The sequence below is a fragment of the Medicago truncatula genome, chromosome 5 (genome assembly GCF_003473485.1).
Source record: "Medicago truncatula cultivar Jemalong A17 chromosome 5, MtrunA17r5.0-ANR, whole genome shotgun sequence".
NCBI lineage: Eukaryota > Viridiplantae > Streptophyta > Magnoliopsida > Fabales > Fabaceae > Medicago > Medicago truncatula.
Genome location: NC_053046.1, coordinates 17836819 through 17980543, shown reverse-complemented (window position 1 = coordinate 17980543; position 143725 = coordinate 17836819). Strand labels below are relative to the sequence as shown.

The 143725-nt window shown below is 33.7% G+C and overlaps 13 protein-coding genes, 3 long non-coding RNA genes and 1 pseudogene across 23 annotated transcripts; 7 read left to right on the top strand and 10 right to left on the bottom strand.

Annotated features, from left to right (window-relative positions):
- Nucleotides 1–2531: 2531 nt before the first annotated feature.
- Nucleotides 2532–3832, bottom strand: LOC25494640 (ribonuclease 3). Its single transcript, XM_013598335.3, has 4 exons — nucleotides 3646–3832; nucleotides 3386–3544; nucleotides 3093–3291; nucleotides 2532–2958 (listed from the first exon to the last, which is right to left on the bottom strand). The coding sequence occupies exons 1-4, from the start codon at nucleotides 3751–3753 to the stop codon at nucleotides 2738–2740; spliced, it is 687 nt and encodes a 228-aa protein (XP_013453789.1). The 5' UTR covers nucleotides 3754–3832; the 3' UTR covers nucleotides 2532–2737.
- Nucleotides 3833–7501: 3669 nt separating this feature from the next.
- LOC11412791 (ribonuclease 3) lies at nucleotides 7502–27586 on the bottom strand. Of its 3 annotated transcripts, none has more exons than XM_003613752.4 (4): nucleotides 8800–8953; nucleotides 8543–8698; nucleotides 8076–8274; nucleotides 7502–7869 (listed from the first exon to the last, which is right to left on the bottom strand). In XM_003613752.4, the coding sequence occupies exons 1-4, from the start codon at nucleotides 8908–8910 to the stop codon at nucleotides 7628–7630; spliced, it is 708 nt and encodes a 235-aa protein (XP_003613800.1). In that variant the 5' UTR covers nucleotides 8911–8953; the 3' UTR covers nucleotides 7502–7627. The 3 variants fall into 3 exon arrangements, with proteins under 3 accessions (XP_003613800.1, XP_039690544.1, XP_003613795.1); XM_039834610.1 differs by lacking the exon at nucleotides 8800–8953 and adding an exon at nucleotides 27272–27586 and having other exon boundaries at nucleotides 7524–7869; XM_003613747.4 differs by lacking the exons at nucleotides 7502–7869; nucleotides 8076–8274; nucleotides 8543–8698; nucleotides 8800–8953 and adding exons at nucleotides 25788–26211; nucleotides 26566–26764; nucleotides 26906–27061; nucleotides 27272–27539.
- Nucleotides 19798–21597, bottom strand: LOC11411448 (ribonuclease 3). Its single transcript, XM_003613749.3, has 4 exons — nucleotides 21409–21597; nucleotides 21100–21255; nucleotides 20769–20967; nucleotides 19798–20188 (listed from the first exon to the last, which is right to left on the bottom strand). The coding sequence occupies exons 1-4, from the start codon at nucleotides 21514–21516 to the stop codon at nucleotides 19965–19967; spliced, it is 687 nt and encodes a 228-aa protein (XP_003613797.1). The 5' UTR covers nucleotides 21517–21597; the 3' UTR covers nucleotides 19798–19964.
- A 16368-nt stretch (nucleotides 27587–43954) lies between the features above and the next one.
- Nucleotides 43955–45871, top strand: LOC11416071 (uncharacterized). Its single transcript, XR_003011973.2, has 2 exons — nucleotides 43955–44152; nucleotides 44464–45871. It is a non-coding gene; the product is annotated as an uncharacterized lncRNA (long non-coding RNA).
- Nucleotides 45872–48480: 2609 nt separating this feature from the next.
- Nucleotides 48481–50156, bottom strand: LOC11422141 (ribonuclease 1). Its single transcript, XM_003613743.4, has 4 exons — nucleotides 49981–50156; nucleotides 49600–49758; nucleotides 48925–49123; nucleotides 48481–48809 (listed from the first exon to the last, which is right to left on the bottom strand). The coding sequence occupies exons 1-4, from the start codon at nucleotides 50086–50088 to the stop codon at nucleotides 48583–48585; spliced, it is 693 nt and encodes a 230-aa protein (XP_003613791.1). The 5' UTR covers nucleotides 50089–50156; the 3' UTR covers nucleotides 48481–48582.
- A 5273-nt stretch (nucleotides 50157–55429) lies between these two features.
- Nucleotides 55430–57524, bottom strand: LOC11417570 (ribonuclease 1). Its single transcript, XM_003613741.4, has 4 exons — nucleotides 57329–57524; nucleotides 57032–57187; nucleotides 56053–56251; nucleotides 55430–55837 (listed from the first exon to the last, which is right to left on the bottom strand). Exons 1-4 carry the CDS (start codon nucleotides 57434–57436, stop codon nucleotides 55614–55616), a joined length of 687 nt encoding a protein of 228 aa, XP_003613789.1. The 5' UTR covers nucleotides 57437–57524; the 3' UTR covers nucleotides 55430–55613.
- A 4765-nt stretch (nucleotides 57525–62289) lies between these two features.
- On the bottom strand, nucleotides 62290–64752 carry LOC11417569 (pentatricopeptide repeat-containing protein At2g02980, chloroplastic). Its single transcript, XM_024783492.2, has one exon. It carries the CDS (start codon nucleotides 64604–64606, stop codon nucleotides 62801–62803), a length of 1806 nt encoding a protein of 601 aa, XP_024639260.1. The 5' UTR covers nucleotides 64607–64752; the 3' UTR covers nucleotides 62290–62800.
- A 6577-nt stretch (nucleotides 64753–71329) lies between these two features.
- LOC11413247 (putative disease resistance protein RGA4) lies at nucleotides 71330–74803 on the top strand (annotated as a pseudogene).
- Nucleotides 74804–78712: 3909 nt separating this feature from the next.
- LOC11413246 (auxin response factor 17) lies at nucleotides 78713–80838 on the top strand. The gene is made up of 2 exons (XM_003613735.1): nucleotides 78713–79642; nucleotides 80194–80838. The coding sequence occupies exons 1-2, from the start codon at nucleotides 78713–78715 to the stop codon at nucleotides 80836–80838; spliced, it is 1575 nt and encodes a 524-aa protein (XP_003613783.1).
- Nucleotides 80839–84181: 3343 nt separating this feature from the next.
- Nucleotides 84182–87140, bottom strand: LOC11420112 (F-box/FBD/LRR-repeat protein At1g13570). 4 transcript variants are annotated; one of them, XM_039834051.1, is made up of 5 exons: nucleotides 86939–87140; nucleotides 86340–86448; nucleotides 85416–86240; nucleotides 85153–85308; nucleotides 84182–84793 (listed from the first exon to the last, which is right to left on the bottom strand). In XM_039834051.1, the coding sequence occupies exons 3-5, from the start codon at nucleotides 86232–86234 to the stop codon at nucleotides 84500–84502; spliced, it is 1269 nt and encodes a 422-aa protein (XP_039689985.1). In that variant the 5' UTR covers nucleotides 86235–86240; nucleotides 86340–86448; nucleotides 86939–87140; the 3' UTR covers nucleotides 84182–84499. The 4 variants fall into 4 exon arrangements, with proteins under 4 accessions (XP_039689985.1, XP_003613781.1, XP_039689986.1 ...); XM_003613733.3 differs by having other exon boundaries at nucleotides 86340–87140; XM_039834052.1 differs by lacking the exon at nucleotides 86340–86448.
- An 11077-nt stretch (nucleotides 87141–98217) lies between these two features.
- On the bottom strand, nucleotides 98218–103225 carry LOC120580631 (uncharacterized). Its single transcript, XM_039834656.1, has 2 exons — nucleotides 99798–103225; nucleotides 98218–99532 (listed from the first exon to the last, which is right to left on the bottom strand). The coding sequence occupies exons 1-2, from the start codon at nucleotides 103223–103225 to the stop codon at nucleotides 98218–98220; spliced, it is 4743 nt and encodes a 1580-aa protein (XP_039690590.1).
- A 4826-nt stretch (nucleotides 103226–108051) lies between these two features.
- LOC120580630 (uncharacterized) lies at nucleotides 108052–109649 on the top strand. Its single transcript, XM_039834655.1, has 2 exons — nucleotides 108052–108670; nucleotides 108982–109649. Exons 1-2 carry the CDS (start codon nucleotides 108052–108054, stop codon nucleotides 109647–109649), a joined length of 1287 nt encoding a protein of 428 aa, XP_039690589.1.
- Nucleotides 109650–115302: 5653 nt separating this feature from the next.
- Nucleotides 115303–116013, top strand: LOC120580598 (uncharacterized). The gene is made up of 4 exons (XR_005646390.1): nucleotides 115303–115382; nucleotides 115542–115622; nucleotides 115720–115819; nucleotides 115918–116013. It is a non-coding gene; the product is annotated as an uncharacterized lncRNA (long non-coding RNA).
- Nucleotides 116014–120800: 4787 nt separating this feature from the next.
- Nucleotides 120801–125967, top strand: LOC11411445 (uncharacterized). 3 transcript variants are annotated; one of them, XM_024783793.2, is made up of 6 exons: nucleotides 120801–120969; nucleotides 122117–122468; nucleotides 122884–123288; nucleotides 123471–123995; nucleotides 124068–124191; nucleotides 125658–125966. In XM_024783793.2, exons 1-5 carry the CDS (start codon nucleotides 120967–120969, stop codon nucleotides 124187–124189), a joined length of 1407 nt encoding a protein of 468 aa, XP_024639561.1. In that variant the 5' UTR covers nucleotides 120801–120966; the 3' UTR covers nucleotides 124190–124191; nucleotides 125658–125966. The 3 variants fall into 3 exon arrangements, with proteins under 3 accessions (XP_024639561.1, XP_024639562.1, XP_024639563.1); XM_024783794.2 differs by having other exon boundaries at nucleotides 120802–120969; nucleotides 124071–124191; XM_024783795.2 differs by lacking the exon at nucleotides 120801–120969 and adding an exon at nucleotides 121065–121751 and having other exon boundaries at nucleotides 125658–125967.
- Nucleotides 125968–127384: 1417 nt separating this feature from the next.
- Nucleotides 127385–129361, top strand: LOC11413994 (putative disease resistance protein RGA3). The gene has a single exon (XM_024784781.1). It carries the CDS (start codon nucleotides 127385–127387, stop codon nucleotides 129359–129361), a length of 1977 nt encoding a protein of 658 aa, XP_024640549.1.
- Nucleotides 129362–133823: 4462 nt separating this feature from the next.
- LOC120580606 (uncharacterized) lies at nucleotides 133824–134474 on the bottom strand. Its single transcript, XR_005646399.1, has 2 exons — nucleotides 134317–134474; nucleotides 133824–134061 (listed from the first exon to the last, which is right to left on the bottom strand). It is a non-coding gene; the product is annotated as an uncharacterized lncRNA (long non-coding RNA).
- A 6111-nt stretch (nucleotides 134475–140585) lies between these two features.
- Nucleotides 140586–141966, bottom strand: LOC11412789 (auxin response factor 17). The gene is made up of 2 exons (XM_003613727.1): nucleotides 141028–141966; nucleotides 140586–140879 (listed from the first exon to the last, which is right to left on the bottom strand). Exons 1-2 carry the CDS (start codon nucleotides 141964–141966, stop codon nucleotides 140586–140588), a joined length of 1233 nt encoding a protein of 410 aa, XP_003613775.1.
- Nucleotides 141967–143725: the final 1759 nt, after the last annotated feature.

The window sequence follows — 143725 nt, the reverse complement described above, 5'->3', positions numbered from 1 at the left end:
AGGCCGTGATAAATAGCAAAGAGTTCCACGTAAAAAATGTCGGAAGAATTATGAATGTAACCTGAAAAACCTGAGAGGTAGTAACCAGCATGATTTCGAAGAAGACCATCGTAGCCAGCTCTAGAGGGTGATCCAAGACAACTACCATCAACATTAAGAATCACACAAGAGTGGTTATTATTGTTCCACTTGATGAATCTCTCTTCAATAACACCATTTCGGTTGACAGAGAAGCAATTTTTGAAAGTTTCTATCATACCTTGGATGTTGAAGACGAGGCGGTTTAGAGACCAATTTCCATGGCTAAGACACATGATGTTTCGGTGACGCCAAGCCCACCAAACTATGGCAACAAAGGTAAAGGAATGAGCTCCCAACAGCCCATCTTTTAGCCAATCATGAGGAACCAAACATTCAAAGAAAGTTGAATGGTTATAGTTGAAATGGTACCAAATATTCCTTGAAAATTCACAGTCACAAACACATTGAAGAAAAGTCTCCTCATAAAAACCGCACCTAGAACAAGTAGCAGATGTGGAGATATTTCTACGGTCAATGAGTATCTCCAATCTAAGCAAACAAAACAAAAATCATACAGTACAAAAACAACACAAAGCAATAAAGCACCAATCCTATTTTCGTTAAAAAAAAACACACCCTCGTGCTTTTTTAGTCTTCCTGCTTCTCCTACTATGTAGTGTACCCAACCGAATAGTGCAGCACCCCTATAACCATTATTGCTAGAAATGAGATAAAGGTTGGAAAAATAAAATTAGAGTGAGAATGTAGAAGAAAGAGAAAAGTAAATATGAGAGACGAAAACCAAACGACAACTTGCATCTAGGGGTGAATATAGTTGAGCTTTTTTTATTTATAGTTGTAGTAGTCCTTTATTTTTCATTTATAGTTGTAGTCCTTTATTTTTCTGGCCGATACTAATTTGGAGCAAGGGTTTGGTATGAAATAAAAATTATAATGCAATCCAGAGCATTTATTTTCCTTTCCCTTTTTGATGCAACGATTTAGAGTTTTTATTTTTACCAACTTACTCAAATAAGGATCTTTAAGGTCCAGAAGACACCGCAAAGTATTTTCATGATATATGTAATTTGGATCTACGATGGAACTAATTTTCGAATTGATAGTTGAACATCTGATTTTTTTTTTTTTTTTTTTTTTTTTTTAAATATCTTATAGTATAAGTATAACTACTTAACAAAATATTTTAACTTTATCTTAAATTTTATGTCATTGCACGTCTTATAAAGTTAAAAGTTAGAATGAAATGATTTACGATAACAAATGCTTAAATATTGCCACAATGATGTAGAATGGTTTGTTAAAAATCTTTTATTTTTTTTATTTTTTACTGAAAATAAGAAAAATTCAAGTATCACATGTTTGTTAATAAAATCGTTAAAATTATTAAAAAAAAGATCGTTAAAATGATTCATATTAAGAATCTCATGTCTTCTTATTAAGAAGTTAAAATGCATAATTATCCATTTGGATGGGAAAAAAATTCTTCGTATTTATCCACCATGCGAGGAAAACATTGTGTTTTTTCCCATCCCGATTGATAAATTCAGAGGGGTGTGGTTTTTGAAAAATAACGACGGTAGTTAACTGTCGTTCGCTACATATCTGCTCTAAGCGGTAAAAAACAAGATGCAGAAGGGTTCGAAAATTGCTCTTTAAGCTTTGAAAATTGCTCTCCTGCACCTGAAAATTACCTTAATATCTATGACGGCAGTTAACTGTCGTTCGCTCCACAGCTGCAGTTAACTATCATATGCTTGTATCCTAGCTGCACTTAACGTAATTTTTAGGTGAGAGTGAAAAACTTTTGAAGCTTAAAAGAGCAATTTCGCAAGGATTTTATAATATGTGATGGAGGATAAAAGTATTCTAGATCTATGTAATCGTGTGTCTTTTTTTTTTTTTTTTTGGTGTTGCATGTTTCATTCTTTGCTTGCCAAGTTAACGATTCTAATAGGTGTATAATTAAAGAACAAGTCCGTTGTTTTAAGTTGTATCTATTTAATTAGGAATTAATTCGGTACTTTACCATTATTAATTAAAGAACAAGTCCGTTGTTTTAAGTTGTATCGACCAACTTTATGAGCCCCGCATCGCGAGATATGAAAATCATACAAGGTGTTCGCCATTGTCTACCTTGGTTCGCAAGCTATGAGCCCAACATTGTGACTATACTGAGTGTCAGGACAAGGGATTCAGTTTTGTTGACCTCATATCACGAGCAACAGGCTCGCGTCACTGACCAAACTTTCCCTAAAATTTAGGTTAACACACGTCTATTACATTGGACCCCTAGGTAAGTGGAAAAACACATTTTGTTGAACAGACGAATGCGAAAACGTGATTTTGGAAGGATTTCAGCGACTCGAGCCATTGAAGATGCATTTTTGATGCAAGAGCGAAAAATCAGTTTGATCCTCATAAATTTTTACGGTCCAATTTAGTTTAAGACAAAAGATAATGCTTAAAAATTAGACAGTGACATTTTTATATTGAAAACAAATCAATTTCTAACTTTTATTATAATAGAGATACAAACTTGTATTCAATAGAACATGTCAAGGATTAACTTGAGTATTATTTATCAAGAGAAACTAAATTGAGTCGGGATAAAATTATGAGAGACGAAATTGAGTATTTACTCTTAGAAATATAACAGTAACTATAAAATCAAAATACAAAGTAAACCATGTTCTGCTTAAAACTTGGGGAATTGTACTTTGGCACCACAGTTGTCCACCAGACTAGGGCACTGAATGAAATTTGACCCAGAAATATCCACGCACATGTAAACTTTTAAAACCTGATCGTTACCTGCTGAATCTCTATTACATTCCATTCCTGGGAGAAACCCTGTAGCGTCTTCTATAATGCTTAAAGGGTTTCCTATGTCGTAAAATTGATCATTTGGTTCAAATCCTGAAATTCATTACATTCAAATGATTAAAAATAATTAATTTGCAAAAATATATATATGAGTCAGGATCCGTTGAGAGCAGGTGTGTGTGAGTGTTTTTTAAGTCACCAGATGGATCAAAATCATGTCTTGTTACCTGCGTCCTTAAGCATTTGAAGAAGGTTCAGTTTTTTCTTGAGTTTGAGAGCTGTTTGAAAGTAGTCATGTTGAGAAAGCTTAGATTCTGAACATGTGCCATGTTTCATCCATTCATGTGACCATATTTTAATATTGTTCAGACGTGGACACCTCAAAGATGGCCAATTTATTTCCAAGTCCTCAATGAGGTCTGAGATCTACACCAAATTAATTAGTTTGACTCATTGATGAATTTTTCAGTAGAGAAATACACTAATAAAATCATAAAGACAATTTAAATACAATGAATACCTTAGATTTATTAAAGACACTTTGAATATCACAGTTTGTGGGAGATGTTCCATTAATATTGAAACTAGGCCTGAGTCCATAAATAGTAAAATCTGCCGCCGGTTTACCGGTTTTCGGATAACAGCAGCCTAGTTTTGAGTCACAGTATGATCCTGGCCACTGCATAATTAACAAACAATAATGCAATATTGGACAGTCAGATTAATAAAGTGTAAAAATATAAAAATAAACTTAAATGAATCAACAATATTTGTAATTACCTGCAGAATAAAAGTGAAGAAATGAAAATCCTGAGTAGAAAGGCATTGAAAAGATAGATATTGAAGTATTAAAAGCTTGGACAAAAATGAAATGCTGCTTAATTTCATTTTCTTATGTTTTCTCTTTCTCTTTAAAGGAGTTTTTTGAACTTTTTCACAAGTAAAGGAACTAATCAATGATGTTGATAGGAGTATTAGGGTCAATAGTTGTGCTACATATATATAATGCAATGATGTTGAACTTATGACGCATATACTAATAGTAAATATATATTTAAATGTTTTTAGTATATGCAAATATACTATTTTTCATTCCAATTTTTATTATTTTTTTTGTTCATAATGTTGCAATTTTCTCTTTTAAGTTAAAATTAAAATGTACATGTCTCTCCCTAAATAAATTTAGCATATGTCATTAAAATATACTTCTTTTTTACCAAAATATCCCTTTACTTCTTCTTCCATCCTTCCCTTCGGATCAATATATAGCTCTGAGTCCAGCCAATCATTGTTGTCAAAATCCCGACTTAAATCCTAAAATATAGGATTTTGCGACTTTCTTCAACTTCAACGACTCAAATCTATAGTAGAATTCTAAAATAGGCAAAATCCATCGATTTTGATTGCGATTGTACGATTTCTTATAAACTAAGTCATTTATGACATATAATTTATAACATATATTTAGTATTATTATTTTTTGGTTAAATCCATCGATTTTGCTTGCGATTTTACAATTTCCTATATCGATTCTACAAAAGTCCTTCAATAAAATTCTTTGATTTTGATTGCGATTCTACAAGTCCCGATTTTTCTATTCCCTTTCGACCTAAAGTAAAATCCCGATTTTGACTACCTTGCGGCAAATAACTTTACGTCATGAGATTTGTATAAACAATTAACCATATAAAACACACAAATTAAGAGAACTTAATAGTACTAGGCTAATAGTCATAGCCATTGTATACACAGCTGAATCCCCATATAAATTTAGTTGGAAGAGAATTCAAGAGCATAAACATATTTCATTACAGCTTTAATCATATATATTTCATAATCATAATTGGAAGAGAGTTTCTCGCCAAGGTCGTGACTCGTGAGTTTTAACAATATTGAGTTTCAATGGACAAAAAAATAGATGGTTAGGGTTTCAATAACATTATTATCTAACACATTCTCTCAAACTCATGATGCAATATCAGTTAACATCGAGAGTTTGTCAAACGAAAAACGAAAAATATACTATATAATATAAAGTTCTAACACCATCCTCAAACTGAAGCTTACTATCTAATCATGAGAGAGTTCATGATCCATTGGATTGTGGTGGTACCCTGGGAATGAGATGAGAAGCACCGATAGCTAATATGGTAAGTTAAAAATAATTTAGAATTCTAATTAGATTAGTTTTAACAAAATTTTGTTTAAGTAAAATGGACTAATTAGTATATTTTAACTTACGAACGGAAAGAAATGTATTGTTAATATATTTGATAATAGGGGAGGGAAATATAATTTACTCTATATTTTTCTATTTTTATTTTTGGTCCTTTTTATTTTGTTTGAATTTCTACAAACTTATGAGTTTTTTTAGCAACACAAAATTATGAGTTCATTTCTACAGATATACCATTTTATTTAATAATAACGGTACCCGATTCTAATTACTTAACTGGTTTTCATCTACTTTTTTTTTTTATTTTTATTTTTTTAAATTGAGCAATAGAAATTCAAAATATTGTAAAAGAGAAAATACTAATATTCTATATTATATATAAAGAAAATAGATGAATTGTGCTGACTTTTTCCCTTTTCAATTATACCATTTGACTATTAAAATGTTATTTTATTGGTGTTTTTTTTTCTCAAGTAATCTAGTTGCTAGAGCTCACACAATTAAATTGTGGAGAAGTGGAGTGTCCGGGGTTCGAACCCCGACCCCTGCATTTAATATGCAATATCGCTACCAACTATTTTATATTATATTTGTTATATCGTTTGCATCATTGAATAAAATAAATATAGTTTGTTGTAATATGAAAGTGAAAAATATTTATTACTTGTACTTATAATTTTAATCAAAGTGAAAATAATTTTAATCAGAATTTTATAAAAGTTATTGTTCATAATTTATATGAGTTTATGCAATAAAAGGGTCGGACAGACGGATACGGAGTATAAGGAGAGTATAAGTTTAGGCACTTAATTAATTTGTTGCAATGTTGACAATGTTGAAGACGTAAAGTGATCTAGCTAATCTTGAGCATTAAGGCAAGGACGTTTGGTGTTATTGCGTGGAAGGAAAAGGAAGTCAACTTAAGGGGTGCTTTGACCGGTTCTTAGTTTTGAGCAGGCTAGACTATAATAATACTAAGACTTCAAAATTTCTAGGCTAGACTATGATAAATTACAAAAGGGTAATGATTCTAAATTAAAGGCAATTATTTGGGCGAGTAGAGTGAGCTAAGTCAGTTACCCGTGAGCTTAGCTCAATTGGTAGGGATATTGCATAATTTATACAGGGGTTGAGGTTCGAACACCGAACACTAAAATTCTCCACATTTAATTGCGTGAGCTCCAGCCACTATACTAAAAAAAAATGAGCAAAGTCAAATGTTTCAAGGGTCTACTGGATAGATTATTCGATGGGCAAAGCAGAAACGAGATGGGAGCAAATTTAAGCAAAATGTCATTATTTCAAAGATTGGAAGATTCCTTGGGTGAGCCAGATGCGAAATCAAAGCGAGGAGTTCCATAGAGTTTCAAGGAAGAAGCAAGAGCATATTTGCTAGACGAGCCACATTTTATCCATGGAAGTAAGGCGGTGTTAGTGACCTTTGCTAGACGAATTTGCATTTTTCTGACATGTATATAAATAGTTGTAAACAATATTCAGAATACATCTTTACAATCATAGACTCGTATTTAGAGAGAGAGAACAAAGAGGAGAATAAAGATTCACCATTTGGAGAGCATTGGAGGTTTGGATTCAAGCTTTGCATGATTTTCCCTTTATATTCTTCATCATTGTGTTGGTTATGTTCACCATGGATAACCAACTCTATTTGTGTCAGGATTAAAATTAGTTAGCTAGGATTTCAATGTAAAACTATTGGTATATCTGATTATATATAATCGATCTTTTGTTATTTTGATGATTAATTCATGTTTTTAATGTTTTTTCCGACATGCATTATGGAAATCAAAATCAACTTTTTATCTGAGATTTACGGTAAACACTTTTGAGGATGCTAGTTGCTAGACATAGGACTAACTTTACAATTACATACATTTTTGTTTTATCATAATACTCCCTCCGTCCAAAATTGTATGACGTTTTGGCCATTTTACACGTATTAAGAAATGTAATTAATATTGTGTGGGGAAGAGAAATTATGAGTTGTTTTACAAAATTATCCTTAAGAAATGGTATGGAAAAGATAAATGAAATAATTGAAAGAAGAGAGAGTAATTAATAGTTAAGGATATAATAGGAAAAGTAACATTAATATTTCATTGGTATTGTAAAGCGACATATAATTTGGGACAATTTTTTTTTTCTTTTCAAAGCGACATACAATTTGGAACGGAGGAAGTATCATTGAATCAATTGCTGAGAGAGACATCAAAAGTTAATTGATAGAATGGATCTCGTGGCGTTTGACAGACATGGTAACGACAACAAGGAACAAGTGGAAACATAACTAAAATTAAAAAAATTTATAATCAATCAGGAGAAGCATTGAATGAATAGCTAATGATGCCTAATCCCAACACAACTTTTTATTCATATATTTCAACTCTTTTTATAATATGTGTCTAAAACAATCTTTTCTTAAACTTTCATTTAGAATATTTCAAAAATATGAATGGACAAAACTATTTCGCATTTCTTGTGAATTCAATATTTATTTTTCATAAATATCAACATACTTATTTCTGTACGAAGATAACTAAACAAATTAAACCAATTAAGTTCTGCTTAACAAAACAAATTAACCCAAAACTTGGAGAATTGTACTGTATCACCACATGAACCCATTGGAACACCAGGGCACTCAATGAAATTTGACCCAGAAGTATCCACACACATGTAAACTTTTAAAAGCTGACTTTTAAGTCCTGGATCTCTATTACATACTATTCCTGGGAGAAACCCTGTAGCTTGTTGTATAGCATCTAAAATGCTGCTTGTGTCGTAAAATTTATCATCTGGTTCAATCCCTGGTAATCATAGCAAATGAATGATCAGAAATTTTGCAAATATATCTTACTTTTGCGTGTCCAGTGTCTGATGTAATTACACTTAATTACTTCCATTTTTAAGAAATTATTGTCATCAACATATGTCAGTGTCAGTGTTGTGTTTCATGTTCGTGTATAAGTAAGTGTTTCATGACTCATTAGATGGTTCAAAAATATGTTGTTACCTGCGTTCTCAAGGATTTGAATGATGTTCAATTTTTTCTTGAGTTTGAGAGCCGTTTGAAAGTAGTCATGTTGAGTAAGCTTAGATTCTGAACAGGTACCATGTTTCATCCATTCATGTGACCATAGTTTAATACTTTTGAGTTGTGGACACCTCAAAGATGGCCAATTTAATTCCAAGTTCTCAATGAGGTCTGAGATCTACACAATTAAATACGACTCATTGATGAGTTTTTGATTAATAGAGAAATTAGGGTTTGTCTAACATGCGCACAAGTAAATTACTCTTGCACCATCAACATGTCTCTTTTCTACCATTGGATCAGTAAACCTATCATACTTAATTTAATTTAACAATGAGATTTATTGATCTAAAGGTAAAAAGAATCATGTGCAAAACTTATCATTCTTGTGCACCATAAACTTGGCCGAGAAATTAATGCACATTTTTCAAAAAATAAATTAATACCTTAGATTTATCAAAGACACTATGAATATCACAGTTTAAAGGAGTTGATCCATCATTTTTCGTCGGCCGGAGTCCATAAATGTTAAACTCTGCTGGCAGAATCGGGGTAATCGGATAACAGCAGCTCTGGTTTGAGTCACAGTATGCTCCTGGCCACTGCATCATTAGTTAAACAATGTAATGCTTAATAATCAGGTTAATGAAGTGAATCAACAATATTCATGATTAACAGATCTAATTATAAATGATTTAATTACCTGCTGAATAAAATAGAAGAAATCAAAATCCTGAGCTGAAAGGCATTGCGCAGACAGATATTGAAGAATCAAAAGCTTACATAAAAGTGAATAAGTGATGCTCAGTTTCATATTTTAATGTTTTCTATTTCTCTCTAAAAGGAGTTTTTGGAACTTCACAAGCAAAGAGAACTAGTCAATGATGTTGGTAGGTGTATTTCTTATATATAGTGCAAATATACTATTTTGTTTTATTCCAAAACAAAGTACTATCTTTTGTTTTTAGTGTTATAATTTAGGGTTAATTACGCTTTTAATCCCTATAAATATTCATAGATTCGTTTTTAGTCTCTACAAAATAAAATCATACTTTTTAGTCCCTGTGATATTTTTCTTAAGCATTTTAGGGACCAAAAATGTTGATGGAAAAATTTTATAGGGACTAAAAATATTGATGAAAATTTTTATAGAAACTAAAAAGTGTGATTTTATTTTGTAGGGACTAAAAACAAAATTCTGAATATTTATAGAACCATTTACTTAATTAACCCTATTATTTATTCTACATTTTAAATTCTTGTAGATATATAATTTTTTATTATATTTTTGGTCATTGTTATTTTGTTTCAATCTCTACTAAATTATATGTAATTCCTACAAATATGCAGTTTGTTTTTTTTAATTAGGCTAAAATATGGTTTTAGTCCCTGCAAATATGCCTCGTTTTGGTTTTAGTCCTTGTAAAAAAAAAAAAAAATTTGGTCCCTGCAAAATTTTGTTTTTGAAAATAGTCTCTGACCCCACTTTTGTGATAATTTGCATACGTGTCACATTATAACTGAACCAATTTTATAGTTCTTGGTCCCTGCAAAATATTTTGTTAGGGACTATATTCAAAAACAAAAATTTTTGTAGGAACCAAAAACAAAACTTTTTTTTACAGGGACTAAAATCAAAACGAGACATATTTGCAGGGACTAAAACCATATTTTAGCCTTTTAATTAAAATGGCACCCAATTCTAATTACTTGGTTTTCATCTACTGCAAAGAAGTTGAGGAAATTAAACAACAGAAATTCAAATCTAGTAAAAGAGAAAATACTAACATAGATATAAAAAATTAACCCAAGAGTTATAAACTCTTTTTTCTCTATACATGCATATATAGGTATAAATCAGGTCATCCAATATTTTATTACATTCAATGCATTTCCAAATCAAAGTTATGTATTACAAAGACGATTGATTAGGCGTTAGTTTCGTTCTTTTTTATTTTTTTTATTTTTTCTTTCGCATCGGTTTCCGATCCACTAAAGGTGGACGATTAATCGGCTCATGTGTAGAGGCATGCGTACCAACCAAGGGTTGTTCCCCCTGGGAATCGAACCCAGTATTCCCCGGATACGCCCTTGAAAAGAGTTCATTGCTACTGGAGCCAAACAACTTAGTTAGTTTCGTTCTTTTTTATTGGCTATATGTTGAGGTCAACATATACAGTGTAACACTCCTAACACGTATTAATTAATAATCACATAATGGTAATAGTATTCTCTCGTCTCATCTCAAGATTTCTAGTATATTTTCTACAATAAACGTGACAAGGGTGGCAGCTTTCATTTATATATTGAGAGAAGAACGTTTTGGGATTACCAATCACATGTAGTAAGCAACGGAAGGAGTTATGATATGTTAGTTTAGGGTCACGATCCTCTTCATTTAATAGATTCTTTCATGCGAAAAGAGATACACTTATAAAATAGCTTTCATGTGAAGAGGATTTAAACCATTTAGTTTTGGGGCTTAATTTGTTGCAATGTTGACCATGCTGAAGACGTAAAGTGATCTAGTTCAACTTGATCTTTAAGACATGGAAGTTTGGTGCTGTTGCGTGTGGAGGGAAGTCAACTTGAGGGACGCTTTCGCATGTGATGTATTTGCATGCCTAAATTGATTTTTGAGTACTTCTTTGAAGTTGTAAAATTTTGTAAATATCCCTCCGAAATTTGAAAAAAAAGGTAAAACTATCCTTAAAATTGTTAAACGTCGGACAATTTACACTTTTCATTAGTTTTTTCTAGTCAATATGATACAATTGTTGACACACTACCACGTGGTATGATGATAGGTCATGCCACGTTATATGGGTATTTATTTTTTAATTTTTTTAACGGTTATGAGGAAATATCCCCTCCTCCCTCGAAATTATATATATATGTGCGCGCGCGCAAAATACATGCCCCTGAAATTGATAATAACCAAACGAATCGTACTATTTGAAAACAATTCATACAAGAAAAATTGCTCTAAAAAGGACCAAATTTCCAAATATTTTTGTCATTTTATATATGATTTGACCAAAATTAGAAGAGTTTTAAAATAATTGTCAATGGTTTAAAGGAGACTTTGTAATGTTTTCACTGAAAAATCAAGCAATTCTCAAGTGTTTTTGATGTACTTCACTGGAAAATCTTGTACAAAGGAAAACACCTCATGAAGAATTGGGAAGACAATGGATAAAGATTTAAAAAGGCCTTTGAAGACATTACAAGTTGAGGAAATTCTGTCTCCAGTTCCAAGACAAGTTTGGAGGAAGAGAACACTCAAAAAGACAAATAAAACGTAAGAAACACATTAGAAATACGTGTTGTGCGCCTCAGGTGTCATGCCATGCGCCCCGAGGTGTGCAGAATAGTGTTGAAAAACATTGTTTCAACATACACACGTGACAAGCTTAAGGCCACACGTGAGGCGCTTACGCCTCCTTGAAATAAACTGATTTTGCTGTTTTTGGCTGCATGTTGGAGAAAAAAGACCAGTTTTTCAGCCCAAACCCACTTGGAAATTAGCCTATAAATACAAATCCTCCCATTCACAAGTTGTTATTCAGAACGAAGCGATTCAAGAGGAAGGCAAGCGTTATGAGCATCAAGGGAGGAGTCTATCCCTAACCTTTGTCTCTAGAGTATGTTTTATTTCTTTTTTAATTTGTATTTGGTTGCCATGAGTAATTATACCCTAATTGGGTAGGGTTCTTAGATGATCCTCTATTTGTTTTTTGGATCAATTTAATTCAAGTCTTTTATTTAGTTATTCCGAGATCTATTTAATTTACATAAGCAAAAGTCTTAATGCTTTTAGGAGTCATATGGAGTGTGACATACTTAGTGAATTTTAATTGAACATAGAAACAGGGGACGCATACGGTGATCCTGAGGACACCCCTAGTCTCTCTTTCTCAAACGTTGCATTATAAAATTTATTCCTTTCCCTTGTAAGGTAGAAGACATAACGCTACCCGTTTGTAAAACTATTGAAGTAAGAAATGGTATGTGATGTACTTCTAAGATTCATAGATGAAATTTGAGCCTTTTGATGATAATTTAGGAATACTAGTTCCTTTATGTTTCAATTAGCTATGAGATAGTAACACCCAACTCTAACCACCTTACGTAGACATATGGGACTTGTAGGATTAATGACCATATACTCGTAGAGCGCTTGTGATCAGTAGATAATTCAGTTTCCATTTGTTAAATCTAAAGATCAATTATCAGATATACTCACAAAAGTTGTATGTACCAGAGACTTTTACAACTCACTTGATAAGTTGGGCATTCAAGATCTCTGTGCACCAACTTGAGGGGAAGTGTTGGTGTGAGCTGTCCGTTACAAGATTGTAGGAGATATTTTAGGAGATATAGTTGGTTATTATTAATCACTCTGTTTTTTGGTTATATTAGAAATATGGTTTGGCATGTATATATAACCTATTCCTCTATTGGAATAGGTTATTATTAATCACTCTGTTTATTAAATTTGATGCCTTATGATTTTCCATTTTTGCCCCTATGAGGGGCAATTTGGTAATTTTCTAATTCATGGTTTTGTGTGAGTGTCACCTCACCATGCCGTGTGAATTTCCATTTTTGCCCCTCACCAATTTTTTTAAATTATTTTCTAATTTTTATATTTTTAATAACTTTTAACTATTTTTCAACTTCTCTACATTTTTAAGGAGAAGTTATGCCAAACACAATATCAATTAAGTACTTATTAAAAAAAGTACTTTTTTCTAATGCATAAAATTGAATGAAATGAGCTTTGGCCAAAAGTTGTTGAATGTTACTTTAAAAAATTACTTTTCGACAATTTATTTCACTAACACCTCCTTTCAACTCACGTTGTAAACCTTTTCTTTTATTTTTTTAATATTATATTTCAATATGTTTTTTTCTTCCATTTAACTTTATTTTATTTTTTTGAACCATTCCATTTAATTTTTTAAGGAGATTCCATTTAATTTCAATATCGTTTAATTATCACAACCTCACAAATATTTTTATTCACGCTGTCATTTAATGATACCAAATATTTTTATTTTCTTTCTTCAACCTCGCGAATATATACACACACACATTAACGTTAGAGTAAATATTTTATGTTCGTCCGTCTGTTTTTTGTTACGCTAATGCATATAATTTTTTTTAGCGTTGCTTGGTTGAGTGCTACATCACCAATTTTTTTTAACTATTTTTCAATTTTTATATTTTTGAAAACTTTTAACTAATTTCCAATTTTTTTATTTTTAACTATTTTCCAATTTTTCTCCCAAGTTCAATTGCTTATAGACTGCCGTTGTGGGAGATAAAGATACCGTTTGACCTGTTTTTTTTTTTTTTTCAACTTCTCTACATTTTTAAGGAGAAGTTAGACCTAATACAATATCAATTAAGTACTTACTAAAAAAAATATTTTTTTTAATGCATAAAATAGAATGGAATGAGCTTTGGCCAAAAGTTTGTTGAATGGTACTTCAAAAAACTACTTCTCGACAATTTATTTCACAAGTATCTATGTTCAATTCATGTTGAAAACCTTTTCTTTTATTTTTTAATATTATATTTCAATATTTTTTTACGGAGGTTCCATTTAATTTTATTACCTTTTTTCCAAAGGAATTTTATTATCTTTTTATCACGCTGTCATTTAATGATACCAAATATTTTTATTTTATTTCTTCAACGTCGCAAATATACACACACATTAGTGTTTAGAGTAATACATTATGTGTGTCTGTTTTTTTTGTTACGCTAAAGCGTATACTTTTTTTTGGCGTTGCATAATGCGTATGATTATTTTTATAAAATTATGACTAGATGCCTAAAAAATTATACTTTTATATATATATATATATATATATATATATATATATATATATATATATATATATATATATATATATTGCACCTTTATATTGTAATAAACTATGCATATCTTTCTCTTATTAAAAAAAAACTAAACATATCTGTTTCCATGACACCAACAATGTAACAAATATAATATCATATAATATAAATTCTTATCTTTTTGAAAGATATAAAAAATATGGTATTCTTATAACGAAAATTGTTATAGAGTATAATTGAAATAGAAAAATCCAACTATTTTGATATTATTTATGTTATTATTTCAGGCTCCATAAATTGCTTCTACTTTTTAAATATTTAACAAGTCATTTATATATATGATGATACAAATTTGTATTCATTTTGCACAAAATAAACGTTATTGCGTAAATATAGTATTGTAAAAAAAAAAATTATCGTTTATTTTTTAACATTTTTAGCCTTCAAAAAATATTTTAAATATTTTCTTATTTATTATGTTAATTCATAATAAATTCAAAGTTTTGTCCTCGTGAGCTTAGCTCAATTGATAGGAACAATGCATAAATATATGCCAAGTCTGGAGCTCGAACGCCGGACACCATAAAAAAAAATAATAAATTTAAAGTTTGTAAAATATTTTGCGAAACAACATTTAACTTAAAAATAGCTTTAAAACTAAAAAACAAAGAAACAAACAACTTTAACTTCTTTCTTAAAGGCCTGTATTTTAACTTTGTTTTGAAGTAACTTTTAGACCATAAAAAAACGTTGGCCAAACGGTATTTAAGTTCAGCTGAGAACACTGTTTCACTTTCTTCTTCATATGAGGTCATTTTCTTCCTTTTTTCATGGTTCTGAGACTATGCATGACTAGAGTTGACTGATTTTTATGGCTTGAGGGGTTCATTTTTCGACACTGTTTTAGTTTTTGCTTCATCATAGGTAACTTTCTTCCTTTTTTCACGATTCTACATTTTAAGGTTTTTTTTTTCTTCTTTCAATTGTTAGTGGATTATGTTCCATAAATTGTTATGCTGCATGACTGTAGAAAAATCTTCATTTGTTATGTGGAGTATAGTAGAGGTCATGATGATTGAATTTTAGCTCATGGTAATGTTTTGACACAATTGTTATTTTAGCTTCTGGTACTGTAGTTGAAAAAAATTTGATGCATGTGAGTTATTTTAATTTTTGTGAGTAATCCTAAAGTTGTAACAATTTTCATATTTGGTTTATTCTTTTCTATTATATCATTGAGCCATACGAAAGTTGATTGTGTAAATTTGTTTTGGTCATATTATTGAGGTCCAGAAAGTTGATGATACAGAAATTTGTGCATTTAAGATCAGATTGATTTGATGATACAAAAATTGATCACATAGAAATATGTTAGCTTGTTTCGATATTAGAATGAACAAAGGAAATAAAATTAAATGATGTATTATTGTATTTCTATATAGGACTTTCAATGTCAAGGGATTATGACTACATTAAGGATCTCAAAAATGATTTGGACATTTGGAAAATAGGATTTGAAGTGCTGGATTCTTGGATTGTGACTGGCAGTAATGAGAATAGACATATGAAGCTCATTATTTGTGATGCAAAGGTTAGATGAGTTAGTTAAAATTTGTTGTAGTTTCCTTTATGATTTATCAATGTTACTTATTAGTGTACATTTTGATTTATTTATATTTTTTGGTTTCTTTCTCAGATTTAGGTTGATCAAGTTCATGTAATAACTCGATATAGAGAATTGGAGCATTGGAAGGCTTTGATCGAGGAAAACAAGACTTATGCTTTGTATAATTGTCATGTGTTTGATAATGACATTGCATTTAATCCCTTTAAGGTTGTTTTTGGTTGTGGTACAAAGGTGCAGAAGGATGACAAGTTAACTTACGTTCTTACTCGTGAATTTCGCTTTAAGTCATTTAAGGAAATTCAAGATGGAAAATTCAAAACCGACGTTTTATATGGTATAGTCATGTACTTTAATTTATTTCTGCTTTTTTTCCGATTATAATGTTCTTATAGATGTAATTTTTTTTTAAGAAATCATCAGGCTTCTTTAGGAGATTGTCAAGACAACATCAATTGGGACTGGAAAGAAACCGTGTATGAACATTGTGTTGAAAGATAAAAAGTATTATTTTTTAATTTGTCAACATCAGATGGTAAGATTTTGTATAAGTTTGATTTGAAAGATGTCTTTCCTTATGCAGTGGGAATATGGTTGATGTAACATGTAACACACCGTTTTCCTAATATTTAAAAAATTCTTAAAACATAACATTTATCAGAGTAAACATCAAACAACGGGATATCACATATATCGTAATCCAACAGTTAAATAACAATTTAACCAATATCTTAACCATTGCAGCGGAAAATCATAATCATAATTCATAAAACGTTTTGGCACGTAGGCCCCATCAAATAGTTCATAATCGTAATCCATAACATTATAAAAATAACATAATAGTCACGTAAGAGAATGAAGCATGCATAAATATAAACCCCATCCCGTTACGTATCAGAGCGACCTAGACGACACAGTGAAGGCAAGGCCAACTCACGAAAGCAAACTGCACACTAAGCACGATCACCTGCAAGTTACCCATACGAAGGGCAACATTTTCAAGCAGAAGGGGTGAGATTTCATAATCAAATAACATTAATCAATGTAATTGCGAATTATAAATTAACATCATAATCATTCCTTAAATAACATTGCATAATTGCTAAACAGTTATAACATAGTCATATATCCAATTATCATGAACAAAGTCACATAATTGATAAACACTTATCACGTAATCACGTATTCAATCATTATCAACAAGGCATCTTAATCATGACAATGTGACAATGCTCTTAGACTCCCTATATGCATGTGGTACCAATCGTCATCATAAGTATTAATATACTTTAATCGTGCGGAGGACAAAGCTCATATAAAACGTGCGGAGGACAAAGCTCCTATTATTCGTGGTGAGGACTAAGCTCAATGAGATGCTATGCATGGACACTTATGAACAAAAACATCGTAATCAACATATCAACATGCATCCAATAATTTGGAGCTAACTTCATCATAAACTTATGCACTTAGTTAAATAACGGAAGCAGCATAAACAGGTCACATAAACAAAATGATATCATTATATCAATAGCTTATAAATATCAGGAATATCAACCTTCATATCTTGCATGAATATACAATACATTAGTTCATGTCCATTTAATATCAACATAACTTAAACAACTCTACAGACTGCATTAAACGTCATCATTAGGTCTTAATACCAACTAGGGGTTCGCTCTTGATCAACACGTGCGACACAGATCGCACAAACACTCAAGCAAGTACATTCTGGTTGTACTCGCGAGGCGAGAGTTCTTACTCGCCATGGCGAGTACCACTCATCTCCCAAACTAAAGTTGTTTTGGGTTCCCTCTGATCCTACATTCATTCCTAATCAATACTAGGTATGTTCAGGCACTCTAGAGCATCCAAAGTCCAACTAAAAATGTCGAAACACAAAATATGACATGCACTCTGCCTAAGCTCGCGAGGCGAGAAAGGGTTGCTCGCCATGGCGAGTTGCACCAAACAACTCGCGAGGCGAAGGGAAAGGGCTCGCGTGGCGAGCGATGAAGTTCATCACTCGCGAGGCGAGGATCATCACTCGCCGTGGCGAGCGATGAACAGAAGCACGGGCAGACTAGGGTTTTTCTCAAAAATCCAACACACAGCATGGTTCAAAGCCTAATTTTGATTCCATAATCCATCCTAAACATGTTCTAAGGTTAAAGGACGGTTTCTACATCAATCTAAACCAGTTTTACCGTTTGATCATCAATTTTTAGGGTTTTGACCTAATTCCAAAACTTTTCTAAATCAATCCTAACTTTGTCAATTAATCATCAGAATTACAACAATCAATGCTATTGAATCATTAGTCTCACCCTTACCTTGTTTGAAGAAAATCGCAGCACTCTTGGTCTCTTGCTCCTCTCTAAGCTTTTCTCCCTTTTTCCAAAAGTTTTCACGTACAATAGTTTTCTAAAGATATTAGGTCTTCCCTATTTATACCTCTTTCTAATAACTTATCTTATCTCACTTTCTCCCCCAAAATTATCTAAAATATCAAAACAGCCCTCAACTAAATATTTTATATTATTTTCAAATCTTTATTTTATTTAACAATAAAATAATTCTCCTATTCTTATCAAATCTTCCAAAGCTCATAACTTAACACGTCATCAATCAAATCATCATAAATCTTCAAGACATACCAAAATCATGCATATATTATATAAATATAATATAATCACCTAAACTCGATTAAATAAACGATTAAACGAAAGTGGGCCTTACATAACACTATGGGAAAAATACTTCGTAGTTTTATCATTTATCATCTATTTACCTGTGCTTCTATTTTATAGTCAATGACAACCCAAATATATGTAACAATTGGTCAAGTTCGAGGCTGCTCATCAATATTTTGATAAAGATTTATAATGTTTGTGCAATATTCATTAATTTGCTCATTTTTCCTCAAGAACAATTTTTTTACATGATACGTTATCTCAACCCGTGCGAAGCACGAGTTTGTAACTAGTTATTTGAAAGAATAAGAAATAATTGTATATCAGTTTGACAATAGCCTCGAGAATCCTGGTTTTTTTACATGCAAATAATGGTTTTACTAGATTGTTGGTTTTTTTTTTCTTTGTTCCTTTTCCCATTTGTATCGATGATAATAAGAAAACACATAAACAAATATGAAGGATCACTATTTTAACTGAAAAGTGAATTTTACACATTCAAATTTTAAAAAGTGTAAAAATCCATGTGTAAAAGTCTTGAAAAGTGCAGTACACATATGAATTTGAACTTCGAAAATGTACAAAAATCTAGAAATTACATTTTGTCAAAAAAGAGGTTCGAACCATGTATAAAATGCAATTAGATTCAAAAATCCAAATGTGCAAAATTGTTTTTTTTGCCGTCCCGGTTTTAAAATCTAAAAGGGGTAAATTTGGCAAAGAATATTAATTTTGGCAAGAATTGCGAGGGTAGAAAAATAATTTCACCAATTATTTAAGCCTATAGTTGAAGCTAAGGCCTCTCTTAAAATTAAAGTACAAAAATGGCTTTATCACCCACAGTCAAATAAGTCACTTATAGTGAGATGGAGGGAAGAAATAGTTTTTGGTTTAAATGTGTCATTGGTCTCTGTAATTTCATAAGATTTTGGCATTGATCCCTGCACTTTTTTTTGTTTGGCATTGGTCCCTACACTTTGTAAAAATATTGGTATTGGTCTCTCTGTTAACTTTCTATTAAAAAAAAAACACAAAACCAACGGAGTGCCACGTGGCCCAATCATTTCACGCCACATGGCACCAATATCAATATTTTTACAAAGTGCAGGGACCAATACCAATATTTTTACAAAGTGCAGGGACCAATAGCAATAGTTTTGTGTTTTTTTTTTTTAACAGAAAGTTAATAGAGGGACCAATACCAATATTTTTACAAAGTGCAGGGACCAATTTCAAACAAAAAAAAGTGTAGGGACCAATGCCAAAATCTGATGAAAGTGCAAGGACTAAAGACATTTTTAAACCATAGTTTTTTAAGAGTGGATGAATTAGATTGATAAGTAAATGGTTTATGAATATAATTGCAGTCCTATGAAATATAAAATTCTTGTTAACGAATATCTCTGAAATACTCTTTAAGCAACATTTCAATTTTCAATAAATTAAATGCCCAAACTTTAATAAAAAGATAGGAGTATTTTAAGATGCTAAAAAAGTGTCTGGAATGCACACATTTCTCAAAATATAAAACCAACTTTCATAGGTGAGAAATAAGATGGAGTTATCAAATCTCTCATTTTGAAGTGACCTTATTGAAGATATCATATAGTTTAGAAGTAATGATGACTAGACGAACAAAATACAAATCAAACCATGTTCTACTTAACAAAACAAATTCTCTTAAAACTTGGGGAATTGTACATTAGCGTCACAGCTACCCATTGGAAGACCAGGGCACTCAATGAATTTTGACCCAGAAATGTCCGCACACATGTAAACTTGATAAAGCTGGCTGTTTCGTGCTGAATCTCTATTACACTCTATTCCTGGTGAATACCCTGTAGCCTGTTGTATAGCATCTAAAATATTACCTGTGTTGTAAAATTTGTTATCTGGTTCAATACCTGAAATTCAATGCAATTAAATGATTAGAAACTTTTGCAAATATATACGTCTCAACACTTTGGATTAAAAGCGTATCAGTCAGATACCATCAGAGGAGACAAGTATGGTGTCTGACTGACACATACATGACTTTGACACATGAGCCAGTGTCGTGTACACTGTACCGTCTCAGTGTATGTTGTTTATGTGTTCACGTTAGTGTCGTGGTGTCTGACACATACATGACTTTGACACATCAGACTGACACATCATGGTGTCTGACACATACATGACTTTGACACATGCGTTAGTGTCGTGTACACTCTACCGTATCAGTGTATGTTGTTTATGCGTCAGTGTCGTGTACACTCTACCGTGACACATCATGGTGTCTGACACATACATGACTTTGAACCACCAGACTGACACATCATGGTGTCTGACACATACATGACTTTGACACATGCGTCAGTGTCATGTACACTGTACCGTGTCAGTGTATGTTGTTTATGTGTTCATATTAGTGTCGTTTCTAATATCTGTGTATATGTCATTGTTACATAAGTAATCATCAAAGGCTTCCAAACTGTGTCTTGTTACCTGCATTCTTAAGGATCTGGAGAAGATTCGATTTTTTCTTGAGTTTGAGAGCTGTTTGAAAGTAGTCATGTTGAGTAAGCTTAGATTCTGAACAGGTACCATGTTTCATCCATTCATGTGACCAAAGTCTAATACCATTTCCACTAGGGCAGCTCAAAGATGGCCAATTATTTTCCAAACCCTTAATGAGGTCTGAGATCTATATATTCAAAATTAAATATGACTCACAGATGAGTTTTTCAGCAGAGAAATACTCCCTTAATGAGGTCTGAGTACACTACTAAAATCATAAAGAGCAATTTAATTCATTTTAATAAATAAATAATAATACCTTAGATTTATCAAAGACACTTTTAATATTACAGTTTGAGGGAGATGATCCATCATTGAAGTTAGGCCTAAGTCCAGCAATGGTAAAATCTGCTGTCGGTTTTCCGGTTTTCGGAAAACAGCAGCTCTGCTTTGAGTCACAGATTGCTCCTGGCCACTGCATCATTAACAAATTAACAGTGCAATACTGAAGAATCAGAATAAAATGTAATTATTAATATTAAGCTTAAATAAATCGACTATTTTTTTTTTTAAAATTAAATGAATACACTATATTCATGATTAATAAATCTACTCATGATTTAATTACCTGCTGAATAAAATAGAAGAAATCAAAATCCTGAGCAGAAAGGCATTGAACAGAAAGATATTGAAGTATTAAAAGCTTGGACAAAAATGAAATGCTGCTGAGTTTCATTTTCTTATGCTTTTGATATTAAGCAAAGAAGTGGTGTTACATGTAAATACTAGCTTAGCGTAAATATTTGTAGCTGATATGAAATTATTGATCTTCAATAATTTGACTTTAAATTATGAGTGATGATACATGTACCACCCCATATGGCAATACACCCTTTACACCCATATAAAATTCTGACACGTGGCAACCTGGACCCCACACAAATAGAAGATAAAGTGTGGTTGTGAGATGAACTTACAAAAATATCCCTAATACATAGGGTGTACAATGGAGTGTAGGAATAAAGGGTGTTCATGTAACATTTTCCTTAAATTATATCCATCTACCCATAGGGTAAAAGGCAGCATGCATTAAGTGTGTTGAGTGGTTGTAACGTTGCATTCAGTAGCTTGTCTCATGATAATAAATGTTCATTGAGAAAAAGTTTTGACCTCATCAATAAAAAAAAGTTAATTAAGTGATTGATCTCAGGTGATTTAATGATTTTTATCAAATGTGAATCGTTTGGAAGAACTTAAGATTAATTTTTAGGTGGAATGATTCTTGGTCAGAAACGGAAAGAGAATTGATATAGGTGTTTATCTTGATTAACCCCGCAACTCGATATTACGTCTAATCCTCTCACACTTCAAGAATTTTATCCACTGTAATCAAACTGATAACATCAAATACCGAGACACTTAGTCCTAGATTTTACCTTGCCTCAAACTTGAGGATTTCCTAATCTCAAACTAGAGGATTACAAGATTTAGAAAAGAATGACCGAATATTTACACAAACTTATATAATACATCCTCCGGTCACTATTATAAGCAAAAATCTACATTTTAGATTTATTCATTTAATGATGTACATGGTCTTTATTATAGACCACATACATCATTAAATGAATGAACCTAAAATATAGTTTTTTGCTTATATCAGTGACCGGAGGGTGTAGTAAACTAATTGAGCGCATAATTGAATAGTATCTCTTTGATAATTTGTTTGATGTTTCTCGACAAGGTTTGTTGGTAAGTGTGTAACCTTCCACAACAATTTGTCATTCCTACTTGTAGGAGAATTTGAAATACGTTTGTTGTGGAGAATCGTCTTCAAACATTAGAGTATATGTTTGTTGCCTGAAATCTTTGCCTTGATTATATTTGATGAATCCTGCACTCAACTTCAACATTGATGCACTTGAATGTTCTTTCGTCATGTATACATGTCAATGATTGCTTTCCTTATTTGTAGAGAGATTTGTTGCATCACTTGAAGTACATAATATCGCTCTTGTATAGAAGATTACTTGGTCCAAAAGGTTGACCACAAAGCGTTGATTTTATGTTGACCATAGTGCTTTGTTTTGATCTCATATGTTTGTCTTTCACGCACCATAAGGTTGACTCCAGTTAAGAGTGTTAACCACAGAGGATAAACATGTAGCACAACATACTTATCACATACTCCCTCCGTTCCTATATGTAACCACCCTTTTGATTTTATTTTTGTCCTTAAATGTAAAGCCCTTTTCAAATTACAACATACAATATTTTTTTTTCCATATATACCCTTATTCAATACTACTACTAATTCTAAAATTACAATAAATTAACTTTTCACATTATCTCATTAAACAACACCGGAAAGAGAAAAGAGTTTAATTCTCGTTGGTTGTATGCATCCGTAATAATTACTCCCTAGTGACTCTTGATAACCTTACTCTAGTTTGGTAGGAGTAGTATAAAGTGAGAAACCATTGAATATAAATTATCCTCACCATTGAAAGTTAAGTTGAGGTCTGGAATCTCACTTGAACAAGAGAATGAAATGTTTAAATCTATATCAATGGGAGGACTCATGATTTTAAGTTATGTTTTGTACCTCCAATAGTGACGTGAATATATAGGTGATGTTAAACCATTAGCTTGTTGGCTTTTGAAATAAAAAGTGGCGCTAGTTGGTGGGAATTTTTTAGAATTTTTAAATAGAGTGCTATTGTAAGTGCAAAATGGAAGAAAACAAAGTACTGGTGCCATTTAGTGTGAAATTTTCAGAATTTTAATAGTTAACTTTAATAAATAGAGTTTCACAGCAACATGGATCAATTAGGGTTACAGAGAATCATTTCAGACCTAATCTCTAAGAGATTTAGCTATTCATAATCGAGTTTACAAATAGCATAATCAATAGTGGAATCAAAACATACATCAACTGATAGAAGGTTGAAGAAATCTCTCTCCTACCCGTCTTTAGGTCTCAAAATCGCACTTTGCTCTTCTCAATTCGTAACCCTTGTTTTAAAATCGTGGCACGATTTAAGTAAATCGTAATACGTTTCTGCTTGTGTAACAAACCACTGAAATTAGGGTTTCCACAATCGTGTCACGTTTTTGCCATCGTGACACATTTTCACCAATATCGAATGCATGTTTCTTTAAAGCTCCAAATTGTGACACGTTTTTCAGTAATCGTGACACGATTCCATTTTTTCAGTTTCTTCAGTTTTTCTTGCTTTTCTTGCTGCTTAAACTTGCTTTTGAACTCGAAAATATCATAAAAAGACTCTAAAAATATGGAATGACGGACTATCATCACTAACCAAAGGATTGTTTATCCCACAGGGTCTAACTGCCGAGATGGTTTTTGTACTAGAGAATCAATTATCATGAGTACTAACACTACACCCAAAGCATGACATTTTCCAATTAAACATTATTCATTTATAAAATTCATATTTCAAATTTTCTTGATAAAAGTAAATCTATTTCACCTAAGAGTTTTGTAATTAAGGATATTAGTTCAATGATATTTTGTATCAATAAGTTTTATATCAAAAATCCTTTTCTGAACAGTCTCTAAAGAAATGATGTTTAATTTCAACATGCTTAATTGTGGAATTCAAGATAGGATTTTTAGATAGGAAAATTAGAGCATTATTATCACATAAGATAGGAATACTATTTCACTTAGTTGATAGTCTTCAAATTGATGCTTCATCCGGAAAAATTGTGTGTTACAACTTACAACTGAGATGTATTTTGATTGTGCTATTGACAATGCAATGGTTGATTGTCTTTTGCTAGCACAAGAGATGAGATTGTCACCATTGAATGGACAACTTTCACCAGTGCTCTTTCTTTCAATTCTATATCAACCATACGCAGCATCACAAAATCCAACTAGCTTACAATTAATCATTGGATTTCTTATACAACAAGCCAGGTTAGTAGTATCTTTTTTTATATCTAAAGTTTTTCTTAAGAGCAGTTAAATGAGATTCTGGAGGATCTGATTAGAATCTAACACATAAACATATACTAAATAAAATATCAGGTCTTGAAGCAGTTATATATTTGAGAGATCCTATCATACCTCTATATACCTTTTGATCGACCTTACTGTTACTATCATTTATGCCTAGACTGCAAGTAGGATGTAGAGGAGTTGTCATAGGTTTGCATTCCGCCTTATTAAACTTCTTTAACAACTATTTTGTATATTTCGGTTGGTGAATGTAAATTCTAACTGTTCATATAGGTTGATTTGAATGCCTAGAAAGAACTTTAGTTATCCAATCATGCTCATTTCAAATTCTTTTCTACATCATCTTAGAAAATTCTTGGTAAAGAGTAAAATTAGTAGAACTAAAAATGATATCATCAATTTATATCTGAACTATTAAAATTTCATTTTTGCAATGATTTTTTGAATAATGTAATGTCAACTTGACGTCTTATAAAATCATTTTTCAAAAGTAAGTGATTGAGTCTGCCATACCAAGCTCTAGGGGACTTATTAAAGACGGTACAATGACTTTTGTAGTTTATAAAGATATTATGGGTGTTTTAAATCTTTAGACACAGGAGGTTGTTTTACATACATTTCTTCACAAATGAAACTGTTTAAAGATGCATTTTAACATTCATTTGATATAGAATGATACCATTGTTTACAACGTATGATAATGATAGCCTAATTGCTTCTTGTCTAGCTATCAGAGCAAAAGTTTCAGTGCAATCAATATCTTCTTTCTGAATATAGCCTTGAGCTACTAGTCTAAATTTGTCTGTTATTACTTCTCCTTGCTCATTTAGCTTAGTTTCAAAAAATCCATTTTGTTTCAATGATGTTTTTACCATTTGGTTGTGGAACCAAATCTCATACTTCATTTATATGAAATTGTTTAAGTTCTTCTTGCATTGCAAAAATCCAACCATCATCTTTGGCATCATCAACAAAAGTTGGTTTGATAATTAAAGGACTAAATTGATGAGAGAATGATATTTGGGACTAAATTGAAAGTTTATTCAAATCTAAAACAAGCATTAAAGTTTGGAAATAAAACGGGGACGAAATTTTCTCATTTTCACGTAGGAATCTATGATCAAACCTTATTGAATAGTTTAGAATTAAAAGTACAATATTGTGACTAGAAAATCAAAATACAAATTAAACCATGTTCTCTTTAACAAAATAAATTCTCTTAAAATTTGGGGAATTGAATTTGTTCACCACATCTACTCCTTGGAAGCAAAGGACACTCAATGAAATTTGACCCAGAAGTGTCCACACACATGTAAACTTGATAAAGTTGGCTGTTACGTGCTGAATCTCTATTACATTCTATTCCTGGGGTAAATCCTGTACCCTCTTTTATAGCCTCTGAGATGTTTTCTATGCTGTAAAATTCATCATTTGGTTCAATCCCTGAAATTCATTCCCATCAAATGATTAGAAACTTTGCGAATATATATGTTTTTTTGTGTCCTGCATGTATGATGTCCGACAGGACAATGACACGCTATGTAGCATTGACACATACACATAGATATGACATTGACTTGTCAGCATTGATAATAATATGAGATAATGATATAGTTGAATTTAATCACATGTGTCATTGTCGTGTCAGAAACAAAACTTGCCTTCTGATACAAGTGACTACATTCAATTACTTCAATTTTCTAATATTATTATTGGTGTCTACGTGTCGTGTGTTATGTCAATGTTTGTGTTAGCGCTTCATAGCATATGAGATGCTTCAAAATCATGTCTTGTTACCTGCATTCGTGAGGCTCTGAAGGAGGTTTGCTTTCTCCTTAAGTTTAAGAGCAGTTTCAAAGTACTCATGTTGATCAAGCTCAGATTCTGCACATGTACCATGTTTCTCCCATTCATGTGACCAGAATCTAAAACCATTGCTACTTGGACAGCTCAGAGATGGCCAATTCTTCTCCATGTTCTTCATTAGGTCTGAGATCTATATAAAATTAAATATAACTCATTGATTAGTTTTTCAGTTGATAAATGCACTAATAATAATATCATTAATACCAAATAAATAATATTAGAAAAAAGAAATAATAATATCATTAAGACTAATAAAAAGAAAAAAGAATACCTGAGATTTATCAAAGGTACTATCTGGATCACAGTTTGAGGGCCATGATCCATCGTTGTAGTTAGGCCACAGTCCATGAATGCCAAAATCTGCCGTCGGTTTTCCGGTTTTCGGATAACAGCAGCTCTGCTTTGTGTCACAGTATGCTCCTGGCCACTACATTTACAAACAACACAACAAGTAAATTAGTCTCGCGTGTGTAGCTCAGTTGGTGAAAGCTATGAACACTAATAGTAAACGTGCATGTTTGAATCTGGAATTTGTTAAATTCTTGATCCCCATTTTTCTTTATGTAGCCATTGAGCCATAAAATCAATATTAAAATGAAACATTCATAAATCATAGAGAAATAAATGATTTAATTACCTGCTGAACAAAATAGAAGAAATCAAAATCATCAGAAAGACATTGAATTGATAGATATTGAAGTATCAAAAGCTTGAACAAAAATGAAATGCTGTTGAGTTTCATTTTATTATGTTTTTTGAATTTCACAAGCAAAAGAAACTAATGAATGATGTTGATATTAAACTCAGAAGTGGTGTTACGTATATATAGTGGAAAGATGTTGAGCTTATAAGGCATGTCAAAGAAATACGTAAACCAATCGTAAACTAGTTTACAATCTTTTTTTTCAAATATAATAATATGAAGTACTTTGCATTATTAAAAAAGTTTAGGTTTATCCATAAATTTAATAAATACCACAACTTGCTTTGAAGTTTCTATTGGATTATTTATTAACTAACAGAGATGTTTATCTATTTTTTACAATGATGTACAAATCATAAGTCTGAATTTAAGATTTCATCTAAACACTATCTTTACGGTACCGATTATAATTAATGATTTGGTTTTCATCTAATAAAATTATCTATAACCCATTTTTTTCTGTAGGTATCAATATATCAGGTCATCTAGTATTTTGTTTCAATGCATTTCCAAATCAAAATTAAATATTTGATACATGCTGGGAATAATATGCTGGATTCTTTTTGTTTTGGTGAAGCACAAACAAAAAATTTAAACTTTAAGCTTTTATATTGTGTCTAACTAGATATTCCCTGAAAAATAAAAAAAATATTGTGTCTAACTAGATGTTGTGCATGGATATAAATGAATATAAATGGATACTGTGTCTAACTAGTATTTTATATTTAATACATAATATATGCAAGGTCTGGGTTCGAATTTCAGACACCACGAAAAGAAAAAAAAATTAATACGATCTTATACCATATTATGTTTTTTTAATAGACCTAAATTTTTCTTACAAAACTGACTAACAAGTTTTAATCTTCGTATACTTCCCACAAAATATATAAAGAGCACATATCTACAAACAATTTTTTCGTTAAAAAAAACAAAAATTTTGAATGTGATTTTCAGGATGGGTTCGAACACATGACTTCTGATTATACTGAAAGACATCTTTTATCATCTCATTTAAATGCTAATGGGTAAAAATACAAACAATTTTAACTACTTACTTTATTTAAAGATGTTATTCATAAAATATTTGTAAATTAATATCAGTTTCTTTTTTTTTTTTTTTTAATAATAACTCTATTTTTATCGAACAAGTTTACTTCAAAACACTTTTGAAATACACAATTATTTTAAAATTTAAAAAATTAATAATATTTAAATAATTATTTTTGTCAAATAGTTTAATGATTAAAGTCGTTCTATTGAGAAAAATAATTATTTAACTCCTAGTAAATGTGAATTTAATCAGTTTTGCTATCGAGTTAGCATAGTTCAACTAAATTAAAAAGACATAAAAAAAAGTTAAATAATTTTTCAAGGTCAACTTTGTAACTCACCTAATTAACGTACCAATTAATCGCATATTCGTAATGTGATACCCATATTCTTTTTTGAAGGAAGATACCCTTATTCTTGTTTTATTGTTGGCATCAACGTGGCAAGGCTAGCAGTTTTAATTTCTTATTTGGAAGAAGAACGTGTTTGAAATCTTACCAAATCTTAACATTTAGAATCCCTCTGAACTTAACTCAGTTGGTAGAGATATTGTATATTATATATAGGGGCCGAGGTTCGAACCCCGGACTCCCCACTTCTCCACAATTAAATTGTGTGAGCTCTAGCCACTATACTATTTGACCCAAAAAAAAAAAAAAAAAAAAAGGATAAAGAAAGCAACGTAAGGAGTTATATTAGGTTGGTTTAGATGCTTTGTTGTAATGTTTTTTTTTTAAAAGGAATGCTTTGTTGTAATGTTGAAGACGTAAAGTCTAGTTTCTATTTTTGTAGGAAGTTTTATGGCAAGGAAGTTTGATGTTATTGCGTACAAGGAATAATAAGTCAATTTCAGGGTCCCTTTGGCGTGTGATGCATGTGTTTACCACCTTGATTTGTCTTTCTTTGGTCTCTATATTTTGGCTACATATATCTTAACATTTTATAGTATTTTTTTTTTTTTTTGGTAGTGACACATTATATAGTATCATTACATATTAATTTTTGAATAAAAAAAAAATTAAAGTATTATAATTATATTATTTATTCTCATTATATCCTTCTTTAGTTTTTTAATCTATTGGTCAAGTGACCAACATATACACACAAGAATGGGGAATGTAAGGATTCGAGTTTGAACCTCACATTAAAATGTCATCACCGTCAATCCACTGGGTTTTCAAGGAGAACAAACTTTCATCATTATTAATCAATGTGATTTTTTCTTACAAAAACTTACTCCCTCCGTCCCAAATTGTATGTCGCTTTGGAAAAAATATTTGTCCCAAATTATATGTCGCTTTACAATATCAATGAAATATTTATGTTACTTTTCCTATTCTATCCTTAACTATTAATTACTCTCTCTTCTTTCAATTATTTCATTTATCTTTTACATACCATTTATTAGGGATAATTTTGTAAAACAACTCATAATTTCTCTTCCCCACGCAATATTAATTACATTTCTTAATACGTGTGAAATGGCCAAAACGTCTTACAATTTGGGACGGATGGAGTATTAAAATGCATGATGGAAAATGATACACTATCAAAAAACAGATTCAATATGTTTTTAGTCCCTCTAAAATACACTAAATTTTTTTGTTTTAATTGTTCTAAAATTTTTCTTTGATTATTTTTCTCCATAGCTTCAAATTAAATATTGAATTGTTAAATGTAAGTATTAATAACATTAATTCATTTGGATTGATCGAATGATGTCGGATTGAGATATTGAAGTGTGTTTCTATCAAGTGTTCAGATTCAATCTTCTAGCGTGTCTATTTTGATGGATTAGTTGATACAAAGTTTTCCTCTGATTTTAAATGGAACCCTCAAGTGGACGCAGAGAGAATTAGTCTCTCATTGGATCAGATATCCAATTTAAAAAAATTAATATAATAACATTAATTTTATAATTATTAAATAGGTCACACCATCATTAGTTATTTTCAAGTAATTTGATCATGTTTTTATCTTTGAAAGTTATAAAAAAAAAATTATAAATAAAGAGATCCTAACTCATGACATGTTACTTCATTTCCGTCATGATCACACATTTCGTCCTCACCTTTTATTCCTTGTTGAAGCTCATTGCATGTTTCGATCATGTTCTCTCTGTTCACATTACTAAGGTCCCAAGTAAAATACTCTTCTTACATTTAAAACACTTTTTTGAGGTCTTATCTAAAACAAACGGACAAAGAAAATTATGACATCTGTGGAAAAAAATATAATTGATTATCTTTTTTGTAATTAAATAATGCACCAGGACCACAAAAATCATATACAAAACGAACAAGTGTAGTTCTAATTGGTTGCTTCCATAGACGTTCCTAAGTACATGGGTAACAAAGTAACAACAATAATCACGAAATGTTCACATGTTAAATACCCAATACATTAAATGTATGCCTCCAACGTGTTGGATAATATATGGATCCAGATCTTCAGAAACTGACCAATGATACTATTTTTCGATTATATTACCGAAAGACCAAGACAAAATTAAGAAAAGAATTTTATAACCTCTATCAATCGAAAGTAATTCTATATGATGTGTGTTAGACACTAAATACGAGTATTTAGTCAGTTAGAAATCGAACTTTGATTTGTCATATTGTGAGAGTATATCATCGCTATAGTCAACTCCGTTAGTGCGTAACATTTTTAATATATAAGAATGTGTGTAAATGTGCACAGAAGCGCGCGTGTGCGTACGTGTGTTTACACCGAAATTTGTTAAACAATTGCTGGTTTAAAAATGTTTACTTGCAAAATCAACCAGTAAATCTTAAGGACATATTGTGTCTATTATCTTCTAGAAATTTTGATATTTGTTCTTAAAGAACTTGATAAAACAAAATAAAGAAAAAGTAATTGAATTCAACCCAGTTGAATCCAATCAAAGACTAGTATAAATAAGAGTAAATGAATGGTTCAAAAGAAACAAGAAAGCAGTAATGTGGTGGAGGAGGCTTGGGTGGATGGGGCGGTGGGGGGTTGGATGGCCTTTGTGTTGAGCTCTAAATTAAAAGGGGTGAAGGAGGTGCTTAAAGCTTGGAACAAAGTGGAGTATGGGGAGGCGGAGAAAAAGGTGATTATGTTAAAAAGAGGAGATTGTTTCTTTAGATGATTGGAGTGAGTCTCGGGCGTTGTCTTCTCTTGAAGTGGATCTTAGGAAAACGAAATTTGAAGAGCTATGGCGGTTACTTAAAAGTAAAGAGGCGATGATTTTCCAAAGGTCTAATTCTAAATGGCTAAAAGAAGGGGATGCGAATTCAAAATATTTTCATAGGTGTGTGAAAGCAAAAGCACACCGAAATGGCATCAAGGCTTTAAAGGTGGGTGGAGAGTGGTTCCGTTCGCCTAGTGAGGTTAGAAGGGTGGTGGTGGATTATTTCACGACACATTTTACTTCCGAACAATGGGAGAGACCTAAGTTGGACGAGGTGGAGTTTAAGAAGATCTCGGATGAGGATAATAGAGGTTTGCTAGAGCCTTTTTCTATGGAGGAAATTGAATTGGTTTTGAAGGAGAGTGATGGAGATAAGAGCCCGGGGCCGGATGGTTTCAATGTTGCTTTCTTTAAACATTTTTGGTATCTTGTGAAACATGAGGTAAAAATTTTATTTGATCAATTTTATGGTAACGAGATTCTTCCGAGGAATCTTTTATCGTTTTTTGTTACCTTGATTCCAAAAATTGAATAATCCGGTGTGTTTGAAGGAGTTTAGGCTGATTTCTCTTTTGGGGAGTTTGTATAAGTGGATTTCGAAGGTGTTGGCTAAGAGGATAGCGAAAGTCTTGAGCCCGGTTATCTCTTTAGCTCAATCGGTCTACTTAAAGGGTAGAAACTTGGTGAATGGGGTGGTAACTTTGAATGAGGTTGTGGATTTGGCAAAGAGGAGGAAACGAGAACTATTAATTTTGAAGGTGGATTTCGAAAAAGCCTACGACTCGGTGGATTGGAGCTTTTTAGAATATATGCTCATAAGGGTGGGTTTTTGTAATAAATGGGTGGTTTGGATGAAGGCTTGTGTTTTTGGTGGTAGGATGTCTATCCTTGTAAATGGGAGTCCAACGGAGGAAATTGATATTCAAAGGGGTTTAAAGCAATGAGATCCATTAGCCCCTTTCCTTTTCCTTTTAGTGGCGGAAGGTTTTAGTGGACTTATGCAAAATACGGTGGATAGAGGCTTGTGTAGAGGCTTCGAAGTGAAGACGGGGGGTACGGTTATTTCGTATCTACAATATGCGGATGATACTATTTGTCTTGGAGAAGCGTCGGTGAACAACCTTTGGACCTTGAAGGCGCTTCTTCGGGGTTTTGAGATGGTTTCCGAGTTAAAGGTAAATTTTCATAAAATTTGTCTAATGGGTGTGAATGTGGAGATGGAGTTTTTGAATATGGCTTCCAATTTTTTAAATTGTGACAAAGGGGAGATTCCATTTGTGTATTTGAGTCTACCGGTGGGTGCAAATCTGAGGAAGCTCTCTACTTGGGAACCTTTACTTTGCCAATTAAGAAAGAGGCTTTGCTCTTGGGGAAATAAATATGTGAGCTTGAGAGGTTGAATTGTTCTTCTAAATTCGGTGTTGAATGCGATTCCAATTTTCTATTTATTCTTCCTTAAAATGCCGGCGAAGGTTGTTAGAAAGATAATCGAGATTCAAAGAAATTTCCTTTGGGGAGGAACGGTGGGAGGTAGGAAGATTTGTTGGGTGAAGTGGAGTAGGGTGTGTACTCCTAGGAAAGAAGGTGGTTTAGGGGTTAGAGATATTAAGTTATTTAACTTAAGTCTTTTAGCCAAATGGAGATGGAGGCTCCTTGGTGAAGATGATCAAGTTTGGAAGTGGGTCCTTAGGGAGAAATATGGTGATAGGGTATGTGGGGTGATGGATGGGAGTAGTGAGTCTTGGCCCTCGTATGCTTCTTTGTGGTGGAAAGATTTGATGGCTTTGGAGGTTTTTGGGGGTATTAATTGGTTTAATCAAGAAGTAGTTTGAAAGGTGAGAAATGGCATATCTACGAAGTTTTGGAATGATTTGTGGGTAGGGAGTTTTCCTCTCCGAGTTGCATTTCCACGTCTTTATTCTTTGTCAACTCAAAAAGAGGCGTTTGTTAGTGAATGGTGGGGGGTGTTGGAGAGTGGTGGTGAGTGGAGATTCTTGTGGATGCGTCATTTGTTTGTATGGGAAGTAGGCTTTGTCAATGACTTGTTAACTTTTATAGGTGTTTTTGAGGGGATTGGAGATTGTGATTTTTGGGCGTGGAAGCTTGATGACGGGGTTGTTTTTCGGTAAAGTCATGTTATTCTTTACTTGAAAGGTTGGAAATGACCGGCATGTTGATCGGAGAAGGGGAAAAAGGGTGTTAAATTATATTTGGAAGAGCCCGGCTCCGTTGAAGGTTTTGGCTTTCTCTTGGACTCTCCTTCAAGACCGTATCCCGACTTGGGTTAACCTTGCCTTGAGAAGGGTGTTGGGTGGAGGGGGGAGGCGTGCCTTTGTGTTCTTTTTGGTAGGATGGAGGAGTCGGCAACTCATCTTTTTCTTCATTGTGAGGTAGCAGCAAAGGTGTGGCATATGGTTTTGAATTGGGTGAACTTGAATTTTATTACTCCTCCAAATTTGGCTACTCACCTTGATTGTTGGTTTAATGAGGTTTGTGCTAAAAAAAGTGAGGAATGGATTGTTGATGATTTGACATGCTACCGTTTGGAACATTTGGCTAGAGAGGAATGATCGGATATTCAAAGGAGTCAATAAGGAGGTGGGTGAGATTTTTGACGCGATAAAGACTTTATCTTGGTGTTGGTGTCTCAATAGATTGAAAATAGGTGCATTTGTGTTCTTTGAATGGTGTTGGAATCCTAGGGATTGTTTAGATAGGTAGGAGTTGTTTGTAGGTGCAGCTGCCCGGTATCGGAATGTGGCGTACAAATAGTTCTTAACATTAATGTCCTCCAAATTTCCAGGGAGATAAACAGTGAGTGTAATATTTTTACGAGAGTGTAATACATATGATAAATGTTTTATGGAGCAATAGCAATTTTTTGATGTAAATAAAAAATCTTTCGTAAGCCAATCAAAAATATGGATAAGTATATTATTTCGAAGAAGAAAAAGATAAGTATTAAAAATACATTCATAAAGGTAGCTTTGATAGGGCCGATGCCTACATATACGAAAACAATTTAATTACCGTAATTGTCAGATTTCAGAAGACATAGTGTCGGCTATGCCGACTCTAATATTTTCCACCAATAAAATAAATAATTAGAACTTAAAAAAAAAAAAAATTTAGAAAACATAACGTGGTATTAAATATTAAATAGTAGCGTCGGTGTCAGGTCCTAGGCTAGATTTTGAAGCTAAAAAGCTGTTTTCTTGCATTGAGTATTGCTAAAAAGCACTTTTGAAGAAAATTTTTGTTTCTATTTAACTGTCACTTTCAAAATTCAATGCAACATTAAATGTTGTTTTACCAATATTATCCTTAGTTATTTATTGCGGAGAGAGAAATATATGAAATGAGATATCAAATGAATAAGGTCATTATAGTAAAAGTATAGCTTATTGCATTAAAAGTAGTATCAATTGTTGATTGTCTTGGTCTGTGTAAAATGTCAAAATGTGACAATTAAAAAGGAACGGATGAAGTACTTATTATAAGTAAATAAGTATGTTATGATAATCAATATGGTTGGAGTTCTCGTGAGTTTAACTCAGTTGGTAGGAACAATACATATTTGAGCATAGTAAAAGGGTTGGACTCTTAATTATTGTAAACTAAAGTTCGAATTTTGACCAAGATATGTAATTACATTTAACTAATATGCCTAGAATCGGATTAACTTTAATGGAAGAACCTATAAAAGAAGAAAAAAGTGTGTTATCTTTACATAAGAGTCATGAATGATATGAGTATGACATGAGTAACTTTCAATTTTAATAGATATCTATAGTTAGAAGAGTGAGAATGCATAATCATTAAAACTCATGAGGGATATTTTTGTTGCTTATAGCCTGTTTTATATTTATTTGTTTTCATTGAACTCTTTATCTTATGTTTTTTAGAAATAGTCCTAAAACTATTTTCTCAAGGTAAACAATTTCATGCCACATCATGTGGTTTTTATTTTTTTTATAAACGTGTCCACATGTAAAAGTAGTTATGTTCAGACTATGAGAAAGGAATATTAGCAATATACCCTTTCATATTATTTTTATGCTAAATCTTATATTGTTACATAAAATATGATGATGTTAAAATATAAAATAATTCAGATCCTTTCTTTATTAATATTGGTCAACATAAATTTAGCACTGAATGGAAATTCTCAAATGCTTCTTGTTGGATTCCCCATCTATACATTATTCCTGAACGAATTTAGGGAGAATTCTGATTAAACCCTTAAAGAAACCAAGAAACTCAATGATTGAATGAGCTCCAATAATAAAAAGTAAATTTAAAAGTATTAGGAAGAGTTTTCACAGAGAGAATCCAGAAGTCCTAATTCAACTGTCAAATGTCATGATCGGGGTTCGAACCTCAATATCTCCACTTGTGTGTTTAAGTTTATAATAACTTTATCATTTTATCTATCTAAAAAAAATAAAAGAGTTTTCATAAAGAGAATATATAAGTTTTGTGAAATATGAGTTGATTCATTCATCCGAGACGATTTGCCTAGCTATAATGCTGAGGCAGTTACAAAATGATCCATAACATATAAGGACATTCCTTCCGTCATGGTATATCCTTCAACCCCCTAAGTCTAGTTTTCTAGCTCGAAAAGTTCCGTCAACACAAAAAGGTTCTTTTTGTTGGATTTTTCTTTTGCCAACCAAGCTCTAAATAACTCTATTATTTTTTATACAATTTTAACAAGTGTATTAAATTATAAGATTTGTATAAAATTTATAACATTCGTATCTATAAGGATTGTTTCAACTTCTACTCGGTGGTGTCGTTACTATTAAGTATGTTTGTAAAATTGGGGGTTGCACTGAAGCAATTGCTTTGGTTTGCAAGTTAAAATAAATAACAGATTAATTACAAAATTGGTAATGAATTTATTCATCACGTCTTCCGAATCATCTGTTCATCACGAATTGGTAATCTGAATCTACACCGTTAAATTATTCCTCTAGTATACGATAATTAACAAAATTGTATAGGTCGATCCCTTGACTCATAGCCCTTTTTGCTAATTACAATCCCTTAGGTGAACCCTTAATTATTAAAGGTTTGATTGCCCATTAATTAAAAATCACAACTTAACAACGTTCTATCTCTAGATTGTCCGTTAAGTTGATCAGTATAATTAGGTAAAATTCATAAGTTGTGGTGAGCAGTCAAATGGTCCTTAAGATCAATTTACATTTGGTCAGAAAATAAAAACATTAAACACAAATTATACTAAATAACCTAGATTTGCAATTATAACTGATGTAAAGTTTACATATTATATAGACAAAAAGCTAGAATATAATCATCTTAGACCTAATCAATTGAAACTTAGCTACTCATGGCTAATGCACAAATAAATAGATTAAAAGAAAACAACATTACTTGAATTTGGACTGACTATGAGTTGGATGGCAAGTCACCACGAAATCTGCAATCCTCGGCTCCAAATGTGTCTTCAATCTCCCAAAACCTAGAACCCTTGCTTCAGAAACGTGTATGGCTTTTATAGACTCTTGAAATTGACTTTAGATTGTGCTCTGATTTGCATAAATCGTGGCACGATTTTGTACTTCATTGGGAACTCAATTTATATCCTTTTTGTAGCTTCTGATACATGAAAAATCACATGAACTCCACTAAATTGAACAAAAACCACTAATAAAATGATATATGTTTAGTGACATCACAACCTCAAACTTCCATTGTTACTTGTCCTCAAGGAACAACCATAAAAATGAAATTTAACTGTAAAATAACACTTACTTAAACAATGGTAGTATCAAAAGTTCATCTTCCTAGTTAGCAATTGATGCGCTAACTTGTTTGGCAACACATCCATTCCAACAACTTCTCACAACATATTTAATAATGAAAGGTTCACATAGTCGACTTGTCAACTGTTATATTAACAAAACTTGAAAAGTATCTAACAGCAATCAAAGCTATATCACAATACAAGTGACACCCGACAACCCATAAAGAAATATTTTTTTTATCAAAACAAGAGGACAAAAAAACTAACAATATTGCAGATCAATATATTTGCAAACATTAGTCAGACCATTTTTTTTAAGTTGATTTTTTGGTTTAACTTGTAATTATATATATATATATATATAGAGAGAGAGATGAGAGACAAGAGTGATATTTTTCAATTCTTGTTCTCTATTACCCCTATGTGAAAGTCAAGTTGTTGCTAGTCCTATGAGCAACCTGAAACTTGAACTTTTAACAAGATCAAACACACATATACAATGTCTAACTCTAAAATAAATTGGGTTACATACCCTAAGGTCTCTAGGACTGTAACATGGTTTGTCACCGAAACAAGAAGTCTAACCTATAAGCTCAACATGGCTTGAAAAAGGATAATTCAATATAACAAGCTGAAATTTATGGAAGTTGTGGCTAGCTAAACATTCCAGCTGCCGTACACTTCCCTGTTAAACATCCATGCAAGCCCCCACCTCCTTACCTCCTTTGAACTTTTAACAAACCATTGGTGAAATCTGTTACTAGACTTGTAAAATTCAATAAAAAGTAAGTTCATTAATAATAAACAAGAAACAGATGTAGTACAAAAGATATGAGAATTACAACTAGATTCAAATGGACACACTAACAAAGATAATTATTGAGAACAACTAATGTGGGCTTATTTTTTTTTCTTTTTGTCCATCTTTTGTTCTTTTGTTTACTGAAAGTAAACATCTGGAAAATTGCAAACATTAGAAAGAAAAAAAGGTTGGGTTGTCTCTCATAAAGAGCATTATTTTATGTCATTAAGATAGATGCTTCAACCATTATTAAGGCGGCAAATATGACAGAAAAATATATCATCTTTCTTCTTTATCTTGTTAGGTAGGAATTCCATGAACTTCATACAAAGTAGCAGATTTCCCTATGCTCTAACCGCTAGACTTTTGACATTTGATCTCTCCCACCATAAAGAAGAATAGATATACCTTTGCAAATGAATGGTTTCTTGCAACCCCATTGGTTGAGACTTCAGGTCGAGACCAACACTCATCACTTGTGGTTTTTCTTCGACTTCCATCACAACAACATGACACTCAGTTTCCATCTCAACCAACTGCTTCTCACATTCATTTGCTTTCCCAATAAGATCACCACACTAAACCTCAAATTTATCAAATGAAACTTTATTTGATCTCAAGAATTCATCTAAAATCTTTTAAAGTTCAGAGATTTAATTGATCATGATCATCACTTTCTGCCCTTCCCAATATCTACTCTGATGATTCGCCACATAAAAATAACTTCTCACATTTAATCTTGAGATTTTGTCATCCCAACGTTTTATCTTACAAGAAAGCAAGTACTTTTCAAACGACAGGCCAATAACCACTTCTGTATAACCTAGGAAGATCCTGTTTATCCTTGCTACAAAACTCTAATCAACACTTTAGCACCAAATTAAAGAACAATGAAATCGACACGAAGAGCATAATTCATAACAAAAAAAAAATCTCGAAATTTTTTCATATCTAGACAAAAATTTAAATGACAGAAATCCTAAACAATAACGAAAATTTCAAGTTGAAATGATTCAACAGTCCCCGACAACGGCGCCAAAATATTGATACAATTTTAGCAAGTGTACTAAACTATATTGAAGTAATTAAATTTATAAAATTTGTATCCACATGAATTGTTTCAACTTCTACTCGGTAGTGTCGTTAATGTTAAGGTTGTTTGTCAAAGTGGGGTTTACACCGAGACAATTGGTTTGGTTTGGTTTGTTTCTGTAAATAAATTATCTAAAACAATCTATAAATAAGACTGTTTATATAACTTATAAGTAATAAGTATGATATGTCAGCCAACATGATTAGGTATAGTAGGAGTTAAGATGGCCTCTCCACTAAATGGCATTGTCCATTTAATTTTAGCAAATGGAGAGGATCTTAACTCGTTTATTGTTCATATTTATATGCACACGAGAGATTTGTTTGGTGCTCTAAACCTTTCCAAGCCACCTTGATTATGTTTTATCTTTTTCTATGCCATCATGTGCCCAAAAATTAATCCCTGTGTTTCGGTGTCAAACCATGTTACAAGCCTAAAAAGTTTTATATATGTTTACCCTTTTTAAATATAGGTAGACATTATAAGTTTTCTTGTCATAACTTGATATTAAGTTTGAGGTTGCTCTTTGAAACTAACAACATCTTAAGTTTGAGATGTGATACTAGAATTTAGGTATTATAAAAAATTAGAAAAATGTGGATTGAACCATCTAAGATCAGTTTACATAAAAACAAGCAAGAGTTAAAAGTAAAAAATTGGTATCCTTGAATATATATATATATATATATATATATATATATATATATATATATATATATATATATATATATATGTGGTCTTGCTAGAAGCCACCCATGAAGATGTCTTTTAGCAACCCACACCTCAAGGTGTGATTTCCACTTTTTAGTTATAACTTTGCTAAAAAACACCTTCATAAAAATTAGTTGGTGTCTTTTAACAAATGTTCATGCAATAACTTGCTAAAAGACACCTTCATATAAGGTGTCTCTAGCAAAACCCATATATATATATATATATATATAAAGTTGTTCTCTAGTACCCATGTTTTTTTTGACAATGAGTAGGTGGTTTGGTTGTTTAATTAAATAAACAAGGACTAGTAGCAGATATATAACTCTATTTTTAGCCTACTTTCCCAAAATATATCTCACCCACATTGTTACCTTAAAAAATCTCTAAAGTGTGAGTATTTTTACTTAATTTGAATGATTATCTAGAATATCTTCAATACTATGATAAAATGACATTAACATGTATATTGAGTGGTTTCACTAGCACACTTTCTAGAGAGAAATTGTGAGAGAGTGAATAGAAAATTTGGTGTGGATCAAAAGCTTTGGATTATCTTTTCTACGCCATCCTTGATTGAAGACCTTGAGAATAGAAGTGATAAGTTATCTGGAAGCTGGAAATGGAACAAAACAATGACCTGACATCGAAGTTTCCCATAGTTTGAGAGGTATGCTACTTTATTTGATTGCAAATTGAATGTATTGAATTTTTTGCTATTTGAGGATAACCAACTGTATAATTTTGGGGTTGTGGTGACTCCTCATCATACTATGTATTTCATCGAGTTTTTTTATGTTTTATTATATGATATTCTAGAGTATTTAGAGTGAACTTCTGGTATTTTAAGAAAGAGTTTGTGATGTTTTGTATTGGCTCATTGTGTGTCTTGTAATTCTCCAACCAAACGACTCTATAGGGTGTGATAGGCTTTTTGGTACAGGCCATTGGGTCGATCCAATTGACTAAAGAAGGATACATATTTTTCGTTGGTAAATTAATAAAAAAGGGCTTAAATATGTCTTTCGTCAGGGGCGGAGCCATGTTGGCTCTTGTGCAAGCAAGTGCCTCCACTAATTTTGAAATTTTCATATCCATCCTATATAATACTACATCATAGATTTCCAGCACCAGCACATACATATACACATAGTATTATAAATATGATGATAGTGTATGATAACTAGATTGCATATTATAAATAATACATGCACCTCTTCTCTATGTGTTGTTTCTTTTTTTTAGCTTCATTTTTCGGTAACATTACTTCTAGGTGCTACTAATTTACACCCACCTAAATCACTAAGGTGTAAATTAGCAAGCTACACCCACCTAAAAATACTAAGGTGTAAGTTAGCAACCTACACCCACTTGATTATATACATTTATTTTTATAAATTTTATCAAATTGTTTACAACCATCTTACTAATTTACACTGATCACTTTCATCTCATTCTAAATATTATTTCCTTAAAAGTTTATCTCTATTACATGTTTTATATCTTAAGCATGTCATTGTTTTTTTGTTTCTTTTTTTAAGGATCTTACTTAAGATAGTTAAGAAATTACCCTTCTATTTAAATTTAATTAGAATAGAAACAAAAAGGTGTTTTAGTAAAATATAAGTGTGTGTAATTTACATGTTAGTGTATTTAGGTGGGTGTAAATTAGCAGTTCCCAATATTATATACCTATATATGATTTATTTATATATAGGTATATAATAACAATTATAATACTTCTTTCTTTCTAAAAGAAAATGTTCTTGTCAATATATTTTTGTAACACTTATTTTATTCCATTTTTATTTTAGAAATTTATATGTAAATATTGCCCCCACTACTTTAAATCTCTGGCTTCGCCACTGTCTTTCGTCCCTGCAAATATAGGCCATTTAAATTTTCGTCCTGAAGTTACCAATCCTTTCAATCTGCCTCTGCAAATATTAATTATTTGACTTTTGGTTTTAATTAGGTTTTTTTGCTGAGGTGGACTGTCATTAGCGACGTGGTGCGCATGTGACAAGTGATGATTGAGCGAGGTGGTTTGCTTAAATAAGTCTTTCATCCCTGCAAATATAGGTCATTTGAATTTTCGTCCCTGAAGTTACTAATCAGATGTAATTAAAACCAAAAGTCAAATGATTAATATTTGCAGGGGCATATTGGAAGGATTAGTAACTTCACTGACGAAAATTCAAATGACCTATATTCCATAAAAAAACAGAAGAAATATTTCTCATAGATAAAATTAAAAACAAACATGAGAAGAATGTGACTATCTATAAAATAATGGTAAGAACTGACCCACAAAATTTTAAAAAATAATGAAAGGTTTTTGTTTCGAATAATGGTTTTCTAATAGGTCATAAACCAAAGTTTGACTTTTCTGAAGTTGGGTTTCTATTCAATGTTTTAATATCGTAATTTCTGATGAATTTTATTTTTAATGTTTGTCATTTGGTAGGTAATATTATCAAAAAATTGTTGCAATGTTCTAATTTTTATGTCTTCATTTTTGTTAGTTTATTTTTAATCTAAATGTGAGATATTGCATTTTGACGTGTAACTCTTGCTTTTGATGCATGATTCATGCTTATATATTTTTTCCTTTTTTTTAGACAAAAGGAAAGATGTATTAAATAAAAAAAATATATAGCTTCAAAACTGGAAGACATTTGACCTGACCCAGTACAATCCAATCAAGAATATATCGTGATATAATTTTTTTTTGAACAATATATCGTGATATAATTAAGTGGAATAAACCTAATCAATCCTAACAAAAAAAAAAAACCACTCACGAACGCAACCCAATGAACCCCCGCGTATAGGAACGAAACCAGGTTACGAAAAAGATGAAGAGTGATCGTCTGTAGGATAAAAGAGGGTTTTAAGTTGGCGAATTGATTGACCGCCAATACGGTATCAAGATCCACGTACCAACAACCCCTTGAACAAAGCAGCATGCACAAAGCTCTTTTGAGTATAATAGTCCAAAACAGTCACACAAACTAAGACCAATAAAAAAACGGTACCTAAAACATTAGAGAATGAAGCGCATGAGCACCAATAATACTAGTTTCACAAGGAGCAATTTGAACCCAGATCGAGGGATGAGTTCAAAGCGATAGTAACCAAACAACCCTTTCGGCTTAAAGAACTGGACCCTTACGGGTTTACAAACCAATCCACTTCAAAAAGGCCACATATGCAACCACCCAAGCTCAGAACAAAATAAAACACAACAGAAACAAAACACGATAATGAACAAAAACACAAAACAAACAAACAGATCGGAGAGATCTGCCACCAAAATCAAACAAACAACCACGAACCAGCCAACACGACGGTGGCAAGAGACACTTCACGACGGTGAAACCAAACCCCAAACCAACCAAAACTGTGGAGGACAACCCATAAACCTCCAGCTTTATTCACCATCACACCCTCGTTAGCCTACTATGTTGAGTCCAGATCGGAGTAACCCCAATGACGGATGAGACAAACAAAGGCGGCGAGGAGCAACCCCGAGTTGGAGAGTGATGGTTTCGCTGCCGTGAACGCCGAGCACACCATCATCGGTGTCAGATCTACATCCTGAATGAGAAAGTTTGGATTAGAGAGGGAGAAAAGTGAGGCGGTAGTTGGAAGAAAGGTTGGGTTAGAGAGATGTCGGAGCAAAGTTTAGAGAGAGAAAAATCTATAGTTCTTATTTTTTTCCTTTTATTTTACCAGAAAATAAATTTATTTTTGTGCCAAATATTTTCTCTCCTTGTGAAATTGAAAGATGAAAATATTTTCGCACGATTTCTTCTCTTTTCTTGTTTTCACGCTACATGTCTTATTGTTATTGGTCATGACAACTCACCTTTCGCTCTTATTGGTCATGACAATTCACCTCTATTCTCATTGGTTATGACAACTCATTCTTATTTCTCATTGGTCACACCAATCTCTTTCTTCACTCATGGTCATCTATTTAAGTGCACTTGGGAACATGCTCACTTCACTCAAAAATTCCACATGTTCCTATCTCTTTATCATCTACTCTCTCTCTCTCTCTCTCTCTCTCTCTCTCTCCCTCCCTCCCTCCCTCCCTCCCTCCCTCCCTCCCTCCCTCTCTCTCTCTCAAGTTTGTCATGTCCACATATCTTATACAACGCCTAGATACTACAATATTTCACACGCCTCCACTAGAGGTAAGAATCGTTTATTTTCCGTTCATTTCATTCTTTCATCTATTAATAATGTAGATTATTTTGTTTAAAGTTTTCTCTTGTGTTAAATTGATACTAAAATCCCCTCCATATCATGCCAAAATTGTGAAAAGTTTTAGTGTGCCTAGTTCGAAAAACGACTAAAAATTGTTTTTATTTTTCTGATGGACAAAATTGACTCATTTGATTTTTCTCAAGAACAAAAACTAATCTTCACTGTTAAACTAAATATCTCAAAATATCTTGGTATTAAGTTTAAATAATACTTACATGATTTCTTTTAACTTGTGCAGTGAGGTGTTCTTTACTAAGCATTTACTCTTGGATATTCAAGATAGAAATTGTGAGGAGTAGGTGAAAAGAGAAAGTGCTCCAAAGGAGTGTGCGAAGAGATACTTTGACTTGGTGGTGTTAAATGAGTTTGGTGTAAACCAGTGAACATGTCTTAGTAAAGAACAAGAGAAAACTTTATCTTTGTTCACTATTCACTATTCACTTCACTATTCACTTCACCTTTGTTCACTTTATCTTTTAAATATATATGCATGACTATTGTTGTAAATTTGTGAAATATTATGTGAATATATATATATATAGAGAGAGAGAGAATACATACATGTGCATATACTTATCTTTTTCAATCTTCTTCTTGCATCAATGACAAGCTTAAAGGAATCCCCAAGAACATTGGTGCTGTCTTTTTGGTTGCAGTTCAAGGTGGAAAAACCCAACAAGGATAATTGTGTACCTTATGGCGTCATAATGATGTCTTAGGTAAGATTTTCAATGATTCTTTGATCATAAGCAATATGATTACAAAGCATCTGCACCAGCAGAGAAGCCATCTAGAAAAATTTATGATTGTGACTTACAAAAGCGACGTCGTTTGGGATTGGTATATATCTATTGAAGTTGAAGATTGAAGAATCATTCAATCCTCAACCCCAATTGACACCAATTTCAAATGACGCCTCTTTTATTAATCACAATCACAAACTTTTCTGAAGTTTATCTTTAGATGCAAATGTTTGTAATCCTATTACTTATGATCAAAGAATCATTTAAAATCCAACCTCAGACATTGTTGTTAAGATTCCACAAGGTAAGAAACTATTCTTGTTGGAATTGTATGCCGCAGATGCTGCTACCAAAACGACATCATCAATGTTTCTTGGAGGATTTCTACAAGCTTGGCGGTTGTGCAAGAAGAATATTGAAGAAGAAAGGTATATGTATGGGTATGTATTGTTTCTCTTATTTCGTTATTTCATAGATTTACAACATTAATCATGCATATATCTAAAAGGTGAAGTGAACAAATGTGAAGTGATAAGTGAACGACAATAACAAAGACACACATGAAATATTAGTTCACCCCACTTTTATAGTTCACTCCAATAACAACGACAATAACAACATTAATCATGCATTATCTTTTTGTGCAGATGATATATGGTGGTTTCTAGCATTTTAGAGGGCTAGAATTCATACAAGAACAAGTCCTGCAAATCTGCTATGGAAAATTTCTCCTACCATATATATTTTAAGATAATGTTTTGTATAGACATAATTCTTATTGGTTTTATTTGGTAGTTATTCCTCTTTTGATATATATCCACACCAATATATAAAAAGGATATATCACTTTGGGTTTGATATATATCCACACCAATATATAAAAATGATATATCATTTTGGGTATGATTTTTCTCCCATTTTTACCATTTATTTAAACTATTATACATCATACAATATAATAAAGCAACTTAGTATTATGACAAGTCTGCATCAGCAAATAAGAGTGTGTTCTTCTTTTAAAGTCTCTAATAATGGTAATATATTTTATTGATTATCTTTTAATTATTTTATTATTATTCTTATTATTATTAATCAGTGTTTAAAATATTTTAATTAGAATTTTAAATTTTAATGGTGCCTTGGGTGGTGGTATGTTAACACACGTGTTTTCAAGGTACACGTTCAACTTCACCTCTTCAACTAAAAACATGTTCCTCACTGAGATAAAGAAAACAACGCCTTCAAATTTTTTATGAGAGTAGTTGTTCAAATTCCCAATGAAACAATCAATTTCTTCATATTAACCTTCATTTACCTTTTACATTCAGAATTATTCTTCTAATGAATGTTTCATTTTTCATGTCATTTTGTTTCTCTTTGTAAAATGAAGAATGCATGGAAGGAGAAAAAAAAGAATCCTTACCCATTGAGGAAGATGGAAGAGAAGAAAGAAGCTAAAGGAGTTCTTTAAAAAGAAGAAGAATCCAAAATTGGAGAAAAAACCACGAGCGTTGTCTCTAAACCGACAACCAGATAATTATTACTATGTGAAACACTTTCACAAAGAAAATATTTAAACTAAGTCAAATATAAGTTTAAAGTGCTACTGACTGGTGCATTTAAAAACAACGAATCTAGGTCCAATATATAACCTTGATCTTTCCGTTGTTTCACCACACTAAGCGACTTGGGACTTCTCCAATAGCTAATATTTTTTAACCTCCTTCTTTATTTAAGAAACTTGACAATCAAACCCAACAATTTTCACCTTGATTGTAAGAGTTTCATCATATGAACATAACATCATATGAACTATATAAAGGAAGAAGACCAAGCATAACTTACTTTTACCATTCTCGATGTACATGTTGCATCTTGAACAATAAACTCTATCTAAAGAAATTTGATGTCAAAGCTTAGAATGGAATCTTTTTAGGATATTTCGAGCGCTCAAAAGCATGTATAGTGTATAATTCTAAAACTAATACAATTGAAGAATCAATACACATCAATTTTGATGACCAAAAGTCTGATAATAAAATGTCAGAGCTAGTTGAAAGCATTGCAGAAATACAGACCACTAAAGGATCTGGTTCATGAATTGGGGACCGTTTCAAGAGACTGCCTTGAGCTTCTAAGCCAACATGCTCATATCATAAAATGACTCTACAAATATTCACCAATTCAATTGTTACCTTCAAACATGTTTTCGTATGAAGACTAGGGAATATTGAAATATGTTCTAGGTGTTGGAAGTTAAGATATCACAATAATAGTTTTATGTCAAAGAAAATAGGCCAAATACCTCCCCGAGTCCTTTAAGTTTCATGTTTGTTTCAGATAGATCCTTTAAGTTTTTAAGGTTTCAGATCGGTCCTTTAAGTTTCGAATTTGTTTCAGATAGGTCATTTCTATCAACCTCCGTTAAGCCAAAGTTGATATGTCCGTTAAGCCAAAGTTGGTCTGGTTGGGAGAAAAATTGATGCCAAGTGTCAGAGAGAACCACCTCACCCACTTAACGGACATATCAACTTTGGCTTAACGGACATAACAACTTTGACTTAACGGAGGTTGACAGAAAGGACCTATCCGAAACAAACTCAAAACTTAAAGGACCAGTCTGAAACTTTAGAAATTTAAAGGACCTATCTGAAACAAACGTGAAACTTAAAGGATCCAGGAAGGTATTTGGCCAAGAAAATATGTCTTAGACATCATCAATGAAACTGGTTTCTCGTAGCCAACCTGCTTCTCTTCTTATTGAGAAAAACCATCATTTAGTGTTGGTTGAATGAAGGCCCTTTATTTGTGGATCCTGCTTAGTATCAACGACTTGTTGGGCGTCTCATTTATTTGTGCTTTACTTGTCCAGGAGTCCAGGACTTTCTTACTGTATTCATACCTTTTCTCGATAAATTGAGTATCACTTAATCGTTAAGTATTTCTTGATCATTGTCACTTGTTTGTAATTCGCTTTAATATGTGGTATGAATTCAGGTATGCAGTGCGTTACCCTTGAAGTATTAGTTATAAATTTAGAGGTATACATAGTGCTATTTTGGTTCGTGGTACATAATATTTTAATCGGTAAGCTATTAATTAAAGTGATACTAACGATTATTTTACAACCATCTAAACTTTTACCGCAATGTCCTCATCCATTGCATGCAATAAAACTATTTTTTTTTGCTCGTTAGTATTGTTCTTATTTCTAGCCAATTTTATCGTAAGGTATGAATGTCATGCTCTGGTTCACGTGTTTATATGAATTCCATGCGAGTTAGTCTGTACGAAAATGCAAAAGTACCGCAAATTGGTTTGCTATTCACACCTTTAGTAACGAATTATGTGACTATGTTCTTGACATTCTCTTATCTGGTCAGTTTCAAAATGAGAAGCCTCTTACTTACATTGTGAATGTGCATATATATATATGACAGCATAAAAAGTATACTCCCATGGATTTCTCAACTGCATTTTTTTACTCATCTAGAAGAAAAACTATTACACACTAATAAAAACAAGTAGAAATTCAAATTTCAATTATCACTATAATTATTGAATACATGAAAAGAACAACATGTATACTAGATTTTTGTCTTACAAAATGCAACTTAAAAAGATGGGAACTCAATCTTAGATCCACATGCTTTGCCTTTTGGGAACACAGGGCAGTCAATGAAGTCTGATCCAGAAGTGTCCACACACAAGTAAACTTGATAAAGTTGGCTGTTTTTGGATGAATCAACATTGCATTCAATGTATGGAGTATACCCAATTGCATTTTGTATAGCTCCTTTGATGCTGCTCAAAGTGTAGGATCCTCCATCAGGTTGTATTCCTGACACAATAAATATGATTTTTTAATATCCGTTTTTTCTACTGCGTTAATGTATTTGTATAATATTATTGGCACCTATATTTTGTCCTAAGTTAACAAAACTTTAGATATTTACCTGCACTTGTAAGAGCTTGGAGGAGGTTGGCTTTTTGTCTCAAATTGAGAGTTGTTTCAAAATAGTCATGTTGACTTAGCACTGATTCAGAGCAAGTACCATGTTTCTCCCATTCATGGGTCCAAAATGTTATTCCATTGCCACTTGGGCATGCTAGTGTGGGCCAATTTTTTTGTAAATTACTTGTGAGATCAGATATCTGTAATCACATACAAACAAATTAGTGGTATTATGGTAAATTAATTATCATGGAAAATGAATACTTAGGATAAAAACAAATTATATTTTTCCTTTTTAGAATTTATTTTAGTCTATTGTCTACGTAGAAATTATGTCATGTATATTTAATTAAAGTTTAGAATTAAGTTGAAAAGTTTCCAAAAAGACAAACAGAAAAGGTATATGCTAACGTCCCGTAAAGTAAAGTTGAAAATTGAGTAGAAAACGTTTGACTTGTAAATTAGATACAATGATTACAAAAGCGTGTTTCACTAGTTCACTTGTTTTAAACCATTAAAAAATTAAGTTCACTTTGGTTTGTTTGATTGTATGTTAGCGAAAATCACATAATTCAATGTAAAGGTGTCATGTTGGTGTCAGACACAAAATTTATCTGACATCCAAACACGTCTAATCTAAGGAGTATCCGTGCTTCATAGGTGTAAAATGAAGTACCTGAGATGGCTTAAAAGCGTTACTGGGATCACAGTTAGAAGGGTAAGTGCCATCCTTATAATTAGGCCAGAGACCATGAATTCCAAAATCTGCAGCAGGCTTTCCAGTTGTTGGGTAGCAACAACTACTCTTCTGTGAGTCACAATATGATCCTGGCCACTGCAAATGGAAAAACCCCAAACAATAATTTAACACAAATTCTTTATAACTAAATAAATTAAAAAAATATTCCACTCAACGTGTATACATGTTCGAAAGAAACATATTTTTCTTGTTCAAAAGTACACTTCTGAACAAAATACGTCGGTCCAAAGTATATTTCAGAAAACATGTGAGATTTTTCGGAGCATATAATGACAATAGTATCAAATTTTATAGTACCTGTTGAACAAAGTAGAAGAAATCAAAATCATGTGACTGTGAAGCACAGAGAATTGATACATGCAGAAGCAAGAGAAGCTTAATTAAAAATGACCCTTTGAACTCCATTTTTTTAGACTAATGTAATTTCTCAAAAGAGTAAGTGGGGGATTTTATGGTGTTGAGTGTATGTGATGATTATGAAATGATCTTAATGCATTGATGTATTTATAGGAAGAGATTGAAATTAAGAAGCCAAAAGGACAGAGTATCATAACAGGATATGCTTCTCAGTTCACACTCTTATTTGCCAAGCAGTATGTGGTTTCCGTGTGTAACCGCTGCTTAACGATTATGACAGGTCGGTGCTTCCTTTTTAACTACGTGTTTATTACAAAGAGAACAACAAGTACACCCAAACTTTTTTGAGTAATAATCATTTTCGTCTTTAGGTGTGTGTGAGTCTAAAATAATTTATTAATATATCAAAATTTTGAAATAGTTAGAATATCCTTCAATTTGAATAAATTCATTTAGTCTTTAACTCTGCGCCTCGCTGCCACATAGGTCTTTGACTCGGAATTAATGATTTATTGAATTTTATGCCTAAATATGGTGCAATCTTTTGATTACTCTATGGTTGACCTTTATGTAATGACTTAATAGTTATGTTATCGAAACATTTTGGTTGAATCATTTTGGCAAGTGTTATAATAGTTTACAAGCTTTTAACAGTAATGTCTCCTTTCTGCTTCTTGCACTAATGCTTATTGTTATCAGTAGGTAGTATTCTGTTAAACTAACAACTTGAACAAAGACCTTAGTGAGAGTACATGTTTACTGTCAAGAACCTAACTGATCGTAAGTATATGCACAGAGTCAGAGACTTAACAGTAAATTGGTATTTAATGGAAGATTAATATTGAACAAGAGAGAGAATTAGATAACATTTAAGGATTTGAGATGGATTTAGGGATTTGATATTCAATTTGGGGATATTGAATTTTGATTCAGGGACCAAAGTGACTATTTTCTACTTTCATTTTAGTCTCTGTGACACCTCACATGCCTTGTCATCGTACAACTTATATCGCATTATCACTTAACATAACTATTTAACATCAGAGACTAAAGTGATAACGGAAGTGCAGAGTCATAGACCTCTTTGTATTTAATCCTAAGCTATAGACTTTTGTGACAGTGAGGTGCAGAGTCAGGGACTAAAGTAATTATTTACTCTATAGATTGATATGACAATAATAAATACTTATAAACGCTAATATGACAATAATAAATGTATTGAAGAACTGATATGATAGTATTAATGAATCATTTTAATGTAAAAAACTATTTTGATTAACGAAGTACACAATAAAATACTAGTTATCAAAATAAAATACTAGTTAGCAATTTTGATACATCAAATGATTATTGTGTTTATTCGTTACACATTAAGGTACAACAATTACTATTTTCCCTAAAACTTTTCCTACGTCACCGTTTACACCCCTTTTTTTTTTTCCTTTATCTTTTTATCACATAATTTAGAGAAATGATATTTATACAATAATTTTGAGATAATTTTTGGACAACTCCCTGGTGTACTTCCTCTCTATTCATTTTTTGTCCTCTATTATTTTTGACAAATTAAAAAGATAAAATAAGAATAGTCTTAAATATTGTTTCAAAAACAATATCTTAAATATTGTCACAGAATGGTTGCACAATATTATATTCACAATTTATCACATCTATCACATTATTATCTCATAATATCTCTATCTCCCAGCATTTACATTACCTTATAAAAATATATACTTCTTTGAGATTGAAATTAATGAAAGCGTCTTTCAAAATTTCAATAATTAGTAATTACACCCTCCATTTTAAAATATAAGTAAAATTCACTTTTTAGGTTCATTCATTTAATGATGTATGTGGTCTATATTATGAACCACATACATCATTAAATGAATGAACCTAAAAAGTGAATTTTGCTTATATTTTGAAACGGATGGAGTATATATGTACAGTTAAAACTCTATAAATTAATAATGTCAGGACCGGAGAAATTTATTAATTTTGAGTTATTAATTTATCGATAAATTAATAATTATTAATTTAAAGAGATTTTAAGTAATTATACTGTACATATCAAACAAAAAGGCAAATTAGTATATGCCTCTTAGAATTACGTTGCAACGAACCTTGGGACTCAACGTAAATTAGTAATTACTGTGTTCATATGCATTGGAAATCAATAATGACTTTTGAAGTACAGTAAATGTAAACAAGAGGAACAAATGTGTTCAATGTTTCTATGAATTATTAATTTATGATTTTCTTGGGACCGAAAATTATAAAGGGATCTCCCGAAAAATTATTATCTTATTATTTTATCGAGTTTTTCAATTTTTTACATTGGCTCAAATCGGAACCGGACAAATTTATTATTTTAGAGAGTTTATAAAAATCTTTCTAGACATGATAATTCTATATGTAAAAAAAATAAAAATTGAAGAAGTATTATTATTTGTAAAGTCAATAATTAGTAGTTATTTGTATTATTATTGTGAGAAAAATATTATTTATTATATTATCCAATTTTTATGCGTCTAATTAGTTAGTGCTTTCATATTGAAACGTAGAAATAACCAAAAAAAAAAAACTTGAAACGAAGGTGGTCGGAAGAATGGCGTGCAAATCGAAATTTGTTTGTAGCTCTTGGTTCTATGGATTTACGGCGAAAACCAAAAGAGGACGCAACTATTGTTTTGTTTACAAAGGTGATTTGGCTAGTGAGTATTTATTTTGGATATCGTAAATTGGCAAATTTTATGATACATATAATATCGGTACACTAAATTATTAAATTAATAATTGAATTAGTTGTTTTTTGAAGAAGAAAAAAACTGTTTTCTATTATTGACAATTATAATAATTAAATCATATTTATCAAAAGCGTCGACGAAATAATTTTTTTTTTTTTTTAATTTTTGTTACATATAACAAAGAATATTAATTATTTTTTATGAGAAAATGTTAAAAATTTAATATAATTCTTATAAACAATGAAATGATGTTTTTTCTTATAAACTGATGTTTTCTAAAATATAAATATTGATAAATAACTCTTTATTTTATAAAATAATCATTAAATTATAAATTTTTGAAGCAGGAGTACCGGTACATCCCTCAAGTAGAAGTCCCCTTATAAATTATCTAAAACAATCTATAAAGAAGACTGTTCATATAACTTGTAACTAATAAGTTAGGTTAACCACCATGGTTGGATTGTACCCAAAAAAAAAAACTTGATTACTCACATTCATATCTAACCGATATGCCTCATATTTACTCCAACGAAAACAACCTATAGAAAACAAAATAAAGTATGTTATGTTTACACAAGAGGCTTGAATGAGATGACAAATACACTTTCAATTTTAATAGAGGTTTCGTGGATATATAGTTTTGTTTCTTACGTGATGTACCAGGCTTGTAAGTTGTTGTCATCTTATCCATATGTATCAATGAAAAGAAATACATTAACATAAATAAAGGTCAAGTTAACCTAATCATTTACATGGGTATAGCAATCTTTTGTGTTTACATGTTATGTTCAGACTATAGAGTAGAAAAGTGAATCAATGATAGGTTTACCTTAGACCACGCATGTATGGAGGTGAGATAGGCAGTTTTCCTATATCAAGGCCACCATTGTGGTCCTTGATCTCAGAAGTCCCTAACTGTTATCCACTTTGTCCTCTCAATGCTCATGGTAAGGTCTAGTAGGTGAGCACATCTGAAGCCCCATACTTCAAAATGGATGACGTATCGTATCCTGCATCGATACCTGCATACTTCCCGATACATATCAGGAGAGTATTTGAAGATTAAATTTTATTTTTTTTAAAAATAATTATCTGATACTTTCCGATACGTATCAAGAGAGTATCCGATAATTATCATGCACCGATACCTGCTCCAATATTCTCAATTAATGTTAACTAAAATAACTTAATTATTGAGTACTGATGTGTTCTTTTTTGAATATAGTGCTTCTTTTTTGGATCGATAAAGTATAGCACTAATGGATATAGTATAGCACTGATGGTGCTCTTTTTGGGATATATTGGATATGTAATTGATTAATCATCACTCTCTTACTTGTCAATATTATTTATATTTATGTTGATGGGCTACAAGCCTATGACTGGTTTCTTTTGTTTGTTAATATATTTACATATTAAAATAATGGTTATAATAATATTGTACATTTAATTATATAATTTTTTTATTAACGTATCCTAGCCGTATCGTATCTTGATTTTTAAAAAATTTCCGTATCGGTGCAGTATCGTATCCGTATCGTATCTCGTATCCGGGCTTCACAGGTGAGCACATTGACGGTTGGTTTAGTAATTGTACTAAATTGTCGTCAAGTGGTAAAATTTATAAAAATTTGTAGTCGCAAATATTGTGAAATTTCGACTTAATTATTATGATTTTGATTAGGATATGTAACTTGGGGTTTGCAGTTGACAATGGTTGATTTTCTAAATGAAATAAAAACAGATAACAAGTCATGTTGGATTTCGTTATCTTTTACTACTTGGTAACTAGATCCAATGTCTACAATTGCTTACTTAGTTTTACGACGTTTAAATAAAATAGATAAGTCAATATCATGGTGCTTAACACTCTTCTTCGATTACAAAATTCTTTATTTATTTATTTTTTGGTACAAGAGAGGGCAAAGCCCAAACAAAATTCTTTATTTTATTCTGGCAATGGAAACACCAGTTATAAAATAGTATATCTTTTTGACGTATATGTTGAATATAACTTTGATCGAATGGTTCCTTGATATATATCATTTTGACGTGTATGATGAACTGTTTCAACTTAGCTTCAATATGTGTCTATTTTCAAGCATTTTGCTGCAACATTATATGTTTGTTCTGCCCATTACTTTATAATATGAGTTCATGCCATTATGTTGATTGATTTATGATCTTATTTTGTTTCAAGTACTATTTACCATCAATTTAACAATATGATTGATTTATATTACTATTTGGATGTTATTTAAGTTTAGGCTCTTAAACACTTCTAACACATTCTAACATATGAGTGCATATGTCCTAGTATCATCAGTTTGCTCCATTCATTGAATACAATGTATATTTTAGTGTCTAGAATTTTATCCTTAAAATAAATAAGCGAAATGGGGTTCAAACCCCAACCCAACGGATTCTCAAATGCCATTAACTATGTTCCAACTTGGACGAAAAAAGAATTACTACCTCCGTTCCTTTTTAATTGTTACCTTTTGACATTTTACACAAACCAAAACAATTAATAATGTTACTACTTTTGATAGAATTATTTTTACTTTTATGACCTTGTTAATTTAATATTTCAATACATATGTTTCTCTCTCCACAATAAATATCTAAGGTTAATATTGATAAAACATCATTTAATGTTGCATTACAGTTAAAAAGGAACGGAGGGAGTACATGTTTTTGGCCAGAATATTACATATGCAAGCATTCAATTAAAAAACAAGTTCAAATTCAATTATCACTGCAATTCCATACATATCATAAATGAACTTCAAGATACATTATTGTTGTTGAATCTTCTACTTAAAAAGTTGGGAACTCAATCTCAGATCCACATTTGCCATGGGGGAACACAGGACAGTCAATGAAGTTTGATCCAGAAGTGTCCACACACAAATAAACTTGATATAGTTGACTGTTGCCAGATGAGTCCACATTACATTCAATGAATGGAGCAAACCCAACTGCATTTTGTATAGCTCCTTTGATGCTGCTCAAGCTGTACGAATTTCCATCAGGTTGTACTCCTGTCACAAAATCAATCTTTTCTTAGTAATTTGGTTAAAATATATCGCTATCTTAGTATCAAAAAAGAATATATTAAATTATTTACAAAACTTAAATCCAATTCAATACATTTTTACTACTCGTTATTGTTCGCGGATGGACCAGCGCGTCACTTTAATGTGTGGGCATATGTAGATAAATTTTCGAGGTAACATGTATGGATCTTAGATATTACCTGCACTTGTAAGAGCTTGAAGGAGGTTTGCTTTTTGTCTCAAGTTGAGAGTTGTTTCAAAATAATCATGTTGCTTAAGAACTGATTCTGAACAAGTACCATGTTTCTCCCATTCATGTGTCCAGAATTGAATTCCATCACCACTTGGGCATGCTAGTGTGGGCCAGTTCTGTTGTAAATTGCTTTTGAGATCAGATATCTGTAATCATGTACACAAACAAATTAGTGATACTGTGGTAAATTAATATGGAAACTAAATATTTTATAGGATACAAACAAATTACTGGTTTTTAGGTTTAGTCAATTCTCTACGTACAAGTTATGTCAAGAATATATATATTTAAGGCAAAGTTTAGAATAAAGTTGAAAAGTTTTAATAAAGACAGAGAAAGGGTATAAGCTAAAATGGATAAGGAAACATTTGTTTTGTGACTATAGACAAACACGTTAATTGTATAATGACTTGTAAATCAATACAATGATTAAAAAGGTCTATTTATGGTTAGAAAAAGAATAAGTTTAGTTTGGTTTTTTGTCAAAAAAAAATTCAGTTTGGTTTGTTTGATTGTTGTTAGTGAAAACAAATTTTTGAATTTTAATTTGTATAATTGATGTTTGGGTATATTTGTATAAAATTTAGTTGAACAAATATTATTATTTGGGGTTAAAAAATAATTTTGAAGACAAAAGTTTTGTGTTGATATAATAATCAATTTACTTTTTTTAAAAATTATTGTCTTTAGATCTCAAAATTTGATTAGGAAGTGAAACAAAATTCTTTTTTGAAAGTACACTTCAGAAAACATGGAGGTTTTTGACTAAATTTTTTAATTAAACTCTTTTTTAAAAGTACACTTTAGAAAACATGTGAGATTTTGTGAATCCAAAAAACCTATTCTTTTCAATCAATTGATCGAAAAATCCGTCAAAGAAAAAAGATTGTTTGAAAAATAATATTAATTGATGTATAATGAAATACCTGGGATGGGTCAAAAGCGTTATTAGGATCACAGTTAGAAGGGTATGTGCCATCCTTATAATTAGGCCACAGACCATGAATTCCAAAATCTGCAGCAGGTTTTCCAGTTGTTGGGTAGCAACAACTCTTTTTTGAGTCACAATATGATCCTGGCCACTGCAAATGCAAAAATTTCGCACCGTTTAAAAGTACACTTCTGAACAAAATATGTCGTTTGAAAGTACACTTTAGAAAACATACGAGATTTATCTCTTACCAACTAAAATCATGATAAACATTAAATTTTATTTATATTACCTGTTGAACAAAGTAAAAGAAATCAAAATCCTGTGATTGTGAAGCACATAGAACTGTTACATTCAGCAGCAATAGAAGCTTAATTAAAACTGATCCTTTGGACTCCATTTTTGTTTTGTGACTAATGTGATTATGAAAAGAGTAAGTGAGGGGTTTTATGGTGTTGAATGTATGTGACAATTATGAAATGGTTTTAATGCATTGATGTATTTATAGGAAAATTTGAATGTAGAAGACTAAAAGGCAAAAGTATCGTAATGGGATATGCTTAGCAATATTATTTGGTTTTCGTGTGTAACCGTTGCATACATATTTGATTATGACATGTCGGTGCTTCTTTTTTAACTAAGCATGTTATCATAATAAGAAAGAATTGTCAAAAAAAAAAATCATAATAAGAAAGAATGTTGTTTAAGAAAAGAAAAATAGAAAATGTGTTTTAAAAAAGTAGTGTATTTATAATAAAATGGTCAAAAAAATTATTTTAACTTTTGTCTAGACTAGAATAATTTCTATCAGCTAAAACAATTGATTATGTTTTTTAGATATGATCTGGGTTTATCGCAGAATATCCAATTTGTACAAATTAAAGAAAAAAGTATATTCACAATACTTTTCAAATTTTAACTAGCATTTAAGAACATGAATTAATGTTTACTTAACTTATCAAAAATATTCTGAGATTGAAAACGGTGAAATCTTCTAATATATGGTATGTTTCCTTACAAACAAAAAAAAAAGTACTATGGTATGCATTGAACTCAATAAAAAAAAAAAAACTTTCTAGACAAGATATTGCTATATTTAAAAAAATTATAAACGTTGTTATTATTATCTGATTTTGTATGATGAGCCTAATTAGTCAGTGCTTTCATATTGGAATAAATGTGGTGGGTTGAATATCATGTAAATCGAAATTTGTTTATACGTTGCTCTTGGTTGTTGTATAGGACGCAACTGTGTTTACACCATAAGGTGATTAGGCTAATGAGTTTTATAATACAACTAGTTACAAACCCGTGCTTCGCACGGGTTCAATAACGTATTCGATAAAAAAAATTCTTTGAAAGAAGAGATGTTAAAACGACGGAACATTGTGATTCATCATAAAATATGTATGTGCTGATTAAGAGAGCATATAATTAGTTTATGAGATTCGAAATTGACATAATATTTAGGATGAAAACAATTGGAACCAATAAAGGAACCAATGATGTGTGAATTTACATATTACCCAAAATTATAAAAAAGAGTGTTGTTGTTATAGAGTTACCAAAAAATGATTGATACCCATATTCACATCAAATGAAATCAAACAAAGAAGTATCATTGGTGAGTGAAGATAATCTAGTCTAGGATTAGAGTTAAGGTGATCTGTTGAAAGTGCGAATCATGAACACCAAATCTTTATTTGGAAACGACTTGAACGTGCATATTTTTAGGTGGCTTCTCTAAATCAAAAATTAACTTATTAACCTCCTCTAACATATGTTCTTGACAAAATTTGAACCATTGGCAGCCTAAGTATTTTTTGTAATAACTTGCTCTCTTTGCCGTTATCAAGTGAAACTTATACCTTTTTTGAGCTTGTTTGTCGATGAGTGTGATTATTTCCCGTGTTCCTTTTAGAAATATCATTGATATCTCATTTGAGAAGTGCTAGGTACAAAACAAATTGCAGTGTTAATTAGAAGTTATATATATGTACATTTCTAAAACAATTACCAAAGCATTAAATAGATTTACTGTAGGAAAAGAGCATGCTTTATTTTGTTCAAGAGATTAGGAAAACAACATTACAATTAACATGATACTGATTGGAACCAATGTGCAGATTAACGTTACATAATAGTTAGGTTTATAAAAGAGATTGCAAGTTTCATTGACTAACCAAAAAGGAATTTTTGCCAATATTTACATTAGACAAAATGAAAAGAACAAATGACATCCCAAAGTCAAGATAGTTTGCGACTACAGTCCAAAGCGGTACGTCAAAATAGTAGAAGTTCAAATAGTTCAACAACAAAGATCTACTTTGGAACAACTCGAATTTGCAAGTTCTTCTGTGACTTTTCGAGATCAAATATGAGTTTACCACCTTCTTCCATCACTCGTTATTTGAAGAGAGATGCTTGTGAAATAAATTGTCAAGAAGTAGTTTTTTGAAGTAGAATTTAACAACTTTTGGCCAAAGCTCATTTCATTCAATTTTATGCATTAAAAAAATACCTTTTTTAGTAAGTACTTAATTGATATTGTACTTGGCCTAACTTCTCCTTAAAAATGTAGAGAAATTGAAAAAAAAACTGGGTCAAACGGTATCTTAATCTCCTACAACGACAGTGTAGAAGCAACTGAATTTGGGAGAAAAAAATTAGAAAATAGTTAAAAATAAAAAAATTGGAAAATAGTCAAAAGTTTTAAAAAATATGAAAATTAGAAAATAGTTAAAAAAGAAAAAAAATCAGAGAGGTAGCACTCAACCAAGCAATACTAAAAAAAAAATGCATTAGCATAACAAAAAATAGACAAACAGACATAAAATATTACTTTAAACATTAATGTGTGTGTCTATATTCACGAGTTTGAAGAAAGGAAATAAAAATATTTGGTATCATTAAATGACAGCGTGAATAAAAATATTTGTGAGGTTGTGATGATTAAGCAATATTGAAATTCTTTTAAAAAAAAATATAAGTGATAAAAAGATAATAAAATTAAATGGAACGGTTAAAAAAATAAAATAAAGTTATATGAAAAGAAAACATATTGAAATATAATATTAAAAAAATAAAAGAAAAGGTTCCCAGCGTGAGTTGAAAAGAGGTGCTTGTGAAATATATTGTCGAGAAGAAGTTTTTTAAAGTGGCATTCAACAACTTTTGGCCAAAGCTCATTCCATTCAATTTTATGCATTAAAAAAAGTTCTCTTTCTAGTAAGTACTTAATTGATATGATGTTTGACCTAACTTCTCCTTAAAAATGTAGAGAAGTAAAAAAAAAGTCGGGTCAAACGGTATCTTAATCTTCCACAACGGCAGTGTAGAAGCAACTGAATTGGGAGAAAAATTGAAAAATAGTTAAAAATAAAAAAATTGGAAAATAGTTAAAAGTTTTTAAAAATATAAAAATTAGAAAATAGTTAAAAAAATCGATGAGGTAGCACTTGACCAAGCAACACTAAAAAAAAAAATATATGCATCAGCGTAACAAAAATACAAACAGGCGGACATAAAATATTACTCTAAACGTCAATGTGTGTGTGTGTATATTCGCGAGGTTTAAGAAAGGAAATAGAAGTATTTGATATCATTAAATGACAGCGTGAATAAAAATATTTGTGAGGTTGTGATGATTAAACAATATTGAAATTAAAATAATTGATAGTGTGTTTGACCTAACTTCTCCTTAAAAATGTAGAAAAGTTGGAAAAAAAAAAGCCGGGTCAAACGATACATTAATATCCCACAACGACAATGTAGAAGCAAGTGAATTTGGGTGAAAAAATTGAAAAATAGTTAAAAGTTATTAAAAATATAAAAATTATAAAATAATTAAAAAAAAATGGTGAGGGGCAAAATGAGAAATGCACCCTAAAAATGATGAGGTGGCACTAACCACACCCATCAATAGGAAGTTACAAAAATGCCCCTCTTAGGGGCAAAATGGTAAAATCATAGGCATTTAACTTTATAATATAGTAAGTAGATTGATAAAATAATTAAATGGTCAATAGATTATTTTGGGTATTGTTATTGTTAATTATCTAAAACAATACTTTATGTTAACCAACAAGTAGGTTGGGCATAGCAGAAGGGGTTGCATTCATTGGCGAAGACACAATCTGGCGACTCCGAACATTTGTTTGAACTCAATCGATATTTTCTTTATACTAGACTCAACCTAATACCCCACCAAACTCACTTAAAAAAACAAAAAATTAACAAATTCTAACATTTTTCCATTACGCACGCACAACACAACAAAAGCCAGAAAAATGTGATCTTACCCATATAACTCATGAGGCATAGTTTTGTTGCTTATGTGATCTTACCCATATGCATGCATGATGCATCAATGTCAAGAAATAAATTATGAAAATTGAAGTTAAGTGAAGCATTTCCATGGGTATTGATCATGATATATATTATTTTTTAAGAAAAAAATGTGTATGAGAAAATATTCTACATATTTGTTTTCCCTAATTCTAAAATAGCATGTTTTATGTTTATTTGTTTTCATTGAACTCTTTATGTTATGTTTTTTAGAAATAGTCCTAAAACTATTCTCTCAAGGTACAAAATTTCATGCCACATCATGCGGTTTTTGTTGATAAATGTGTTCACATGTAAAAATATTTATGTTCAGACTACTATTAGAGAAAGGAATATTAGCACCCTTTCATATTATTTTTATACTAATCTTCTATTGTTACATAAAATATGATGATGTTAAAATATAAAATAATTCAGATCCTTTCTTTATTAATATTGGTCAACATAAATATATGATACTAAAAGTTAAATATTACCACCATAGCAGTAAATTACTGCAACATAATATGAAAAAAACATGTTGCTATCAGATCACATAAAGAATGTAAGAATTAACACAGGTTTGGATATTTAACTGCAATTGAAAGAGGTTGATAGGTTGGATTTTTATGTTTAAAGTTAAAAGCTTCTTCAAAGTAGTCATGTTGATGAATGACTGAAACTATGGTTTTTCTTGTTTTAAAGAATCACTAATATCTATAGAATCTTTTTTTTTTTTTAAACTCTAGCTCCAGTTTAAGTTTAAGAAAATTTACTGAGTTTAAGAAAATCACTGATATCTATTTAAAATTTTCTTTAAACATTTTATTTTTGGGTAGATTGGAATAACTGATTAAGCAATTACCTATCCATGGATCTTCTAAAATAATAAAGTGAACAATCTTAAGGTCAAAGATACAACTTGCATTTACATAGATAAACTTCAGTATTAAAAAATACCAGCCATACAAGTATAAGTTATATTACATGAGATTGAGAATGAAACTTAATCTTCCAAGTTAACAATCTACACCAAGATGTACAATGTAAATATGTTCAATAATCATACAAATACATGCCAATCATATGATCATGATCCCTTCCCAGGATTGCAGGAAAAATCCAGATTTGGATTGCCTGCAGTCAGCAATCTCAAACATTCACGCAGCCAGCATATCGATATTTGTTGGATTGAGATCGGACAGTCCAAATTTCAAGCTTGGTATTTTAAATTTAAAAGAAATATAATCAAAATCTGCATTAAAATTTAGACCGTCCAATATCAATGTATCGGCCACTGATAAGGTGATGGCAATTCAAATCCGAACAAATTTTTCCTTTTATGGGCTGCATACAGTGGTTGACTGAATGTTCCTTCCAAATAATTAGAGTAATTTTTCAGATTATGTAAGATTGAATCTTGACTCAATAATCTCTACTACCAGTAATCACCACAAGAGCATTTCCCATCTTTGAAATGGTGAAATCGCTGAACATCTCTAAGAATAATTTGCCTACCAAAAATCAATGATATAAATTTAGCGGCATTATGGCAATCTCCACATACTCTAAGGTTCTTGACCACACGAATTGTTGTTCCAGGTGGTGTATTCAGTAGTCCAAACGTAATGGCCAATTTTTCACTGTGATATCGAAGAATAATTTCTTTCTCTTCATCTTCCATGTCTGCATAAAAGACTAGTGATGTATCAGGTACATACCCAGCAGACTTCAATTCCTTTACCAACTCGTCAAGTGCACGGTGCAACGTGGTAGAAGTCGAGTGAACTCCCTCCCCAGCAAAGAACTCATGCACAACATTGTTGACCTCTATAGAGCTGCAACCAGGAATTTTCACCGCTCCTTTATCTATCATTGTTTTCCGTAGGTGGTTCACGTCATCCCATTTTCCATATCTTGCACACAAGTTCGAGAAAATAACATAATCCCCACCATGGGAATCATCCAATTCAAAAATCCTCTCAATCACACGCTTTCCCATTTCAACATTGCCATGAGTACTACAAGCAGATAGCAACGTTCGCCAAAGAATCGGTGTCGGCTTGATCGGTAATTCATCTATGAATTTATAGGCTTCATCCAATCGTCCAGCTCGACCAAGCAAATCCACCATACACCCATAATGTTTGATACTAGGAACAATCCCATACTCATTCGTCATACCATGAAAATACTCAAAACCTTCTTCTACCAATCCATTGTGACTACATGCATACAATATACCTAAAAAAGTTATCTCATCAGGCTGCACTTTTTCCTTCTTCATTTCATTCAACATGGATATGGCTTGGAAACCATCCCCGTGTGTTGCATAGGCAACGATTATCGCCGACCAAGCCTGCGTATCTCTCTTAGGCATGTCCCTAAACACATTAACAGCATCATCCAAACTCCCACATTTAGCATACATATCAATAAGAGTGGTATTTACCTTCACATATCGATCAAACCCGTACTTCTTAACATACTCATGCATCCACCTCCCCAAGTCCAACGATCCAAGCAAAGCACACGACGAAAGAACAACAAGCATGGTAACATCAGTTGGCTTAAGACCAATCTCCTGCAATTCTCTAAACAAAGCTAATGCCTCATTAGCTCGATTATTCCTAGCCAAACTCATAATAATTGCATTATACGCAACCACACAAGGTTCATCAATCTTATCAAAAACCCTTCTAGAAGCATCAATATCACCACACGCCGTATACATATTAATAAGCGTCGGAACAACATACATATTATCACTAACCCCAAGTTTCACAGCAAAACAATGAAGCTGTTTCCCCTCCGCCAAAGCCTTAACCTTTGAACAAGCCTTAAGCAGCGACGAAAATGTGTAATCATCTGGAACAAGACCATAACACAGCACATGAGAAAACAGAATCATTGCTCGAAGCGGGTCATTTAACCGAGCATACCCACGTGCCATGGTGTTGAAAAGAACAATATTTGGCTGAGTAATTTGATCAAACAGTTGGTGTGCATGTTCCATGGAAGCTTTTGTGGGGTTTGAGGTGCAGAAATTTATGAACTTTGTGATGACATTGGTGTTGTTTTGGTAATTGGTTTTGATGGTGTAAGCTTGAATTTGTTTGAGCTCTTTGAGAGTGGTGCATTTTGGTATGAGAGAAATGAGATGAGGTAAAGGTAAAAGTGATGTTGTTTCTGTGTTGGGTTTTGTGAGAGAGAATGAAGTTAATTGGAGAATTGGTGCATCCATTGTTGTTGTTATATGAATTCGTTCATTATCTTAAATTGTGTCTGAAAATTTAGATTCGACTTGAAACAAGAGATGTGATGAATAAAATGAAAACAAATGGATAGAGTTCGAGCAAGAAAGTATAGGGACACAAAATGATTAAACCACTAAATTGGTCTCTCTCTTTGTATTAAATTCTCAATTTGGTCTTGACTCTATTAATAGCTCAAAGCGGTCATTGTCTTTGTCATACATTTCTCAGTTAGGTCCCTCCTTAAGTTTCCTTCAACATTCAATTAGCCGGTATGCGTCCTCCAACACAGAATCAGCCAGGCCTCCGTCCTCCAACTCTAAATCAGCCTTGATTGCAACTAAAAATGACGATTTTATTGTATCTTTTATAAACTTTTGACAAAAACAAAGACCATTTTGAGTTATTAATAGAGTCAGGGACCAAATTGAGAATTTGATACGAAGACAATGACCAATTTGGTGGTTTACTCGACACAAAAGGGATTGAATTGATCTCGGTTATTGATTTGAGATCGTACGGTCCAAATTACACAATCAATTGTAAGTAGTTAAACTATTTTGTATGTTGATTTAGAGTTCGACAATTGTATCTGTGTCGCACAATCACTATAGTTAATCCATATTTCAGACAATAATTGGATCTGGATTGTTCGTGGTAGCATGGTCACACAGTTCTTCACTTGTAGACAATCTTGATTGTTGATTTGAGTTGGGACAGGTCAATTTAGATCGCATAGTCAAAGAATTAACTAGGGCGCAACTATAATTGTTGATGGTGATTCTCAAATGTTCTTTACGGCCAGGATATTGTATCTAGAGTAGTGATATTTAAACAACCGTTTGAGACAACTTTTGTGACAATTTATTTTTTCTCACTTCTCATTTGTCAAAAACAATGAAAAGAGAAAAAGGAAGAGAGAGAATAAAAACATAATGTGAGTATGAGAGAGAAAGTTGTCAAGAATTGTCGCAAAGTGGTTGTACAAATAACATTTCTCTTGTATCTACGAGGTGAGGGTTCGAGGTGTTTAGAGAAGTCCATCTTTGGATAAGAATTGTGTACTTGATTTTGCAGCGGGGGTGCCCAATTTATAGAATCTTAAGAGATACAAAAGTTTAGACATTTAACGGTAGTATCATTATTGCACAAAGGTGAGGTATTCATTTGATTGGTTGGAGGGTTTAGATTGGCTTTGAGTGCCTTATTCAATGTTTCACGTCCTTTTGTTGACGCATGTGATCTTTAGATACTTTGGGTATTCACAAAATTTGATATGGAGCAACTGAATTCCCTAACCTTAGGGAAAGATGCTTAGAACAGAATCATGGTTGTTTTGCCGGAGTGTGGGATCAAAAAGGCCTTATTGGCTAACATTTAGCAAAAGATGGTTAAGAGACCATTAATAAAGATACTATGGAAATACTTAAGTTGAGACTTAAGGGAATTTTGGTCGATAGGCCACAAATTTGATTGTGTCTTTGACAAGGAATTGATGTAATTCCTGAATTAAGAATTAAATGGTGAAATTTGGCATTAGTTTCCTTAAGATTCAAAGTTTTTGGTAAGAAACTAGAAGAAGATGTTGAAACCAAAATAGATATAATTCTTGTCAAGAACCCTATTGATATTTTGATAAATGGTAAAACTTGGGGGAAATAAGTTGTGTTTATTGAAGTTTTTTCAATTACAAATCTTGGACTATTTGCAAATGCTTAGCTTTGTTGCAAATAATTCTTATCTTGAACAATTGAAAATCTTTACCATTTTACAATCTATCAAAGGACTTGATTTCTTTGATAATATGTCGAAATAATGGCATGTACTGAAAGTACAAGCCTATTGTGTGAAAATAACAATAACACAAACATAAAATTTTGACAAAGAAAGAAATATTTCGACTTTTGATTAATTGAACAGCACAAGACCGACTACTGGGTCAAAATACAATAAGTCGAAAAAACCAAAAGAAAAATGGTCAAACTAAGTCGCTTTCGACACATAACAAAATGGTTTTTGCAAATCTTTATAGCAAGAAGTCAAGATCGAAAAAGGCAGAAATGCTCTAAAAACCATGCGAGTTCAACGTCGATACGACAAGAAAGAGAAATGTTGACCTGGGGATGGTAGATGGGTGTTGCGAATGTTGTTACTCAGCGCACAAGCCCCGTCAGAAGGACAAGTGAACCTATAAACCAAACCAGGAGGCATTGATCGCAATTCAAGCTGACCCCAATAAAAAAGAAGGCCATCAGCGCTGATGACGTCCCTACAATGAACAAGGCGTTGTCTGACAAAAAGATCACCGAAGATGGACATAATACCATCTGTCGAAACCCTCGCTAGCCAACACCCTCAGCATGATCAAAAAATATGTGGCTTCATCCGATTCTGATAAGTAGGCTTTGCTCAACACAAATCGAATCCTTGGCAAACTAGGATGAGGTCGATGGAACATTTGGGCTGCTCTAACAATGCAGAAAAACGTGTGACCACTAAGGGTAAGTTGTTGCATGAATTCCCTCTGTCCCACGTTGGGTAAAGGGATGATGAGAAGATGCAAACAATCAGCAGACACAACCCTGAGCACCTCAACGTCCTCAGATAATTGGCGATGGAGTTTTACTAATGCCCTAAAAGACAACAACCCTTTACTTTACTGCTCAAAGCAGCAATCTTTTTGACAATAGAGAATTGAAGTTCCAAGGGAAATACTTCGATGGCAAAGAACTGTTACGTTTTCTTACAAGAACAGGAAAAATTCCAAGTGCAAAGAAAGAAAAGGGTTGATGAAAGGCAAGTGAAGAAACGAAGCTTCTTATAATGACTAGTTTGGTAAAATTGTCTTCTCATCTCCCTTTCCATAAGTGCCACGTGTACGAAAGAGAGTAAAAGCACGTTGGGGCTAATGGATAATTAATGGTCTTGGAAGACATAAAATCTTGAAAAATCTTGTGGAGAAAGGAACAATGATGGTAGACATGGGGAGTTGCAAAAGTTTACATCTGAAGAGTTAGATTAATGACAAATGGCGCCTTAGGGTCATAAATAAATTTCTAGGCGGTTCTTAAGTGGAAAGACGTGGCCCACTAAACCTAAACGATCAAAGGGAAAGAAACTGAAAAGATCATGTTTGGAAGGTAATGAGTGGGATGACGTCATGTTTCAAGATGACCTAATAACAGTAGTAAAAAATGCCAGTGTTCTCCTTTCCCTGAAAAAGAGTCGTCGAAAATGGGATTTTTGGGGGGCATTTTGTTAGCTTGTAATTTCGACAGGCTCATTTAATATGGTCAACATTTGTTTGACCTTTAACTTTGCAGAAATCGAAGAGCTTCCTCATTTCAATTAGGAGGATTTCGACGACACATCAAGCCTAGCGCGCATAGTCAAGATTTCGACAAAGCAAGGCTGAAAGATCATTCGTGTCGAGTTCAAGCATTCAAGGCGAAGCAAGATTTCAAGCATAAAGATGGTTTTCTTTAGTGGAAACGTGGGGCAAGCAGTTGTCCAAAATGGAGGAAGTGCTGATCATGGGGTTAGTGGTTCGCCAGTTAGGTTTTTAGTATAAATAAGTGTTTCCAAGCCGGAAAGTGGGTCGCAAATCATATACAGAATTCTAAAACACTCAAACTACCGACGTCTAGGGAAACGAGTTATACAGAATGTATGTAGACTGATTTGTAGACCACCTTTATTTTTAATGCAATGCATTTTACCTTTCCTTTGAGTTTACGTGCGTAAAATTTTATCCTTTTTCTTTGTTTTATTTAAACTTTATGTTGCTTTTGCTTGCAATCTCAAACATGTCGAGAGATAGTGCCTTTTACTTCTAAACCTCTGCTCTCTAAGCAACATTAGTGCATCTCGTGACCTTTTTTACAAACTCTTTTTTTGATAAAAACCTTTGCACAACGGTTTTGAGATTTCTAGTTCGATCTCGCTTATAATAATCAGAGCTAGCCCCTGTTTACGAAAATCACAGGCAAACAATTATTGAATGGTCTATTTTTTTTTTTTTTTTTATTAAGTTATAACCATTTTGAAACTGTAGTTGCAGCGAATGCATGGTTGCTTTTTTGTTGTTAATTTTTTAATGTTTGTGGTGGTTCCCCATCAGTCTTCTTTTGATATTAGTTAAATACTTTAGTTAAAACACTCATTATTTAGATTAGTCGTTGGTTCAAGGTTTCTTCTCATTTTTTGTTGTTGGTTTGTACAAACATCAAAGACACAAAAACTGGACTTAGTAATCATAACCTTAACCTTGATCATTACATTCGATCTTAATTGGGCTATTTGAATTTTCTTAAGTCAAATTCAAATAACACAATCAATACTTAATACACTGCTAGAAAAAGTAAAATTAGTGAGAGAAATTAGTGACGGAAAAAATGAAATTCTTCACAAATTCCTTCGTCGCAAAATTTAGTGACGGAATTAGAGAAGAATTTCATGTTTTCCCTCACTAAATATCCCTCACTAATTTTTGTTTTTTTAGTAGTGATATAATGAAACCTATGATGATTCTAAACCAAATTTTTGTGTCTATGATGTCATGTAATCAACATAAAAAAATGGTCTCAAACCTTAAAGCAATCATTATTAATCTAAATCAATAGCACTCCACCAAGAAAAGTGTTAAGTTAATAACAAAACAAGATTCATGGGTACACTATAGTCGTTAAAATAACACAAAAACAAAAGTTATCATGAGACTACTACGACCATCGACTTAATCTTACAATTACAGTTTCAACTATAATCATTTATTGGCAAGAAAAAAAAAAAGTTTATATTTATAAGTAGTTATCTGTCAAAAGAAAAATTATAAGTAGTTATCTCACTTATCCGTCACTTTGTGTATAGAAAGTGTATAATACTTGCTTTAAAAAATTGTTCTAGGTTGTGATTGATCAGGAAAATCATGATCCTCAAATTCATGCTAGTTTGTTGTATAATCCGAGCAAACACCTTTAATCAAATTCATAAGTGGAATGAACATAAATAAAAGAGTTAAATTAAATTTCTTTCTCGATGTCATTTTTTAAATGAAGGGTAATTTTATCATAAAATTAATATATATCTAATTTTCTTTTTTACATGTTACCTCCACTTGTGTGTGTGAGTTTATAATAGCTTTGTCATTTCGTCTATCTACTTAAAAAAAAAAAAAAGTTCTCTCTGGTCAGGTATTGAATCGGAAAAAACTAACTGTCACAAATCGTGTGTGAATAAAGTGAAGTAAATCAACCATAAAATGAGAGAGGAAGATGCCACATGAGAGGCAGCAAGAGTGATCAACTATAAAAAACTTTAATGAAAGTGCATTAAGACGTTGGAGGTAGGATATATTGAAAAAAATTGAAGTCCCTCATAGAAAACTTTTTCTTAGCAAAAACTAAATAGAAACTAATACTATATAAGAATTTATTAATCAAGAGTCCATTATAAAAACCTTATATGATAGAGGAAAAAAGAATATTGAGCTGCTTGTTCCAAATGCTCCCTCCTCTTATTTTTGGCTACTGCTAACTTTACACATTGTTGCTTCTTTTATAGATGAACCAGCTCTTATCGTTTGTTGTTGAGGCTTTATGTCTCATAGCATGCTTTAGCTAGCATATTGAACAACTTGCAACAGTTCCTATTACATGTCTAATATTTTGCTTCTGTTTTTTCCATCGTAAAGCATGTTTGTCACTTTCTCTTTGGGGATATTTGTGATAGCAATGCACTCACTAGCTGATTGCAAAATAAGGAAGAAAAAAAAAATCATGAAAAAGAGAAAATGGTATTATACTCAAAATGATGGTTGGTTTGTTTTATGCAATTAGGTTAGTAACATGTGACTTAATTTCAATTTTGTATATATATATATATTTTTTTTTTTTTTATTTAATTTTTTTTTTTTGTGGCGTCCGGGTTTTAAACTTCAGACCTTGCATATATTATGTATTGTTTTTACTAACTGAGCTAAGCTTATGGGGACAATTTTTTGTGTGATTAATACATGAGATAAAGGTGTCATTTTTAGATTTTATGAGGAAATTAAGAATCATGGCAAACTTAATTAATAACAATCGAATTATTATCACTTATTATTTATTTATTTTTTTTGATTTAATTTGGTCAGATAAAATTAGAGCAAGTATACGACTAATGCACAATGTTTAAAGTTTTGGCATAGTGACTACTTTTATTGACCTAAACAAACCCAAGAATAATGAATTGGTGCTAAATGTATTTTTGTCATAATTAAGGACTGAGGAAGTAATTTTGAGAGTTGCCTTGTGACATGTCCCACCAGAACTACTACGTTTGATAGTAAATAATTGTGATGCATCTAGAAGTCCTAGCTCAACTGAAAAAGGTCGAAATTGCAAGATTGGACGTCCTGACTCGGGTTCGAACCCGGAACCTCACAGTTGTGTGTGAGTTTAATTTTAGTGGCTTATCACTTCATCTAAAACCAATAAAAATAAAATTAACTGTGGTGCAACACCTACCAAATTATTGCACAATTCTTATCTTCTACATGTTTCATCCTCAACTCAACCAGTACATTTCCTAATCTTATCACCATTCATATTTCATCCTCAACCAATGTCCAATACACATTTCTAATCTTATCACCTAGTACATACTTTTCCATTGACAAACAGCTACTTGCTTGCTCTTCAATTTCCATTCAACTCTTGAATTTCTGAAAAATGACTGACGCCTTACTTCGTGTTGTGTTTAAGAACCTGGCGCTTCTTGCTCAAAATGAATTTGCAACTCTATCTGCAATCAAGTCAAAGGCTGAAAAACTATCAACCACCTTAGAACTTATTAATGCTGTTCTCGAAGACGCTGAAAAGAAGCATTTGACAGATCGTTCTATTCAAATATGGCTGCAGCAACTCAAAGATGCGGTGTTTGTGCTTGATGATATCCTAGATGAATGTTCGATCAAATCCACTCAATTTAAGAGTTCATCCTCTTTCATCAATCCAAAGAACTTCATGTTTCGCCGTGACATAGGCAGTAGGTTGAAAGAGATTGCAAGTAGACTCGATTATATTGCTGAAGGTAAGAAGAATTTTATGCTACGAGAAGGTATTACTGTTACGGAAAAATTACCAAGTGAAGTGGCTGAATGGCGCCAAACCAGCCCCGTTATTGCTGAATCAAAAGTGTTTGGACGAGAAGATTGTTGAGTTTCTTCTCACCCAAGCGAGGTTCTCTGACTTCCTTTCCGTCTATCCCATTGTTGGGTTAGGTGGTGTTGGAAAAACAACTCTTGCTCAATTGGTCTACAACGATGATAACGTGAGTGAAATTTTCAAAACAAAAATTTGGGTTTGGGTTTCAAAGGTTTTCTCAGTCAAGGGAATTTTGTGTTCCGTTATAGAATCCATGACAGAACAAAAATTTGATGAAATAGGTTTAGAGGTAATACAAAGAAAGGTGCAAGAAATGTTGCAACGTAAAAGATGCTTGTTGGTTTTCGACGATGTGTGGAACAAAAGTGAAGAATTTGAATTCGGATTAAACCAAAAGAAGTGGAATAGGTTGAAGTCTGTGTTGTCTTGTGGATCCAAAGGTACTTCCATTTTAGTGTCTACTCGTGACATGGATGTTGCCTCAATTATGGGAACATGTCCAACTCGTCCTCTGTCAGTTCTCTCTGACAATGAATGTTAGTTGTTGTTCAAACAATATGCATTTGGGCATGATAGAGAAGAGCCTTTCGAGCTTGTGAAAATAGGCAAGGAGATAGTAAAAAAGTGTGGAGGATTGCCTCTTGCAGCAAAAGCATTAGGGTGCCTAATGCATTCAAAAAAGGAATGGTTTGAAATTAAAGAGAGCGAGCTCTGGGCTTTACCGCATGAGAATTCTATTTTCCCAGCTCTAAGGTTGAGCTACTTTCATTTATCACCAACCTTAAAACAATGTTTCGCTTTTTGTGCTATATTTCCCAAAGAAGCAGAAATCATGAAAGAAGAACTAATTCATCTTTGGATGGCTAATAAATTTATCTCATCTAGAAAAAATTTGGAGGTTGAAGATGTTGGCAACATGATTTGGAATGAATTGTACCAAAAATCTTTCTTTCAAGACATCCATATTGATGATTATTCAAGTGTGATTTCTTTCAAAATGCACGATCTCGTCCATGATCTTGCTCAATCAGTAGCGGGGCATGAATGTGTGGTTTTAGAGAATGCATCTGTGACTAACTTGTCAAAAAGTACACATTATATTAGTTTCAACCATCTGTGTCCGGTATTATTAGAAGAGGATTCCTTCAAAAAACCAGAATCGTTGCGAACATTTTATCAACACTTTAGAGAAGATTTTCAATTAAGCTTTGAAAGTGTCTTACCAATAAAGCAAACTCTTCGGGTTTTAAGAACAAAGACTTTAGAGTTATCATTACTCGTTAGTTTAATTCATTTGAGGTATTTGGAGCTTCACAGTTTTGAGATAAAAATATTCCCCGACTCAATTTATAGCTTACAAAAATTGGAAATCTTGAAATTGAAATCTGTTTACAAACTGAGTTGTCTGCCGAAACGTCTGTCTTTGTTTACAAAATCTTAGACATTTAGTCATTGAACGTTGTTATTCGTTGTCTCACATGTTTCCTCACATTGGAAAATTATCATGCTTAAAATCATTAAGTGTCTATATTGTTAATCCAGAGAAAGGACATAAACTTAGGAGGAAAACTGGAAATCAGAGCCTACAAAATGTCAGTAGTTTATCTGAAGTTGAAGAAGCAAATTTTATAGGTAAAAAAGACCTCAATGAATTATGCCTGTCATGGCGGCACCAAGGTTCATCTGTCAAGACCCCTATTATTAGTGATGATCGTGTATTTGAAGTGCTTCAACCTCACAGAAATCTTAAGGGCTTGAAAATATATTATTACCAAGGATTATGCTTCCCAAGTTGGATCAGAACTCTTAGCAATTTACTTACTCTTATTGTTAAGGATTGCATGCTTTGTGAACGGTTTTCATCACTTGGTAAACTACCATCTCTAAAAAAACTTGAACTATTCAATGTGTCTGTGAAATACTTGGATGATGATGAATTTGAAAATGGTGTGGAGATGATAAATTTCCCATCTCTGGAGATACTCACATTAAATAATTTATCAAACTTAGAGGGTCTGTTGAAAGTGGAAAGAGGAGAAATGTCCTTGTCTTTCTATTTTGAACATCCGAAATTGTGATAAACTTGAACTTCCGTGCCTTCCATCTGTTAAAGACTTCCAACTAATTGGATGCAGTGATCAGTTACTGAAGTCAATCTCTAGCATGTATAGTCTTAACACCCTTACCCTTTGTTTTGGTTATGAAATAAAATATTTCCCAAAGGAGATGTTTAGAAACCTTACTCGTCTTCCACAATTTAAAGGAGTTACCAAATGAACCCTTCAACCTAGCTTTGAAGCATCTGGATATCAATTTGTGCAGCGAGCTTGAGTATTTACCAGAGAAAATATGGGGAGGTCTGCAATCACTTCAATCTATGGTGATTGTTGATTGTAGGAAATTGAAATGCTTGCCGGACGGTATTAGACACCTTACTGCACTTGATTCATTAACTATTCGTGCATGCCCAACATTGGAGAAGCGATGCAATGAGGGAACCGGAGAAGACTGGGACAAGATAGCCCATATTCCAGAACTGCACATTCCTTAGAATGAGAAAGCAGAGATGTTTGAAGCACTTGACTCGTTGACTATTTATGGTTTGATCAACTTGTTTACTCTTTTCTGCTTTCCTTACCATTGCAGCTCCCTTTGTTTGTTGCTCTTGAACGGGTAAGCTCTTTATTCTCCCTCCATCCTTTTTGATTGTGTTTCTTTTAGAGTTCGTTTGGTAAGACAAATATTTAAGTCTATAGCCTATAGTTTATAAGTTCGTTTGAATTTTTTTTCAACTCAGCAAGACATATATTTTGATTCTGAATTAATAGATGCAAGTCTAAGTTTTGGATGATATGGGTATTAGGCATTAAACCTTTAATTTATTTATTTATTTTTATAGATCGTGCTACTCTAGCTGATCCTAATGATGGTGAAATCTTGATTCACTATGCGAAGCACGAGAGGGAGAACCATGATGACACAGCATCGGTCAATTTTGAACGTGCAGCTCAAGCTTTGCCCCCAACACTTCCATGCTAGGCAGACAGACTTGAATGCTCTTTAGATTTGCAAAATGTTGAGTTTTCCATGAATAAAAAGATAACAGTAAATGTGTAACATTCTTTTCAGCGATGTTCTCGCAGCATATACTTGTCACATGATGAATGCCCCAATGATTTCAGTAAATACTCCATTGAACCTTTATTTGAAGAATGTGAGAAAAGGTATGATAGTTTCTAATCGCCAAATAAGTTTCTAATTTAAATTTCTATCTGCATGAATCACTTGCTTAATGTTAGCAATATAAAAATTTCGTTCAAGGTACATAATGCTAATTTCGGACACTCGTGTTTTTTCATTCTCTTGTGTCAGATATGTTGTGGAATGAATAGATGTTGCTGACCTCTGTGAGAAGATCCCACTTTACGATTATGAGTTCAGACGGTTGATTCATCATGTTAAGTCCACTGTTTTTCCAGAAAGCAAGAGCCAGGTGCATTTCTCAGTTGCAATAAAAGTTTTTATGATTGCTGAACTTCAATCTTCCATGTTTGGTGAAGGTCCTCTTGACTCCATGTCTCAAAATATTCAGCTTTCCATGGATGATCCAAATGTTGAATCACATAAAGGTAACTTAGGCTATTCTCAGGTGTCATTTGTGGTTGATTTTTGTAAAAAAAAAATCATCTATTTTAAAACAAAAAATACTGAAAATTCAGCATATGATAATTAAGAAATATTTAAATTTAAATGGTTTATCATTTGTCAGTATAAAAGTGCATTATTGTCATTTGATTTTTCTGCGAAAAAATGATGTAATTTTATCTATATAATACAATCTAACTTATTTTGAAAAGGCTTTTGCTGTTTTGTAAACCTATGATAGTTTCAAGACACACTAAAAAATACAGAACATCATTGAACATGCATGTAACTTGATTTTTTTTCCTAATGCTATTTGTGACATTGACCAGGACGGCAATTATCCCTTTGAGAACTCCATTCAAGAATCAAATATGTCCTATAACGGATAAATCGTTGCTGGTTAAAGTTGGTTTCAAGGTAAGCAAAGTTCAAATCTTAGTGATTTTATCCTTCACAAGTGCTTAAGCATTTGAATATTTTAACCTTTAGTAGGCTTTCTTTGTGTTGCATGCTTTAGCAAAGTAATCCTCTTTCCACCTCCTTGTGCTTGGAATTGGTTTTTAGAACTTTATAATCTTAATTAATTACCTTCACAACCCATTTTTTTCACTAAACATATTTATAAATCCATCCTTATAGCAAAGGAAAAAGAACAGTATCTTGTAGATGTATTATGTATAGTAAGATTTGAATGGAATGTATTTTGGTTATACAGGTAAGGGAAATCATCACACGCATGAACAAGGAATCTCCAAAGAAGGCAGTGAAATGAAGGAAAGGAAACCGCAAATTGAATGATGAGAACAAGAACTATAAAATTGATATGGTTAGCATGAAAGGAGAGCAAGTAGACAATGGTGATCCAACAAACTTAATTCCAACTATAACAAATGTTGTAAGAAAACACAGACTTAAGGAGTAATTAAGAGACTGGTTGCTGCAGCCGAGGATTATGGATCCAACAATTTCAAGCTAAGTAGACAAGGAAAATGGTTTTGGAAGAAGAAAGTGAAGTTGCATGCTGACAGATCGAAAAAGTCATGATTTACCAAATTTTATTCAGTTCATGGTTCCCTAGATGTTCACAATGTAAGAAGTAAGAAACTTAGAACAGGAGAAGGTCTGTGGTACCTCCTATATCCAAAATATATCTCATATTCAAATGACTGTTTTGGAAAAATTATCAATTTAAATTATCAATTAATTTAAATAATATTATAAAAATGATAAAATTGTTTAAATGAAAGCTAAACATGAAAGGAAAAATTCAACCAAAAAGTGTATCGCTTTTACAAAAATAACCGAGGTTGTTCGAATTATATAATCGGGAAATGACAAAAACATTCCGGATATGATAAAAACATTCCGGATTATATAATCTGAACAAAACCAGAATGCCTATTTGGACGGTTTTTTTTAGAGTTTTCATCGAATGTGACATAGAAAATAATTAATAAATGTATAAAAAAAATAAGTAAGCATATTAAAACAAACATAATTAAACAACAAAAAAAATTCTAGGATGGTGTTCGAAGAGGTGATTTTGAACTCGATCCAGCTGGCCTGCCAACTAATATATATCTATCAGAAAACCAACTAGATCGAGCTCATAAAAACCTTTTCGGATTCAAATATGCAACATAGCAAACCTCTTGGTATTTAAATATAGAGCAACCTCTTTGTATCTATATATTTTTGACAGCATGATGAGGATCTTCATCTTGCTGTTATATAAAGATCTATATATTTAAAACAACATGAGAAAGATCCTCAACACAATGATAAAAATTTTCATTTTTGACAGCATGCTGAAGATGGGGTGGTTTCCCCCGTTGTAGTAAACTGCAACTAGCTTGTTGTTCGTATCAAAGACATAGTTTTCATGATTTTTTTTTTGTGTGGTTTCTGCTTATGAACATAAAGGCACCTATTTATTAAGGTCCCTAAGCGTCCTGGACCACAGAAACTGTCGGTGCAATGTGGACCACAGAAACTGGATTATATTTATATAATCCGAAATGTCCCTCACCCCAGGTAAGGTGCACAGTTTCTTTCAATTTTGCCCAGTATCGTATTACATAATCCTGAAACCATTGGAGGTGTTTGAATTATATAATCCAAACTGTGTTAGTTTATTTTGGCCGGTGGTCTGCACCACAAGAAACATGTTTTCAAAGGTTTTTACCAGCAATAATGGTTGGTAAAACTCCTTTGAACATGTTTTTTTGACTAAGCATTAAGCGTAGATATAACCGATGCTTAAAGAAATCCTATAAATAGCCTCCAAAACCTTCACATTTCTCACACTATTTCTCAAATCTCTCCTCCTCTCCCCATCTGCTTTCTATGCACAATGTGTTTCCATTGTTGACATTTCATAAAAAGAGGTTACTTTGGAAACTCATGGATTATATGAACGGTCAACGGGGAAGGCACGCGTTGTAAAGAAGCACGGTCTGTCTGGGTGCAAGGTTAGTTTGTTTGGGTGAAAGGTTGACCATCAAAGTCTCTTTCTAGTGTTTTTTTCTTCCCAAATTTAGTTTTACCATATTGTAAATATATTAATAATTATATGGGTTTTGTTAACGAGTTCCCCATGGTAGTCTTTAAGCATTCATAATGAAGAAATTATTCTTTAAATAAAAGTGTGAATACTACAATTTCCAATGCAATAAATGCATAAACTTTCAGAAAATCTTACCACTTTGGATGCTTAAAAGTGTCAGGGGCACTCGTTAACATTTCTCTAATTACATTAATAAAATGAGATTTTGTGTATTATTTTTGTTTGTATATTTGTGTTTTTATTTGCATTTATTTTATGAATTTAGCATCTATTTAACATAAAATACAACAAAGTGTGTGAAATTCTGGTAAAAGAGATTTCCAGATTATATAATGCGGAAATTTCTAGAAAATTAAGTATCCAGATTATATTATCCGAATGACTTTTTTGTAAATTTATAAAGCGCGCGAGAACTTAAGAGGGTGGAAAAAGCAATAGTCAAAAAGAAAGAAAAGCATAAGATCTTGTAAAAAAAATATAGCTACAAACCCGCAAGGAAACAGGAACTACAAAATAATAGAGAGAGAAACCCGCAATGATTCTCTCAAAAAATAAATAAACCCGCAATGATTAGTTGGATATACGAGTCACTCTCAAAGTCGGTGTCTTACAAACCTATTTGCCTATTTATATCAAAAGTCTGAAAACCCTAATCATATACATTCCTTATTCGAGTTTCTCTCTTACTCTCTCCCATAACAAACCCTCTTTCTCTCCTCCTTGTTAATCTCTCCGCCATGTCTTCTCAGCAACGCCGTGTTGATCAGAAAATCTGGCAGTGCTGTGCAGGCAGTTCCGTTAAAATTCCAAAACTATATTCTCATGTTTACTACTTCCCATTAGGGCACTTAGAACACATATGTCCATCCCCAAACCCTAACACACTGTCCCATCTTGACCGTTCCCGTCCATTCATTCTCTGCACAGTCTCCGCGGTTGATCTACTCGCTGACCTTTGTACCGATGAAGTCTTCGTCAAACTACTCCTCACTCCTGTCACTAACAAAGGTGTTCACGAACCTCACTCTCTTGAGGTTCGTGAAGACAAAGATGATGACAAAAAGGTTGTTTCCTATTCCAAGACTCTCACCCCATCTGATGCTAACAATGGCGGTGCATTCTCTGTGCCAGTGGAATGCGCGAAATTAATCTTCCCGCCACTTGACCTCAATACTGAAAAGCCGTTTCAAGAACTCTCCATCAGTGACATTCACGGCAAAGTTTGGAAGTTTCGCCATGTTTACCGTGGGACTCCCTTGCGACATCTGCTTACCACTGATTGGAGTGAGTTCGTTGACAAGAAGAGACTAGTTGGCGGTGATTCCTTAATTTTCATGAAAGACTCAGATGGAAATATCTCAGTCGGGGTTCGCCGACAGACTAAGTTTGGTGGTGCTGCTAAGATAACAGAAAAATCGTTTACGGAGGCAGTGGAATTGGCGGATAAGAACTTGGCTTTTGAAGTTGTGTATTATCCAACGGCTAAAGGTTGGTGTAATTTTGTTGTTGATGCCAAAGTTGTGGAGGATGCAATGAATATTAGTTGGAGTCTTGGAGTGAGAATTGAACTTTCTTCGAAGAATTACGATTCTTCAAAGAGATGCTCAAAATTTGAGGGAACAATATCTGCTCTATCTGCTCCTAATTGTCCATGGCGGATGCTTGAGGTATAATGTTAAATATAGTATTTTTTTTTGTTTCATAAATGTTAATAGTTAGAAGTTCATACAAGATTCTTGCATACAGCAGATATCAAGTTACATTTTATTTCTTACTGTGAAAACAAATTAAGTTACTGTTTAATTAACTTTCTTTTTTAGGGCTGTTATTATTCTTAATCATCATTATTGTGCAATTAAATTAGCTTCAATGACTTTAGAAACATTATACTTATGATGCAGTTATTTAAGAAGGTGAAATAGGTCCGATAAGTTGTCTCAGTTTGTACAGTATACTTTATATAAGCAGATTGATTTTAAAGTTTAGAATAAGTTGTTTATATGACAATGATTTTTATATGTGCCTATCAACTTGCTCCAATAGTGATATTTCCTAAGAAATGGTTAAGAAACTTTTAAGCAATTCCTGTTGTAAAAATATTATGTAGGATCTTGATTCAAAAGAAACCTTTGACTTGTAGATGCATACTATACCTTGTCAGATATTTTAAATGATTGATACTGGATACTCATCGTTTTTCATCTCAATATCATCATAGGTTAAATGGGATGAACCTAAAGTCTCGCAGGTTCCAGAGCGAGTCAGTCCTTGGGAGGTTGAAACTATTTCCGACATATTTGCACTGCATCCACAATTCCACCCGACAAAAAAGCTTAAAAAATCTGATCCAGATTCTGCTGCATTCAGTGATAAAAAGGGAGACTCCTTCATCCCAAATATAGAGGCTTTTTTGAAGATGGTCCCAAATATAGAGTTTAAACATTTCGTGATGACATCCTCTAATCAAACATTGTTGAACAATGATGCTTTTCTTGATAGCATGCAGGGCGCCAGGCACGGACTTTTTTCCACATCAACTTCTTCCAACTTTGGGAATGATAAAAGCAATGGTTTCCTTGGGAATAATTCTATGGCAGTGTCGAGTAATGTGTCAAGTGAGCCAAACACTGCAGCTCCTATATCTTTGGACTTGTCACCTCATAGCCATGATATTTCCAACTCTCGTGGGACAAAGTTTGCCGGTACTGACAGCAGCACCGAGAAAGTAAGTCCTGGTTCATTTATGCTATTTGGTAAAATCATAAAACCTGTTAGAAGCGATTTTCAAGAATTCGATATCAAGGGAAATGATGATTGTGAAGGCTCCAATGAAATTGAAGGCATCAAACTTGCACAAAAATAGCTTAATAGATTCTGTGAAAGTAGTTATGCCAATGACTAGTTTTACCTGTATGCTATTTGAATTGAGTTTTTACTATAAAAATGATGTATAGAATTATTAATTGTTACTGACGAATTCCCTCTTTAGAAAATGGCTCGGTTTATCTGTCTCTTACTCCAATCAAGTTATTTTCAAATGGTTCTTTTCCTGTATGTGTTGTGTACTAAAAACCCAAGGATGCCAACATTGGCACACACATATATAACACAAGATTAGCTCAATATAAGAGAGTATATCAGAAAAAGTGGTGACAGTAAACTCTCCTCTTGTTACTGAATCTGTTTTATCAATGCCTATAATCTCTACCTTTCTATAGTAATTCATTTACTGCAAATTTTGTGAGAGCAAAAACGATTGCAGCAGGCTAGTAGAAAGTAAAATAATCACTTCAACATTAATATATTTTTTGATAATATAGGTGTCTAGCCTAGTTATCAAACCAGGATTAATATGAACCAAACAGGTAGACCAATGTTAGGCTCCATGTTCAGGAAATATAGAAGATAATTTAAGATTACCCTTTAGAATTCATAAATTTTCGGTTTTTCCATATCATATGTGCTAATTTAGTTTTGTATTCTGTTTTTTGGTTTTTTTCCGAATGTGAGGCAGTGTCATTATTATCATTGATTGTATCGAAACTTCAACAAGACTCGTGAGTGAGTGCGTCTTCTGTTAATAATTGTACGGACTAAGCTTACCAATAGAAGACACATTCATGACCAAACTAATTAACTAACAAAACAAACATTAATTGGGGATGATTTTGTAATTGTGATACATTTATGGACTCAAATTACTGTTTACTCATTTTGTTTTTATATGTCTCAAAAGATAAATAATACCAAATAAAACTGATCAGAGTTTTGTCATGAGGGGTCTATATACAAAACATCATCGTAACATAGTTCGTTAAAAAAATTTATGGTAGCACAAATTTTCCATAGCAGCTTTGGAGGATCCGTTCTTGTAATGCATTCTTGCCTTCTAATATGCTTGCTACCAACCAAATGACACTAAATGTGTGTTTGTGTGTGTGTAAACAAAGCTATCAATGTTCACACGCAACACAAAATTGAATATGAAACTTCGGATATGACATTCTCCTCCTATATTGAGTATTGATCAAAATAAAATGACGTCTTAAAACTAATTCATAGAGGGCTTTATTGTGAAGCTTATTGTATTGGTAGGGAACTTAAAAGCATTGACAAGCTCATGTACAAAATCAACAAGACCTACATTCAAAAAATATATTTGTGCAAATTAGAGAATCATACAGTTCATATATAAACAGATTTTATTTTCAGTGAAATAACTAACATGAGAAAGTTAAGAATAAATCCTTGTTGTGTGTTTTTATATTCAAGTGCACGGATTAAAACACAGGTTGCAGAAATGAATAACAGTTGTTATGTAACACATATTCAACATCCTATTGAACACATACGCATGCACCCTAATCATAAACAAGTCTAGAGACGCATCTTTATCTATTATTTTGTTGCCTTTCAAGATGAAATGACACATATAAGATCACATGATTTGCAGGAGGTTTACAGTAAATAATTATGCATTTTTACTTACAATTGTCAGAGTGTAGAAGATTATAATGATAATTAGCATACAATGGTATACATATATATCAGGGCAGGGAAGTGTCTACCTGATAAATGTATTCATCCACGGAACAATGGTGCATTGGCACCATATTGTCGACCACCTTATCATACTTTCTGACTTTCTACTTAAATAAGCTGAACATGAGTTACTTTTGACCAGTCCTCGCCTATATCATTCTGGCATCGTTTCTCTATCTGAGGGCAGCAGCTAATAAACAATCTTTTTAGACTACTAAGACATTGGATGCTCACCGGAAGACAGCTAAAATAATGTACACAAGAATAATTAATTTGTGAAGGAACATGGTTGTCAAACTCTAGAGTGAACACGCAAGTTGTAAGTGTTTATGATTTTAGGTATCAAAATTGAGTTAACTTGCTCACAAAGTCATATGAGTAAACTCGTATGATTTTCAGGAAAGCTGGCATGGAATTTTGAATTTGAGGATGACTGAAATGAGTCTACAACATGAAGGTTAGTTTTCCATATACCTGTCCAAAATACCAGCGGTTCAGTGTTTCCTGAAAAACTCAAACCGTGGCAGTTGAATGATATGGTTTCATTGAGCTTCCAGAAAAGATCGGTGGGGTGAGGCGTGGTTTGGTACTAATGTCAAAAGATCGGTGGGGAATGGGAAAAACATTTTTTTTGGTCGGATGTGTGGGTGGATGGGGTGTCCTTTAAGGAGAGGTTTAGCAGGCTGTTCGAGTTGTCGGTGGATAAATGGGTGTCGGTGTTTGACTTGTTTCAATTAGGGTGGGGTGTGAATGGAGAAGCGTGGAAGTGGAGGCGAAGGTTGTTTGCATGGGAAGAGGAGCAGATGGAGGAATTATGTCTATTGCTTCAAAATGTGATTTTGCAGGCTGACAAAGAGGACAGATGGATATGGAAATTGGAGAAGACTAGTGCTTACACTGTTCGTAGTGCTTATTCTTGTCAGTCTGCTCAGCTTCCTGCTGTCGATCCGGTGGAGCTGAAATTGCTATGGCAAAAGATGGTTCCTTTGAAGGTAGTGGTTTTTGTTTGGCATCTGTTTCGTAATAGATTGCAACCAAAGATAACTTGTTGCGGCGTGGTATTCTCCATACAAATTCTTGTCAATGTATTACTGGTTGTGATTCTATGGAAACTGTTAACCATTTATTTCTTCATTGTTCTTTGTTTGGGACGATTTGGAACTGTATTCTCTGTTGGATTGGTCTTTCCACCGCTGTCCCGCTAAATGTATCAAATCATTTTACTCAGTTCTGTTTTGGTGGTGGTGGATCTCAACTGCAACACACAATTTTAAACGTCATTTGGTTTGCTACTGTGTGGGAAATATGGAAAGAAAGAAATAACATAATTTCCAATGATAAAGAAAGCTCGATTATGCGGATTGTGGACAAAATAAAGTCACTTTCTTATTCGTGGTTGAAAAAGAAATTTCAGATCTCTCTCAATTACCATGGTTGGTTGCTTAGTCCCCTCACAAATGTCGGGCTACAGATAATGTTATTTCTTTTTGCTGTTTTTTCTTTTCCTATTTTGTAAATATTGTACAGATTCTTTTGTTTTTTCTTGACACACCTTGTGCTAGGAAGGACTTTTTGTGTTGATAATATATTCCCACTTTTCCAACTAGAGTACAATATGCATTTCCATAAAAACAGTTCACAAAAATTTCATAGCAAACACGGAAAATCAAAATTCAAGATCCTCATTAACATACACCAGATGAATAACCCAAAGAGTAGTTAACAAGATTCAAAGGTGACCAATACATTAATCCAAACAACCACCCTTACAATCAATCACCTTTGTCCCTATTGAAAAAACTCAAGTTACCTAAAAAAACTACAACTTGTGGCTTGAAAATCACAAGTGTACGATTAGATTCACAGTGCAAAGGTTCATTTACCCAAAAGAAACTCCATAGATACTTAGGATTCAATTATAATTCTGCAGTTGAAAACCAAAAAACTATATCATTTAACCTTCAAACACACAATAAAAAATACTATGATGAGTCTTTCCCATGGTAAATAACTTCAGCTTGTCCTGACGCTCTCCTGAACCTGATCAGTTCTGTCATCAACTCGGGTTTGACATTTTCAGCAGGCTTCACAGTCATCTTTTGAAGAACAGGAGAATATTGAAGTAGAAATCTAATGAAATCTAATTCAGATTTGGTACCAGAGATGTCTTTTATCACCACATATTTCACACTGAGGGACATGGTTGGCCCTGAAAAGATATCTTCCATACAATTGGAGACAGGTGTTACAAGGTCAGTCTGCTCCTCAAGACGTGCCTACATGAAATTGTTACAAATTCATAGATTAGATGAGGAGAGGAATGGTCATATGCATCTTAAAAGTCTGAAGTTAAAAGTGCTTTGATTAAAATATGAAAATGAGGTACACAAGTCTAATTTATAGGACTCTAATTATGTAACTAATTCCATATAAATTGAAACTATTCATAACTTCTGTTAGGAATCGTAACTCACATATACAATGTTCAGAAACAAATTTCCAAGACTAGACACTACACAAATGCCTAAAGCAAAAAATGTTGGCAAATTCTAAAGCTTAGTAACTTCACATAAAAACCAAAGAAGGATAAATCAGAAAGAAAAGCAAAGTCAAGCCAAAGTAAATGAGTACTCACAATCATTCTTAATCTTTGAAGATTAGGTGAGCTTTTGAGCAAACAAGGAACAACCGAAATTTCCCTCAAGTCATTGAAATTTATTTCCAAAAGAAGAGAACTAAGATCAATAATAGGTGTCGGAAGCTCTACTGGAACAATACCTGCAGCCAAATACTAAAGCAAAACAGAAGAATTGCTTTAATAAGAATATGTTTTAATACTAGCATTAGGTGAGTCACTACTACACTCAAAATCAACATTCATAGGCTTGAGAATTATACCTTCAAACAATGCTCAACAATCAGTAGACTCTTTATGTGAGGTAGATGATCAAAAAAATTGAACAAATTACTATGATTGCTTTCGGAGTTCAAATACGAACTTAATTCAAGGTATACCACAGCTAATTGCAAAGTGTTGTCAAAGCTGATGCCCTCAAATTTACCATTGATGCGAAAAAACTTGAGATTTGGTGCGTGAATATTAAACTGAGTGAAACCCTTAACTGATGTCAATATTAATTTTTCAAGCTGAGGGCAGCCGGATATCAAGTTTTCAAAGGCATCTTGAGTCATTAAAGCATCATGTAGAACAAGACTTTCCAAGCTACTGAAGCCTTTAAACATCGTTGGGGGTTTCAGCAAACAATGACTTAATTTTAAATGATGTAAACTTTGATAAGAAAATAAGCACCAAGGTATCTTATAGAGTTCCCCTGCCCAAATGTCCAACACAAGCTCTTTAACAGATCTTCCAGTTAGATGAAGAATCCACCGATCAACATCAGCCATAGAGTTCACACCAAGGAGATCACATTCAGAGTCAGTGACTTCAAACTTGTTGATTGGCCCTGAATGAAGTAAAAGTACATGATCAATGATTCTCAAAAACTTGCCCTCGATAACTGAAAAGTCTTCGGAAGCTACAGTAGATACACATTGTCTATCAAACACAAGATCTGGTTGGGTAGACCATTTCTTCTTCCATTTGCTCGATAAAACACTTGTTCTCCCTGCTTCCTTGATTGTCAAATATGAGAGAATATGATGTTGTAGATGATCGGGTAAGCAACTAATCCTATCCGACTCCACGTCCGTCATTTTTAGCTTAAATAAAATTTAAAAAAAACACAGTAGATTACTTACTCTTACAAATTCAAAATTATTAATGTTTGATTACCATACAAGAACATGAGCATATTATACCTTTTTGTTATAACTGTTGGGTCATGATGAGGAGTCTCCCTGAATTGGATCATCACGTTGGACTAACATCAACCACTCTTGAGTCGAACACTACATCTTCACTTAAAACCTAAAAGCATCGACTTTATGTGTCCTCTCACTTTCGAATTTAAAACTATTAATGTTGTGAATATACAAGAATGGTTTAACATTTTGTCATAATTTTGCATAAGCACAGTATATCATTTTGGTATAACTGTTGGGCCACGAGCGGAAGCCTCAAATTACTTCGCCTCTCAAAATTGTTAAAGCCACCGCCACGGACAGAAAAGCTAAAAGCACTCCAAATTACAAATCTAATTCACCTAATGTATTGCTACTAAAAAAAACAGAGCATATATACCCCTTGCAATGGGTTTACTCCAATCCTAAAATAAAACCCTAAATTTCCTAAAATCTAATCATGAATTGAAATTGGTTCAAAAGGTTTGTTTTCTTTCTCTAATCAAGTGTAGGTAATCCCTATTTTAATTTTGATTTTGATTTTGGTTTTGGTTTGTTCTCATTGCCATAACCATTACAAAAGATGAAAGAAAAAAAAAAGGAAGAAACAAACAAACCTTAGGATGACAGGTTATGAGGTGACGGCGCAGCAAAGGTGGTCATTGGCAACGGATGCGACGAATACTAGTGGTGGTGGGTGGTGGCTTCCTTTGAAGTGGCAAGGGAGAAAGAGCGGCAATTGTATTGTGTGTTTGTGTTGGATGGATTGTTTCTTGGCGTCTTTTCTCAGTGCATATTTGAATTTTCGTTCATGAAGTTATTGTAATGTAATGTTATTAAGACCATTTTTCAAATGATTAACATTTGCAATGACAAAATGAAATGATTAGTAAAACGAATATTCAAATGGTCTATGTATTTAAGCCTTGTTTCTTTTTTATTTTAGTAAATTACACTCATGTTTGAATTAAACTCACTTTAAAATATACATTTTCCGTACTTCAAAAGTAAAATTTATAATCTCCTCATTTCTAAGATGCTTGAATTATTGTAAAAAAAAAAAATATGCTTAAATTACAACATCATCCTTTAATAATTAAATATGCACTACATTTTAATCTTTTTTAACATAAATAAATATTTTTATGATATATTTTAATTTTGAACCATCATTTAAGAAAAATTAATTAATTTCTTTATAATTTAAATGTCAATGATAATTAAATTTAAATATTTTGCTATTGATTTTATAATTTAGATTATAAAATTAACTTTTAAATAACCATGTTTTATTGTCTTTAGTAATTTTTCACGTATTTTAATTTTATTTTGGGTTGTTTCATATTTTATAATAGGGTTTAAAACTACATGTTAATGAAATTGTGAATAAAAATAGTAAAAAATATGTATTCAATTTTTTTTTATATTAAAATAGACTCACAGTACTATTTTTTTCGAAGTGTGTTGGATTATTATTTTCATGCAGATTATTAAAAAAAATATATATATTGAAGGAGTAGTGTAGATTTTAACATAAGAAGGGATGAAAATGTAATTCAAGCTTCTCTTATGGGAGGGGAGTGAAAAGTTTTCTGATATGTTTTGAATAAGAGGGGATGGAAGTGTATATTTTAACATAAGAGGAGATGAAAATGTAATTCAAGCATCTTTGATAGGAGGGGAGTGTAATTTACTCTTTTTATTTAAACCCGATTTTTTGTTTTTTTTTTTTTTCATTTTAATAAGCAATGCCATATGGCACTACATAATTGAGCAAATGGCAAGTTCTATTACTTCCCCAATGGCACTAAAGTGCTACTCTTATTATTTCCGTGAGCTTAACTTAGTAGGTAGGAATAATGCATATTATATGTAGGGGTAGGGGTTCGTACCCCGGACGCTCCACAATTAAATTGTGTGAGCTCTAACCACTAGGTTATTTGAGAAATAAAAAAAAAAAGTGTTACCCTTATGGTAGTAGGCAAAGGGTTTCCCTTGAATACTAGACACTAATATGTTACTCCCTCCCTCTCGAAAAAGATATTACTTTCTATCTTCTGGTCACTATTATAAACAAAAATTGATATTTTATATTCATTCAATAAATGATGTATGTGGTCTTTAATATAGACAACATACATTATTTATTGAATGAACGTAAAATGTTAAATTTTATTTAAAATAATGATCAGAAGTTGTATTTTTTTACATGCTTATCAAAGAAATGTAGAGTGGTGATGATTTTAATGGTAAAATAAGTTTAGTTTATTATAACACTCTTATTAATTATAGAAAGTTGACTAGTTGATGATTGAAATGCAATAAATAAGGATATGTTAGTGAAAAAGAATAATAAATTATGCATTAGTATTATAAAAATGACAAATAATTTTATACAAATAAGAATAGGAAAGAGGACACCTATTATGAAACAGAGAGAATAATTATTGCAAGAGTAAATGATTAATCACCCCAAAAATTGTAGAGAATTGTTGTTCCCACATTTGATAAGGCTGAGAAACACTAGTAAAATACGATTTTACCCCCTCGGCAGTTAACTGCCGAGAAATTAAAAATCCGACTGCAGTTAACTACCGAGGAAAATCTCGGTAGTTAACTGCTGAGGAAACTTCAAACCTTAATTATTATTTTTTACAAAAATCTTATATTGTCATTATTAATATTTATTGATTCTAATACTATTTAATTCATTGTGATTTTATAAGGAAACATAATCGACATTCTTTTAATATTTTGGATTACATTAAAGAATTAAACAAGAAAGTTATGATTTTATTTTTCTTTTTTAAAAAGAAGCAACAATAAAAGCACTTTAATTATGTAATGAAATCAAAATTTCACTCAAAGAAATAATACTCGATTTTATCAATCAAGGCTGTATATCTTTGCTGATTTAAATCATTAATTAAAAAACAATTAAATCACATACAAATAAAAACATGAACCATATTTGACTATATTAAAATTTATTTTAATATTATTTACTAGGAAAATGTTCTTTACCACGAATAGTGTTACAACGAAAAACAAGAAAAACACTAGCCTTGCCGTTTTTTCCGCCAAAAACGTCTTAGATTTTTTTTTTAATATTAAAATGATGTTTATTGTAGTTATATTGTGAATGTTTCGTGAATTTCTTTTCGATCAATGATGTTTATTCTACTTACTAAAGTCATAATTGATTTTTTTTTTTTTACAATATTCAGAATTAATTCAGCAATTGAATGACATCAATCAGAATTAATTCACTTGATTTCATTCATGTCAATGTGCATATATAGAGGAAATAAATGGATTAATAAGAGAAGTTAAAGCCAAGTTATTCTACAAGAATTTTTACGAAAAAGAATGAAAAAAATTTGATAAATCTTGAAGGATCATACATATAAGCTGGAAAACAATATCTCATGAAATAATTTGTAAAAAAAAAAAAAAACATTAAAAGAGTGTTGATTATGTTTCCTCATAAAATCACAATGAATTAAATAGTATTAAAATCAATAAATATTAATAATGATAATATAAGATTTTTGTAAAAAAAAAAAAAATTAAGGTTTGAAGTTTCCTCGGCAATTAACTACCGATGTTTTCCTCGGCAGTTAACTGCAGTCGAATTTTTAATTCCTCGACAATTAACTGCCGAGGGGATAAAATCGTATTTTACTAGTGATTCTCAGCCTTATCAAAAGTGGGAACAACAATCCTCAAAATTGTAACCGTAAGATCATACAAATACTCGCTTAAGATTTCGAAACATAAAACAACGTTTGAATTTTGTTAAACATGGATCAATTTACCCCCTTGGTTAGTTTTCTCCTTCGGTCAAAATGATGTTGTAGTTATTGTCTACGTGGCACAGCCATGCACGCAGAAAGAATATGGCACGTCATAGGGTAGATTCATAAATTCATTGCAAAGATTTCTGATAAAAACCCATAAATTAAAACCTGAATTTGGGAGGAAATCTAGGTTTTAATGATTTTTCCCCAAGTATCTTCAACCCAATATGCAAAAACTACAATCCCTAAATTGAACCTTATCTCTTATTATAAATGTAACACTCAACTATCAAATGATTATGTTTTTGAGAATTGAGAGGTTTCATAAGAATGGAGGGAGTATATGAAGAAGACAAACTTATATGTTTAGGAGTTCTTTTGAATATGAAAAAGATGCATGAATGAGTTATATAAGTGTTTAGAATTTGATAGGAGAAAAAAAATTCGCAACATAAACTTTGTCTATTTTTCAAGATTTTCAGTTGAAAAAATACATCATGTATTGATACAATGGAGGCTTGAATCGATCCATGTTTTGTTTTGGTGCTTAAAGCTTTCAGAATATTATATCTTGAAATGATTCATACAGGTTCTGTATTGGTTCAAAAAAGTAGATTTAGTCCCTCTTTTAAGGATGTTTAGTTTTAGGTTAAAATATGCCTTTAGTCCTTGCACTTTTATCAGATTTTGGCATTGGTCCCTACACTTTTTTTTGTTTGGAATTGGTCCCTGCACTTTGTAAAAATATTGGTATTGGTCCCTCTATTAACTTTCTATTAAAAAAAAAAACACAAAACTATTAGTATTGGTCCCTACACTTTGTAAAAATATTGGTATTGGTCCCTGCACTTTGTAAAAATATTGATATTGGTGCCACGTGGCGTGAAATGATTGGGCCACGTGGCACTCCGTTGGTTTTGTGTTTTTTTTAACAGAAAGTTAACAGAGGGACCAATACCAATATTTATACAAAGTGCAGGGACCAATGCCAAACAAAAAAAAGTGCAGGGACCAATGCAAAAATCTGATGAAAGTGCAGGAACCAATAACACATTTAAACCTTAGTTTTATTCAAAATCTCCATTCACTATGTTTCGATCTAAACGAAGTGTGCATCGATCCAAGTATGCTTATGTAAAATCTTTTTAAATCTTAAATTTATGCATCAATCCAAACAAAGTTATGAATCTATCCATTGGTTAAAATTTTAATAAAAATTTGAAATTTCTTTAGCTTTCAATTTCATTTTCATTGAGAAAGGGATGAAGAGATAACAAAAGAGTATGTTGTATTGCTTCTCAAGTGTGTCCTTTACATCGAGATATAAGTCATATTTATAGGACACACATGTGGTAAGTTACAAGTACACCCTGGAATTCAAGGTTTAAATTTGCAGAAGTTGTCTTATGCTCAATCAGGTAGTTTAATTCGTCCTTTTTCTCTTGATGAAGTTAAACAGGCTGTGTGGGATTGTGAGAGCTTCAAAAGTCCCGGGCCGGGTGGTATTAATCTTGGTTTTATTAAAGACTTTTGGAATGAGTTGAAAGATGATTTTATGAAATTTCTTCTCGATTTTCATCGTAATGGGAAACTGACGAAGGGTGTCAGCTCCACTTTTATTGCTCTAATTCCGAAGGTGGCTAGTCCACAGAAGCTTGGTGATTTCCGACCTATTTCTCTTGTTGGTTGTATGTATAAAGTGTTGGCAAAGGTTCTTGCAAATCGACTACGTTCTATTTTGAGTTATGTGGTGTCTGATAATTGTCGCGTCATTTTTTGGAGATCAAGGCTGTTTGATTAGCTTTTGACTCACTAATTATTTCACGACTGAACATTTAATTTTATTATGAAAAGGGGAAAAAAAAGTTCAAACTACCCCTATTTGAAAAGATTTAGGGTTCGGGGGTTAGTTACATAAAGGGAAGGTATTAGCACCCTCTATGTCCGTAGTACTCTACGGGAACCTCTTGATTTTATTTAATTAATGTGCTATAACTTGCTTGCTTATTTTTGAAAAGAAGGAATTAAAGTGGAAAAATAAAGACCTAATTATCTACATTTTTTATTGATTTGGAAGGACATGGTCCTCTGCCTACGTACCCGTGAGGGATCAAAACCTCGTAGTTCGGGGTAAAAAACGACGTTTGATTGGTTTTGTGTTTTTTATTAGTTTTTTGAAAAAAGGTTTAAAAAATAAAAGCCAAGTGGCAAATAAGAATTTGTTCGTGTTTTTTATTAAAAAAAGATAACTCGAAGTATGATTAAATTGATTGATATTTGATTAAGAAAATAAAATGAAAAAAAAGGACGATCACTTGATTTAGGATCAAGGTTTATTATGGAAAAATGTTTTTTGTGATTTTTGGTTATTTGCATGTTTTTGTGATTTTTGAATAAATATATAAACTAACGGAGCATAAAGAATAAAAGCGCGGCTACCCTAAGTTAGAAATATAAAATCTATGACTATTACAAAAAAACCTATTTACATTCTAAGGTCTGCAATAAAAATTAAAATGCTAAAAATAAATAAACAAATACGAAAAGGAATAAGGAAAAATAAAAAAAATGGTCCAAACACAAGGTGGGGTGCAGTAGTAAACAGGGGCGTGCAGAAAGCAAAAAAAAAAAAAAAGAATTGGGCTTTAAGGAAACGAACCGGGTCGCGGGTCATGGGTCATGGGCGACCCGGTTTGGGGACATATAAGGGTTGTAAACCCTAATTCCTTCATTTCTTCTCCCTCCTTCTCTCTCTTCCGTCCCCTTCTCTCTCTAAACTCTCTGTTCTCTCTCTTCTTCTCCGGTTGGAGATGGGGGTGGCCGGGGGAATTCCGGCGCGGTGGCCGGCGAGCCATCGCGGCTGCGCCGCCGCGCCGGAGCTAAAAAAGCTCCCTTTTTTTATTTTTTTTCGCTCTTTCTCTTCTACTTCCCTCCCTCCGTTCACTTCTAACCCTAGATGTTCAAAAACATACACACAGAGACCTAGATCTAAAGGTAAAGAAAATACTACCTCTTTTTGTTTTTTTGCGAATCCGGTTTTGTTATGGTGCTGGCTTGCAATTCCCTTTTGTGCGTGCGTTACCGTCTGTGTGTGTGCCCGGTTCGTGGTGTGATTGTCGCTGTTGTGACGGTTTGGGGTTGCGCGCCTCTGTATGTGCGTGTGTGGGTTGTGTTGCGCGCGGCCGTGTTTCCGTTTCTGTGCGATGCCTTTTTCTCTGTTTCTCGTGTGCTCTGCTGCGTTCTGTTGTCCTCTGTTTTTTTTTGTGTCTTTTTCTTTGTTGTGCAGGTCTCTATTTATAGAGTGAGTTTGAGGCTAGGATTTGTTACTGATGAGCAAAAAATCAGTAGCTTGTGGAGGAGAAAAAGGGAAATGCGTCTGTTTTTTACTGGATTTGTTTCAGATGAGGCATGAACTGGATTTGGATTGGGATGGAAAAGGAACAGAACGTGTATAAGGATTGAGATGAGAGACTGTTTATCTGAATTTGGACTATTTTGTTGGACTTATCATTGGACAATTTTGGGACTTTAATTAAAAAGAAAAAATTAATAATAAAAGGATAATGTCTATATTTTTGGTTTTAAAAAGGATAAAAAGGAAAATTTAAAATGGGAATAAAAGAAATTTAATCTAAATTGGACTAAAATTAAAATTAGAGTTCTAAATTAAAAGATGGAAATAAATAATTAAAAACTGAGAGAAGAGGGCCCGATTCGGAACTTTATGAGGTATTTCAAAATACCTCCCTGCCGAATTTTTTACTGAAATGTGAGTCTGGTCCGAGTTCGGAGACGTGTGTCAGTGGGACCTTAGGTCAAAATTTGGGGTATGACAGATGCCCCTATTTAAGTTTCTTCGCTTAGAGATTCGAAGGTAAAATCTTTGACTCGACGAGCCGAAGAGACTTAAATACAAAAGTGCACCAATTTTGACCTAAGAGGTTTATGAATGCTCATGATTTAATTATGAATGCATGATGACAGTGACGGCTCGACTGGAATGAAAAGACACTAGGATACCCAAATTCTTCGAAGAAAGGGATCCGACTTTACTGGGGAATCTGGTTTCACTGGGGAAGATGGTTGTTCCTCATTGTCTCGACATCTCGAAACAAAGTGCAATGGTTCAGACTTCAATGTCCATTTGTGGACTTGGTTTTGAAAATGAAATAATAGAAGGATACAAGCTATTTGTTGGTTGAAATTGGCCACTTGTTACAGGCTGTTCGTTGGTTGGAACTGGTCGTTGAGCATAAAGATAAAAGATTGACATGAGTTGTTCGTTTGTTGGAACTAGTTGCTCGGAAGGTAAAAAACATTGGCATAGGCTATTCGTTTGTTGGAATCGGTCGCTGGGCATAAAGATAAAAGATTGACATGAGTTGTTCGTTTGTTGGAACTAGTTGCTCGGAGGGTAAAAAACATTGGCATAGGCTATTCGTTTGTTGGAATCGGTCGCTGGGCATAAAGATAAAAGATTGACATGAGTTGTTCGTTTGTTGGAACTGGTTGCTCGAAAGGGAAAAAAAACTGGCATAGGCTATTCGTTTGTTGGAATCGGTCGCTTGAAAAGTTTGGATTGGTGACATCTCTAGAACAGCTACGCTGGGGATGATACCTGGAGTTTGAAGTTGACATCGAGATTAACTAGCGTTGTGACTAGTACGGCTTTCCGCCGGGGATGACACTTCGAAACTAAAGTTGAAATTGGCATTGATTAGTGACATGACTTAGCACGGCTTTTCGCCGGGCATGACACCTTTGAAATATGGAAGATAAAATGGAAGATGTTTTACTCGTAGAAACTTGCGGCTTGACGCAATGGTAAACTAAGACTGGACCGAAGTGATATGGCCGAAACGATTGATGAGTTTATGTATGAATTAATGTCGTGTGCATGTTGTGTACGCACGAATACATGATTACTAGTAAATGCATGATTGTTATGAGCTTGTGGTTGTATGAGTGCATGGAAGCGTTGATGTGATGAATGCATGTGTGTATGTATGAACGTGACTTTGACGACCATGTCTTTTGTAGGTGATAGACAGAACTTGATGAGGCAGAATATGGTATGTAAGGTGGGAAATGGATTGGCACTTTTGTACTACACTCTTCGCAACCATTTTGTGAACAAATTTTGAAGAAGAGGCCGCTATTTGCAAGCTGGCACAGAGTGTCGCTCCATTGATATGCCTTGGCAGTCATGCCTCTTTTGGCAGAAGTCCTTAACCCTTACTTGGACTACCTTTTCGGGCTCTTAGTCCCCCGGGATGCTCATTTTTGTATTTGTTTATTCAGAGACTTCCCTTAGTGTTGAGCCACGCTTTTAGCAGGATCTAACCTCTCTTGGGTTGACATATGCCTTTCTTACTCCCGAGTGCCAAGTTGTATCTATTTGTTTATGCTTTTTATTATATAACTTTTTAGAAATCTATTTCAAGAGTATTATCATCAGTAAAAGAGGAAAAAATCGAGAAACAAAACAAGTAGGAGTCAAAAGAGAGGTAAAGGCTCAAAGTTTATTAATCGAATGACGCTATGCCAATGGCATGACTTCATGGAGTTCTTTACAAAGTTTGAAAAGAAATGGTAATTTAAAATGGAAAGGTACGTTGAACTTCATAACCCTATCGTTCTCTAACAACTTTGAAATCCGTTATCTTGTGGCTCGAATACTTTTGATATCAGGTATGCCCCAAGTGTATCTGTGTTCGACTGGATGCAGTTACTTTGTCTCTTTTTTTTTTTTTTTTTTAAATCCTTAATTTTTGCATAGACTGCCCTTTCGGGTTTTCACTCTATCAGGATAATGATCTCTGTTTATTGTCTCTAATTTTTGCCTGGACCGCCCTTTTCGGGTTTTCAGTCCACCGAGACGCTCATTTTTGCCTAAGTCGCCCTTTTCGGGTTTTCGACTTACCGAGCTGTTCTTTTAAAGTTTTTAGACAAAGTATTTCTTGACTGTATCCGTGTTCACAGGTCGTGGAAGTTCTTCACCGTCCATGGTTTGTAGAGTCATGGCACCACCTGAGAAGGCCTTTTTAACAACATACGGTCCTTCATAATTAGGAGCCCACTTGCCTCGGGAGTCTGGTTGGAAAGAGAAAATCTTTTTGAGCACGAGATCACCTTCTTTAAACTCACGGGGACGAACTTTCTTGTCAAAAGCCTGTTTCATCCTTTTTTGATATAACTGTCCGTGACATAGGGCTGCCATGCGCTTTTCTTCAATCAGATTCAACTGGTCGTATCTATTCTGAACCCATTCAGCTTCTGATAAGTCAACCTCCATTAGGACTCTCAATGATGGAATTTCGACTTCTACAGGAAGTACTGCCTCCATGCCATATACCAGGGAGAAGGGAGTTGCCCCTATTGATGTGCGTACAGAAGTACGATATCCATGTAATGCAAAGGGAAGCATTTCATGCCAATCTTTATAAGTCACCACCATCTTCTGGACAATCCTCTTTATATTCTTATTTGCAGCTTCGACAGCACCATTCATTTGGGGTCTGTAAGGTGAAGAGTTATGGTGCTCGATCTTGAAATCATCACACAATTCTTTCATCATCTTGTTGTTTAGATTTGTTCCGTTGTCGGTGATGATCCGGTTGGGGATGCCATAGCGACAAATGATATGATTCTTGATAAATTTGACCACTACTTGTTTGGTCACATTGGCATACGATGCGGCCTCAACCCACTTAGTGAAGTAGTCAATAGCCACTAGGATAAAACGGTGTCCATTTGAAGCTTTGGGCTCAATCCTTCCGATCATGTCAATGCCCCACATAGAGAAAGGCCACGGAGAGGAAAGCAAATTGAGTGTAGTTGGCGGCATATGAATCTTGTCGGCGTATATCTGACACTTGTGACACTTTCTGGTATGCTTGTAGCAATCTGATTCCATTGTCATCCAGTAGTAGCCTGCTCGCAATATCTTTTTAGCCATTGTGTGCCCATTAGGATGAATTCCGAAGGATCCTTCGTGTATTTCATGTATCAATAAATCAGCTTCATATTTGTCTACACATCTGAGCAAGACCGTGTCAAAGTTTCTTTTGTACAAGATATCCCCATTCAGGAAGAAATTACTAGATAATCTTCTGAGAGTCTTCTTATCTTTGTTGGATGCTCCAGGAGGATACTCTCGAGTTTGGAGAAACACTTTAATATCATGAAACCACGGTTTATCGTCGAAAACTACTTCAGCGGCAAACACATAAGCGGGTCTATCAAGGAATTTGACACTGATTAGTGGCACGTCATTGTGATGATTCACCTTGATCATTGAAGACAAAGTAGCCAAGGCATCCGCCATCTGATTCTCATCCCGAGGAATATGATGTAATTCCACTTTGTTGAAGAAGGTCAATAAACGTCTTGCATAGTCTCGATAAGGTATTAGTCCTGCATGAAGAGTTTCCCATTTTCCTTTGATCTGGTTGATTACAAGAGCTGAATCTCCATATATTTCGATGTTCTTGATTCTTAGATCAATGGCTTCTTCAATACCCATGATGCAGGCTTCATATTCAGCGATGTTGTTTGTGCAGTCAAACCGGAGTCTTGCTGTGAAAGGGATGTGAGTACCCTTAGGAGTAAGGAGTACTGCTCCTATGCCGTTGCCGTATACATTGACAGCCCCATCAAATATCAAACCCCACACTGAATCTGGATCAGGACCTTCTCCGAATAGTGGCTCGTCACAATCTTTCATCTTTAGATACATAATCTCTTCATCAGGAAAGTCAAACTTGATAGGTCGATAGTCTTCAAGTGGTTGGTGAGCCAAGTGATCAGCAAGAATACTGCCTTTAATTGCCTTCTGGGAACGGTACTCGATATCATATTCAGATAGTAGCATCTGCCACCGTGCAATCCTTCCTATCAAAGCGGGCTTCTCAAATATGTACTTGATTGGATCCATTTTAGATATCAGCCAAGTAGTGTGATTAATCATATAATGACGGAGGCGCTTGGCAGCCCAGGCTAGAGCACAACATGTCTTCTCGAGCATGGAGTAGCGAGATTCACATTCAGTAAACTTCTTGCTTAAATAATAAATGGCGTGCTCTTTTCTTCCGGTTTCATCTTGTTGTCCGAGCACACAACCCATGGAATTTTCTTAGCACCGTTAGGTATATGATCAAAGGTCTTCCTTCAACTGGAGGGATGAGAATCGGTGGTTCTAGCAAGTACTTCTTTATGCTGTCAAAAGCCTTCTGGCAATCTTCGGTCCACACAATACCTTGTTCTTTGCGGAGTAGTTTGAATATCGGCCCACAAGTTGCAGTCATATGAGAAATGAACCGGGAGATGTAATTTAGTCGTCCAAGAAAACCCCTTACTTCTTTTTCTGTTCTCGGAGCAGGCATCTCTCTGATGGCTTTGACTTTGTCAGGATCTACTTCGATGCCTTTCTGGCTGACAATGAAACCTAGAAGCTTTCCGGATCTGACACCAAAAGTGCATTTGTTGGGATTTAGACGAAGTTTGTACTTCCTTAGGCGCTGGAACATCTTCTGTAGATACTTGACATGGTCTTCTTCAGTAATCGACTTGACTATCATATCATCCACATAGACTTCAATCTCTTTATGTATCATATCGTGGAGAAGAGTAGTCATACCCCTCTGATAAGTAGCTCCGGCATTGATTAAACCGAACGGCATTACTTTGTAACAGAAAGTGCCCCAAGGTGTAATAAATGATGTTTTCTCTCTATCTTCGGGTGCCATCTTGATTTGATTATAACCGGAGAATCCATCCATGAATGAGAAGACTTTAGACTTTGCAGTACTGTCGACCAACACGTCAATATGAGGTAAAGGGAAGTCGTCTTTCGGGCTAGCTTTGTTTAAATCACGGTAGTCAACACACATTCTGACCTTACCATCTTTCTTTGGAACAGGCACTATGTTAGCTAACCACTGGGGGTAATTTGATGTGATGAGGAAACCAGCGTCGATCTGTTTCTGTACCTCTTCTTTGATTTTGAGAGCCATGTCAGGACGTGTTCTTCTCAACTTTTGTTTGACCGGCGGACACTCAGGTTTCAAAGGTAGGTGATGTACCACAATATCAGTGTCTAGACCCGGCATATCTTGGTAGGACCAGGCAAACACATCAACATATTCTTTGAGGAGCTCTATCACTTGCTTTTTAACACTTGTTCCGAGCGATGCCCCAACCTTGATTTCTTTCTTGTCTTCTTTGGTGCCCAAGTTAATCACTTCTAGTTCGTCCCCATAAGGCTGAATGGTCTTCTTTTCTTGTTCGAGTAGTCGAGAGATTTCGTCAGGGATCTCTTCATTCTCTTCTTCCTCCGCCTCATACACAGGGAACTCAAAGTTGGGAGAGATCATAGGGTTATGTTGTTCAACGGGTTCGTCGATTTCTAATCTGCACATGTGATGGATGATTTTTAGAAAGAAGATACATGCAGATTTTTTTGAAAATTCATGTTGGGTTTTTTGTATTACCACTTTTCAGAAAAGCATAAAAAAAATGAGACAAAACATCGGGAAAAAAACGACGTTTTTATTTTATTGATGATAATTTCTTGAAATAAAAAGCCCTAGATAAGCTCACTTTCGCTTGGGGCGGGCGAAAGGATGTTGTTTTTTTTTTTTTGAAAAGAAAAGCATAAACTAGACAAATGCATTACTTGGACAAGTGAGCAACAAAAGGAACATCTACAGCAACCCAATTGTGGCTGGATACTCCTGGCGTTATAAAACCTCGTGGCACACTTTCAGGATCATCTTCAATGATTGCATGGATAAAGCCCGAACTGTGGAAAGTGCCCTTCTTGGCTGTGGACAAACCAGTAGATGGGAAGAAACCCAAACCTTCTCGGTGCTTGTTTTCTGGAAGCTCTATCAGCTTTCCCCAGCTTGTGGACCCTCCTGCTTGTATGACCTTCTGAGCATCTTTCAGAGACGAGATAGAGGCTTCATTCCTCTTGGTATTCTTATCTTCTATAGTAAACCCTTGAAAAGGTGTCCCTTCGACATCGTCTGCCCCAATGAAAGAGAAGGATGACAAATGACTCACCAATAAAGCCTCTTCACCGTTTACAGTTACTAGCTTCCCATTCTTTACAAACTTCAGCTTTTGATGCAGCGTGGATGTGACAGCCCCTGCCTCGTGAATCCAGGGTCGACCCAGTAGGCAACTATACGAAGCTTGAATGTCCATGACTTGAAAATTAACTTGGAAAACTTGTGGCCCAACTGTGATGGGTAGAACCACCTCTCCAAGGACATCCTTCCTCGAGCCATCAAAAGCTTTCACCATTACCCCACTTCGTCTCAAAGGTGCGTCTTGGTATGTGAGTTGGGTATAAGTTGTTTTGGACAACACATTCAAAGATGATCCAGTATCCACCAGCACTTTTGACAAAGCATCGGTTTTACAGTTCACAGATATATGCAGCGCCCGATTATGGTTCCTTCCTTCTGCTGGGAGCTCTTCATCACTGAAACTCAAGTTGTTGCATGCAGTGATGTTCCCTACTATTCCGCCAAACTGACCCACCGTTACATCATAATCCACAAAAGCTTGTTCTAAGACCTTCATTAATGCATCTTTATGGGCCTCAGAATTTAGTAATAAAGACATTATGGATATTTTGGATGGAGTCTGCATCAGTTGGTCAACAACCTTGTACTCGCTCTTCTTTATTAACTTGAGAATCTCATCAAACTCTGCACTTGTACCAGCCCCATTGGGTTGATCCACTTCTTTGGCGATACCAGCATCTTTAGTCCGAACCTCCTTGTTTATTGTAGCATCAATCTTCTTTGGGAACACTATGGGAACAACGCGCCCATTTCTCAGAACTCTACTGTCTTCAACAATATTATCCACACTAGACAAAGGCGGTATTGGAACCTCACGACCCTCTTCAATCATGGTGGCATTGTATTTGTATGGAATGGCTTTTTCAGAAGCATATGGCAGTGGACCCGGTAAGCAAATCACCAGAGGGGTGATAGTTGACTTTCGACTGTCATAAAATACCTCCAAAGGCCCCTCAGGAGTTATTACACACACATCATCACACCTCCTTTCGACCACAAGCTCTCCTCGGTTTAGAAGCCCTTGAATATCATTCCTTACTTTCTGACATCCTCCGGAGTTCATAAGGCATATTTCACAGAGATCATGATCATGCTCAAAAAGGTCGACTTTGCATAACTTGGCATGTAACGGGACCAAGGGTGTTCTAATATGTTGAACATTCAGAATGGGACGAGTCTTTTGACAATCTTCGATCATGTTGACTGTTGCGGCACCGTGATTCGGCAATGGGTTTGTTTGAACATTTGGCGCCGAGTCTGTGAAAGTTATTTTTCCATCATTGATCAACCTCTGCACTGTGCTTTTAAAGGCATAACAAGTTTCAATGTTATGGCCACGGCCCCCTTCATGGAAGTCACAAGTTTGGTCAAGTCTATACCAAGATGGTAGTTTTTCTGGGATAGGAGGAGCTGTTCTAGTTTGGACAAGGTTTTTCTTGAGTAAGCCGGGAAGTAATTCTGCATAGGTGACTGGTATTGGGTTAATCGGCATTCTTGGTGGTCGCGGTTGTTGTGGGCGTTGTTGATAAGGTTGTTGTTGGAAATTTTGTTGAGGGTATTGTTGGTATGGGAATTGTTGGTATGGTTGTTGTTGGAAATTTTGTTGTTGAGTATTTTGTGGTGAAGGATTTTGTGGGAATTGAGGATATTGTGGTATTTGAGGATATTGCGGTATTTGAGGATATTGCGGTATTTGAGAATGGTTATTTGTTTGTTGAAAAGGGTGAGAGGTGGGTGTGATGGCAGCAATGTGTTGATAGGCTGGATAAGTTTGTTGAGGCATTCCATGAGTCACCATACCGACTTCTTGCTCTTTCTTCCTCGGGAAATGATTCCCGGTCTTCTTGGTCCCATTGGCAGGAGTTGCATTCTTTACTAAGCGTCCTTCTCGGACTCCTTCTTCTAACTGTACTCCCATACCAACCATCTCTGCGAAGCTCTTTGGTGTACTCCCGACCATCTTTTTGTAATAAAAATGATTCAAAGTTTTTAGGAAGAGCTTGGTCATCTCTTTCTCCTCAATTCGTGGGCTGACTTGGGCAGCGGTGTCTCTCCACCGTTGGGCGTACTCTTTGAACGTCTCTTTATCTCCCTGAGTCATGGCTTGGAGATCACTTCGGTCCGGAGTCATGTCTACATTGTAACTGTACTGTTCCACAAAAGCTTCACAAAGGTCACGGAAAGTTTGAACCCTTGTTTTGTCTAGGTTTGTGTACCACTTTGAAGCAGGGCCGGTCAAGCTTTCTTGGAAATAGTAAATAAGAATCTGATCATCTTGGGCATACGCAGGCATCCTTCTCACATACATTTTTAGATGTTCCTCAGGACAAGAACTTCCTTTGTATTTCTCGAAATCTGGGATCTTGAATTTGTGAGGCACCTGCACACTCGGTACCAAACAGAGATCGTACGCAGTCTTCCCAAATTTCCCTTTATCACGGAGGGCTTTCATGTCTCGGCGTAGTTCATCATACTTTTCTTGTAGGTCGCTTACTTCCTCGTAAGCCTCTACATTCCCTGAATGAAAGATAGGTTCTTCAGTTTGCGGAATTGTATGTATCACAGGTGCTGAGTAGGTCATGGTGGCTGGAGTGACCCTCATGGCAGGTAGGGGTACTTGAGCCGTGTACTGGTGAGTGGGCATCTGAGCTTCACAAGTGATAGGACGAAATATCTCCCCAGCAGTGAAAGGTGGAAACCAAGGCGCGGAACGTTGCGGAGCGGACCGCGTTGGAGTGTCAGCACATAGTGTCCAAGAAGAAGATGCCTCGGCCTGAGTTCTGACAGGAGGAGGAGGTGGAGGTGCTTGTGATCGGGCCTGCGCTTCTGTTACGGCCTGAGCTTGAGTTTGCGCTTGTGCCAATGCTTGCGCTTGTGCTTGAATCTGTGCTTGAGCTTGAGTCTGAGTTTCTGCCATTGTTTTTATTAATTCAGCCATCTCGTCCATCCTAGTCTGCATGACTGTCATTTCTTCACGAAGTACCCGATTTTCCTGCTCAAGGTAATCCATCCTCTTCTTTACGTTTGCTCGAGTGTAGTGAGTACGAGTTGACTTGTAGACGATACGTGGGGCCACCTTTTGAAACGAGTTGACCTTTTTCTCTGGGAAAGAAAGTTTGTGTGAGACTTTGACTTGAGACTATGAAATGCAGGATGATGCATGATGTTTATGCAAAAATATAGACTTATTTTTTATCGAAGGACTTATGGAAAGTATTTTTGTAAATATCATAGCTGAGAGTTCCATTGAATAATTTGCATACTACGAGATAATTCCCTTTCTAAACAACAAAGCCAAGGGATAGACTTTGCAAAAATAAAATAAGATAAATATCTAACTTAAAGCTAAGAACAAAAGAAAAACTGGGAACTCTCGAGCTCTTTGAAGTAGACTATTCATCAGAATCTGAATGTGCATCCTTGAAGAACTCCCAGCGCTCCCCTGCGCTGATAAATTGTGATAGCCTTGTGCTCTGAGCTCGGATCTGAACATTCTTTTTTACTATTTGTCGTCTCAGCTTGTGAACCTTATGCTCTCGTTGCTCTATCTCACCACTCATAGTTTCCATCTTGAGCATAGCTTCATCATACTTCCTTTTCCAGGTAGCACCCACACATTCCGATCGGGCCAACTTCTCTTGACATTCCTCCACAGTTGCGGGGGCCAAGGGTAAAGCCGGCGCTGGGGTTGTTGAAGATAGGTACCTCGGCAAATGATAGGGTAAGACCAAATCGGAAGCTCTATTGATGACCCATTGAGTGTAAGACCCCTGTAAAGAGTCTGATCTCCTCGCCAATTGGCTTCTATTGAGTGTGCGAATGGCATGCCATGCTTGGACAAATCTCCCTCTTTTGTTTGAGGGATCTTCATGGTTGAAGTAGAATTCACCTTGTAGGTAGATGTTATCTGGCTTAGCTTCCATTGGACATCCGAACTGACGTTTGGCAAGGATAGGATTGTAGCTGATTCCTCCTTGCGTACCGAGAAGGGGTACATTTGAGTATTCTCCACAACTGACAATGATGTTCGTGAAGTTACAAGTGGCACGGTACCAGGTTATGTCGGATGGTGTAAGGGACATGATTCTTTTGGGCCAGGAGAGATTTTCTGGGTTGGCTTGAAAAGAATGAGTCTGAGGTAAGTGGGAGGCAAACCATTTGTATAGTAAAGGTGCGCAACCGAGGATAGCTCCACGACCTACTTGGGTTCGATCGTGAATGGAATGATATATATCAGCTAACAATGTGGGGACTGGGTTCTTTGTGAGGAAAATTTGAATGGCATGGATGTCAACATAGTTATCAATATTTGGGAACAATACTAGGCCATAGATGAGTAAAGCTAGGATAGAGTAAAAGGCCTCAACATTGTTTGTTTTGGAGAAATCGGAGGCTTGTTGGTAAAGAAATTTAGTAGGTAAACTTGGGAGATTCCCTTTTAGGGTGAGTTTTTCTTTTATGAGAGAGGTTTTGAGATGGAGGGCGTTTGCAATAGTGGCAGCTTTGGGAAAGGGTTCTAAGCCAGTAAAAGGTACCTTATCAAGTACGGGTAGGCCAATTAAGTGAGAGTATTCTTCAAGGGTAGGCATAAGCTGGTAGTCGGGAAAGGTGAAACAGTGGTAAGCAGGGTCATAGAACTGGACCAAGGTCTCCAAGCACCCCTTTTCGATATTTGTCCAGAGGACACCAAGCAAATTCCCATGACGATCACAAAAGTTCTCCAAGCTAGTTACTTCAAATGCAAGCTTCTTTAAATTCTCTAGATCCAATTTCCTGAATGTAAACTTCCTAGTATTTCTTCTTTCCATGCCTATGATATTTACAAAACACAGTATAAGTCCTTCGATATTTTTGATGAAAAAAGATGAAATTATGAATGAATGCATGTATGCATGATTATGCATAGGTTAAGCTCATCATGTTGGAGTTTAAAGGTAATAACCCCCATTTGGTAAGGACTATGGTTTTATTTGTACCTGTATTACGGGTTCTATCCAGTTCCCAAAGTCATCAACTACCTCCGAATGTTATCAGGTTACAAGACTACTCTTGATCCAATAATATCCGTAGGAAAGTTTCATTTGAGTGTAGTATCGCGTATCAACTAATTCAAGACTACTCTTGATTAGCCACCGCACTACGTCCTAAAAGGCTAAGATGGGTTAAGGGTAACTAAAGGTTCTCAACTTCGACGGTCACTTGAAAATATAATGCCAACACGACTATTCATGCCAACACAAATTACTTTCAAGATCCCTCCATTGAGTGGGGTTATACCACATGAACCTAAACACGAGACTTGACTCTCGGAAAGGCACTTTGGTTATACCACCGTCCTATCTTATGTTTCTCTCAAACCCGGGTGTAGGGCTTTATCTCACCACTCATGTTTAAGAAGAAAGGAAGAAAGAGAGAAAAGAGAAGATAAAAGATACATACAATTATTTCCATCTTTTTTTTTTTTTAGCAAGTTATAGCATAGAGAATTAAATAAGACCAAGTTAGGCTCAACCCTCTTAGGGGGTCCCCAGTGAAGTCGCCATTTCTGTCGCGTCATTTTTTGGAGATCAAGGCTGTTTGATTAGCTTTTGACTCACTAATTATTTCACGACTGAACATTTAATTTTATTATGAAAAGGGGAAAAAAAAGTTCAAACTACCCAAACTACCCCTATTTGAAAAGATTTAGGGTTCGGGGGTTAGTTACATAAAGGGAAGGTATTAGCACCCTCTATGTCCGTAGTACTCTACGGGAACCTCTTGATTTTATTTAATTAATGTGCTATAACTTGCTTGCTTATTTTTGAAAAGAAGGAATTAAAGTGGAAAAATAAAGACCTAATTATCTACATTTTTTATTGATTTGGAAGGACATGGTCCTCTGCCTACGTACCCGTGAGGGATCAAAACCTCGTAGTTCGGGGTAAAAAACGACGTTTGATTGGTTTTGTGTTTTTTATTAGTTTTTTGAAAAAAGGTTTAAAAAATAAAAGCCAAGTGGCAAATAAGAATTTGTTCGTGTTTTTTATTAAAAAAAGATAACTCGAAGTATGATTAAATTGATTGATATTTGATTAAGAAAATAAAATGAAAAAAAAGGACGATCGCTTGATTTAGGATCAAGGTTTATTATGGAAAAATGTTTTTTGTGATTTTTGGTTATTTGCATGTTTTTGTGATTTTTGAATAAATATATAAACTAACGGAGCATAAAGAATAAAAGCGCGGCTACCCTAAGTTAGAAATATAAAATCTATGACTATTACAAAAAAACCTATTTACATTCTAAGGTCTGCAATAAAAATTAAAATGCTAAAAATAAATAAACAAATACGAAAAGGAATAAGGAAAAATAAAAAAAATGGTCCAAACACAAGGTGGGGTGCAGTAGTAAACAGGGGTGTGCAGAAAGCAAAAAAAAAAAAAAAAAGAATTGGACTTTAAGGAAACGAACCGGGTCGCGGGTCATGGGTCATGGGCGACCCGGTTTGGGGACATATAAGGGTTGTAAACCCTAATTCCTTCATTTCTTCTCCCTCCTTCTCTCTCTTCCGTCCCCTTCTCTCTCTAAACTCTCTGTTCTCTCTCTTCTTCTCCGGTTGGAGATGGGGGTGGCCGGGGGAATTCCGGCGCGGTGGCCGGCGAGCCATCGCGGCTGCGCCGCCGCGCCGGAGCTAAAAAAGCTCCCTTTTTTTATTTTTTTTCGCTCTTTCTCTTCTACTTCCCTCCCTCCGTTCACTTCTAACCCTAGATGTTCAAAAACATACACACAGAGACCTAGATCTAAAGGTAAAGAAAATACTACCTCTTTTTGTTTTTTTGCGAATCCGGTTTTGTTATGGTGCTGGCTTGCAATTCCCTTTTGTGCGTGCGTTACCGTCTGTGTGTGTGCCCGGTTCGTGGTGTGATTGTCGCTGTTGTGACGGTTTGGGGTTGCGCGCCTCTGTATGTGCGTGTGTGGGTTGTGTTGCGCGCGGCCGTGTTTCCGTTTCTGTGCGATGCCTTTTTCTCTGTTTCTCGTGTGCTCTGCTGCGTTCTGTTGTCCTCTGTTTTTTTTTGTGTCTTTTTCTTTGTTGTGCAGGTCTCTATTTATAGAGTGAGTTTGAGGCTAGGATTTGTTACTGATGAGCAAAAAATCAGTAGCTTGTGGAGGAGAAAAAGGGAAATGCGTCTGTTTTTTACTGGATTTGTTTCAGATGAGGCATGAACTGGATTTGGATTGGGATGGAAAAGGAACAGAACGTGTATAAGGATTGAGATGAGAGACTGTTTATCTGAATTTGGACTATTTTGTTGGACTTATCACTGGACAATTTTGGGACTTTAATTAAAAAGAAAAAATTAATAATAAAAGGATAATGTCTATATTTTTGGTTTTAAAAAGGATAAAAAGGAAAATTTAAAATGGGAATAAAAGAAATTTAATCTAAATTGGACTAAAATTAAAATTAGAGTTCTAAATTAAAAGATGGAAATAAATAATTAAAAACTGAGAGAAGAGGGCCCGATTCGGAACTTTATGAGGTATTTCAAAATACCTCCCTGCCGAATTTTTTACTGAAATGTGAGTCTGGTCCGAGTTCGGAGACGTGTGTCAGTGGGACCTTAGGTCAAAATTTGGGGTATGACAATAATCAATCCGCTTTTGTGAGAGGCAAACAAATTCTTGATGGCATTCTTATTGCAAATGAGGTAGTCGATGAAGCAAAGCGTTTGAAGAAAGATTTATTATTGTTCAAAGTTGATTTCGAAAAGGCTTATGACTCGGTTGATCTTAATCATCTGAATTATGTGATGCTTAATATGAATTTTCCGACTCTTTGGCGGAAGTGGATAATGGAGTGTGTTGGAACAGCTACTGCTTCGGTCCTTGTCAATGGGTGTCCGACAGATGAGTTTCCTATTCAGAGGGGGCTTAGACAGGGGGACCCTTTATCGCCTTTTTTATTTTTACTAGCGGCCGAAGGTTTTGATGTTTTGATGAAGGCTTCAGTGTCGTCAAATTTATTTAATGCTTATGGTATTGGACCTCAAAGTGAAATTAAAATTTCTCACCTACAGTTTGCTGATGACACTATCATTATTGGAGAAAAATGTTGGTTGAATGTTCGTACCATTCGGGCGGTATTATTATTACTTGAAGAGGTGTCCGGGTTGAAGGTAAATTTTAACAAAAGCATGTTGACAGGTGTAAACATTTCTCATAATTGGTTGACGGAAGCGGCTTCGGTGTTGAACTGTAAAACTGGTACAATTCCCTTTATGTACTTAGGATTATCTATAGGCGGAGATAGTAGAAGACTCAGTTTCTGGAAACCGGTAGTGGACCGAATTGTTGCTAGATTGTCGTCGTGGAATAATAAATTTCTATCGCTTGGTGGTCGCTTGGTTCTTCTGAAATATGTCATATCCTCTCTTCCGGTTTACTTTCTTTCCTTTTTCATGGCACCTGCAGGTATAATTTCTTCTATTGAATCTATTTTTTTTAAAAAAAATTGGGGGGGTTGTGAGGTCTCTAAAAAAATTGCTTAGATTAAATGGGATTCTATTTGTTTACCTATGAATCGAGGTGGTTTGGGGGGGTGGAGGTTAGGTGAATTTAATTTATCTTTGTTAGGGAAATGGTGTTGGAGGTTGTTGATTGACAAAGAAGGCTTGTGGTATCGTGTCTTAAAGGCACGGTACAGGGAGGTTGGTGGTAGAATTCAGGAATTAGGGAGATAGGAAATGGTAGTAGTACTTTCTTTTGGACTGATAAATGGCTAGGCGGAGTACCTTTAAAGATTCAATTTAGTCGTCTTTATGATTTATCGGTGCATAAGAAGTGTTCGGTGGCAGACATGGAGCGTTGGGGGTGGGTTGAGGGCGGTAATGGGTGGGTTTGGAGATGGCGGTTGTTAGCTTGGGAGGAGGAGAGTATGAGGGAGTGTATCACTTTACTGGATAACGTTGTTTTGCAGGTTCATATTCAGGACCGTTGGCGGTGGTTACTAGATCCTGTTCATGGTTATAGTGTTGGTGGGACTTATCGTTTTCTCACAAATTCTGAAGAACAGGTGGCTAATGATGCTTTTATTGACGTGTGGCACAAATTGGTCCCGACAAAAGTGTCGCTTTTTGCTTGGCGGTTGCTTCAAGACAGAATTCCTACAAGAGCAAACTTGGTGCGTCGTCTCATTCTTCAACCAAACGACAATTTATGTGTTGGAGGGTGTGGACTATCCGAAACGACAGGTCATCTCTTCATTGGATGCGAATATTTTGGAAGTGTTTGGGTTTTACTTTGTCATTTGTTTGGGTTTTCTTTTGTTCCTCCAGGCTCTATTAAGGATCATTACATTCAGTTTACTCATTTGGCGGGTTCGCCTAGATCTACTCATGTGTTTTTTAAGGTTATTTGGCTTGCTTGTGTTTGGGGAATATGGAAGGAGTGAAACAACCGTGTTTTCAATGATACGGTTATTGATCCGTTACATATTGTCGAAAAAGTTAAGTTAAATTCTTTTCTCTGGCTTTCTTCGAATATTGAGCCTATTGCTTTTGGCTTTTACGATTGGTGGAGACATCCCCTTTTTTGTATGGGTGTGATTTAAGTGTTTGGACCTTTTTGTTTAGGTGGTGGCATCTTTTTTTTAGGTGTTGTGGTGTTGTAACAGATATTAGAGGATTCATCATTTTAGCACACCTTGTGCGGGGTGAATCACTCTGTTTTTGAGTAATATATTCCATTTTGATTTGTTCAAAAAAAAAAGTACATGAAGAGCCATAAGACTAAGTGTCATTAACTATGAATATAGGCATTTACTCTTAGGAGTTAAGGAATATAGACAATGGACATCCACATCATATTTTCCTTTATTCATAACACTCCTCCTTGGATGTCCATGAAGGATGTGCCTCATTAAAACCTTACTAGAGAAAAACTCAATGGAAAAAAAAATCTAGTGAAGGAAAAAGAGTACAACAACCTTTTGTGTCTTAATCTGTCTCGTTAAAAACCTTACAAGAAAAACCCAATGGGATAAAACCACGGTTAAGGAAAAAAGAGTGCAGAACACATTTGTGTCTCCCCCTCATAAAGACAATTATGTATGAGCCGATGAAAGTCAAATAATCTTTTATGTTGGTTGTCCAAAACCTTTACTTGACGGTGACTATGTAGAAAGATATGGTATATCTCCATGCTCTTCTCCAATTTAGCAGTTCTTGAGATATTGTCTTCATATTGAGTTGTAGAAAGAGTCTCCTTATAAAGAGAACCATAAGTTTCTCGTATAAGTGAAATCATAATCCTTAATAAAGAGCATTCTCTATTTCCTTGATGTAGTGCTAACATTTTAAAATGATAGGATGATATTGTTGTTTCTGACTAATTCAAATTGTTCATAATTTTCTTGAGGACGTGATCTTTACTCACATCAAGTGACATCACAATCATTATATTACATAATCAACTAGATTTGTTCATATTGACCTTTATATGACAAATTAATTTTAGAATCTCTTCAGGAGTTCTAATAATATTTATATGATCATCTTAAAATCAATTATAAGAAATTCATTTCCATATTCTTAAAATGAACAAATGATGTCATCTCTTCAATAGTTTTGATTGTATGTCTTACGTGATAAACTTTTAGCAAGTGTACTAAAAATATATCGAAGTAATAAAATTTATAAGTTCGTATCCACAGAGACTGTTTCAATTTCTACTCGGCAAAAGCATTAAAATAAAGGATATATTAAATTCAATGGTGCCCTAGGCAGTTGAGTTGATTGCATAAAAATAATAAATTGCAAGTAAATAAACTAGTTGGAAGATAATATGGAAAACAGATGATTAAGCTTTCGAATCCTCTATTGGTCTCTGTGGTAGCTAAATTCTCTAAGTTCTCAATGTTAGCTTTGATCAATCTCTTGACTCAAAACCCTTTCCTAAGTTATAACCTTTTAATCTCTTAAACCGATTGAATAACCGCGGAAGCGATGTCAGAACGTTAATTCATATGTCATAACCCTCAATTTCCTATCTCTAGGTTCCTATGTTGAATTAAACAGAATTACTATTTCAGGATTAAAAGCTAGGGTTAGTAGTCATTCAATTCCTAAGATCAATTTATGTGATTGCAAGAAGCTAGGGTTAATAGTCATGCAAACAATCATATAAAAAGCAATGAACATAAATAATTCTGAATAAAGACTGAATTATATTGATAACAATAGAGTCAAAAAACAACGTGGGTTCACAAATACAATAGATTCATCTTGACTTAATCAAAGAAATTAGCTAGACATAGCAAATGAATAAACAACACGAATAAAAAAAATTAGAAACATAGATGTTTTGCTTTTCTTCGATCCTTGTGCCTTCTATTTCTTTGTGTATGCGCAGCTTCCGTTTCCTGGTTCCTACCCTCCAAAACCGTGATTCCTTTCTGCCGAAACGTGAATTGCACAGGACGTGAAAATTGCCCTTTTGTGATGTGCTGCTTCCTTTTTATATTGCCTTCACCAAGTTCTTTTGTTAATTTTCTCTCGGGTCAACAACCCACTTCTTTTACTATCCATGTATTAATACACCAACCTTACTATTAAGTTTCTACTCATACCTCTTTTTCTTCAATAGGCTAGATAAGTTGCACAATAATTTCTTCTCATTCCTTGGCCTTATAAATATGTCACTAATTGACCAATAATGATAATAAAATACTATTTGACTCAATAAATCGAAAACGACAATTTATTTAAAATGACTCTAAATTAAATACTAAACTAATAAAAAAGGAATTAAAACTTAACTAAAAAGACTCTAAAAATGTGATATGACGAACTGTCATCATTACGCAAATGAAATCATTCGGGAAGTTTCATATAACCATCAACTATCAAGTGAGCCATACAAATAAATTGTAACACATCTTTCATATAATTTGAGCATTTCATGTGCTACCGAACTTAATCAACTATGAAAAAGTTTTTGAATTCACTTCAGGTGAATATTTCTTTAAAGAATATATGTCTCTTAAAGATAAATGGTAGACGTGTACCTATTCACTTCAAGTGAACATATTAAACTCCATATAATATATATATATATATATATATATATATATATATATATCCATTCTAATTTCCTTTTCGCATGAAAAATCATATTTAATTTCACACTTTCAAGTGTGTAGACTACGAGTCCAAACAAGGTCTACTTTGTGAAGTGAGTTTGATTTCAATAGAATTGTCTCTTTTCATTTGTAAATATTTTCATTATCTATAACTTTAATAGACTTTAACTCATGACACTACCACAATTTTGGCTTTTAATAGCATTATTTTAATAGCGTTTCTGGATAAATGCTATTAAAAATGCAACTCATAGACCTGTTATAGCACTTTTCAGAAAGCGCTAAGGAAAACTTGTTAAAAATTGGATTAGATAGCGCTTTTCCTGAAACGCTATTATTATTGTTCGCATTAATAGCGCTTTTTCCGAAACGCTATTGTTGGAGGGGGTATAGATAGCGCTTGTCACAAACGCTATGTTTGGGCTTTATTAAATTAAAAAAGGCAGATTATTTTTTTTCAGTTTTGCGCACAAACTAAAATAAAACACATAACACTTTCTCTCTCCAACATTGGGATTCAAAGTCAGAACGCTTTCTACCGTCCTTCTCCTGAATCAAAACCACCTTCTTCTCCATTGCATCAGTGAAAATCTAAACCCAAAACCATCTTCTTGCTTTGGTCTAAATCGAAGTCAGAGTCACTCTCTCTCACAATCGACGTCGGAATCGAAGTCATTCCGTGGTAAGTTTTTCTCTTTCGATTTTTTCGTTTCATAGCTTCCTCAAAATCGCTCAATGTTTGTTTTTGTGTTGCAATTCAAGTTCAGCTCTTCCTTTGTAGAGAACGTCAGCAAGTTAGCTCAAGATCTCTACCCAGGTTGTATGAAAATCAAAACCCCTTAATTTTTTTAGTTTTTTATTTTATTTCTCTGATTTTTATTTTATTGGGTTTCTTGTGAAATGCTGAAAAATTGTTTCTGTTAAATCGAAAGCCCTTAATTTTGATTGTCATCTGTTTTTATTTTTATAAATTTACATTTATTTTTTATTTTTTTATGAGATTTATAATGTGTGGTTTATGTGTGTTTGATTGTTTGTTTTACTTTGTTGTGAAATTTTGGTTTCCAATGATTATTTCTCAAGTGATTTATTACTCTGTTTGGATAAACATAATATTTACAGCTTATCATGATAAGTAAGCCCTTATGTATAAGCTTGCTTAAGCTTTTTATGTAGTAAAAAATAAATTATGTTAAATTGTTTTTTCATTTGTCATAACTCATAAGCTGTTTTCATTAATTCTCCCAAAGGGTATCATAAAATTTATGCCAGTAGGGAAGCTTAAATAAGCCAATTCAAACAGTCCTATACACAGTGATGGACTTTTCAGATTTTCATCACAATCTCAATAAATTTTGTCTTTTAATAATCACTTTAGAGAACACCAACCCTTAACAGTCCTAACAATAATGTCTTACTATGAGAGATGATAAAATATATTATTAACCCTTGAAATAATTATTATGTTCTCATATTAAGTGGTTCATGAGCTAAAGGGCCAATATGTAAATGACAGACATGCTTTAGAAAATAATGAACACACACTCATAAGTGTAAATCATTGTTTGAAAAATAATAATATAGTGATCTTTGAAGCCTTGAACTTATTATGTATTTGGTTGTATGTGTGTGAAGGAATCTGTGAATGAATTAAGGTACTGTAATAGTAGAAACTAAAAAGAGACTAAGCTATAATAACTAAATCATCAATGTTTAATTCATTGTTTTCTTCATAATCATGCAAGTACAATAATATATAAACTTGTTATAACAGAATGGGAAGCATGTGCACAATACATGGTAATTGCGTGACTCATCCTTAGCAACTACAAGTGACTCATCATCTAGATCTTTCCTCTTACTCTTTGGGCCAACTCTTTTCTTAGCTGTTACATAATCATTGAGATACTTGGCTCTGTTGTGATTCCTCTTGACCCGCACCTGAGGTTCTATTTCAACCTCCTCACATGGGTCATTTTGGTCCCTAACATAACTCCAACCCCAACAGTAATGATGAAAAAGCTATTATAGAAAATTTAGGCAAAATTTAGCTAAACACAACTTGCTTGATGTGACTGTTAGCTAGTCTAACATACTTAATTCTATAGAAAATTTAGCTATGTGTAACAGTTAATATGTGTAGAACTGGATGAGAAACCTCATTTCGTCCAAAAAATTGATTGTGATATTAAATCATTTTCAGTCCAAAATTCCCGATTTAATATCTCAACGATCTCTATCTCTAAATATTCATGAGATTTCTAGCATGCTTACGATGGGTCAGTAGGTGTTGTTTTTTAGCGCCTGGTTTGTGGTTTGTTGAGGGCTGGGCGGAGGCAGCTTACGATGGGTTGGAACTAATTTTTTTTGTTTCTGTTTTGGCGGGGTTCTGCTGTGCTGCTGTGTTGTTGTTTTACTGCTATATTGGAGTTTAGAAGTTGCGTATCAGCAGCGTTTTTATGTTGTTGCAGCAGCTGCTGTGTTTTTTTTTTACCTTGTATGCTTTATCCGACTACCCGTTTAGCACGTCTTGTGCCGAGTGTGTTTCAATAATACATGCTGTTTAAAAAAAAAAACATTTTTGCTGATATAGACTTTCTTAGCAAACTCACTACAAGATTGAACTTACATCGTGGATGGCTACTCCCTTGAAAACTATTTTGTCTCAAATCCCTTCACAAACTCATTTTTAAGTATACAATCTTGTCTGAAAGCCTTAGGGATGCAGCAAAATTGGTTTATCTAACTCTTGATCTCAATTATGGCTAGTCTTACTTCTTTTCACTTAAAATTAGTATACTAGAATGGCCAAACTGTATTAATAGTGATATTTACAGGAGATCAAGTCACTAGACTTCTATGTTTCTTTTTTTTTTATCATAGATATGAATACAGGAGATCAAATCACTAGACTTCTATGTTTAAATTGTTTTTCTTAATTCTTATAGCTTCTAACTGTTTATAGATGCTGCTTATAGATTCTGCTTTCCTTCAAGGAGCATCCGTCGTGGTCGCCGCCGTTGTCTCTGTTTTCCTTCAATAACGGTAAGAAAATGTTGTTTTTGTGTATTGTGGTCATAAGTAGTTAAATTGTTGATTGCGGTTGTACTAATATATTCTGGCCAAGATTGATACACATATTGGGGAGCCCTACTAAATCTAGAATGAAGATGGGTATTAATAGATAATATGCAATGTTTATAGATAATATGCATGTGTATCAACTGTGCCCTTCATTCCAAGTCAAAATCAAAGTCAAGTATAATCCCATGGATGAAAATAAAGGTATTTTCTAATCAATGGTATTGTTTTTGACAACGTAATCAATGGTAATTATAATTCATAATGTGGATGAAATTTTAATTATGTAATTTTTTTCCAGTGTCCTATGCAAACGAACGAATGGCATTGACTGTGGCTATTTTGTCATGCAATTTATGAAAGAGATAATATTGGCAAATCAAGACATGATCCCCGAAAATGTATGTATGTTATTTTTAATATACTGTTAATTTGTAATCATATATATAACTAGGCATTCTTTTTCTAACTCAATTTTTTGCTACTTTTATATTTGAAGTACTTTGGAGATTACAAATGTAAAACCTATTCTAAAGATAAGCTAGTTCAGGTCGAGGAGGATTGGACAACCTTTATGGTCGAGTATCTTAGCGAGTTTCATTTTCTTTTTCAACAATTTTCATTTGCGTTTTTTGTAACACCCCGTTACCCATAAGCAGTAAAATAGCATAAATACATCAGAGTAATTTCACAACGGGCATGCTACACGTCATTTCAAAATTCTTAAATAGAAAATAAAACTATTTAATCAAACCACTTGATAAAATATGAAAACATAGCAGCGGAAAAGTTTTCAATCCAACAACATCCTACGACATTAAAGGCCTTAGCATAATTCATCAACATTGTTCAAAGACAATAAAAGGCTCCACACCACAAGTTCCAAAATTTTGATACATGGAAAGGAAAAACAACAATAACAAAAATGATAATTCCCATCCCACGTATCAGAGCCCTAGACACGACTTTGAGCCACCACCTACTACTCAGGATCACCTGCAAGTTACCCATAGGAAGGGCAACGTTTTCAAGCAGAAGGGGTGAGATTCACAACAGTAAATATAGATATTAAAATCATCAAATGAATCTAACACCCTATTACTTCAAACATATTAATCTTGTAAATATCAACATTTAATTCACAAGCCACAACAACATCACCATAATAATCCATTTAGCAAGTATGTATACAATGTACATATTACCAATAACATCAACAACACATCAAGATCACAATGAATATATATGAATAAATGTATATTCAACATCAACATCAACATCAGATAAAACCGAACAACAACCAAGACTCATGCAAATGACATGACCACTGCTAAGACACCATCTTAGACTTCTTAATGAAATGCATTATGCATGTGGTACCAATCAGGACCGGAGCCCTCACCGCTTTTGAATGGTTAAAGCATTCATCAGGACCGAAGCCCTCACCGCTGTTGAGCAACTAGTACTCCAGGACCGAAGCCCTCACCGCTGTTTTTATGCATATGCAATGGACCTACTTGTGTATATCTACATACAACTGACCATGCAATGCAACTCCATGTGACTCCAATTATTACAACATGTATGATCAATAGTTAAAACATACAATGCATTCCTCATCAACAATCAACATCCAACAGAAATTCAACCATTCAGAATGATGCACAATTAAATAAAATTATGCTTAAACAACAACATTTAAACCTTATCAATCAAGCAAGCAAAACTGCACTCAAACTGCACTAGCTCGCCTCGCGAGCACATCAGCTCGCCATGGCGAGTTCACAAAAACACTAGCTCGCCATGGCGAGTTCAAGGCGAACTCGAGGCGAGTGAAAATCAGGTACTCTCGGGAAAAGTGACATTTCCTCACTCAAACTCCAATTCTAAGTTCCCTATTCATCTTTTTAACCTAAGACTTCCACCATTCATCATTAAAATCATCTAGGTACCTTAAACCATTCCCAAAACATCTTATAACAACTTTTCAAAAATCAAGTTTTAATCTGGGCTACTCGCCATGGCGAGTTGGATTGCTCGCGAGGCGAGCTATGAAGTTGCTCACTCGCCATGGCGAGCACAGCTACTCGCGAGGCGAGCGATGAACTTCTGTACGGGCAGAAACCTGGTTTTTCCCAAAAATCCCATTTTTCTTCCAATCACTCCCCAAATCAGTTTACAGATGCAAATTAACTTTCTGTATGCACTTAGAACCTATTTCTAACATCAAATTCATGCTTACAACTTCAAAACTACAATTTCATCATAAAACCCAATTTCCCAAATTCTCACCAAAACTCTGTTAAACACAAAATCAGAAATCAATAACTATATTACTGAAGAAAACCTCACCCTTACCTTAATTTTGCAGAAGAAATGCAGCACAAATTCACTCTTGGCTCTAACTTGGTCTTCTCCTCTTTTTCTCCTAACTTGTCAGTTTTACGTACAAAGCTTTCTAACCTCTCTTTTCCTAACTTCCCATTACTTGTAACTCCCTTCTATTTTCATTAACTCCCCATAACTTCTAATAACTCCTATTATTTCCCCAAACACCAAAATAAATACCATCTCATTCTTATTTTAATTATTATTAACGAAACCATATAATAAAATAATACACTACATAAATCACCCAAAACTCACATATACCCAAATATATGCATATACTCCACATAAATCACCCAACATCATATATAATAATATATATATATACTCCACATAATAAAATAATTAAATAAATAACTAGGGCGTTACATTTTTTAATTGAGTTATTTTAAATCGTAATTGGTTGTGCTGGAAATTCTATGTTAATTAATTTTTCGTTTCATATTATATGACACAGGAGACTATATTGCTGATAGACTTAAACCATAATTGGTTGTGCTGGACTATATAGCGTGTCACGAGTCCTCTTAAATTTAGGTGTTTTTTTGTTGATAATTAACTGTGGCTGCTTTTAGGAGTTTTTATTTTTTATTTTTTTTATTGGCAATTGTGGATTGACTAGTATTATGACATTCATAATTAAATTTATGATCAATTTGTAATGAGATTATCATGAATGTAATTTGCCATATTCATATTTCAGTATCTTATTATAGCGTTTAATTATAGCCTTTTTAGTTACAGATTTAAAAAAAAAATAAAAAAATTACGCAACTTTTATTAGCGCTTTCAGTAAAACGCTAAGTAACCCCTATTTGAGTAGAAAGGCTACGATAGCGCTTCTAAGAAAGTGCTAAGAAACATCACTTAAAAAAGCTATTTTAATAGCAATAGAATAAGGCTATATTGGCGCTTTTCTGAAAGCGCTATTAACGTATTGCTATTTAATAGCGTTTGGAAAGCGCTATTATAGGCTCCTGACCTATTATAGCGGGGGCTTTCTTAGCGCTTGGAAAGCGCTATTAACAACCAAAATGAGTGCTATTAAAGGGGGTATTTTGTAGTAGTGTGATCATCATTATTACTTATCACATGCTGCGCTATATTATATTCAAAAACATGCCGACGTTGACTTCATTTCGGTTCCATCTCATTCCATTGAGATCTTTCCTTCATGACATAATTTATCAATATTTCATAAGTTTCAGGTACTTGATTAGTTCTTCTAGAATTGATAAATCAGTTATGTCAGAAAACTCTTTTAGAGTTTCTATTTCCTCGTTTGGGTTATCATTTCTTTAAGCTCCTTTTTCTTATTCGAGACTTTTTTATATTTGGAACCGATTGATCTATCATGCTTCAAGCACGATTGAAACTCATTTGCAGTATTAGATTATCCGTCATAGGCATCTGTTTCGTTTGGAGCATTAACAGCTGATATTTAATTTATTTACCTTTGCAAATGAGTTATATCTTAAGGATCAAGACGAGACAATAATGTATTCTTTCAAATAATTTATTTGAACTTCAGGTTCACATTTTCAACTACTTATCGTCTTCCCCTAATATTGGGAAAACTAATCCATCAATTGATAAACAGCCTACTGGGCTGTAAATAAGTTGGCTCAACACAATTAATGATAGATGGAGATTCATATATATCAAATATATTTTCCCAATATTCAAGATTTATCTCAGTGCATTATATTGGAGCAATTGCGATATACACAACACATCCAAAATCTACTTAGATGAGAAATGCTAGGTTGTTAACCTAAATTTAATGATAGATTAAACGGGGGACATAAATATAGTAATGTGTTGACTTGATACATATCAATATCTCAACATACAAGATTATTGATTCCCAAAATAGGGTTTATATATGACATGGTCTCTAACTAAACTAGAGTTTATAAGGTATGGTGTGATAAGTATCAATTATACAATTAACTTTAGATGTCTAAAGAATGGATCTTCAAGTCCATTTTTATGAGCATATGCTACCAATTGTTCAATATCAATTGACAAATGATACTTATCAAATGCTTTCTGAAAAGTTCAGAAAATAAACTCTTAGTCAAATTTGTTGACATAATAATCTCACAAACTTTTGGTTGTGGATATACATGTGATCATTTAGTTGATGCATCGATTCAAATCATATAATATCCTAGTGATTCACATGATCAGTGTATTAATTTAATTATCACCTTATATAAGTGACCTTATATAAGTGAGAGACCCATTCTTTAAAATCGTGCTAATAACGTGTTATGAAATTGATGAAAAGCATTGCAAGATATTGTACACCATAGAAGAGTAGAGAGAAAGGGATAAAGAGATAACAAAAGAGTATGTTGTATTGCTTCTCAAGTGTGTCTTTTACATTGAGATATAAGTCCTATTTATAGAACACACATGTGATAAGTTACAAGTACATGAAGAGCCATAAGACTAAGTGTCATTAACTATCAATATATGCATTCACTCTTAGGAGTTAAGGAATATAGAAGGTCTAGAAACAATGGACATCCGCATCATATTTTCATTTATTCATAATAAAAATTAATTAATTAGTAAAAAAATCATTGTTTTCATCACAATTATATATATTCCATCCGTCCCGGATTAATTGAGTCATTTGTTAATTTCATATATTAAGAAAAATGTATAAATGAAGGTGAGAAAAAATAGGTTTAAGTGTTCTTGTTAAATATTAGTGCATTCTACATCATCATAAATACAAAGTGAAATATAATAAATTGATAGTGATGAAAATAATATTAATTAAAATTATAAAAGAGAAAACGTAAATTAATATCATATTAAAATGACTCAGTTATTTTAAAACTTTATTTATTCCAAATAACTCAATTATGGTAGAATATACAAGAGAGAGAGAATGACATTCCTACCTACCGGTATAAAGAGAAGGACATTCCTTACACGATACCCCACTTTTCTTTATTGATTCCTCGGAGTCTCCGTTTAGGATTACTGTCTCTTTTTATTTTTAAACATATTCATTTATTTATATCGTCCCCACCAAGCATTTTTGTCTTTCTGTCTCATACTTCACTCCATTATCCTAACCTCAACAAGACAAAAAAGTAACACATAGCAGCAAGTACAATATCAAAATAAGCACTTTTAATCTATGGTAAGTGTTTCTCTTTTAAGTCAATGCATGTTCTAGATTTTTCAGTAAAATTATAAGCTCTTACTTCTTTCCAAAAAAATAAAATCAATGTTTGCTATTTTATTTTAATGTTTTTTGGTCCCCACATGAATCTTTTCACTGTTTTGTATAACTATGCCATTTTTTTTTTCCACCTGAGTGATGTTGAAAGCTCTTAATGATCTTCAAGGAACTTCATAATTTTATTTCTGTTTAATGTTTGAAACCCATTTTTTCACATACCCTTAAACTGTTCTTTTTATTTGGATTCAGCCTTACCCTTTTAGGAACAAACCATGTTATGTAGGAATGTTCCTTTGTGAATACATGCACATCAATATCTTTTGGTTTCAATCCAATGTGATCCATCTCAAGAATGAAAAACTGAATCTTATAATTTAATATGTCATGAATCATCAGATTAAACAAGTAAAATCATGGTTATCAAAGTGAAAAGTGAAATAGTAGTGCATGTTTATGAATTTTGTTATCAAAATTGAGTTAACTTGCTCATAAATTCGTTTGTGTCAACTCGGAAAACTCAATCTTGAATTTGAGGATGGCCGAGAGCCAAAATCTGCTGTACTGGCTCCTTTGTGGCACCGTCATATCGGATTATGGCGGAAAATCCAGATATTTTGGCTGAAATTGGGCATGGTGGAGAGCCCAAAAACCGCCATGGCCATTGGCCAATATCTCACAACACTGATGGCAGTGATTTGGTGTTTCCTGAAAAACTCAAACTGTAGCAGTGGAATGATAAGGTTTCAATGTGTTTGAAAAGGGATGTTCTGTGATTTAATTTATTGGCTGCTATTGGCATATTTGAATTTTGTTACTGTAGTTTGCTTTATTAGATTATGATGGAATATTGAAGTAAAAGTCAAGTTTTCCGATGTTCCTTGGGTTCGTGTAGATCCTCGAGTTTGACAATCTTCGGTAGAACTAATATTGACCGTCCATATAAAAACATATATAGTTGCTTGATCAAGATTAACTTCATTTAAAGTTACATTTGTATTTAAATTTACCAAGCCTTTTTGTTTGGTGTAGAAACTTAATCACCGAGAGATGTAACAAATATTATATTCATTACTTTGAGTCTCATTATCACTCAAATTGTTTGCAGACCATTATGAATAGTGAGCAGCTTAAGAACGGTCAACAAGAAAAGAGGTGCAGGAATTTTCATGAAAACTTTGATCTGAATGTAACTGCTGAAGAGCTGGAGGACGAGCCTGATTTGCAGTGTGAATTAGCAGAAAACCACTATAGCCAATATAGTGAGTTATCTGAAACGACAGAGAAGCATGTAGATAACCGCAGTATGGAAGCCAACAAACATGAAGAACAGGTGCCTCAGGCAAATACTTTTGAGGGATGTGTTGATGACTTGTTCATTCTAGCACAATCTGCTGAAATATTAGCAGCACAGACGGAAGATAGTGTGGCTAAGACACATATAAACACCGAAAATCAAGGTTTGCATTGAATTTGACTTATAATTGACTATCCTTATTTCCTTTTTCATCGGTTCAGATTTATCTAGTAACTTAGTTGATCATACATCTATAGAATATAGTAGCATTGCAACCAGTGTTGTCATATAGCGGCTATAGCATAGCGGAATTTGAACAAATCGTTATTGTGATATACTTTTTAGTATGAAGTGTTGTCAAACCGTTTTAGGCTATAGTGACGCTATAGCTTTATAGCATAAGGGAATTTGAACAGATTGCTATTTTCCATGATCTACAGTTGACAACACTGAGCATAACTGGTAATGGTTGATGAGATGAGACTACCTTTGTTTGATTTCCAAATGCCTTCTATGCACTGCAGAATCTCAATGCGACACGAATTTGATAACTGTAACTGCTATTCTTTTGTCCATAGATCAGGAGTGCTCTCAAGAACTACTTGATGGATCGGTTTCTCATGTGAGTAGTGAAAGGTGTGGACTTTGTTATGAAGTTACAGGAACGCGCTTAACTCAAATCCGAAAGCAAGCTAGATTTAAATATCGTATATTGGATCATGATAGGGCAGATGATAACCAATTCAAACATTTACAAAGAAAAACAACCTGCCTGAGCCAAATGAAGCAACAAGCTAGATGTAAAAGTAAGAATGATTTGTCCTCACTGCAAATGATTAATGGACCCGAAAATAAGCAGCGGCAAGGAAGGATACTTCGACTGAGTCAGATGAAAAACCAAGCTCGTTCCAAAAATAATGCAACGGTGAAAGAGGGGACTGAGGAACATGTTTGTGTAAACAAACATTGCAACAGATGTAGAGGTGAATAACACTTACTGTGCTAGTCATTATCTCATGTATTTATATGTTTTGAATCTCAATCCTATTTGGTTGTGCGACTACTCGTATAGTTAGTAAGATTGACATATTGTAGGGTATTTTTTTAATACATAATTTTTAGTGGACTACAATCAATAAAGTAATCATTCATCATTTTTATGCAGTGAAGCGGGATAATGAAAATCATAATAAGGAATGTCAACATGTTGCAAGGCGATTAAGGTCATTCAAGACTAAAAAACATAGGCAACAGTTGACGACAGAGTGCGTAAGAAATTCTGCTGATACAAGATCGCAAGCTAGTGGAACTATGCTAAAAGATAAGAATCTAATAACATGTCAACAAGAGCTACCTCAAACCTATGGATGTACCGAAAATTTAGAAGCAAACTTTGGCACAAATAAACTTGAAGGGAATTACGGATCAAATGAATCGTCAGGGGTCAGATACAAATCTCTTCAGCATATTCCAAGTGGACTTCCGGTGCAAAAGAATGTACTTTTGTTCACTGGATTACCAAATTACACATTCCATCAATATGATCCAAATATGGGATGGACGTTGTACATGCATCATGTGCAGCTCATGGAACATCACAGGGTTGTTGCACGCCAGCATAGAGCAGAGCGAATCGAAGAGAAAAGGGCATTGAAGTATAAGCAACAAACATCAAAGAATCCTTTACTAGGTAAAATAGTCCAAATCATGCATTCATTTTTCAGTATCTAATACACGTGTCTGACAACTTAATGTCTATCAGCAGCAAATTCTGAAGCACATAAGGAAAAGTTACCTGTAAAAAGATTACGCTTAACTCAATTGAGACGTGAGGTTCGTATAGGGAATCAATGTTCTGCCATGCAAGGACCTGATGAAAATTAGAGGTATATCTTTCTCCCTTTTCTGTTGTTGTTAGTGTTAACCCTCCGGTTGTCAGGGGAAGGGGGCCCCGGTAATCCGGAGTTCGGCCGTGAGGTAAGTACAAGCTGACCAAGAATTGAACTCAGGTTCTCCCGAGCGATTTATCCTTTGATGGAGCTCCTTAACCACTTGAGTCCAATTGTTTGGTTTATATTTTACTCCCTTTGATTGGAAAGTTGTAGAAAAATATTATTGATGTTCATTTTTTTTTCAAAGAAATAAGGACAATATTCTGGATTAGTTTTCTTGCTTCCACTTTGTTTTTCCGTATGTTTATAGAATAACTAAGACTTGGGAAAATAGCATTCCTAGTTAATGCAGTACATTTGTTTGTGCATCACTTTGTTGGTATCATGATAGTTAATACAACTCTGATAACAGTTACCTAACACTTTGAATGAACTCCAAAAACTTATGTAGCTATGTAAAGGAGTAGGAATGATTTTATCTGATTATATCTAGCAATTGAAATTTATTTTTGTGGTTTTATAAATTATCTGCGGTAGATCTACGAGTATATAGAATGTTATGCTAAGGTATTCATAGTGAGAGATGCTAGAATTGTCTAAGTGATAAATGTGTGATGTTTGAATAAACTATGGTTGGTATCATGATATAGATATAATTTCATTTTGTTTCTCTTTTTAAGACATTATAAGAAAAGTCTAGCTAGTAGATAAACATGTCTCTAACTGAGCATGGCATATATCTCTTTCGTCTTGTTTCTAGTTAATGGTTATGGTGTATGTAATTCAATGTTGTCAAATAGCAGCTATAGTGTAGTGGAACTTGAACTGATCACAATTGTTTCGCAATACACCTACACTATTAAAGTACAAAGTGTTGTCAAATAGTGGCTGTAGCAACGCTATGGCAAAGTAGCATAGTGGAATTTGACCAAATGATTTTTCATGCGATCCACGATTGACAACATTGGCATGTGTATGTGTCCAACAAGATGTTGAATATGTGTTGCATAATACAACTGTATTTCATCTACACAACCTGTATTTTGACCCTAAATATCTAGGCACTTCAATATTCAAACAAACAATCATTTATTCTAAAGTTTTTCATGTTAGGTGGATCATTGAAAATAAAATATGATGTGAACTCTTACGTTGCTGTATAACTCTACTCTGCACAATCTACTTTTTCTTGAATATAGGTCTTGTGTAATTGGTTTTGAGACATCATTTTCTTTTGATCGATATTAAATTTAAGACAAGATTGTTGCCGAAATTTCATATTCAGTTTTACGCTGCAAGTAAACATTTATATCTTTGTTTATCTCAAACACAAACACACATTCATGCAATGATACTGTACTATGCATTTACATCATTACATGACTATTTTTCTCTATTCAAAAAACTATATCCAATCATTAATATGATATCATCATTACATTTCTTGTGTTTTTGTGCAGATGTAATTTGGTTGGTAGCAAACATTTTAGAGGGCTAGAATGTATACAAGAACATGTCCTTCAAATCTGCTATGGAAAATTTGTGCTACCATATATATTTTTCAATGAACTATTTTCAGATGATGTTTTGTATAGACCCCCAGGCCATGACAAAATTCTGATTAGTTTTATTTGTGGTAATTTATCTTGAGATGTATATAAATACAAAACTAGATATGGAAAAACAAAAATGTCATGATTCTAAGGGTTATCTTACATTATCATCTATACTCAGTTTTCCAGTTAGCTCCATGAACATAGAATTAAATGAGCTAAAACATATATGGAACCAAGCATTGGTTATGAAACCAAACCAATCATTGATTTATTTGTTTGGTTCATGATAATATTGAGGATATACTTTAAACTAATTTTGATCTTTCCCAACATCAATGACTAATAGAATACAGATTAATGTTGGAGAAGATTATTATAATGTACAAATTATTGATATTGGGGTAGGCCAAAAGAACTCGTTTGTATAATTTACATAAACTAAAGTAGTTTTCTTTGCAACCAAAATAATCATTAGATAAAGTAACAGCATATTTTAACTTACAATTAAATACTCTCTCTCACTCTATATATATACTTGATGCATGTTATTACGCCATACAAAATGATGCATCGGGTAAGTTTGATCTTTCATTTTATTTTTTATAACTATTTTATAAGTACAAACACTTTTTTCCTTTCTCGGTGATTAATCGGCGTTGAAGAGTTTGTTGGTCATACAAAGTGGATTTTTCCCTCTCGTTTGGTTTTCACCACTCCCAAGATCATTTTATTTTTATGTACTTCCAACCTACATAAGAATAGTTAAATTTACTGAATTAAAAATAATAATTTAATGATATTTATATTTTAATAAAAATAATTATGATATTTTCGTAAAACTTATTTGAAGATGTTCCAGATTGGCCCAAGGCCCAATCCGACTCTGCTTGGGTCTGTCTCGAGCCTGTCAAGAAGGCGACACCACACGATGGACACGCCTCTGGATTACGATGCTGGCCAATAATTGCTCACTGATCCAATAGTTGCTCACGTCCATGCAGGCCGAGAATTTCTCACCATCAGACCGGCAGGTTGCTTACGTCCGTACCCCCTAGACACAACAGACAAGATAAGGGTTGATAGCCAAACCCTACTTGACCAATATTCATACCCAGGCTTAGCCTTTGGGTCAAGTATGACTCTTCTTACCTATATTATAGCCGCATACTCTCGAACCCCCCACTGACTTGGGCGACGTAGCACATGCAGGTACACCACCCCTCTCCGGTGGAGAAGGATGATCAACGGACGGCTCAACAGAACCAGACGCGCGTCAGATAGTTCAAAGCCTAATCCCTCCGCATAGCGGATCCTAACCGACCAACCATTTTCTTAGCTCCAATCGGATCAGAAGATAACACAAATATCTTTTCATAATTTAATGATAATTAAAATGGGTGTAGTACATTATTATTCAAAATGAAATTTTAGATGGCTGACATTTTTTTAATGTATCTTTATTGATTAAAGTACAAGAGATTCTCTGTTTTCATCTCCTTGTTTCCTTGAAATTCAATCAAACAACAGATGTGGAAATTTCAACAACTTTGAGCAACATTCCACATAGGATAGTTAACCACTTTTAGCTAAGAATTTGGGTGTCTGTTTCAGAAGATTTCAGTCTGAAGAGAATGACAAAAGTTATCATAGGATCAACTTCTGGAAATTCCTATGACTGTGAGGATTTAGATCTAGAGCCCCTACAAAGAAGACTGCAAGAGCTACTTCGAAGAAAAAGATATTTGCTTGTTTTGGATGATTTGTGGGATGAGGAACAAGAGAATTGGCTGAAGTTGAAGTCTGTATTGGCTTGTGGAGGAAAAGGTGCTTCGATTTTGGTCACTACACGGCTTCCAAAGGTAGCAGAAATCATGGGAACGGTGCCTGCTCATAAACTTTCAATGTTGTCTGACAAAGACTGCTGGGAGTTGTTTAAACAACGAGCATTTGGACCAAATGAGGTAGAACTGACAAAGCTTGTGGCAATTGGGAAAGAGATCCTAAAGAAGTGTAGGGGAGTGCCTCTTGCAGCAATAACATTAGGAAGTCTGTTGCGCTTTAAAAGAGAAGAAAAAGAATGGATCTATGTCAAGGACAGCAAGTTGTGGAGCTTACAAGGTGAGAACTCTGTCATGCAGGCCTTGAGATTAAGTTACTTGTACTTGCCGGTTAAGTTGAGACAATGCTTTGCCTTCTCTGCTATATTTCCAAAAGATGAATTAATAAGTAAGCAGCTTCTAATTGAACTTTGGGTGGCCAATGGATTCATTTCGTCCAATGAAAGTTTGGAAGCGGAAGATATTGGTGATGAGGTGTGGAATGAATTATATTGGAGTTCATTTTTTCAAGATGTTCAAACAGATAAATTAGGTATGGTTACACATTTCAAAATGCATGATCTTGTTCATGATCTTGCTCAATCTTTTGCAGAGGAAATTTGTTGCAGTGCATATAATAATGGTATAATTAATATGCATGCAAGAATCCGTCACTTCTCAGTTTATGGACAACACGCATCTGAAGATTACAGTTCAATCCAGTTGCACCATGTCAACTCCTTGAAGACCTACATAGAGTGGAATTTCAATGATGCTGGCCAACTTTCACCTCAAATATTGAAATTTAATTCTTTAAGGGTGCTTCGGAGCAACAAACTAAACATTTTGTCAGCTTCGATTGGTCGTTTAAAATATCTAAGATACTTAGATATTTCTCATGGAATGTTCAAAACTCTTCCACAATCTCTTTGTAGGCTTTGCAATTTGCAGGTTTTGAAATTAGACCATTGTTATGATCTACAAAGTTTGCCTGATAGTTTGACACACTTAAAATCTCTACAACAACTATCTTTGAGAGCTTGCTATTCACTATCAAGTTCGCCCCCTAAGATAGGAACGTTGACTTCCCTAAGGACTTTAAGCATATATGTTGTTGGTAAGAAAAGAGGGTACCTTTTGGAAGAATTAGGACAACTAAACCTTAAAGGAGAGCTTCACATCAAGCACCTAGAGAGAGTAAAAAGTGTAACACATGCCAAAGAAGCCAATATGTCCAGTAAACACTTGAACCAATTGAGGTTGTCATGGGGGAGAAATGAAGAGTCCCAATTACAAGGAAATGTCGAGCAGATTCTCGAAGTGCTTCAACCTCATACCCAACAACTTGATTCTTTGGGTTTGAGAGGGTATACAGGTACATATTTCCCACAGTGGATGTCTAGTCCTTCTCTAAAAGGTTTAACTTCTTTAGAGATCACGGATTGCAAAAATTGTTTACTCCTTCCAAAGCTGGGGAAACTATCTTCTTTGAAGAATCTAAAAATATCTAACATGAGTCATGTAGTATACCTATGGGAGGAGTCCTATAATGGTGGAGTTGGAGGTTTAATGGCTTTGGAAACTCTTATTCTAGAAAAGCTGCCAAACCTGATAAGGCTATCAAGGGAGGATGGAGAAAATATTTTCATGACTCTTAGTGTGCTTGAAATAACTGAATGTCCTAATTTGTCTGGTTTGCCTTGTCTTCCATCTCTCAAGAATTTGTATTTGTATATAGAAGGGAAATACAATCAAGATTTACTAAGATCAGTTCAAAAATTTCAGTCTTGAAACGCTGCATTTTTTGAAGAATGATGAGTTAACTTACTTTCCAGATGAGATCTTACTAAACCTTGCATCTGTAAGGACATTAGGCTTTCATCACCACTCCAAACTCGAGGTACTCCCAAATGAAATCATTGACCTTCATTCTCTCCAACACCTGTATATTACCAACTGTGTCACTATTGAGTCATTGACAGATGAAGTATTGAAAGGACTATCCTCTCTCAAGTTGCTAGAGATAGTGAAGTGCCACAAGTTTAATCTGTCAGAAGGTTTTCAATACCTAACTTGTCTAGAGACATTGGTGATTGCTAGTTGTCCGGAAGTAGAAAGTTTGCACGAGGCTTTGCAACATATGACTTCTCTGCAATGCATAATATTGTCTGAACTTCCAAAACTAGAATATTTGCCTGACTGTTTGGGAAACCTTTCCTTACTTCAGGAATTAATTATTCTTGTGTGTCCTAATTTGAGCTGTCTTCCGGCGAGCATCCGATATCTTAGCAGTCTAAAAAGATTGTGTATTCAATGCTGCCCTCAAATAGAGAAGCGATGCCAAAAGGAAATAGGCGAGGACTGGTTAAAAATAGCCCATGTTCAGCGTATTGAAATAGAAAGTAGGAAAGTAGGATATGGTGGACGTGGTGGTCGATGTTATGGGGCCTATACATGTTTCGCAGGGTCCTCCGTATAGGGTGCACCATTAATCGGCGGATGACTCCATTTATCAGGTACACACTACCCTGCACTGATAAAGATGTGTCTCTAAACTTGTCTTTAATGAACTATTTTACTATAATGCTTTGTATAGACACCTCATGACAAAACTCTTATTAGTTTTATTTGGTATTTATTTATATTTCAAGATATGTAAATACATAATGAGTAAACAATCATTTGAGTCTTTGAATATATCAAGCGGTGTTACTGAACTGAACTTGTATAGAACAAAGCATTGGTTTGTAAATAGAATGGAAATACAATCAAGATTTACTAAGATCAATTCAGAAATTTGATAGTCTTGAAACACTACATTTCTTGAAGAATGATGAGTTAATTTACTTTCCAGGTGAGATCTTAGTAAACCTTGCATCTGTAAAGACACTATATGCTTTCATCACCACTCCAAACTCAAGGTACTCCCAAATGTAATCATTAACCTTCATGCTATCCAAAACCTGCATATCACCATCTGTGTTAGCATCTATTAAGCACAGACACGGACACCGGACACTGACATACCGACCTAAATAATAATTTAAGAAAATCACATAATTCAATGTAATAATATGTGTCGGTGTCGAACACCACGCATATCTTACCATGGGGCACGTCTAAGCCGAGAAGCGTATGTACTTCATAGGTCAGCATTGACTCATTGACATTGACAGTTGAAGCATTGAAAGGACTATGCTTTCTCAAGTTGCTAGAGATAATGAAAAGCCACAAGTTGAATCTGTCATAAATAGAGTTATATATTTGCTTAGACAAGGTGAGATATATTTGAAAAAGTAGGCTAACAACACAACTTGAAGTTAGATTTCCAACATATAGATTCCTACTAAATATTGAAGCATTTCAAACTTTCCTTCCTTAAACCAAAACAATGTGGGTATTAATTAAGTAGAACTCTTTATCTTTCATTTTTGAAGATAAATACATTTTTTTTAAGAGACCAAAATTTTGATGTTTTTGACTCTTGATTATATATATATATTTTTTTTGTGTAAACCCATATTTTTATATGGTTTTATCTACATTTTTTCATTTTTGATAAATAAGTTCTACTGATACCTCACCAAAAACTTAAAATATTGCTAATTTCAAAGAGCAAACTCAAACTTAATTTCAAATCATACCAATTTATTAAAAATATTATATCCAACTCCAAAAGAAATCAAATAGGTGACATTAAGGTTAAAAACTTATGACATGATTTGTCACTTAGTGATAACAAAATAAATTATTGCATGGAGGCTCAAAGGGGTTAGCAAATAATAATAATAATAGTTTGTAAGGCTCAAGTTACCAACTTTTTTTACTAGTATAGTATAACATGACCAATACTCTATAGAAAATGACCGCAAATTCGAACAAAAATAGCAATAATATGAAATGCTAATATAAAAATAAATATAGTAGAAAAGTGGATTCAATATTTGGCTCATAGTCTCACTAATTATGCTATACAGAAAAGAGGTGGTGATTATAATGAGTATTTTCCGCAGCAAGCCCGGATAGTTAACGAGTTCCTGAACTTCGAGGGTAAGCTAGCCCTCTATTGTAAATGATTATAAATAGTTCATTCTTGACCTATTTGCATACTCTCTCCCACTTTGTATATCTCTATTTCTCCTTAATCCACATTTATGAAGGACATGGTTGTGGCCAGAAATGGTCTTCCTAACAATATCAGTGCAAAACAGTATTCTTTCATATCCATTATCACAAAGCTTGAGAAAAGGTTTCTTGTTGGATATGTGGTGCAAGATTCTCTGTAGATGAAGATGGAATGGGTGGATTTGGTTGTGATTGTAAGCAAGTCCAAGGTATGAGGACGGGTTTGTGGCGATGGATGGGGTTGAAATGGTGATTGTGTTGGTAGTTGGTGGAGGATGGTAGGGATAAGGTGTTTAATACTAGATAATCACCACCTAAGCACATGTTTTTCTTTTACAGTGTTTTAGTAAAAAAAATCAAAATTAAGTTATATAATGGATAAGTAATGATGCCATGGGAAACAAATTAAGTGAAGGTAAACTTGGAAGAAAAAAATGAAGAAATATCAAATTTAACATATTTTATGATTAAATATTTTGGACAGATAAATTAAAAGAAGCCATGTTTTTAGTGTCCAAAATCATTCCTATTGTAGGGAGTTGTTCCTATTTTAATGTAATCTACCTCTTTTATTACGTAATAATTTAAATAATATTATAAAAAGAATATAATAGTAAATAAAATATTTTAAATGAAGGGTAAAAATGGAAGAAAAAATCAAACCCAAAGTGATGTATCCTTTTAATATATTTGTATGGGATATATTATATATCAAAAGAGGAATAACTACCAAATAAAACCAATAAGAATTGCCTGACCAAAAAAAAAAAACAATAAGAATTATGTCTATACAAAATATTATCTTAAAATAGTCCATTTTTTAGCAGATTCGCAGGACATGTTCTTGTATGCATTCTAGCCCTCTAAAATGCTTGTAACCAACCAGATATCATCTACACAAAAAGATAATGTGGAATGTACTAGAAAAGTGGAGTGAACTAATATTTATCATGTGTATCTTTGATATTATCGTTCACTTATCACTTCACATTGTTCACTTCACCTTTTAGATATATGCATAATAAACGTTGTAAATCTATGAAATATCGAAATAAGAGAAACAATACATACCCATACATATACCTCTCTTCTTCAATCTTCTTCTTGCACCACCGTCAAGCTTGTAGGAATCCCCCAAGAAAAATTGATGATGTCGTTTTGGTTACAGAATCTGAGGCATACAATTCCAACAAGAATAGTTTCTTACCATGTGGAGCCTTAACAATGGCTGAGATTGGATTTTGAATGATTTTTTTTTTATCTTAAGCAATATGATTACAAGCATTGGCAACTGCAAATAAACCCTCTAGAAAAGTCTGTGATTTTGACGGATAAAAGAGGAGTCGTTTAGAATTGGTATCGATTGGAGTTGCGTATTGAATGATTCTTCAATCTTCAACTCAAGTAGATACCAATCTCAAACGGCGCCGCTTTTATAAATCACAATCATAAATTTTTCTAAAGGGCTTCTGCTGGTGTAAATGCTTGTAATCATATTGTTTGTTATCAAAGAATTGTTCAAAATCTAATCTAAGACATTATTTTGGCGCTATAAGGTACACAATTATTCTCGTTGGGTTTTTCCACCTCAGATGCTACAACGAGAAGGATAGCATCAAGGTTTCTTGGTGATTCCTACAAGCTTGTCGCTGGTGTAAGAAGATGATTAAAAAAGATAGGTATATGTACGGGTACGTACTCTCTCTCTCTCTCTCTCTCTCTCTCTCTCTCTCTCTCTCTCTCTCTCTCTCTCTCTCTCTTCTCTCTCTCTCTTCTCTCTCTCTTCTCTCTCTCTTTTTTTTTTTTCTCTCTCTCTTCTCTCTCTCTCTCTCTCTCTCTCTCTCTCTCTCTCTTCTCTTCTCTCTCTCTCTTCTCTTCTCTCTCTTCTCTCTCTTCTCTCTCTCTCTCTCTCTCTCTCTCTCTCTCTCTCTCTCTCTCTCTCTCTCTCTCTCTCTCTCTCTCTCTCAGATTTACAACAGTAGTCATGCATATATATCTAAAAGATAAAGTGAACGAAAGTGAAGTGAAAAGTGAACACTAATCTCAAAGACATGTTCACTAGTTTACTCCACTTTTCTAGTTCACTCCTATAATTGTTTGTCTATTTAAATCACAACAGGCTAGGATCTAACAATGAAGATCTTAGTCCATGTTTCTCTAACAACCAGTACACCTAAAACATATTTGTAAAAATAATTTGTGTTTACATGTTTTGAGATCATAAAAAAAAAAAAAAAAACTCATCTAACACCACCACGTCAAAGTATCTCTTCGCACGCTCCTCTGGATAACTCTCTCTTTTCACCTACTCATCACAGTTTCTATCTTGTATATCCAAGGGTATATGCATAGCAAAGAACACCTCACTGCACAAGTTAAAAGAAATCATGTAAGTATCATTTAAATTTAATACCTCTAGTTTTGGTTCTTGAGAAAAATCAAATGAGTCGATTTTGTTTTTAGTCATTTTTCGAACTAGGCACGATAAAACTTTTCACAATATTGGTATGATATGAAAGGGATTTTAGTATCACTTTCAAAGAAGAGAAAATTTAAGATAAATAATCTACATTATTAATAGATGAAAGAATTAAATGAACGGATAACAAAACGATTCTTACCTGTAGACTCCAAATGAAAATGATGTGCTTGAATGATTAAGATCGTAGGTGGAAATGATGGTGGAGGTGTGTGAAATATTGTAGTAGCTAGGCGTTGTATGAGATAGGTGGACATAAAAAACATGAGAGAGAGAGAGAGAGAGAGAGAGGAGCATATGTGGAGTTTTTTTAGTGAAGTGAGCATGTTCCCAAGTACACTTAAATAGATGACCATGTATGAAAAAAGAGATTAGTGTGACCAATGAGAAATAACAATGAGTTGTCATAACCAATGAGAAGAGAGCTGAATTGTCATGACCAATAAGAGTAAAAGGTGACCTGTCATGACCAATAACAATAAGACATGTAGTGTGAAAACAGGAGAAGAGAAGAAATCGTGCGAAAATATTATCATCTTAAAATTGCACAAAGAGATAAAATATTTGGGACATTAATAAATTTATTATGTAAAAATAAAAAGAAAAAAAATATAAGCACGAATTGCGCATCAAAGCACGGTTTACGTGTCAAAATTCAATTGTTTGTTTGTCGCATTTAGATTAAAATAATTAATGAAAAAGAAGACATAAAAATAAGAACATTGCAACAATTTTAAAATTCTGCCACGTTAGACTTATAATGTTCTATACGATGTTTAAATACAAGTTATACAGAAACAGATGTTGAATAAAATGTTTCGAACACTAAGCTAACACAAGACAAGAAAAATGCAAAGCATAAAATAAAAGGCACAGTGAGTTTGTTAACCCAGTTCGGTGCAACGTCACCTACTCTAGGGGCTACCAAGCCAGGAAGGAAATCCACTAGTGTAGTCCGTATTCAAAAGCTCTCAGCAAACTCCTCGTTTGCACTTATGACCTAGGACCTACCCGTACTGACTTCAACCTAGGAACTCCTAGATCTGAGATCCCATCTTACTCCTTTACAACTGATCACAGCCCCTGTGATACTCAAGTACAAATACAATCAAAATGAAGTTACCTTCAAACAACACAACTGAACACCGTACTTCACAGCTTTGGTGCAGTTTACAAACTACCTAACTCTTTGCTTAAAAGCTTCAGAGTAGTGCACAAATTACAACTCAAACTCAGTCCTAAACATGCATCAAGAGGATACACGAAAGGCTCACATAAACAGACTCAAAACCCTAGATGATTTATTCCTCAAATGACGGCTTGAATACTTCTCTAGGTCTTCCAGTCTTGTTTAAATACTGAAGCAATACGGGTTAGAAGACTTGTTGGGCTTCAGAACAATCCGATGATCCAAATCACGTACAACAGAACCAGAAAAGGAAACTCCTAATATGTAGGCACACTATTAGAAACATCATGATCACCTCCAAACTTTCCTAAGAAAATCACACGATCTTAGGAAATCACAAACTATTTGATCATGTGCTAAAACACGCAGCTTGACCAACAACAATAAAGGCGTGGATTCCTTAAATAAAATAGCGCGTGCTAAAAACAAGGCAGGTGCAGGTCAACTGAACCATGCCAGGATGTTGGCACATCGTGTTCAACATCTCACATGAATATTTGTTTTAGGCAAAAGTGAAGCCAATATACAAATATCCAACAATCTCTCCCGTTGACAAATTTTTGGCTAGAACAACTGTAACACCCCGTTTTCCCAATATGAAAATTTCTAAACAATTATCAGAGTAAACATCATAAACGGGATATCACATTCAAACCTAATCCAAAATCAGTTAAATAACAATTTAACTTTCAACAAAATATCTTAAACATTGTAGCGGAGTTAATTCAAAAATCCATAAATCGTTTTGGCACGTAGGCCCCATCAAAATATCTTAAACAGTTAATCAACTTCATAAAATGTCATAATTGTTCACGTAAGAGAATGAAGCATGCATATTATAAAACCCCATCCCGTTACGTATCAGAGCGACCTAGACGACTCAGTGAGGCAAGGCCACTCACGACAGCACAACAGCAACTAAGCACGATCACCTGCAAGTTACTCATACGAAGAGCAACATTTCCAAGCAGAAGGGGTGAGATTTCATAACACAATAATATTAATCAATATAATTCAAAATCATAATTAACAACATAAACAATCTTAAGCATCATTGCATCTTTGATAAACAATTATCAAGTAATCACATCATTTCAATCATCATCAATAACATAACATCTTTTGACTCGACAAATACGACAATGCAAATCTAAACCTCTTATATGCATGTGGTACCAATCAGGGCATGAGCCCCCAACAGTTTAGTATTAATATACTTTCAGGGCATAAGCCCCCAACATTTATTTGAGTTAATGCTCCATCGTGGTGAGGACTAAGCTCCAGGGCATGAGCCCCCAACATATGAATGCTAATGCATGGACTCAATCAATCTAAAACAATCTTAATCAACATCTCAATATGCATCCAATAATTTGGAGCTCAACAACATCTTATAATGACTCATGCAACTTAGTTAAATAACAGCAGCAGCATAATCAGATCACAACAGCATTGTAATTTCATAACAACAATTCATTTTCAACAACATCAAGGTTATTCAAGAATAAATCAAGTAATGCATTTAATCTTTAAATCACATTACAACAACTTAACAATTCATAACAGTCTCACAGACCTCACTCAACATATTAAATAGGTTTCCTTACTACCTAAAGTTTCATTCCTAACCAATCCAAACAACTCAGGTCACGACATTATCAAAAGCACTCAGTTCTGGAAGTGCTCGCGAGGCGAGAGCATCTGCTCGCCATGGCGAGTACAAGCCAGGTTTCCAACTAAGGTTGTTCCAGTTTCAATCTTGTTCTAAATCATCCTCTAATCTTTAATACACAACTAAAGGCACTCAAAAGCATCTAAGGTTCAACTCAAAAGTCAAAATTACAAAATTCGACAAGCTCTCTGGTCATGCTCGCTATGGCGAGTAGGGTTGCTCGTTGTGGCGAGCTACGACTTGTAACTCGCGAGGCGAGGGGAAATGGTTCGCGTGGCGAGCGATGAACTTCATCACTCGCGAGGCGAGGATCATCGTTCGCCAGGGCGAGCGATGAATACAGGCTCGGGCAGAATTGCAGTTTTTACAAAAATCCATCAAATCTCTTGGTTTAAAGCCTAATTTTGATTCCTGAATTCATTCTAATCATAATCTAAGGTCAAGGGACGTTTTCTACAACAATCTAACAGTTAAACATCATCGGATCATCAATTTCTCCTATTAACCCTAATTTCAAAACTTTTCTAATTCAATCCTAACTTTGTTAATTGATCATCAGAATCATACTAATTAACATTACTAAATCATTAGTCTCACCCTTACCTTGTATGAAGAAATCGCAGCCTTCCCTAGGTGATTCTCTCTTCTCTTGACTTTTCCTCCTTTTCTCCAAAAACAGTCGTACGTACAAATTTTCTACAACCTAGGTCTTTCCTTTTTATATCTCTTCCCAATATCTTATCTTATCTCACTTTCTCCCCCAAAACTCTCTAAAATCTCAAAACAGCCCTCAACTAAATATTTTATTTTATTTTCAATCTTATTTTATTTAACAATAAAATAAGTCTCATAATCTCATCAAATCATCAAAACACATCAAATCATCCAAATCATCTAAATCGTCATAAATCAACAAAATTCACACATATATTATATAAATATAATATAATCGTCTAAACTCGATTAAATAATTAATTAAACGAAAGTGGACGTTACAACAACTTATGGCCAATCCAATCAAAACCGAGAGATAACACACTCAACCTTTTCTTCAATCATCACAAACAATCAACTATCAAGAAAGGTACACAAACTCCGATTATCAATAGATACCACAAAATATAAATCCTTAGTCACTTCCTAATCTTCTGGACTTGGAAGAAGTATATCACATGTCTCATAATCTACTATCATAATTTTTCACAAATAATCATCATATGAAACAGTAGATAAAAGAAAAAAGGTACCATACTAGAAAATCAAAGACTTGCAGCAGCGGATACACAAGGGAAAAATAAATTCTCATTAAACATGCAGAAGCTACCTAGAATGTTCTAACCTTCCATCAAACATTCACAGATATTGAAAAAGAGGTTTCCATATACATTTGCAACTGCAAAACATTCACAGAATCACTCCCACTCAAACCAAGACACAATCATTCCTTTCTTTTGCTTCTTGAGAAAAGTAGCACATTCAGTTCTGATGTGTCCATAACCTTCACATTCATGACATTGAACACCTTTGTATTGATTGTTCTTTTCATCAACTCTATCATTTCTTCCATTGCTCTGTTGCTTATCAATGTTGTATCTGATGTTCTGACCACCACCTCTAGATCTCCTACTTACCTGTTTCATCATCCTATTGAACTGTCTTCCAAGTAAAACTAAATTCTCTGAGAAATTCTCATCATCTGCAATGTCTCCATATGCCTCTTCTTCAGTAGTATTTGCTGCAAAAGCAATGCCTTTTCCTTTCTTCTCAGTTCTATTGTCCACAACCAGCTCAAAGTTATGAAGAGAACCTATAAGTTCTTCCACCTGCATGCTAGAGATGTCGTGTGCTTCTTCAATTGTTGTGACCTTCATATCAAACCTCTTGGGTATAGATCTGAGAATCTTTCTTACAAGCTTTTCATCTGACAGCTTTTCTCCAAGAAAATCAAAAGTATTTGTAATGTCAAGCACATTCATATAATAGTCTTGTATAGTTTCATCTTTAAACTTTCGAATTTTGTAGTCAAAAGTTGAATCCTTGAGCTTTTCACCTTGGATGTGCATTCATGAGCAGTCCTAAGAATTTCCCAGGCATCTTTAGCAACAGTGCATTTCTTAATGAGTCTGAACATGTTTTTATCCACCCCATTGAAAAGTGCATTCAATGCTTTGGAGTTAGCTAGAGACAACTCCTCTTCAATTGTGGTCCATTCCTCTTCAGATTTCACCACATCAGTTTTGTTTCTTACATTTATATTTCTATTGTTGTGGTTCATCCCATCTTTATCATATATGTAATTGACTAATTGCCGCTTTCTTTATTATCAATATTCCTTACATTTATATTTCTATTGTTGTCGTCGGCTGTTTTGTGTCTCTTTGTTTGTTTGTTTGTTTGTTTGTTTGCGTCAATTTTTTTGCTTTTGAGTTTTAGTCCATATTTTGTATTTTGAGTTTTAATATGTAGTTTAAATTTAATTTTTTTTATTGAAGTATCTCAGCCGTATAGTATCTTAAATTTTAAAAAATTTCCCGTATCGGTGTTGTATCGTATCATGTATTTGGGCTTCATAGATCTTTTATATATCTATATCTATATCTATATTATATATAAAGAAAATAACTATTTTCAGCTTTTTTGTGCTGACTTTTTTTCTTTCCGAAAATACCTATAATTTTCAATACAAATAACACATGTAACAAATAGATAAGAATAAATTTAAATATTAAAAAAAAGTAAGTTTTGTTTCCTTTATCATTTAAAAAGTGTAACAAACTAAATGAGTATATTTGTACTTAATTTTTTAATTATCCCAATTATACCCTTAAGTAACTTTTTATATAATAAAGATTGTTGTTGGTGTCATTAAAAAAATTAGATTATATTTTTTTGTTATAGTGTTGATGTCATTGAAATAGATAGTTATGGTGTTTTTTTTTTGTAGAAAGATAATCATGGTTTGTTATAACTTGAAAGCAACAAACATTTAAATTTTTAGTTTTAATTAAAATAAAAATAAAAATAAAGACAAAAACACCTTTCATAATTTTTAAATATTAGCGCAATAAAAAGAGCCAAAAAAAACAACGGGCACTTCGCTAGTTCCAAATAATAGCAATGTACCGTAGCAGTTTGAGAAGTTAGACTCGATTATTTAATCAAGTTCAAACGTAAATGAGCCTAACATTGGTCCTACTTGTTTGGTTCATAATAATCTTCGTTCTTTTGGTTACAAACTAAAGAAAAAGCAAGAAAAAAAAAAAAAAAAAAAAAGTATGTACAAAATGCTTGCTGGAGGGAAGGTATGGGACCTTCAGATCAATGCTATAGTAAGTATGTACAACTATTTTCTTCTCGTAACATTCTTCATTTAATAACTATTTTAGAGACCTACATTATCTAAAAAATATTTGCATAGATTCATATTTTGTTGCAAAGTCATATGGTTTCAGCTAGCCAGCTGCAATCGTTTTTGTTCTAACAGATAGATTCAGTAACAAAAAAGTCATTAGTCACCACTTTATCTGCAGTAATGACATTAACATCTAAACTACACAAGACAATTTTCATTGCAGCCCTTCCCGCCATCTTCTCCTTTGATATCTGAATCGTGTAAATCACTTCCAACAGGACGTATGATCTGACCAAATAACATAATTGAACCAGGACTAAGTTTTTTGGTGTTGCAGTTGGAAGAAGTTGATGCGGTGTCATGGAGCAAAGCATTGCTATTCAACGATGCTTCATTGAAGGATCTCGTCGTTGAAGAATGAAACTTTATCTTTGGAATGGAGGAGTCTCTCTCTATATCATTATGTAAGGCAGAATCTTTAGCAGTCCTAACCTATCACGTTGAGATGAAAAATGACATTAATGTTTAAGATGATCACATTGGAACATATCCTATATTAAACAAAAATACTATATGTAACATTGTGCGGTTGAGATATAATAAGACTAAAAGAAAAGAGCATATATATATAAAGACATACCTCAAGCATGCGCCATGGACGATTAGGAGCAGATAGAGCAGATATTGTTCCCTCAAAATTTGAGCATCTCTTTGAAGAATTGTCTTTCTTCAAAGAGTGTTTAATTCTCAATCCAGAATTCCATTTATTCTTCATGGCATCCTCCACAACCTTAGCATTAACTACAAAATCACACCAACCTTCAGCAGTAGGATAATACACAACATCGAAAGCCATGTTCTTCTCCGCCAATTCCACAGCCTCGGTAACAGATTTTTCTGCTATTTTAGTGGCAGCACCAAACTTCTGCCGGTGGATTCCAACAGAGATCGTTTCGGTTCCAGTTCTAGTTGATTTTTTCATGAAAACTAAGGAGTCGCCGCCAATCAGTTTCTTCTCGTCAACAAACTCACTCCAATTGGTGGTGATCAGGTGTCGCAAGGGAGTCCCACGGTAGACGTGGCGAAGCTTCCATTCTTTGCCGTGAATGTCAGTGACTGAGAGTTTCTGAGAAGGCTTTTCGGCCTGGAGGTCAAGTGGCGGGAAGATTAATTTTGCGCATTCGCTAGGCACTGAGAATGCACCGCCGTTATTAGCATCAGACGGAGTTAGAGTTTTGCCAGAGGAAACAACCTTAACCCCGTCATGTTGGTCTTCACGAACCTCAGGAGGAGGTTCGTGGACACAGTTATTAGTACCAGGAGTGAGAAGTAATTTGACGAACACTTCATCGGTAACAGGGTCAGCGAGTAGATTAACCGTGGAGACGGTGCAGGGAATGAATTGACGGGAACGGTCAAGAAGGGAGAGTGTGCTAGGGTTTGGGGATGGAGAGACGTGTTCTAAGTGCCCTAATGGGAAGTAGTAAACATGAGAATTTAGTTTTGGAATTTTAACGGCAGCGCCGGCGCAGCACTGCCAGATTTTTGGATCAACACGGATAGGTTGCTGAGGAGACATGGCGGAGGGATTAACTAGGAGAAGGGAGAATTTGCTATGACGAGAGTAAGAGAGAAGCGCGAACAAGGAAGGTATATGATTAGGGTTTTCAAAGTTTGATATAAATGGGCAACTAGATTTTCCACCCGTAAATAAATCTCAATGCATATCAAAGAGAATAAAACATGTGGTCCCAAATATATGTAGATGTTGGAATTCGAACCTCAAATACCACACTTATTCACCTTAAAAATATTAATCTTTATCAATCGTGTCTTACTTCATTCTTTTGTTAAAATTATATGTCAATGTTATATTATTGTCATGTTACTTCATCTTTTTTTATTTTTTTTTGACAAATGTTACTTCATTATTTTGTAAAAATTATACGTTAATGTTATATTATGTACCTAAAAATAGCTCATTCTTAACCTCAACATGTAAAATGTTTTATTTAAATAATTTTCCTATTATCGAATATTTGACATTTACCGTAAATGATACCCTTTAACTGTTTGTAGAAATGTTTCTTCCACCTGTTTGTAATATTAACAAAAAAAAATGTTGCTATAATCTTTCAAAACCCTTTTATTCCAATATGGCGATTTGTTTTGTTGAAGAAATAGGGCAATTTGTTTTGAAGAAATAGGGGAAATAAAGCGATGCCGATTTGCTTTGTTCATGAAAATAGGAGATTAGGTGTGAGCATTAGAGTTGTTCATGAAAATAGGAGATTAGGTGTGAGCATTAGGGTTAAAATAGTAAATTTATGCAATAGGTTTAGGTTAAAATTAGGGCTAAAATATGCTTCTGTGTTAACTTTAATATATAAGAAGATAATCTTTCAAAACCCTTTTATTCCAATATGGCGATTTGTTTTGTTGAAGAAATAGGGCGATTTGTTTTGAAGAAATAGGGGAAATAAAGCGATGCCGATTTGCTTTGTTCATGAAAATAGGAGATTAGGTGTGAGCATTAGGTTGTTCATGAAAATAGGAGATTAGGTGTGAGCATTAGGGTTAAAATAGTAAATTTATGCAATAGGTTTAGGTTAAAATTAGGGCTAAAATATGCTTCTGTGTTAACTTTAATATATAATAAGAAGATAAGTTTGTTTTTCTTGTTTCTTTTCGCTCATATATATCTCCTAGTTTTTTTTGTATCTTTTTAGTTTGTAACAACTTTTTTTTATCTTCATTTAAGTTGATAGAGTATATTTATATAATATAAAGTTAATTCTCTAAAAACAAAACAAAAAATGAACATGAGAACAAACTCACAAAATCTATGTTAATAGAATAAAACATTAATATACATATGTTGATAAATATGATTATATTCAAGTTTGTAAACTACTCATGTCTCCAGATATGCAACATTACCAAAGTCATTGATTATATATGCACTCAATCAAGGTTAATATTTCAATCTTAATCAATTAAACATCGCACTAAGAAATAAAAACATCACACAAAGACGAAAAATCAATACAAAAAACAATGAAATCACAAAAATGTTTGAAAAAAACTAGAAATATGTGAAAATCAATTACTTTACTAAAAGAGAAAAAAACAATTTGGGGGTGATTTCATATCAAAATTGATCATAACTCACTCCTCTTCTGTAGATCAAGAAGAAGAATAAGAAGAAGAAAAGTGGTGATGGTTAAATTTTTACGAAGAGAATATATATACTTTTGTCATCAACATCCTGGGCTAACAAGCAACTGATTGACTCGTCCTCTGTAGTGATATACAACTTGAGTGGTTTTCCTGACACA

Excerpts from the sequence above, each read along its gene's own strand:
- LOC11413246 (XM_003613735.1), top strand. The coding sequence starts at position 78,713 with ATGTCTTCTCAGCAACGCCGTGTTGATCAGAAAATCTGGCAGTGCTGT. Across the intron at positions 79,643-80,193 it reads GTCCATGGCGGATGCTTGAG|GTTAAATGGGATGAACCTAA; the intron begins GTATAATGTTAA and ends ATATCATCATAG.
- LOC11420112 (XM_003613733.3), bottom strand. The coding sequence starts at position 86,234 with ATGACGGACGTGGAGTCGGATAGGATTAGTTGCTTACCCGATCATCTA. Across the intron at positions 85,309-85,415 it reads TTGTTGAGCATTGTTTGAAG|TATTTGGCTGCAGGTATTGT; the intron begins GTATAATTCTCA and ends GTTTTGCTTTAG. Across the intron at positions 84,794-85,152 it reads TTCAAAGATTAAGAATGATT|GCACGTCTTGAGGAGCAGAC; the intron begins GTGAGTACTCAT and ends AATTTCATGTAG.
- LOC11412791 (XM_003613752.4), bottom strand. The coding sequence starts at position 8,910 with ATGAAACTGAGCATCACTTATTCACTTTTATGTAAGCTTTTGATTCTT. Across the intron at positions 8,699-8,799 it reads TCTTCTATTTTATTCAGCAG|TGGCCAGGAGCATACTGTGA; the intron begins GTAATTAAATCA and ends CTAATGATGCAG. Across the intron at positions 7,870-8,075 it reads TCAAATCCTTGAGAACGCAG|GGATTGAACCAGATGATAAA; the intron begins GTAACAACATAT and ends TATGATTACCAG.
- LOC11417570 (XM_003613741.4), bottom strand. The coding sequence starts at position 57,436 with ATGGAGTCCAAAGGATCAGTTTTAATTAAGCTTCTATTGCTGCTGAAT. Across the intron at positions 57,188-57,328 it reads TCTTTTACTTTGTTCAACAG|TGGCCAGGATCATATTGTGA; the intron begins GTAATATAAATA and ends TTGCATTTGCAG. Across the intron at positions 56,252-57,031 it reads ACGCTTTTGACCCATCCCAG|ATATCTGATCTCAAAAGCAA; the intron begins GTATTTCATTAT and ends ACATGATTACAG.
- LOC11412789 (XM_003613727.1), bottom strand. The coding sequence starts at position 141,966 with ATGTCTCCTCAGCAACCTATCCGTGTTGATCCAAAAATCTGGCAGTGC. Across the intron at positions 140,880-141,027 it reads GTCCATGGCGCATGCTTGAG|GTTAGGACTGCTAAAGATTC; the intron begins GTATGTCTTTAT and ends TCAACGTGATAG.
- LOC120580631 (XM_039834656.1), bottom strand. The coding sequence starts at position 103,225 with ATGGATTACCTTGAGCAGGAAAATCGGGTACTTCGTGAAGAAATGACA. Across the intron at positions 99,533-99,797 it reads TTTGTTGCTCACTTGTCCAA|ATTAGAAATCGACGAACCCG; the intron begins GTAATGCATTTG and ends TCACATGTGCAG.
- LOC11422141 (XM_003613743.4), bottom strand. The coding sequence starts at position 50,088 with ATGGAGTTCAAAGGGTCATTTTTAATTAAGCTTCTCTTGCTTCTGCAT. Across the intron at positions 49,759-49,980 it reads TCTTCTACTTTGTTCAACAG|TGGCCAGGATCATATTGTGA; the intron begins GTACTATAAAAT and ends TTCCATTTGCAG. Across the intron at positions 49,124-49,599 it reads ACGCTTTTAAGCCATCTCAG|ATATCTGATCTCACAAGTAA; the intron begins GTACTTCATTTT and ends ATGTGATTACAG.
- LOC120580630 (XM_039834655.1), top strand. The coding sequence starts at position 108,052 with ATGGAGTGTGTTGGAACAGCTACTGCTTCGGTCCTTGTCAATGGGTGT. Across the intron at positions 108,671-108,981 it reads CTTTTTCATGGCACCTGCAG|GCGGAGTACCTTTAAAGATT; the intron begins GTATAATTTCTT and ends ATAAATGGCTAG.
- LOC11417569 (XM_024783492.2), bottom strand. The coding sequence starts at position 64,606 with ATGGATGCACCAATTCTCCAATTAACTTCATTCTCTCTCACAAAACCC.
- LOC11411445 (XM_024783793.2), top strand. Across the intron at positions 122,469-122,883 it reads TATAAACACCGAAAATCAAG|ATCAGGAGTGCTCTCAAGAA; the intron begins GTTTGCATTGAA and ends TTTTGTCCATAG. Across the intron at positions 123,996-124,067 it reads ATCAAAGAATCCTTTACTAG|CAGCAAATTCTGAAGCACAT; the intron begins GTAAAATAGTCC and ends AATGTCTATCAG.
- LOC25494640 (XM_013598335.3), bottom strand. The coding sequence starts at position 3,753 with ATGAAATTAAGCAGCATTTCATTTTTGTCCAAGCTTTTAATACTTCAA. Across the intron at positions 3,545-3,645 it reads TCTTCACTTTTATTCTGCAG|TGGCCAGGATCATACTGTGA; the intron begins GTAATTACAAAT and ends TTAATTATGCAG. Across the intron at positions 3,292-3,385 it reads GTGTCTTTAATAAATCTAAG|ATCTCAGACCTCATTGAGGA; the intron begins GTATTCATTGTA and ends AATTTGGTGTAG.
- LOC11413994 (XM_024784781.1), top strand. The coding sequence starts at position 127,385 with ATGACAAAAGTTATCATAGGATCAACTTCTGGAAATTCCTATGACTGT.
- LOC11411448 (XM_003613749.3), bottom strand. The coding sequence starts at position 21,516 with ATGAAACTCAGCAGCATTTCATTTTTGTCCAAGCTTTTAATACTTCAA. Across the intron at positions 21,256-21,408 it reads TCTTCTATTTTATTCAGCAG|TGGCCAGGAGCAATCTGTGA; the intron begins GTAATTAAATCA and ends TTAATGATGCAG. Across the intron at positions 20,189-20,768 it reads CCAGATCCTTAAGAATGCAG|GTATTGAACCAGATAACAAA; the intron begins GTAACAAGACAC and ends ATTGAATTTCAG.